This window comes from Tursiops truncatus, chromosome 1 (genome assembly GCF_011762595.2).
Source record: "Tursiops truncatus isolate mTurTru1 chromosome 1, mTurTru1.mat.Y, whole genome shotgun sequence".
Lineage (NCBI taxonomy): Eukaryota > Metazoa > Chordata > Mammalia > Artiodactyla > Delphinidae > Tursiops > Tursiops truncatus.
The window spans coordinates 136,458,625-136,602,803 of record NC_047034.1 but is presented as its reverse complement, the minus strand read 5'-3'; the positions used below and the strand labels follow the sequence as shown (position 1 = coordinate 136,602,803).

At 45.5% G+C, this 144,179-nt stretch overlaps 1 protein-coding gene and 2 long non-coding RNA genes across 4 annotated transcripts; all 3 read right to left on the bottom strand.

Moving 5' to 3' along the window:
- Positions 1-32,832: 32,832 nt before the first annotated feature.
- Positions 32,833-42,406, bottom strand: LOC117311171 (uncharacterized). The gene is made up of 5 exons (XR_004525430.2): positions 41,931-42,406; positions 36,330-36,499; positions 35,239-35,372; positions 35,018-35,140; positions 32,833-34,054 (listed from the first exon to the last, which is right to left on the bottom strand). It is a non-coding gene; the product is annotated as an uncharacterized lncRNA (long non-coding RNA).
- LOC141275940 (uncharacterized) lies at positions 36,521-41,410 on the bottom strand. Its single transcript, XR_012324639.1, has 3 exons — positions 40,988-41,410; positions 40,716-40,814; positions 36,521-40,210 (listed from the first exon to the last, which is right to left on the bottom strand). It is a non-coding gene; the product is annotated as an uncharacterized lncRNA (long non-coding RNA).
- Positions 42,407-55,875: 13,469 nt separating the features above from the next.
- Positions 55,876-138,331, bottom strand: PLPP3 (phospholipid phosphatase 3). Of its 2 annotated transcripts, XM_019942405.2 has the most exons (6): positions 137,683-138,331; positions 97,026-97,183; positions 82,498-82,778; positions 82,112-82,169; positions 71,043-71,219; positions 55,876-57,808 (listed from the first exon to the last, which is right to left on the bottom strand). In XM_019942405.2, the coding sequence occupies exons 1-6, from the start codon at positions 137,819-137,821 to the stop codon at positions 57,683-57,685; spliced, it is 939 nt and encodes a 312-aa protein (XP_019797964.1). In that variant the 5' UTR covers positions 137,822-138,331; the 3' UTR covers positions 55,876-57,682. The 2 variants fall into 2 exon arrangements, with proteins under 2 accessions (XP_019797964.1, XP_019797962.1); XM_019942403.3 differs by lacking the exon at positions 137,683-138,331 and having other exon boundaries at positions 97,026-106,047.
- Positions 138,332-144,179: the final 5,848 nt, after the last annotated feature.

The following is a 144,179-nucleotide window of genomic DNA, read 5'->3' as shown; positions in this document are numbered from 1 at the left end:
TTCCAGGGCTAATCATCAGAGAGTAACACGAGTTCTGGGTAAAAGGCCTGGGCGGTTGATCATTGCAAAGTGTTGGAGGACAGGGGACCTTGGGCGGCTGTCACTTTGTTTAGTTTTTATAGGCTTCCATCTGGCTACCTATTGGATTTCCGGCATGTCACTTCATCTCTCTGAATCTCGTCTGGTCTAAGATGGAGGTGGGACTACTAGATTAACTGTGGTGAAATGAATCTGAGGGCAAGATTCATTCTTTCAGCTGTTCATTCATTTATTCAACAAGAATCTCCTGACACACCTTCTGTGTGCCAAGTGCTGTGCTAGGCATTGAGGATTCAGAGAGTCAAAAATTGTGGGAGTTTATAATCAATGGAAAAAAGCCCAGGAAAACATCCATCATGATCGATTGTGCTAAATGCCATGTTAAGGATAAATGCAAAGAAAGGGGAGGTTCGAAGAGGGGCACCTGCTGCAGGTAGGGGATCTCAGAGGCATCATGGGGATGCTTCAGGGATGAACAGGAGCTTGTGGGCAGAGGAGGTTGGAAAGTACAGGAAGGAGGCCAGCCTGTGCATAGATATGAACCTGCAAAAGAGCACATGGTGTTCTGGAAACATTTTCCTGCTGTCCACTGACCCTCAGGTAGGGCTCTGGTTTCTGAGCTCTTTTAATGAGCTAGTGCTGTTTATTTAGTTCATTTGAATTCAAACAGATTGGAGGTTGGATTTCAGCTCCACCATCTAATAACATGCTCTCAGGCCAGGGGCTTCATCTTGAACCTGAGCTTCACCCTCAGCATCTTTGTCTATACACGCCCTTAGCCCTCAGTGCTATGCACTGAGATCTCGTGTATAGACGTGCCCAGCGTGGCCCTGAAACACGGTGAGTTTTCAGTCCAGATTTTTTCCTCCTCTCCTCTTCCGCAGGGCTGTGGGGTGAACCGCATAGGTCTCAGGGAACCAGGAAGAGGAGACAGCCACTGGCCAATGGCTTAAGGAGGGCAAGAGTGGTTTCTGTGTTGATACTTTTTTTTGTTTTTTTGCGGTACGCGGGCCTCTCACTGTTGTGGCCTCTCCCGTTGCAGAGCACAGGCTCCGGACGCGCAGGCTCAGCGGCCATGGCTCACGGGCCCAGCCTCTCCGCGGCATGTGGGATCCTCCCGGACCGGGGCACAAACCCGTGTCCCCTGCATCGGCAGGCAGACTCTCAATCACTGCGCCACCAGGGAAGCCCCTGTGTTGATACTTTTAAGTGCAAACGGGAACAGGAAAAAATCAGGTGAGAGAAACCAGTATGCTGCCAAGGAGTATCCTGCATTGTTCACCCCTGGTAAAGCAGCTGCAAAGAGCTGTTAAAGCAGGGCAAAGGTCAACCCCTTGCAAGAGAATAAACTGCCAAACCTTGCGGCCCTGGGTCCTCCCTCCTGCAATTCCCATGACCCCCTACGCTGGTTTTCTCCCTGGAGATGAGAAGGTGACCTCTGCCCCGCCAGGCTGTTTGGGCTGTGTGTTCGGGCTGCGTGCAGGGGGGTTGTAGAGCGTAAACTGCAGGCAACCCTGATGAGGAAGGTTGTTTGCGCCTCAATATCTCTGCAGGCTGGCGTCCTCACCTGCCGCTGTGCCTGCCTTCACCCAAAGCTCGCCCTTCTTCCTTCTACCTTCCAAATCCTCCCCATGCATCACAACCACCCGCCCAGGAAGCCCATCCTGATGGCTCTAGTCTACACTGATCCCGTGCCCTCAGAATGTCTCCAGACAACCACACCACAAGATAGTCACTCTCTTTCTTCTGTTTTTTTTTTTTGGCTTCATCTCACCCCACTGGAACAAGGACCACCTGGGCTCCCAATTCTCTGAACCAGCACAATCACATCAACTGGGAACTTGTTAAAAATGCAAATTTACCCATGGGGGTGGGCCCAGCAATCTGCTTTAACAGGACTCCAGGTGATTCTAACACACACTCAAGTTCAAAAACCAGCGCTTCCAGCAATCCTGGCTTCTGAGAAGAGAAAGGATGAAGTAGTGATATTCTTCCTTTAGCTGCAGAGTTCTCTAGAAACACATCCACATGAAGGTCCCCATCACAGAGCACTTATTCCTTCCTTCAGCAACATCCCAGCACACTGACGGCATGGAGATGGAAAGCAGAATGGTTCTTCCCCTATTCACTCTGTAATTGACCCCACAGATGTTCCTGAGCCCATGTCGTGTACGTTTCCAGCTTGAACTCAGACACACCTGAGTGTGGTGAGTCAGGAATGGAAACACGGTGAGGCGAGGAGGCAGATGGGGAAGCGAGACAGGAGAGCTGACAGAGCTCAGTTCCCACTCTGCCTGCAGGAGGGGGCAGTTCCAGTTCTGGGGGGAACCCCTCAAGGTGTGTAGGGTTCTGTCCCCCACCCCATCCCCTGCACCAGCTGCTGCACGAGGGGCTCCCACTGTGCAGGGAAGGGCCTAGGGTGGGGCACTCCAGCAAACTCCAGTGACACATGTTTCATATTACACGCAACATTCTTTGTGGGAACCCCAGTGAAAAATACACATGGCCAATCATCCCTTTCTCAGGAGGAGGGGCCCCAGGAAAGCAGATTTTCGCTGCAGGCTTTATCAAGAGTTAGAAACACAGTCAAGGCTCTGAGCTTGTTAGAAAAACAAACTGTTTGTGCTTGGGCTTTTCATTTGAAGGATTAGGAGATGGTTTGGATATCAGCAGATACCTGAGGAGCTCACCTGGGTCTCAAGACAATGGTGGAAACTGCATGGGATCTGGCATCTCCTGGCTCGGCTCCCGGACTGCATTTCTGAGTGGCATTTAGGGGAGCCACCTGCCTGGCTGACCTTCTATTTCCTCATCTCAAATAAGAGAATAACAACACTTCATCTTAAAGGGCAGGCACTATAAAAACCCTGTGAAATGGTATTTGCAAGAGTACTCTTTATAAAACATTACATAAAAGGGATTCTTACTATCATTATTAGATGTAGAAAATCCAGAAGGAAACCTTGTCTGAAAAAATTGTCTGGCAGCAGGATAGTGGAAGAAATATGAATTTAAAAACATACAGAAATGGATATAAACCTCACCCTCACCACTTACTGGCTGTGTGGCTTCAGGCAAGTTACTTCACTTCTCTGAGCCTCAGCTGTCTGGGGTAAAAATACTCCCCATCAGATGGGTTTGCTGCAAGGACAACCTCATTTTTTCTGTAAATGTCCCTGCCCTATAGAAAGTCCTCCATACAGGTGAGCACTGCAGCTCAAGGATGCCCAGAGTGGCACCGCCACCCCTGCCCCGCCCACGGGGGTTTGAGGCCACTTGAAGAGTCAGCCCTGCTCTGCACATCCCCTCACTTGAGGGGAGGAGTTTACCTCCTCCCCCTGACACTCGTCTGAGAAGCTATTCTTCATCCCCACAGCTCTGGCAGCCTCCCCTCGCCACCTCGATCAAGTTACAGACCCATTTGTTTTCCCCTCACAAAGCACTGCAGTCTGCCAGCTCCTCCCCTTTCTCCTCCAGCGGGCGAGCTGGGCCAAGAGTTCAGCTTCCAGTAGAAGAGCCCCAGCACTTCTCACTAAGGCACACAGAAAATGTCACAGCTGGCCCTGTGTTTGTAACCTTGTATACGTCTTCATCAATTTCCAGGCCCCTGGAAGCAGTTCCCAGAGTCCACTTCTTTTCAGCTGAGTACGTTCCCTAGACGGGAGGGGGAGTTTCTTAAACCCACTCAAACCCAGCAGGTGTTGGTGAGGGATCTGATCCCAGGCAGAGGGGGCAGGAACTAATGTTTTCGACCACATCCCACATCCCAGGCTCCTTTTATATGCATCAAATCTCTGCATTAGCGTTACTTTTCTGGGGACTCTTCTCTTGACCCCCAAGACTCAGTGAAGCCCTGGTACACACTCGCTTAGCAATCTGCATTTCTTCTTGTAGAACTCACACGTATGTCAGTTGGATATCTTTCTTCTCTGGCAAGCTTCAGGAGTGATTTGATCAAGTCTGTCTCATTAGCACAGACCACAGTGCCTGATGAAGAGTAGGTGCTTAACAGATTCCATGTAGGTGCTTATTCATTCAATGAATGAATAAAACCTCACGCAATACTGTAGGATAAATATTTTCATTTTCCTGATTTTGCAGAGAAGACAACTGAGACCCCAAGAGATGAAGTGTCTTACCCAGGCTGACACACCAAGTAAATAGTTGAGCTAAGATTCAAATCCAGGTTTTCACCAAATGCCTCACTGCATTTGATTTATATTAAGATCACGCTGGAAATGCCAACAAAGACAATTTTTAAAAATAAAGAAGCTGAAACTGCCCAGTGTTCCCTCTCCACCCCCAACACAGCATGACCTGTGCCAGTGAGAGGGTTCTGGGAGCCGAGTGCAACCCACACGAGGCGGAGGCCAGGAGACAGGGGTGGCCCTTGTCCCTCAGCCGCGGGGACTAGATCCTCGCATGGAGCCCCTCCCGGCTTGTCCCCACCAGGGCAGGACTTGGATACAAAGTCTCAGGAGAACAAAGATCACATTTTCCCCTACGAAGCAGAGAGGCCAGCGCTGGGGAAACAATGGCCTTGCTGGGATCAAAGAGAGCTGGGCCTGGACTGGGGACAAAAGCTGAGCCCCAGCTTGATAAGAATGACAGCCAGCTCTCCTCCTCCTCCGGTTACAAAGGTCTGGGGGCGTGCGTGTAGATCCTTAGGGGCCCACCCCACCTTCCAGCCTCACCCCCCAGCTCCCTGCCTCCCCCCCACCTTGCACAGCTCCAGGAATGCAGCCTAACTGCCCTCCCCCAAGCCAGCCATGTTCTTGTCCGTTCTAGGCCTTCCCTCAAGCTTTTCCTCTAACATGCTCATCTCCTCCTTTCCCCTTAAGTGCACTGACTCAGGCTTCAGCGTTTCAGCTCACAAGCTGCCTCCTCTCTGCCCTCCGTGACCCTTTGAGGCCTGGGTCCATCACACCCTGCTGTGGGCTTGCACCAACCCAATTCCCGCCTCTAGTTCCAGCACTGCTTACATTGAATTATCACGACCACTGTCAATACGACCTCCCCCCCGCAGGCTGTGACCACATGGAGGCCCAGACAATTTCTTACCGATTTTGTAAATGCATTGCCTAGCCCTAGAGGAGACGGAGGGGTAAACGTTGGTTGAATGAATAAAGCAATGAATGGTGTAGAGTGAGCTCTCCTAAGGCCTGGAAATTCACTTTGGGACCATGTCTTTTGAATGAATCAAAACCTCTCTGACCTCTGGATCTCCTTCACTGAATTTTATGCAACTAATATTCTTAAAGAGCCTCCTCCATTCAGGGCATGGCTGGGTACTGAGACTGGAACGGTCAGCGAAACAAAACCCCTGCCCTCATGGAGTTTCAGTCTGTGGCCAGGGCCAGGGAGACAGACATTAATCAAGTACATAATCTAAAATGATGATAAGTGCTAATAAGGGAAAGCACAGGGCAGGGCAATAAAAGAGCATATTAACCTGTGCATCAATGTCTGTCTGTATGCCCAGCAGAGGTCTTGGCTCTGGGAGGGATACATCAGGGAACTATGTGTCCACTATGGAGATAACCTAGCTAATAACAGGAGAAACTAGTCCGGGCTGGGAAGGCTTCCCTGAGTAAAGGACAGCTGAGCCAAGATCTAAGGTTTGAGCCAGCATTAGGAAGCAAGAGGCAGGAGGCAGAAAGACTAAAAATTTGCTATGATTGGGTTGCCTATGGGAAAATATCAATGCCTCCACCCTAAACTGCCCACAGAGAACCTGGCAGCAGGAGTCGGCAGAGCAATCGGAACATGTGGACGTCAGAGAGGCTGTGTACTTTTCCCAAGGTCACCCCCAGGACTCTAGCAGATGGAGAGAGATGGAGCCCCAGGGCCCCAGCTCCAAGTCTGCTACCTCACAATGCCCTGCAACTGTGAGACAGATCGGGGAGACCCTTCTCCAGCCCAAAGGAGGGGCCCTGGGATTGAAGAGCAAAGCATCCCCAGGAAGTGGCCCCCCGGAGGACCAGGCTCGATCTGAAATTTCCTATGAAGGGACTGTCCCTCACCATAGCAAAAGTAATAGTGATGCCTCCTAATGCTGTGTTCATTCAACAACCACGTACAGTTAGCAAAGCACTGTCGCAAAAATGGCCCCATTTCTTCTAAGAGCAATGGTCAAGCCCTAGGTTTCGGTGAGACTGGGTTCTAATCAAGTCTTATTAACTGTGACCTTAGACAAGTTATTTTTCTACTCCGAGCTTGAATTTCCTCATTTGTCGCTTGGAACCAAGGCTCCCTGTTGGCAGGGTTATAGTTAGGATGGTGTCTTTATTATCAGTCACCTCAGGTTGCCATTACAAAGTACCAGAGACTGACTGGCTTTAACAACAGAAACATTTTCTGGAAGTTCTAGAAGCTAGATGTCTGAGACTAAGGTGTCAACAGAATTGGTTTCTTCTGAGGCCTCTCTCCTTGGCTGGTAGATGGGCATCTTCTCCCTGTGTCTTCACATGGTCTTCCCTCTGTGCTAATTTCCTCTTCTTATAAGGACACCAGTCTTATGGGATTAGGGCCCACCCGAATGACCTCACTTTAACTTAATTATCTCTTTAAAGGCCCTATCTCCAATTAGTTACATTCTGAGGTACCGGGGGGGGGGGGGGGGGGGGTAGAACGTCAAAATGTAAATTTGCGGGGGCTTCCCTGGTGGCGCAGTGGTCGAGAGTCTGCCTGCTGACACAGGGGACACGGGTTCGTGCCCCGGCCTGGGAGGATCCCACATGTCGCGGAGCGGCTGGGCCCGTGAGCCATGGCTGCTGAGCCTGCGCGTCCGGAGCCTGTGCTCCGCAACGGGAGAGGCCACAACAGTGAGAGGCCCGTGTACCGCAAAATATATATATATATATATATTTATTTATTTATTTATAAATTTGGGGGGAATACAATTCAGCCCATGACAGATAGAATAATGTTTCTAAATGTCTGCATGATGCCTGGCACATAGCAGACACTGACTAGATGTCAGGAATCATGGGCATCAGTATCACGGGGGAGAATTGTGGGGTAAAAGACCACCAGCTCTCTCTCATGTGCTTTAATGGACAAAGTGGGCCATGAGGCACCCTAGGTTCTAATCCTGCCTTGCTGCCTGGACGACCTTGGCAAGACCTTGGTACTAGCATAGAGGGTGCACCCCCTAATGTCTACATCCCTTTCCTTCTCACATATTTCTGTTGTATAAATAGAGAAAAATGAAGTCTCCAGCTCCTGCCACTCCAACAGTAGGGCAGGAAAGAGGCTAAGCTCCTGCCATTTTCAGAACGAGCCACACCAACGCTCACAGAGGACTTAGCGTCTTGCTGCTGCTCTGAACATCTAGTTGAAGCACCTCCAGAAAACATTCTCTGCCTTACCTCTCCCCTACCGCCCTCCCCAGAAAGCGAGAGACAGCATTTTTCCTAGAGGCCATCAGTTACAATATTATCAGGCCCTGAAGACATAACTTAGGGAGCTGTCCTGATAGGACTCAATGGTGCCCAGGTCACCCGATGGTATCTCAGGCCAGATTCATTCATCTGGCACCCTCCCCTGCCCTGTCTGGCCCTGGCATGTCCAGGACAGCTGACCCTCCAGGAGCAGCTGACAAGGCCAGAATATCATCTTTCAAGGAGCTTTCCCACCATGTGGTTGTTCAATGAGACACTAAAGAAGTTGTTGGTTTGGGTTGTTTTGTAAAGACTGTCTCAGCATATCCTATTTGCAACGTGAGCCCGGGCAGTTCCTACAGACTGGGTTTAGTCTATTGTATTTGCTTCCTCTTTGAGTCCAGTCGTATCAAGATAGTGATGCCAAAAGAGATGAGTGAGCAGAGGAGAGATGCTGAAGTGGCACTTTGGCACAGCAGGAAAAAAAAAAAAAGGGTTTTGAAAAGGTACTAATTGATCTTTAGGCCGGTGAGGCCCTATCTGGGGGTAGCTTTTTGTGCTCCATTCTGAGCCCTGTATTTTGCACTGATTTTCAAAGTGACCCATGCTCGCTACAGAAAATGTGGAAAACAGAAAAAGGTAAAGAAGCACGCACACACACACACACACACACACACACACACACAACCCATAAGCCCATCATCTTAAGATAATCGTTGAGATAATTGTTCTTAGTGTTGGGATGTATTTTACTCCAATCTTACTTCTTGTGGAATTAAGATCATACTAGACATAAAGTTTTATATCTTGTTTGCTTTTTTCAGCTTTATTGATGTATAATTGGCATATCTTGCTTGTTTTAATTAGCATTTTATCATAGACATTTTTTTCAAGAAAAGTTTAATGTCTGCATAACATTCCACTAAACTGATGTATCACTGTTACTTACCCATTCTCCTGTGGTAAGTGTTTAAGTAGGTATACTATTGTCTGTTTTATTATGAATGGCTTTTCTTTTATAGGTTGGGCTGTTATAAATAATGCTGCCTTGGACATCCAAGTACTTTATCTACCTTTTACTGACATATCACATCCTTAGTTCATATTCTGTGTTCTTAAAAGAACCCTGAGAATTGGGTAGTATTTGCATGTAATAGATGAGGCCAGAGATGAAACACAGCTAGTAAATCCAGACTGAAACAGAGCCCACTTCTTTAGACCTCAAGCCCAATGCTCTTTCTACTCCCCTGTGATTGATATCACAAGGTGAACAACAGACACATGAACCATGTGACAGCCAGGTCCCATCAGGAAGAGTCAGAGGACCCAGGAATTCTACTCCTAGAGGAGCTAAGACCTAGAAAGCAAAGATGTCATCCAGCATCAGTCAGGATGGCCGATTGGTGAAAAAGCAAGCAAGCTTGTCCTGTGCAACCACAGAAGGCAGAACTAAAACATCTATATGGGAATTCAAGATGATTTCCATTCAATATAAGAAGAAAGTGTGATGCCATGAGTTTGACATAAGATGGGCTTCACTTTGAATCCTTGCTCTGTTACTTACTGGTTGTATGAACTTGGGCAAGTCACTTGTGTTCTGTGAAACTCAGATCCCACAAATTTAAACCATGTGAGGTTGATCTGAGGATCAGAGGTCATGTGCATTTAGTATATAGTTTGGTGCACAGCAGGGGCTCAAAAACGGTCACTATTTTGTTAACACTAAATTTCGGCTGTCCAGCACGGAACGGGCCACGCTGGATGTTCAGGCAGAGGTGGGGTATCCATCTGTCCAATGGTTAGTGGAGGCAGCAAGGTTAAACCAGGTGGTCTCTGAGTTACATGGTAAGAAAAATGTGAGCCAGAGTTAGGAGCCCTGGACCCAAGACCTTGCTCCATTACTTAGGAGCTGAGGCATAAGGACTTGCCTTTTCCGGGCCTCAGTCACCTCGTTCGTAAAAATGGGAGTAACACCGCACTCCTCACTGGGCTGTTAGAAGAGAGAAAAGAAATTATTGATATGCAAGCACTCGATATAACTCCAAAAATTTCCACTAAAGTCCATTCATTTTATGATTATCTTTCCAACTCCACAATGCAGTGGCTCTCCTGGGGTTGCATGAAGAAAATAAACTGTGCTCCTGATAAAGCTGCTGGGGGAATTCCCTGGCGGTCCAGGGGTTAGGACTCCGCGCTCCCACAGCTGGGGGTCCGGGTTCAATCCCTGGTCAGGGAACTAGGATCCCGCAAGCTGCTCAGCACGGCCCCAAAACACCTGCTGGATTCCAGCCTCCACACCCTTCACAGCCATACCTTTATCTTCCAATGCTGTTTAAAGAGGGAGCCAGCCAGGATGACCAGTGCACGTCTGGAGTTTGGAGGGGCTTACGATGCTGCCTGTGGACATGTCTTTCATCCCCCAGGAATGTCTGTGGTATTTACAGAGCAGACAGTACCTCGTCTCCAGGACTAGGTCAGAGGCCGTCAGGACCCTTCCCCAGCCGCCTCACCTCTGGGTGTGGGACACGCGCGGGCTTTGGACAGCTGCTGCTTTGGGCTGGAATGCTGTGAGCTAGGCCCGACATATGTTCCATCAATTTCCTTGGGAAAGAAAGATCCCAGAGACGCAGCCTGCATTCATCCATCTAATATCAGCCACCCCAGGTGTCTTTGGGGTTTAACTTCTTCATTGGTTGTAGCAAGTGACTGGCGCCCTTCACTCAAATGCCCATTATGTGAGGCCAGACATTCCTGATCCTTGGTGCTCAGGCTTCTATCCGTCACTTAGGAATAGACAGGACTTGCATTCAGAGGAAGAGGTGGCTTGTAGCAGCTACACCCCAGAAATTCTGATTAGGTGTCTTCTTAGCCAACATTACCTTTCCTCCATTGAAGTCTTGGGATTTATATCAACTCCCATCAGTCTCCTTACAGCAGAACTGGGCAGTTGAAAGCTCTGAAGGCAGGTAGACGCGATCTCAAATACATTTGGCATTTGTTTGTGACATAAGGCAAGCTGTTACGTAGATTAAATGAGATAGTGTATAGTAGACCCTTAGTCCACTGTCTGGGCCATAGTGAACATTCTGTAATTAGCTGTTCCTTAACTGTTGTAGTAGTTGCATGATCTTGGGCAACTCACATAGCTCTTTTGAGCATCAGTCTCCTCATCTGGAAAAAATGGATCATCTATAAAAAAGTGATTAAAAAGAAAGGAATAGGTTTCACACTCACAGCAGGCTAGGTTCATTATCTACGTCTTGCACGTAGTAAACTGTGTTTCCTTGGCATGTTATTTAAGGGAACCTCACAGCTTCAGCTCCCTTTTCTATAAAGTACAAATAATAACACCCATTCTTCAGGGTAGCTGGGAAAATGAGAGATACTATCTGGAAAGTTCCTAGCATGAAGAGCAACTATGACATTATTCCTGGTGGGCGACTGGCAGCATGATTCCTACTTTAATTTGGAATGGTAGTGATTTAAACTTGGCATCTGAGGCCACCGCCTCTTCAAAGGGTGGAACGGTGTAATCGCCAGCCAACTCTGCGGCAAGCAGACACAGAGGTAGATGCTGGGAAGGCAGCACGTGGGCCACATAGGTTCAATCGGAGCCAGGCTCGTATTACACAGGCAACCGCCAAATGCTTTGGTGGGGGAGATGACCACTCTCCCATCTGTCCTGCCCAGCCTCTCCCTGCCCCGTTCAGGAGTGGAGCATTCCTCTAGGACTGAACTCACAGAGGAGCCAAAATAGACTCGACCTCTATTCCTCATTCCATCCTCGAGCACCATATTTACCCTGTTCTTTCATCACCTAAAAGCAACTTTGTCATACGACGACTCCCAGCTCAAAGAACTTGAGTGGATTCCTCATATCTCCCAAATGAAGTTCAAATTCAGGGTCTTGAATGACGTTTACAAAGTTAAGGTCTTCTAGAATTTTCCACCACTGATCCCAAGGAAAGCTCATGGTACGGGGGGATGGGGGCGCGGCTCCAGCCTCTAGGAGTCACACACACCTAGCGCAAGCCCGGCCCATGCCATGTAGTGCCTAAGTGGTGTGGACCAAATTTCCTGGAAGAAACAAGTCAATATTCCTCAGGCGCTACAAGACGAGGCTTGATGCTGGGCACCTCCGTATGTTATTCCTGTTAATTCTCACGACACCTGTGAGGTAGAGATTCTTACTGTCTCCATTTTGCAGTTGTGGGGACAGAACCCAAGATCAAGCAACACAGGCAGAGTCTCTGAGCTCCGTTCCTTGTGGGTGAAATGGGGACCGAGGAATGCTTCCCCAAGGAAGTAGGAGGACTCCGCCCAAACACTGTGAGGTGTTTGCAGTTGCCAACATCACCTCGGCTTGAGCGTCCGTACTCTCCCCGGCTTCACCATCCTTTCTTCTAGAACAATAGCTATAGCCATGGAGACCAGCATGGTGTCTGGACCTAGTACGGATTTCATAGAAATTTCCACATATATTTTGGAGCCTGGACTCGTCACCAGGTTCCCATCAGAAAGTAAGGAGCAGGCAAGTCCCACCAGCCTCGACCAGAGCTGGCCTCCTTATTATATGTTCTCAAAGTGCCACTGCATTTTCCTTATACTTCTTATAATTATACACAGTGGGAACACGGAGGCTGAGGAGTTCATGTGGGCAGGACGTGTGTCTAATGTGCTTATCACTGCATCCTCAGTGTGGCTGATTTCTAGGTACTGGATGAACAGATGAATTAATAGGACTGCTTTCCCTGGCAGCAGTGTGTGTGCGGTATCAGTTGAACCAGGAAGGAGCACTTAGGACAAGTCATGTAGGTTCACGTTGATGCAACTCAGAATCTGCTGGCCTGGGTTGAAGTCACAACAGCCATAAGGAGACGAAAGTAAAACGTTAGTTACGGGGCTTCCCTGGTAGCGCAGTGGTTGAGAGTCCACCTGCCGATGCAGGGGACACGAGTTCGTGCCCCGGTCCGGGAGGATCCCACGTGCCGCGGAGCAGCTGGGCCTGTGAACCATGGCCGCTGAGCCTGCGTGTCCGGAGCCTGTGGTCCGCAACGGGAGAGACCACAACAGTGAGAGGCCCGCGTACCGCAAAAAAAAAAAAAAAAAAAAAGTTAGTTACGAATTCCCAGGAGAGCAAATGTTTAGCCCTCAAGGACTCAAGTTCAAGTTCCACCACTGCCCAGACTCACATCGCATGACCTTGAGAGGTGCCGTCTCCCTCGCCTGCCATGGGAGGAGGCTGGATCGGGGAACTCACAGCATACTTGCAAGTCTGATGTCCACATGTCTCCACTGGCTAACTCCTGTTGCTCCAACTTTTAAGGACATTTTGAAAATAGCTGAAACTGTGTCCAGAATTTTAGAATATTAGAGGCAGCTACTGAGGGTAAAACTCATGTGGACTAACCACCCACGTCAGAATGGTGCAAAGATGTAGGACATTGGTAATTCAAAAGGGGAGACAGGACCCCAGTGTTAGGATTAGGGTTTTAATATAATCAGAAGGGTCTCAACCCCTCTCCCACTCTCTTTTACACACACACACCCCCCAAGGTAATCCCGTTACCTACCTGGACAAAAAGAGGAAGAAGACGACAAGGGCTTGGGAGAGGGAATTGCCATTTTCTAGCCTGTCCTTTCCCTCCTCTCCTGGTTTTTTTTTTTTTCAAAGCTTAGCTCAGCTGAGCGCTAAGCGTCACGGCATCCAAATCACCTGGAATGAGGGATTGCAAGTTTGTTCAAATGCGGAGTCCTAGGCCCCGCACAGATCTTCAGAATCAGACATTCTGCACGCACTCCTCATGCCCGCTCCCCACCTCCTATGCTTACTAAGTTTTGAGACTCACTGTGTAAATGTTTAACCCAATTTGGGCGCTATTCAAATGTGCCACGTACTTTACACGGTAGCACGAAGCGTCTGAAACTGTCAGTATTCAACCCTTTATGACCTTCAGAAGTGGCAGTTTCATATGGTTCAACCTCATCCATCGGTGTCGTTGATGGAAACCTCAGCACAACCTTCCAGGTAGGCATAATCATTCCTGGTTTACATTTAAGAACACGAGGCTCTCAGGGGTCACGCGTCTTGATGAAGGACACACAGGCATGGAAGGAAGATGTGGGATTCAAACAGAGGCCTAACGTCTTCACAGCCCACGTCTGCCCCTCTGTTCCTGAACCTTCCACCTCTGCTCCTCAGGACAGCGGGAACACTAGACAGATGTGCACTGCGTGGGCCCCACTGTCCTAGGTTGGCGCCACCATTGGCTCAAAACAGGGCCACGAGTTTGTCCCTCGAGGCCTGGGCTGCACGCGCAAGTTTTCAGAAAGCTTTGTTTCTTGTCAAAAACTCAACTGATGTTTTTCCTGGAATGGAACATGATTGCTGATTAAATATGAAGTGGTCTGAAGCCTAAGTGTCTCTCTTAATAACGTAGTGTTTACTCCTGACCAGGAAGGGGTGCCAAGGGGCTGTTGCCCCGGGGTTATTTACATGTCCCAGTCCCCAACACCCCCTTTGCAAGCTGCTTCAGTGACCCTCTTTGGGTTTGATGCCCCCTCCCGCAAGGGATCCATGTCCTGAAGTGGCCCGAGGGCTGGGAGGGAGGGAGCATTGCTGTCCCCAGAAACATCAGCTCTGCTGGCTGAACCCCGAGCCCGACGCTGCCTTGCTCTCGCCTGGAGGAAGGGGACGCAGGAATTACCCACTCTCTCCTGCCCCTGTAGCTTGGGGCCAGGGGACCCAAATCTGTGACGCTGTGGAGGGAGTCCTGGAGGAAGGTGGAAGGAAGAGAGCAGCTTTGTCTAGAAGGGGCTCCTATGTTACATCTATCATCCCTTTGAATTCCTCAAAGACCCTTCAGTATGGTCACTCCTGTTGCCATCTTATAAACAAGAAAAATCAAGACCCCCGAAGTTAATACTTTCCCCAAGTCCACACATAACTTGAGCCCAAGACTGTCTGATTCCAAAGCCTTTGCTCATTTCCAGAAGGAAGGGGGAGGCAGGAGGGAAAGGGGACTTATTTTATGCCAAGCACTGTGCTAGGTGACTTCCTTTCCAGGGTCGTCTCTGTTCCTTCTATCGTTCCTGTGAGAAAGATATAATTATGCCCATTTCAGAGGTAAGAAAACAGAGGTTCCAGGTATCAGAGTGTTTGCCAAGGCCATAAGGCAGTAAGTAGCAGAACCGGGCCACAGCCCAGGCTCGCTCCCCACTCCCCTACACCCCTCGGTGACAATGAGCCCCAAAGTCTGGGTCTCTTCCTCACCCTGCCACTAACTGGTGTGTGGTTGGGGGCAAACCACTTGCCTCTCTCAACGTCAGTTTCCCCTTCTGCATCATGAAAAGGCCTCCCAGGTTTATAAATGTGAGACAACAGAGGCCCCTCAGAATAGTTTCTCTGTGTTGGAGAGATGACCTGGCTCCTGGTTGGATTATAAATAAATATTGTTTAAGTAGCTTGTCCTTGAGCTGTCTTTGTAGAGGGAAAACATCTAAGAAGACACCAAAAGAGTTTATGTCGGTCACTAGGGAGAGGCTGGGAGTGGGATGGGGGTGTGGGAGTGTTTGGGAGAAGTGAGAAGCTTCAAGAAAACCTTGGAAAGCCCCTGCAAGGGCTCTCATAGTCACATCACGCAAGCAGGGCAGGAAAAGCGCAGGTGAGCTGGGGCTTATGTGAAGTGATTCCACGCTCGCTTAGAAGGAGGGGGCTCTATCCACCTGCCTACAGCAAAGGTACTCCGAGGTCATCACCCTCAATCTCTTCACCCTTGTCTATGCCCCCCAACCTGTGTCAGAGTCAGGCTTCATGAACCCCCTGCAAACTTTCAGTCCTGGGGCCGGTTAGGGTAGAGGCTACCATAGACTAACCCCCAGAAAGGAAAGAAACTAATTTGTTGCAGTTCAGCTGTATACCAGGCATGTATTCAATGATAAAAGGAACTAACACTGCAGTATTTTTTTTTTACATAATAGTAAGAAATAATAGCAATTAAAAAGGACGATAAGAACAAATACAGTAATCAACACTTACGGAGTTCTTTGTGCCAATTTGCAGTTCCCTTTGCACGCATTGTGTTAATCCTTACAACAACTCAATAAAGTATTTACTACTACCGTGTCCATTTCACCAACACAGCCCCCTGAGGCTCAGAGAGGTTTAGTCAGTTATACAAAATCACACAGCAGGCAGCTGGCAGATTGGGACTATGAACCCTGGTCTGGTGGCTGCTCTCCATTACACCTCCTGGGGGAAATGCCTCAACACTCCAGTCTTTCCCTTTATTAATGGTGTCACCTTGGTCAAAGCATTTAACCCCTCTGAATCTCAGTTTCCTTATCTGTAAAACAGAGTTATGTGAGGACCAAGAAAACTAGACCCATTCTCGTATCAATCCACAGTCACATCTGGGGCTCCTCTGGTGTGTCTGAGCTGGGGTCCAGGGTTCAGAAGCTGAATGAGAATGTCCAGCGACAAGGACAAAAGACACAGATGCAGCCAACCAAAAGGCAGCACGCTGAGCATTCTTAGAGAACCGTTTGCCACTGGATAAGAACTGGAAAAATGTTCTTATGAACCTTAGGTGAATTACTATTGTCACTCTTCATTGGCACATTAAAGGCTTATTTCCCCTCTGGTCTCACTGCCTGGGGCTCTCCTTTTCCATCCTGTATTCCTCAGATGGATGTCTGTGCCAACAGAACTTGTACTTGCAAGTTGGTTTCAGAACTTACGACACGTTGGGCTTTTTTGTCAACCATTCAGGAGGTTATAGCCTGGAAAATCCCAAAGGTGACTCAGAGACTTTCAGGGAAAGTGACCAAAGTTGAGGCCTCTAAGCCCCTGGATCCCACTCGCTCTGCAGCTCCCCCCACCCAGAACAGATCCAGCCAGAGCTGAAGCACACCGACCTCGCTCCCTGTGGCAGCCGAGGGTGACGGTGCCCAGCCAGGGACCTCCACATCCGGGCTCCACTGCCCCTCAGCTCTGTGTCAGTTGTGGATCCCTGGACAAGTCCGTCCAAGTTCAGTGTCCTCACTGTAAAGTAGGGATAGAATTTCTAGACTCTCCCGTACGCTAACACATATACAGGGAATCTAAAAAAAAAAAATGGTTCTGAAGAACCTAGGGGCAGGACAGGAATAAAGATGCAGACATAGAGAATGGACTTGAGGACATGGGGAGGGGGAAGGGTAAGCTGTGACAAAGTGAGAGAGTGGCGTGGACATATATACACCACCAAACGTAAAATAGATAGCTAGTGGGAAGCAGCCGCATAGCACAGGGAGATCACCTCGGTGCCTTGTGTCCACCTAGAGGGGTGGGATAGGGAGGGTGGGAGGGAGGGAGACGCAAGAGGGAGGGGATATGGGGATATATGTATATGTATAGCTGATTCACTTTGTTATAGAGCAGAAACTAACACACCATTGTGAAGCAATTATACTCCAATAAAGATGTTAAAAAAAAAAAAAGAATTTCTAGACTCTCTTCCTCCCAAGCCTGCTGTAAAAACTAAACAAGAAAGTACAGTATTGTGCAATGACACACCTGTCACATAGAATCCACTTATCGTCAGTGAGCATACACTGTGTGTCACCAACTGACCATAATACCTAATGTTGGGACCTCCCTGGAGGTCCAGTGGTTAACACTCCACATTTCCACTGCAGGGGGTGTGGGTTCGATCCCTGGTCGGGGACTTAAGATCCCACATGCTGCACGGCATGGCCAAAAAATTTTTAAAAAACCTAATGTTTTCTGGGTACCAGTTATTAACCAAATTAGTTAATAACTCCATACATTAAGTTCCTTATATTAACTAAGTTAACATATATAAAACTCAGTATGACATATATGAGTTAATATTAACACTTATATATATACAAACTTAGCAAATATACGGAATTACAAAAATACTCAGTTTTACATATATTAACTAATGTAATCCTCACAACAACCCCAAAGGTAGATATTTTCTATATCCCCATTTTACAGATGGGGTAACTGTTCAGAGGTTAAGTGACTTGCTTAAGGCTCCACAGACACAGCTGAGAAGTGGAGAGTTGGAAATGAACCCAGGAGGGACAGCTCCGGAGTCTGTGCCCTTAACCTCTACCTCACTCTCCACCAGCGAGATATGGGGTCCACAATCTGGTAGGAAAGAAAGACAGGTAAGCAGGCAACTGCAGTATCATGATTCATGCTGCGGTGACGTGGGGAGTACAAACGGACCTGTGGAGCTAGAGGAGGGGCTCCGACCAAGCCTGGGGGTATCAAGGAGGGCTTCTTGGAGGAAGCAGGTACAGAGTAACAAAGTGATCCTGGCGGAAACTCCAACTGTGGGAAAGCTCTGGGGTGAGAAAGAGGCTGGTCAGTGTGACTAATAGGGAGAAGTGGGCACATCGGGTGCAGGGGTGAGACCAGCTGGGGCAGAGCATACAGGGCCTTGTAAGCAGTATGTATCAGGCAGGGTCACAGCAGGAAAGAGACAGCACATTCACTTGAGTGACTTAAGAAAAGTGTAAGAAACTTTACATGAAGTGTGGTCAGGGAGCAGGAAAAGTGAGAATGGATGCTGCAGTGCTCACGGGCTAGTAGCCGGTGCCACCCTGAAGCCTGAGGGGGCCAGAGCAGGCAGGGTACAGGGAAGACAGTGACAGGAGCTGTGGCCTTTGGCAGAGGGAAACAAACCTCCCCCGGGAACCTGCAGGAGGGAAACAGGAGGTCAGTGCTCTGACCGCTCGCCTCCTTCCCTCCCATCTCCCGGGTCTGCATTGGCTGAACCCAGCTAGGAACATGAACACGGTGGGCCCGTTGGGGGTCAGGGTCCTAGGAGGGGAAGGGAGGATGATGGCCTTGCAGGGGACAATCAGAAGACATCCTGGCCCAGGGCTTTGTTACTTATCCTGAGGACAGCAAGGAGCCAAGGAGTGACACTAGATCTCCGTTTTGGAATGATGACTCTGATCACACGGTGAAGGAAAATATGCAGCGTGTGAGACCAGAAGCAAAGAGGCCAGTTAAGAGGCTGCAGCCAGTGTCCGGTGGGAGGGGTGTGGCCAGGAACCACGGCAGGGGTGTTTAGGATAAAGAGACCTGGACAGGTCACTAGGTAAGAGGCAGACCCTTCCTCTCCCTCCCCCCACCTCCACTGTGCCACACCTGCACAGGCACATGCACACACACACACATGCACACACCACCAGCTCCTCTCCGAGCACCCTGCTGCAATCACAGGCTGCGTCCTCCATGCCTCTGATTCACATCCGACTGATACCTGTTGAGCATCCCTGGTGTAACTGCCACCAGGCCAGATGTTCTCACCCTGCTGTTTCTTTCACACGCTGCACAGATCTGTGGTCTGGGCACCGTGCTCTCATCTTACAGAAGAGCGACGTGAAGTTCGGATGAATCCAGAGACTCGTTCAAGGCTCCCACAGCAAGGACACTGCAGAGCCAGGACTTGAAGCCAAGTCAGCCTGGTCCTATCTTTCCACCTCCTCTCTCTCTCCTTTCTCTTGCCCTCCCCTCTTCCTGGCAGGAGACCTCCAAGTCTTACACGTTGACCTCCCAGGAGTTTCCTTGCTGAGGGGTGTCCTCCCCTGTAGAGTCCCCAGTAGACAGAGTTGAGTATAAAGGCATCTTCCCACTGCCACAGGAAGCCTCATGCATTGCCGGAGCCTTGCAGGCCTGAGGTCCCAACCCCAAAAGGTCTGCTCCCCCAAGTCCCCAAACAGAGGGTGCCGCCTGCTATGGAGTGGGTGACGATCACTGTGAGGGTTTATATGTGGAGGTGCTTACTTTATCCAGGCACTACCTGAAGGGCTTTACCTTGAAGCATCACAAACCTCCATGGGGTGTGAACATTGAGTATTCCCATTTTACAGATGAGAAAACTGAGGGACAGCAATTTAAATAAATGACCTAAGGACACAAAGACAGTGAGGAGCAAGGCTGCCACAGAACTCAGGCAAGTGGCTCCATGATCTGTTCACTTCATTTCCTCGTGTGGTTTTTGTCTGAGCTGGAAAGTCCCAAAGCACACCCATAACCACCTCTCATCTTGAAAATGAGCCCCAAGGAGAGGGAGTGACTTGCCCAGTTCAGTGGCAGAGCCTGGACTAGAGCCCCTGACCCCCCATCCCGTGCTCCTCCCACCTCCTGGCACTGCCCCTCCTCCAGAAGCTCTGTGTGCCCCTGGCTGGAAATAGGCTGAGCTTCTGAATAACAGCTTGATTATGCTGTGGTGAGCTCTCCCCTCCAGGAAGCCAGTTTACAGGACATGAAAGCCTCTTGCTAACGACCTATATTCCTCACGTTCAAACTGGAGCTTGGTCAGGTACTCCAAGTGACTCCTTGCAGGGGTCATGAAGCTTTTGGCTGGGGAATAACCAAAGCCAGATATTTCCAGAAGCAGGAAAACCCCTAGGGTCCCATTCCTCAGCTCCTCTTCAGCCCACAAGAAGGCTGCCCTACAGCCAATGGAAGATATTTTTTTTTCTTCCTGAGACGCTCACGGATAACACTTGGTTAGCCTGGGATTACCAGCAGCTCCTAATCACCCTTACCCCACAGCTATTCTACAGATGAAAAGCTGTAGGATGGGCATGTCTTTATCCAAAGCCCGTGTTGAACCAGTGGGGAAACCGAGGTCATCAAGGAGATGGGACCAGCTCCACGTTACATAGTGGAGCCAGCAACAGCCAGAAGCCGGCTGGAAACCCCACCCGTCTAGCCTGAGCCCTGCTTCTTTCCATCATACCTTGTAGGGTCCGCGCAGCCTGCCCAGAGTAAACCTCTACTGTAAGTGTTTTATATGATTCTCAAAATTCTAAACACTTGTAGATATCCCCTGAAAACTTACTTGTAGAAATAAAGAAAAAAATAGTTCAGGAAATAACTTGTCTCTCTCAGCCCTTACTTAATCTGTTTACTCAGAATTACCAGGCCAATTACCAAGCTGTCTCCTTCCCTCCCCCAGGGGGCTTGAAGGAGGTAAAGTGAGGACATCACAATGAGTTCAATGCACTAATGTTTGTGCAGTGCTTCAGTTTACATCAGCCTTGTGAGGTGAATGCATGACTATTGCAAGAGAGACAGCATGCCCTGGCCGTGTTTCCACTGGACGCTGGAATGAGAGAACCCTGGGGTTAGACCCCAGTCCCAACACACACAAGCTGTGTGAGCTCAGGGCAGCCATTCATCTTCTCTAAGCCATTATTTTCTCCATTTTGCAAAACGGACATCATACCCACCTTGCAGATGAATGAGATAAGGGCCCAGCACATTATAGCGCTCAGGAAATGTTAGCGTTGCTTATCCTTGTATCCTCTGCCAGGGACCACATTACCGAAAAGGTAGTTAACTCTGGGGTTTGCTATCCCATCTCAGGCAGAAAATATAAATGAACATCAGAAGCGTTTGAGAGGTTCCACATGACAAATCCATAATGGGAGCTAGATATATTCAGGATGGGCACAGCACTCTGGTTAATCTAATTGGAATGAATCCAGGTCTTACGTGGGAGTTACTGGGAAGATGCACTATTTTTTCCTGCAGGTTCAGGATGTGAACCTGAAGAATGCAGGCCTGGCGGTGCTGGCCGCCATCTTACCAGCGTGGAGGAAAGGACGCCTGAGAGAGGAAGAGAGATGGGGTCCTGATGACCTCCTTTGACTCCTCCCTCCAACAAGTTCTACCCCAGACATTTAAATTGTAGGCACCAATGCATTCTTTTTGAGTGGGGGAGAGTGTCCATGGCTTGCAGTAAAAGAATCCTACAGATTCACCCATTGGCCTCAAGGGGTGTTGAAAGATCAGGAGAGACACTAGCCCACTGGGTAAGAAGAGTTGGATGGTCCCATTGGAATGAGATACACAGGACAGTTCAGGCCGTTGTGGAAATGTTCTACTTCTTAAACAGAATAGTATGTATGTAGATTTTTGTATGTTCCTCTTTGTGCCTTGCATGTATGAAAAATCTCACGACACAATTTTTTTTTAAATTCTACCTGCAGAAGTAGAGCTTGAAACAACCTTTCTAGAGATAATTTGGCAATACATATCAATTACAATGAACAATTTATCAATTTTATTAAATTACCAATTTAAAATGCACATCTCTTTTAGCCCTAAAATTCCTCTTCTTATCCTAAGAAAATACTAAAATGTGCACAAAGATTTACGGTCCACACGGTTCATCATTTTCAAAAATTAAGAACTTAGGAGTTTTATCAATGAGGAATTGAGAAAATTAACAGTAAATCCTTACAATGGAATATTTATGTAGTCATGAAAAAGAACATAGTAGATTTGTTTATGCATTGACAGGGGAAAATATATATAATATACAGCTAAGCAGAAGGGGTGGGGAAGAACTGTGTATCATTTAGGTACTTAGTGTCCAGGCACCGCTCACAGAAGATCTCATCACAGTGGCTTAAAATCACAGGGAGTTATTCTCCAATGTTAAAGAAGACCTGGAGAAGGACGATGGGGGCTGGTATGGCTATTCCTTTAAGTTATCATCGCCTCAGCTACTCTCTTCTGGTCCCCAACGTGCGGCTTCCATCCTCAGAGTCCCCTCACAGCCTAAGATGACTGCTGACACTTTACCTTGGCATCTGTTTTGTAGGTCAGAAGAAGGCAGGAAAAAACGCCGAAAAGATACACCTCCCATCTCCACCAGCCTCTCTTAAGCAACCTTCTTGGTGCTGCACACCCTGTCTGCTTATATGCTGTTGGCTAGAACTTAGCCCCCTGCACACACATTGCTGGAACAGAGGCTGAGCAATGTAGTCTTTATTCTGGGTGGCAATGTGCTCAGCTAGAGATCAAGATTCTGCACTAAGGTTTGTGTGTGTGTGTCTGTGTGTGTACAGACAACGCAACATATTGGTTTATATGCATACAGAATGAAGTCTGGAAGCACATACACATAACAAAACATGGTTATGTCTGGGAAGCCAAATTACAGAGAATTCTTTTACTTGCTACTCCATATCATCCTGAATTAACAGAATTATTTTCAACCAACTTACATTATTTTTGAAATCAGGAAAGAAAAACATAAATATACCTCAGTTTTGAAGAAAAAAGAGCTAACGGCGTTAAAGTCCTATAATGTAAACTTCAGTGTGCATTATGTAATTAGTGACAATACTTTATGCCAGGGTTTGAGTATATGATTTATATTCATGCAGTTATTAAGCATTCTTAGGGCCTTCAGAGCATAGTAGGCATTGAATAAGTGAAAGGCCAAAAACAGAACACAGAAGACATGAAAACCTCCTCTGATCTAAAGAAATTAGAATCTACTGATGATACTCTTATCGTGATTCAGTGAAGACTTCCTTTTACAAACATTTCACCTCCCCATGAGATTCACCAAATGAACATTCATTGAGTGCCTACCAAGGGCCAGGCCCTTTCCATCTTTCTCATTTAATCTTTAACAAAAACTGTGGCAGGCAGATACTACCGTCCCATTTCATAGATGAGGAAGCCAAGCCACAGAGAGGTGAAATAAGTTTTTTGTTTTTGTTTTTTTTAATACGTGGAAGACCCGTGTTTCCTGGACCAAGAATCAGTGTGTTGGGTGTCAGTGTTTTCTGCAAGGGGTGTGACCTCAAACTTTTTAAAGAACCATCCACCTTTTGGGAAAGCATTTCTGAATTGTCCGTTATCAACCACTTCTTCTTGGATACCAACATGAAACACCTGTTTGCCAGTTGGAGCTGTCCCTGAATTTGATGCACCTCTGGATCCAGCTGAAACATTACATTGTCTTCCTTCTCCATCAGGTGTACAGTCTTTAAACTACCCCTGGCATTTCAAGTCTTCTGAAAACAGTATATGTGTGGTCCATAGCACAGTACAAGCAGCATCTGATAACAGTTTTCATTGTAGAATGTTTTCAGATACTTGAATAAATCAGATCTTTAATTGAGACCCTGTTGATGATAGCTGGTGAAGCCTTTCCCACCTCACCTCTAGTGTTGACCAAATGTAGCTCAACACTAGATCTCCCTGGCTTCAAAGCTCATCCTTTTTCTACCCCACCGGAGGATACCTCCCAGCTGAATCAGCCCCAGCTCCTCCTCCAGAGGCCAGTGGATGATGAATGGCAAGTAATCCTCACCCGAGTTCCCAGTCTCAAACCTTAGGAGCCTCAGAGTCTAAGGTTTTCTAAAATTAGGTTGATCGCTTCCTTCCTTACCTCCAGCCAGTTTTAAATATAAGCTCTCCTATCCATCTTCCTTACTTGCTGATGTTTCCTCTGCGCTTCCATGGACCATCAAGACCCAGCAGTATTTTTCCTATTGCCCTCTTAACTTCCTTTGGGAGTCTGACTCGTTACTCATTTTGGACCCCGTGTCTTGTGAACCTGTAAATGGTCTTCCTTACTAACTCAGCTCTGACGCAAGTCAGGAAGAGCCTCCCATGTTTTAGTCACCCCTTAGGGATAGGGCTCTGGATATCACGCAGCCCCTCCAATGTATCTCCAATGAATTTCCCGGAGGCAGCGGGTGTGGTAGAAAAAGCTTGGGCTTTGAACCCAGATGGACTTGGTTTGAATCTTAGCTGCACAATAATTCTGAGTCATGATTTCTTTATTTCTAAAATGCAGGTGATCGTACATCTTCTCCAGGCTGCACATGAGGGTTAATTGATATAAGTATTTTTTTGCCTGGCACATGGGAATCGTTTAATAACTTTTGTTATTTATCTTCCCTCCAGTTTTCTTGATTTGAAAATGCCCCAAATTCTCATCATATAGCTAAAGAATATTAACATCAATTATAATTAGGCCAACAGTTAACACGGCGTGATCATTAAAAGCAGGGGCTCTAGGAAAAACTGCGTGAGTGTGAATCTCAGCTACACCACTTAGTAGCTATGTGACCTTGGGCATTTACTTAAACCCTCTGAACCTTAGTTCTCCCAACAGCAAAGTGAGTTTTACGATGGTACCCACCTCATGGGGTTAGATCACTTAGAATAATGCCTTGCCCCTCATAAGCGCTAAATTTGTGTGCGATATTATTGTTACTACCATGCATTGAGCTCTTGTTAAACGCCACAGTCTCTGTTAAACTCTCCTGCATTCTCTCGCATTTTCACAATGACGCAGGTCATACGATCCCCACTTTTTTTTTTTTTTTTTTTTGCGGTACGCGGGCCTCTCACTGTTGTGGCCTCTCCCATTGCGGAGCACGGGCTCCGGACGCGCAGGCTCAGTGGCCATGGCTCACGGGCCCAGCCGCTCCACGGCATGTGGGATCTTCCCGGACCGGGGCACGAACCCGCGTCCCCTGCATCGGCAGGCGGACTCTCAACCACTGTGCCACCAGGGAAGCCCGGTCCCCACTTTTGAGCTGGGGAAACTGAGGTTCGCCGTGGGAGGATGACTCACCCCAGATCCCAGAGCTCGTAGGTGGAAGAGGTTGGATTCATGACAGGCAATCAACACCAGAGCCCTTTTCACTCGGCTCTGAGGTTACAGCCGTCTGACTCCAGCTTATCCAAGAAGCCCTCTTGGCTCTTTCCCAACTTCCTATCCTGATATCTCAGGGACATTTCCACATTAATCTTGGTTTCCTTTGCTATTTATGTTCTGTTACCCTGCTCATGCTGTATCACAAGGGTTGATTAATCAGAAATTGTGTCTCAGTGGTTATGACCCTAAAGGAAATGTACCAGAACCCCTGTAACCATTACTGACCTCAGGTCATGAATGATAGGCTGTTAATCAGAGGGCAGAATGCAGCCCATTGTTGGGATGTAAAGAAAAGATGACCAGGTTAGAGGGCCTCGTATAAGACATGGGCCTCTGGGACCTGCTGAGTAAGCTGGTGCGCATACGGTTCTTGGTAAACAGGATGGTGTTGGCCCAAATTGCTGACACTCAGCTCTGCCGTGCTGTGAACTGCGACGCACCAGGAGCAAGGATGCATTGCCACGGAGATAGCAATATATCCACCTAACAACCGGTAGAAATTAAAATCGTAGCACCTGCCTCTGACTGGGTGTTTCCCATGTGCTAAAGAAGAGGTACACATACCTCCTGGGTGTTAGCTCTTACCAGGCCCTGCCCTGCCCTTGAAGCTCCAAGAATCCCAAGCAACCCAGCGTTCCCCAGAGGCACCATGCTAATCCCTGCCTCTCTGCCTTTATCCATGCATTCCTTCATTCAACAAATAGATCCCAACTATCTACTGTGTGTCTTTTTTGGGTGGAATTGTGTCCCCCCAAAATTCATATCTTAAAGTCCTAACCTCCAGTACCTCCAAATGTGAACTGAATTGGAAATAGGGTCATTGCAGATGTAATTAGTTAAGAGGAGGTCACACTGGAATACAGGGAATTGTGTCCTTATAAAAAGAGAAAATTTGGACACAGGCACACACACACATACACACACACACACACACACACACCACACACAGGGGTAATGACACATGAAGATGAAAGCAGCGAGCAAGGTGATGTGTCTACAAAACAAGGAACACCAAAGATGGCCAGCAAACCACCAGCAGCTAGGAGAAAGACATAGAACAAATTCTTCCTCAGAAGAACCTCAGAAGGAACCAGCCCTGCTGACCCCTTGATCTCAGATTTCTAGCCTCCAGAAACATGAGAAAATAAATTTCTGTTGCTTTAGCCACCCAGCCTATAGTATCTTGTTACTAATACAGCATCAGACCTGAAGGGATGGGGATCTGTCACTGAACAAGACAGGTGAGGTCCCTGCCCACACTGAGCTTACCTTCCAACAGAGAAGACAGACTCTAAGTACACAAAAATAAATATACTATGACTTCAGGTCATGACAAGTGATGTAAATGAAACTAAAGCAGGATAAAGGGATAGAGAGTGACCAAAGTGCTCAGAGAAAATGCCTGTGAGGAGGGGACCTTTTGAGCAGAGGCCTGAAAGAAGTGAGGAATAAGCCATGCAAAGTTACGAAAAAAGAATGTTCCACGTTGGTCCCTTTGTCTGGACAGTGGTCTACCTCGCCTGTGCCCTCCCCCAACCCTCCCAGTACCTGGCTGATTCATCCTTCTAGTCTCAGCTCAGATGCCATCTCTTCCAAGGAGACTTTGCTGACCCACAGACTAAGCTAAATGCTGGGCTCCCAAACACCTGGACTACATGTGTGTCCCTGAACTCCTTGTTTTATAAGTTTTTTTGGTTAGTTTTATGTCTCTGTACCTAGATTGTGCTTTCATAGAGGACAGGATTATATCCTATTCATTTCTGGGTACCCAGAGGTCACCACAGAAACTGGTGAACAACAGGTGTGCAATAAAGTTTAGTGGATGGATGGATGGATGGGTGGCTGGATGGATGGACTGATGGACAGATGGGTGGATAGAAGAAGAGGTGAATGGAATTATGTTATTTATTCCTCACTACCACCTTGTGGGATACTTATTATTGTACTCATGGTACTGATGAGGAAATTTGGGTCTCACTGAGGAGGGATACTGGCTATACACACTATTCCCACTGACCACGTTCTAGGCCACAATTCAACTGGCCCAATTCAAATTGTCAAAGGAGCCAGCTGAGCAAAGTCACCAGTTGGGCCCAAGTTCCTTGACATGCACAGTCCTTTACAAATTACCCTCTGACATTTCCATTTGTTCCTCACGACAGCCTGAAAGTACCCAAATAGGATAATTGTCTTTATCTGACAGATAGGAAAATCCTAATTCAGGGAGGTGAGCTGAATTGCCCGGGGACTCAACAGCCGGCAAGAAGAGCAAGGGCTCCCAGCTCGCTGCTTTTTCTGTTCATGGTGCTGCCACCCCACCTCACGGACCCTCGGAACCATATCTTAGATTCTTGGACCTAAGAGGACTCGGACTTCATCTAGGCCAACCTCTTATAGACAAGGAAGGAGTAGCTCAGGGCTGGCAACCCCTGTGCTCACCATGCTTCCCTCAGGCTGACCCCACTTCACTCGCTCTAAGAAAATACCAGAGAGATGCTACTTTGTCCAAAGACAACAGGAAACACCTGCCCTTTAAAACAAAAGGAACACAACGCAAAACAAAGAGAAAAGGGAACTATTATCTAGACAGAACCCTAAAACCCGCTTTTCTCTGAGAACCGCACACTCTTCATCAAAGCCCCTTTCCCTTTAAGACCATAAGCTTTTCTGGAGGATTAAGTTGGAGGAGGACAGAGCAATGAAAAATCCACGAACCACAGTGGCCCCTCCATCAGCCCTTTAATGAGAAACACGTGGAGGTGGAGGGGCACGGAGGCAGGGATGGACAGGGTTCCTTCAGGGATGGACAGGGTCCACACTTGCCGGTGTGGATGGAGAGTGGTTGTATCTCTCCAGTGGCTCCACGTTCCTAGCGGGAAATGGTAGGGTGTAGGAGGCCCACTGAAGCCAGCAGCCTGGGGGGCAGCAAAGGTGACTGGTGACTTCACTCCCACCGTCCACGTTTCCCAGCAGCTCTCTGTTCCGCTCTGGGCCTCTGTGCCCAGTTCAAAGTTATGGATTCAACCCAGAGGGGTCGAGGTCAGGTCCAGGAGGTGCAGGCAGCCCCAGTCCGCCATGTGAAGAAAATCAAGGCTTACAAAGCATTTGGGGGAATAACATCTCAAAAGTGGTCTAAAACTGAAGGCTTCTTACCCCAGGAAGCCTGCTTCCACTCCTGTGTTCTCTCAGCTGGAAAAAACTCAGCCCCTTCATTCCATCCTTGGATCGTTCCCATAGTCAAGTGATGAGCAAAGGCAGCTGACCCTGCTTGAGAAACGTCTCCCCAGGCGCACTTCCTCCCCATTCCTGGAGCACCTGGCCCAGGTCTGGCCTCATCACCTCTTGCATCGGTATTCTTATTGGAGCAGCCCCTCCCTCCCCTGACAACCTACCCCATCTGTTGGCGTGATCTTCCTGCACAATTAACCTGATCAGGTCAGACCCCTGCTCCAAATGCCGGGTTCCTGTTTCCCTTGAGATACATCCAGACTCTTCATCAGGGAACACGAGGCTCCGTGTAACTATAACCAACCTCACCTCCTTCTCTCCTACCACCTCCCATTTTTCTCTCCGGCAGCTCTCAACTGCTTGTAGTTGCAGCCACTCTGTGCCATTTACATCTCCATTCATTTCCTCATGTTATTCCCTTTTCCTGGAATGACTCTCTTCCCTCACCATCTCCCACCCGCTACTGCCCGGCCTTCCTGCTACTCATTCTTTGAGGGCCGGCACAGGTAATCATCTCCTGGAGGAAGTTTTGCCAGTTCTCCCTCACACCAGGCCAGCCACCAAGCTGGGGCAGGTGCCTTCTCCATGCTCCCACAGCCCCCTCTTGCTACACTGTGCACCCAGAGTGACAGCCACCTGTTCATGTCCCTTTCTTCTGACTCCTCCTCAGGGGCCAGGGTTCTGTTTTACTCATCTCCACATCACCAGCTGCTGGTCAAAGTCAGAACTCCATAAATGTCTAGGGGATGAATGAATGAATGGTTGATGGAATTGAAGTGACTCATGAAGGAAAGTAAGGAGTCCAGGAGAGTTCCAGGCCAGAGGCTACAACAAGGGGCTGGATGTTGATGCTTTTCATAAGATTGGAAATACAGAACGAATGACGGTTTAGAGAACAAAGGGCTACCCCCATCGGGTAGAGACATCCACTAGGCAGTTAGATCTATGTACACATCTGGAGTTCAGGAAAGAACTTATCTGCACGAGGGGTATCATTTGGGGAATCACTGCAGTGGGAAAATTGCTCAGAGAAGGGTCTAGAGTGAGAAGAAAACAGGGGAGGAACACTGGTATTAAAACATGGGCAGAGTCGTGCTTTGTGACCACCTAGAGGGGTGGGATAGGGAGGGTGGGAGGGAGACGCAAGAGGGAGGAGATATGGGGATAGGTATAGCTGATTCACTTTGTTCTACAGCAGAAACACACCATTGTAAAGCAATTATACTCCAATAAAGATGTTAAAAAAAAAAAAACATGGCAGAGAAAGATAGTTCCATGTAAATAACAGAGGAGACAAGGCCAAAGAGGTAGGAGCTACTCCATCAGGATGTGATGTCACCCAGACCAAGGGAGGAGAGCATTCCGAGAAGGGGATGACCAGTGCTTCCAAACGCAGCAGTCACTTCTTAAACGATGGGCAAGGCCCTTTATAATCTAGCCCTTGCCTAGATTTCCCACCTCATCCCCTCACACCATAGATTCCAGCCTGTCCGCATGGCTTAGCGTTCCCTGAATATCCTATGGCATTTCACCTTCCGGTACCTTTGTTCATTCATTTCCTCTTCCTGTAAGGTCCATATCCACCTATCCCGAAATTGTCACCACCAGTCAAATGCCGTCTTAAGCTTTTCCTCCTATAAAGCTTGCCTAACCTGCTGACCGCTCCTTCCTCTAGGCCTCTACTCTTCTGTGAACTTCGCTCTTACACATCACCTGTAAGACTATATTTTTATTGCCATGCCTCTCTTACCCTCAAGATTGAGTTGTCTGGGGGCACAGGCTGTCTATTTATTTCTACAATGCGGAGAGCAGACACAGGGTCTCGCATAAAGTCAGCAGCTCCTATATTTTATTGAATGAGAAAGACTGAACCAAATACTTTGCACGTCAACGTCACTCATAGAACAAATCAGTAGAAGTGCAAAAATCAAGATCCAATTAATTGAGGGTTTTCCTTTGCTGGGTTTTGGTTAACTGAAGTTCCCCTGGGTTAATGCCTAGATTGATGTTATACAGAATGCACTGAATTTTGCCCTGGCCTATATGAGCTCCTGAATATACTTGCAAATGAACTCATCTGGGGAGGAGGGATCACCTTCGTGGGGTTACACAGAAACATCCATTTGTGTTGAGGCTGCCAAATTGGCTCTCCCTTGGCCCCACTGCACAGAGGGTGTCTCATAAACGTTAACTAATCATATTAACCATGCTCAAGGGGGTGTCAGTGGTCATAAAAGCTGGATTTTATGGAAGCTTCTCTGTATCTCCTGGTGGGTGGCTACAACTTACACAGGCCTGGTGGCCAGAGGTCTCCATACAGCCTGCATCTAAGAGACCTGTACGCTTGGGTGGCTTGGATCCAATCACAAGCTGGGACGCCCAACCATTGATTGATTGAGGAAGGCCACCCACACTGAGCCTTCTGGAATCCATTGGTGAGTCACGGGCCAAAGGATTATGTCTTCAATATGGGCCATCGGGCCTGATACCAAGGCATTTCCTGCTTATAGCTTAGCAGAGCTGTCCTTAATGAGGGTGATGACCTGTAGGTCCAAGAAATAACCGGATGAGAGGAAAACCCTAGCCTCATTTACACCTCATGGGACATGGCTTCCTAAGCCTTTTCTGTTTGATTCTATATTCTCCAGCAGACCTCAGTTTATACTCATGCTATCATTTATCCGTTGTATTCATTCATTCCATGGACAATAGTTGACCACCTGGGCTAGATAGATGTTAGAAGTACAGAGATGAATAAGACACGGTTCCCAACCTTTGCGGTTAACTGTAGAGAGATAAGTAAGAAACCATTGCCGTGCAGTGTGTTATGTTTATATGGCCATAAAGGTATGTACAGAGGGAAGAAAGGGGACCATGGAGGTGACATTTGTACTGAGTTTTAAAGGATGAATAGAATTCCAGCTGGCAAGTAAAAGGGAAGAAGTGAGGGTGCCAGGTATCCAGGGGGGTGGAGGAGGCATTTTAAACAATTAGATACATAGAATGAGTGGGGTGCTGAAGTGGGGGTCAAGAGCAGGATCTCTGCCTCGATAATTCCAGGGATACCACTCACATCAGAGTCTACAGAGTAAGCTGGTGGTTATACGCCCCTCATGGCCCTCGTCGGGAAGCTTGGGTTCAATGCCTGACTCTGCTACTAACCAGCTGTATGACCTTGGGTGATGCTCTTCCTGTTCCTGGCTCCCTTCAAAAGTGGAATCAAGAAACTGAACTGGGGCTTCCCTGGTGGCGCAGTGGTTGAGAGTCCACCTGCTGACGCAGGGGACACGGGTTTGTGCCCCGGTCCGGGAAGATCCCACATGCCACAGAGCGGCTGGGCCCGTGAGCCATGGCCGCTTGGCCTGTGTGTCCGGAGCCTGTGCTCCGCAACAGGAGAGGCCACAACAGTGAGAGGCCCGCATACCGCAAAAAAAAACCCAAAAAAACAAAGAAACTGAACTGGATGGTATCTAAATAATCTCTTCTCTCTAGACTCCTCTATGAGTCTGTGAATCCAGGGTGAGATGAAATGACGTAGGAGTTAAAGCTTGTCATTTCAGGACTGAATTAGGCATTGTCCTTGGAAATAAAACTCTAATCTTCTCCAAACTCTTGATTTGTGTACATTTTTTACATAATGTTAGTTAAACATTGATACATAAAATATGAGCACTAAAAGGGAATGTAAAGATCATTTAACCCAAGTGGTTCAGTTTTGAAAAGGTGAGACTGAGGCCCAGAGACAGTAACTGATCCACCCAAAGGCACATGGTGGGTTAGGTCAGGACGAGGACTCGACCAGACTCTTCGCCCCAAATTTGACCCCAACTCCTTCCAAGACATTATAATTTTCTTGGCCCAAGTTTCAGGTTTATTAAAAAAAAGAAAAAAAAAACAGAAAAAGAAGCAGTATTCTATTAAGAAGCATAATGTTGCTAATGAAGGCTGCCTGCAGATCTTCCCCTGTGCCTCTTGGACACCCTATTCCCACTCTGCTGGCTCCCAAATATCAGAGCATCCAGTTGACCAGACCTTCAGATCTAGGACCATGGCACACATCCACCTCATATTTCTTTGAAATACAAGAATTCCAAACCCTTTTCCTCATAAGTAAATTAAATCTATGTATATATTCAAGTCACTTTACATGTGGCCAAAATATTCCAAGCACCATCCACCCAGATACCCAAATGAGAAACCCGAGTATGATTCTAGCTCCTCTTCTCTCTCCCATCCTCTCCTCCTAGTTCCAACACATTCCCTCTCTCCAACCTCACTGACCTACTTCATAGCCTCACCCTTTCGTACCTGGACTATTACATTAGTCACCTAACTAGTCTCCCTCCCTCTCATCCATCTTCTTCCTCCTGCCACCAGGATGGTTTTGATTCTGCCCTGCTCAAGGGCAAACTAGGGGCGCTCCCACACCTATCCAGTCTTAAGCATGGCATCTCACATGGTTGTCACCTTCTCCCACCCACCTTCACTGTTTATTTCTGCCTTCGTACTCCACCAGAGTACGTACAGTTATTATTTACGGTTCTACAGGTATGCTGTGCTACCTCAGGCCTCCACACCTTTACTCAGGCTGTTTCCTATGCCTGGAATGCTTCCCCCATCCTCAAATCCATCTGCCTTGTACCTGCCTCCTGTTCAAGTCTGCTCAGGATACCACAACAAAATACCACAGACTGGGTAGCATAAATGAGAAAAATTTATTTCTTCAGTGTTCTAGAGGCTAGAGGTCCATGATCAAGGTGCCAGCAATCTCAGTTTCTGGTGAGAGTGCTCTTCCTGGCTTACAGACAGCTGCCTTCTCTCTGTGTGCTCATGTGGGCTTTGCTCCATGTGTGTAGGAAGAGAGAGCTCTCTGCTGTCTCTTCTTCTTCTTACAAAGCCACCAATGCTATGGGATGAGGGCCCCACCCTTATGATTTCATTTAATCTAATTGCTTCCCTAAAGGCCCTCTGCCTATATACAATCACATCGAGGGTTAGAGTTCAACATATGAATCTGGCAGACACAATTTAGTCCATAACACCTCCATGATAGCACTCATCCCTATGTATTATGATGTTTTATTTTCATGTCTTTCTCCTCCATTGGATTCTAAGTTCTTGAGGAAAATTAGGATCGTCTCTGAATCCTTATGTTGGTGAAGCCTGGTCCAGGTTTTGTGAAGCCCGAGGCTTATAAAATGTGATGGGTCCTCACTAAGGAAGGGATTAAAAGTTAGGTCCGGGGCTTCCCTGGTGGCGCAGTGGTTGAGAGTCCGCCTGCCGATGCAGGGGACACGGGTTCGTGCCCCGGTCCGGGAAGATCCCACATGCCGCGGAGTGGCTGGGCCCGTGAGCCATGGCCGCTGAGCCTGCGCGTCCAGAAACTGTGCTCCGCAACGGGAGAGGCCACAACAGTGAGAGGCCCGCGTACCACAAAAAAAAAAAAAAAAAGTTAGGTCCGAAGTGACTTGAAAAAGGGCTCATGCAAGTGAGGAGCCCTGGAGCTTCAGCGTCATAGCTTCACAGTCTACTGCCTCTGGGCTAACAATAAAAAGCTTCATTGGGTCCTACAAAGACCACAGGCTGGGGCGCATTCAAATTTCTCATGCGACTTTGGGCAGGTAATTTCATTATCCACACTTCAGTGTTTCTGTGTGTGTAAAATGGGCTCATAATACCTGCCATGAGGTTGTTTTGAGGATGTAATTAAATAACCTGAAAATACATTAAATATTTGTTTACTTGCTCATTGTCTGTGTTTCCAACTACGATGTAAGCTCCTTTCAGAAAAGAGACTCTGCCTTGGTTGTGAATGAATCTCTTCCAAGATGGTGCCTGGAAATGGGTGGATGCTCCATAAATATTTGCTGGGTGAAAGAACGCAGTGCCTTGTGGGACCTGAAAGAATGGTGCTCGGTAAGTTCTCCCAATTGTAACTATTGCTACTATTAATGAGTCTTAGTTAAATGAATAAGGAAGAGACGGAAAATACCAATGATCAGAAGATGTAAAACATCACTGATAGCTAAACTCTGGAGAGCATTACCATTCAAAACCTCTTATTGTCTTAAATGTTTTTAAACTGAGAATAAGAATACATCTGGAAGGAAAGAAGGAAGAAAGGAAGTTGAGGGAGGGAAGGAGGGAAGTAGGAGAGGGAGGGAGAGAGGAAAAGAAAAAGAGAGAGAGACAGACCAATAAATAAATAAAACAAAAGAACACTGAAAACCATCCAGGCAATGGGGAGAGTCAAAATAGGAAAGCCCCAGAAATTTGACATCGTTCCTTCCAGGACCAAGATAGCTTACATCAGCTCCCTCTGTGCTCTCCAGGGAGTAGGGAGTGTTGCTGGGTGCAGAATGCTCTCCAATCAGCCTTCTAAGAGGGGGCAGGCAACCTCAAATCATGTCAGGCCCCAGTCTCTTCCAGCTTGGAGCTGAAAAGCCAGTCCTCCAACTTAACTCTGAACTCCTCACCCCAATCAATTAAGAGAAATCCCATCAAAAACCCCAAGTAAGTTTGCTTGGCCTGACCTAGCGAAAGAGGCATTGCTCCTGCTGGAAGAATCTATCATTTTTAAATGGCTCACACTGATGGTTGAGGAATTCAGGGAGAGAGGCTGAATCCCAGCACCTCAAGAGCCTAGAGGGACCCCCACACTCACAGAGGGCCCCCTTCATTAGAGATGGGGAAACTGAGGCTGCAAGACAACCAGCTACTTTGTCAGGGTCACAGAGCTTCATTATTACTATCATTAAAGGGAATCCCTGAGATAGACCTAGCCTCCTACACAGTGCATTTAATTCTCACACTTGACTGTGTCAGTAACTCTGACTCATGGTTCAAGAATAAGACCCTCACCTCAGCTTCACAGATCTTGTTTCCGTTTCTCATTCTGCTTTGCATGCGCTGTGGGAGCTCGGACAAGTGACTGCACCTTCCTGGGCTCCAGTCTCAACCTCTGCAATTTGTCTCACACGTGCACTGTCAAGATTAAGCGAGGTAGCATTTTCTTAAAAGCTGGTACTTTTCATGCTTAAATGCTGATTTCCCACCTTCTCCCTTCCTCCCCCTTGCCCTACCTTCTTTCTCCTTCCCTCCACTCCTCTTTCCTTCCTTTGTCCTTCATAGGTGCTACGATGAAGGCAAAGAAGTAGAACACAGGGTCCTTGCTCAGAGGAAGTTCATCTCCAATCAGGCTTCAGTTTTCACTTCTCTAACACATAAAGGCGGGGATACACAGATGTCCATTCCCTGTCCTCAAGGAGCTTATAGAAAACCAGAGCTAAATACAAGGGGGAGAAGACCCCACAGGAAGCATGACATTTTATAAACATTTTCAAGCGTTCAGAAATCATGAAGAAGGGAGGGAATAGCCACGTCAGGCTCCAGCAGTAAGGTGTCAGAGGGGGAAACCCAAGAGGTACTATAGTTCTCCTTGCCTGATGCAAAAAACAAGCCAAAAAAAAAAATGTTAAAGGGAAGTAGAAGTTCGCCAGTCAGGGCAACTATTTCTGGGCACCGCATTTTCTGAAGAGAATCTGGTGCGTACCAACTACTACATTTTTTTTTAGTCCTCTGGGTCCTATGATTATTGAACCTCGTGGGAAAAAATCTAAACGTACATGAAACTGAAACAAGAGAAAGAAAATGAAAGGAGAAGAGGAAAGAAGAAGGAAGAAAGAAAGGAAACTACCTTGGGCTTTCACTTCTAAGTACTAAGTCCCAGACCAGTTCCCTTTATTTATTCATTCTATGAGTGACAAAAAGGAGGAAAAGGGGTGGGGGAAGGGGGGGGGGAGGTGGAAGGAAGAAGGAAGGGTGGGAAGAAAACTTGGAGATGAATATTATCTTCTGTTTAAACAAGAGGAAACTAAGGTCAAGAGAAAATGCCTTGCCCAAGGCAGCAGAGTCATAAGAAGAAGAACTAGGACTGAAAGCCAGCTCTGTGTGACTGCAAAGCTTGGACTCCCTCAGGACATCCTGATCCCTGGGTCAGAGTCCACTTTATCCCCCAAATGATAGCACCAGCGGTAAGGTATGGTCTGAAGAGCCAGGACATCATGGAAGCAGCAATAAAAAGCACAGAGCAAAGAGCCCTCCCAGGTGCCCAGCGAATCCCACCACTCCTGCAATTATCTCCACAAGATTAACTTCTCCCTGTGCTACTGACCAAGTTAACCCTGGGTGGGTCACTTAACCTCTCTGGCCCAAAGTTGTCTTCTCTGTAAAATGGGTCCATAACATCTTCATCATTTGATGAAAGGACTGGATTAGCTGAAATCTTGAGCTCCTGTCCAGGTTGAAGTTTTTAGATGTTACTCACATCACAGAATTTCACACCTAGAAAAAAAAGTGTAGAAATTCATGTGTCTCAAGCTTGAGAAATGGCTAGACTCTCGGCAGAGATTACCATTTGGCCCATTTGTTCTCTTCTGTTGCATAATGATAGAATTTTTAGTTGGTCACAACACTGCCCAACTAAAGAGATTACTTGGCCTCCCTTGAAGGTAGGGGTGGCCATATGATCAAACTATAGGTAGTGGATGTGAAAAAAAGTGATGTGTGTAAATTCTGCTCTTAAAAAGAAATGGTAGGCTCTCTACTTTCCTCCTTGCCTCCTTCCTTTCGGATGAAATGCACACTTGATGGCAGGAACTGGGGCTGCCTTCTTGGATCACAGGTTGGAAGGCCCATGATGAGGACTATAGAGCAACGTGATGGGAAGAGCTCGGGTCCTGATGCTCAAGAAACCATCATTCTATCCCTGGAACGCCTACCTGGACTTCATACATGAGAGAGAAATAAATTCCTACCTTGTTTATGCTACTGTCTTCTAACAAATACATCTTTTTTAAGGAAAAAAAATCACAGATTGTCCAATTTGGGAAACACACTGCACGGAAAGTGAAATGGAAAACATTTTAGACTTATTCATGGTGTTGCCATAGTCATAAATAGAAAGTCAAATGGGGCCACTGAAATCTCACATCTATACATAGAAATGGAGGTGGGGGAGGATGATTATGTTTATATGGAATGGGGAGAGGGCTGGATAACCATTTCAATGGATACACAAAATTATCACAAAACTTTTAAATTGCACTCACCCCTACCCTGAACCCAGGGGCCAGTGGAGCCCAGTTAGAGGAAAAATGATCTAATCCATTCATTTGCAAACCAAATTCCACTCTGACTCCAGGACAATATCTGGTAGTGGGAGAAGTCCAGGGAGGATGAGGCAGGACAAGATGAGATCAGCAGATCTCCAGGCCCCACCACTTGCCTCAACCGCGGCATCACTGCTTTTGTCTGTTTTACATACTGAGGTCCCACAGAAGAATTCAAATGACTCTGTTGTTCAGGTTTGAATAAGTTCAACCTCCTGGTTAATAGAGGAAGGAACTACTACCCAGAAAGGGGAATTGACTTGTCTACAGCCACATAGTGAGGAAGAGGACAATTTCCCAGGCCTAGGAATCAGCCTCTTTCACTGAATCAGACCTATTTATTGATCAGGCCAGACCCAGCATCTAGCCCGGGGATAACCCTCTCTTACCCAAGAGTCAGAGCTTCCCTTTTGTTTGTGATTTTTAAGTGACTCTCTCATCCACACCGGTGCTTCAGCCAGAAGAGAAACAGCCTTTGACCACAGCAGATGCTCATAGCCTGAGAACGAGCCAGTGAATTCCTATACAGGCCCCAGGAAGTCACAGGCCATCCAGCCTGCTCAGCTGACCCAGAGAGGTTGGATCTTTCCTGGTCAGGATGGGCCTTGAGAGTAGAGCAAGGGAAGGCGTCACATTTCCTGTTGCATCAGGACCATGACAAAAGGTGTCTTCTTCTCAGAAGGTAGGATCAGGTGGGTGCCAGGAACAGGCCCCCGAATTCCTAGGCACAAGTGTTAGTCACTCAGATTAAGATTAAAAGTGATTGAGGGGCTTCCCTGGTGGCACAGTGGTTGAGAGTCTGCCTGCCGACGCAGGGCACACGGGTTCGTGCCCCGGTCCCGGAAGATCCCACATGCCGTGGAGCGGCTGGGCCCGTGAGCCATGGCTGCTGAGCCTGCACGTCCGGAGCCTGTGCTCCGCAACGGGAGAGGCCACAACAGTGAGAGGCCTGCGTACCCCAAGAAAAAAAAAAAAAGTGATTGAGAATTCCCTGGTGGTCCAGTGGTTAGGACTCGGTGCTTTCACTGCCAGGCCCAGGTTCAATCCCTGGTCGGGGAACTAAGATCCTGCAAGCCACGCAGTCCGGCCAAAAAGAAAAAGATTAAAAGTGATTATTTATTGGAATGATTCAGAAGTTCCCAGTTCTCAAAGGCCTTTTATACACATTATCTTGGTTGGGGGCTCATACAGTGCTAGAGGGGAGGTGGGTCAGAAATCAATATGGCCTCATGATGCCGTCATAGACACTGGAGGCCCATCGGGATCTCACTAGAATGTGAATTCCTCCAGGGAAGGGCATTGGGTTGATTTTGTTCACTATTTCCCTAGTATTTATGGCACTACACTTGCACTGATGCCCACTAACTGTTTGCTTCATAAGTGAAGAAACAGCCTCTGCCAATCTTCCCAACCTCATCTCTCCTCAATCCCCCCATTAATACACCACCCACTTGTCCCTCCAGTCACTGAACCACAGGCAAGTCCCCAAGCGGAGGCAGCATTCTCTCCAGCCTGCAGGGTTTATACACACTCCTTTCTGAGCCTGAAATGGTCTCTGCCACCTTTTCCTTCTACCGGACCTTTCTATCTCAATCTTGACATTCAGGGCTGCTGTGTTCAGATAAGCAAGTTGTTCACCAGGCAAGAGTGATCAGCCTAGGAGGCAACTGGGGACACAAGGATCTGCTTAGGCTCTGCTTGCCAAGCTGTACATCCAGGTATGAGGCTACATTTGTCCAGAAACGGAGGAGCCTTTTTCAAATTTTCACAGAGCTTCCATAAGGGCTAGGGTCCTGTTGACATCAGTTCTTCCAGGGGGCATTTACCCATATCCCAGAGCAGCTTAGAATCCACTCACAGTCTCTAGCCTTGATCGTTTCCCCCAAGAAGCTATGAGGTCTACCACTGCAGAGGTTGTCTTGTTAGAAGTTGTCTCAACCATTAAGACGGTGCCAGGCCCACAGTAGCGCTTCCAGAAATGTGTATGGAATGACAGAATGAGTGAATGAATAACGATGGGCTTAGAGAGGTGAACTGCCTTTTCCAGGGTCACACAGTCAGTCATTGGCAGAGCTGGCTCGAGCCCCCCAGACCTCCTGGGATCTGGTCCAGAGCTTCCTTCCACAGTGGAAACCCATCTTTCAAACATCCCTTCTGGAAGTCAAGCCCTCAGAGACACCTGATTTAGCAGTGAAGACAAGCCAGATAAACCTAATTAATTTGGAGCACTCTCATGAAGCTGATTCACTCGGTCAGTGAGGGTTACTAGTGAACGGAAATATTTGGGGAGACTCATTTTTCCACCCCCAATTCATAATTCTGTCTACTCGTCACTCTTCACCCAGATGTAAGAGGTGCTAACGCAGTTCAAGCAGGCCCCAGGCCTCCAGCACCACCGTCCTGACCGGGCTTTGCCCCTCGATGCTTATCCTGCAAACTTAAACCAAAGGGGCTTGACCAAGTGGCTTCTCCAAAGGACCCTGGAGCTAAAAGCATCGCACACTTCGGTCTTTGGGGGATAATGTGATCCAGATCCCCTGATGACAAAGCTGCACAGGAGAAAGTGAGGAGGAATGCAGAAAATCACCTCACTGGCCGCCGGGAGACCCAGGTCCCTGTCTTGTTAGGATAGGTAATTCCTCATTGGAGAAGTAAGATTTGACCAGAGCCACTTGGCCTGCAGAGGACGATCCCAAGGCAGAGCTGTCTGGAAGATGTGAGAGACGATCAAGAGACAAGGGGCTTTGACTGCTTCTCTCTCCAAGGTGGGGGCTGTGATAGGAGTAGAGAGAACCCAGGAGTAGTCACCACTGCCCGCTCCACCACTTTATTGCTCTGTGACCTTAGGCAAGTCACTGACGGTCTCTGAACCTCAGTTTCTCATCTGAATACGGGAGATAAAAATACATACGTTGAAAAGGGTTTTTTTTTTTTGGTCACACCCTTCTTTCCGTATCTGCTTATCACTACTAGAGCAGAGAGGAAAGAGCCTGGGCTCCAGGCTCAGACTTGCAGTGTGATCCGGAGTAAGTTACTTCCTTCAGTCTCAATTTTCTCCTTTGTAAAATACCATCTACCTCATAGAGTTGTTCCAAGGATTAAAAGAAAGGAATATATATGAAGTACTTGTTTAGTAAGTGCTGAACAAGTGTGAACAACTCTTACATTGTGTCTTACTACTAAATTACTAATAAAGACAGACCACAGATTAAAGGGCAGAGTACTGGGATTCCAGCCCCAATTTGGGCACTTGCATTTCGTGATCTTAAATAATTAAGTACCCTCTCTGGGCCTCCATTTATTCCCTCAGTAAAATGAAGGGCTGGGGTCTCCCTAAGGGCCTTCCCCCATTACATTCTGCGGATGCCAGAATCTCTTCCCCTTTGGACCTTCTGCTCCCAGGGCCTGAAATGTCCATTGTCAGCGGGTGGAATTCCCTGCTCATCCTGCAGGGCCAGGTTAAATGAACTTCCTCTGGGCATATTTCCCTAAAGGGCACAGAAACAAGCAAGCAAACAAAGTAAGTCATGGTGCTTTCCCTTGCTTTTAGTGGTCGCCTGGAGTCTGCACTTCCGGCTTTACTTAGTTCTCTTGTCCTCTCCCCACCCAGCAAACCCAGTATCCCTGGAGGGCATGGCTCTGGTAGAATAATAGATTATACCTGGGCTTTGAAGGCAGATCAGGGCCAAACCGAATTCTGTCCCACCTATCTAGATGATATCGGTAAGTCACTTCATCTCTCTAAGACTCAACTGCCTCATCTGAAGAATGGGAGACTAATGTCGACATCACAGGTTGTGAGAATTCAGTGCAGGAACCACCAAGAGCTGGGGCGTGAGAATGAAAGGCAGTCACTCTAAAGGGCTGGAAGTTGCCCTTCTCTTCGGAAACGTCCCCGGGGTGTGGCACGAACGAAGCACGAAATACAGTGTTTGGTGGACAGCACTCTGTGCGTGGAGCTGCTTGGAAATCGAAATCCTCCGGCCGCCAGGCCTCCCTGACAGATAAACTGCCGCCACGAAGAGTTAATGTTCAATCACCCTTCCGACCCCGTGCCTTTCAAAAGGAGGACTGGCTGGAAGCCCTGGACTGCTCCCACTGGGTGCGTGCCTGCCCACCCGAAGAGTCTGGAGAGGGCGGGGAGTGGGCGGGGAGGCAGGCCAAACAAAATCTGTTTCTGTGACGTCACCGCAAACACTCTCCCAGATAAATGCCCAGCTACAAAGCATCTGCATTGCGTGCCAAAACGTCCGGCTGGGCAGAAAACAAGAAATCAGGTCCCCCGTGGCCCGCACAGTCCCGCCCCGGGCGCTTGCCTCCCAGGCCCGGGACGGAGGGACGGCCGGAGCCCAGCGGCCCAGGGAGAACCACAGCTGGCTCAGCTCCCGGCCGCCCTCCCCGCCCCCCGGCGACAGGCCCCGCACCGGCTCGCAGGACAACCAATCAGCGCTTCCTTCTCCCCCAGAACCTGAAGGGACCGCCCGGATCCGCGGCTGCGGGAGGAAAGCCGGCAACCAAAACAAACAGAAACGCGAATGCCTAGGAAACGCGCAAAGCGGGCCACGCAGGCGGCAGAGGTAACGCTGAAAGAAACCGCGACTGACCTCCTTGAAGATGTTAGAAGATATTCCACCTGTGAAAACGACGACAGAAATATTGAGGACGGAAGAGGAGGAGAATCGGAGAGTCAGTGCCCTTGGGGGGAAAAAAATAAGACGGCTGAAATTTTAAAAAGAAAGTCAATACTCCAAACGCAGCAGTTGGCCCCCCACAGGGAGTTAATTATTCATGGATTGCATCACCCATCCCTGTGCCGTCCTGTCCCTCCTTTCGCAGCTTAAAGTCCAGGCTCCATCATTTTAATGACTCGGCCTCAACTCCCTTGCACCCGCACCCATCAGTGTGCGCACCTGCACATTGCAAGCTGGGTAAATACAACTCTCCCGCCCGCCCTCACCTGCGTCCACCCGGCTGCACGTGGCGGAAGAAGCACACCGCCTGGCTGACTCCTCTCAACAAACTCCTGAAACCAAGCCCAAGTCCTACTGCACTTCCCGAGTGAATTCCGTTCCACTCCTCTAAAGGACCGTTCGACATCTTCTCTCTTGTCGTTCCCAACACCTCCTCCCGCACCCTTCCTCACGGCTGCTAATCTTGCTTTGATTTTACTGAGGAAATAGACTCAGTCAGAGAGAACTTCCTCCAGCCACCACCCGCTCCTCCATCCCACACGGATATCCGCGCTTGCCCTTCGCCCATCCTCTCTGCCCTCCCTCCCGGCGTCGGCCACGTCGCTCTGCCTTGTCCTTTCACGGGCCTCCCGTCTGCTGGTACTCTGTGCCCACGTCCTTCACTGCCCCAAGCCACCGTCCCTCCTCTCCCGCACCATCACTTTCACCTTCTTGGCTAAATCATTCTCCTCGGCACATAAACATTCTGTAATTTCTCCCATCGTTAGAAACAGGAGCGAACCCAAACCAAACAGGTCTTTTGAGGTTCCATATTTTCCTCCCGCTACCTACCCATTTCTCAGTATCCTTTACAGTACAACTTATCAAGGACAGTCTGCGCCCCCGGTTTTCAAACTGGTTTGGTTTACACACCCACAAAAGAATTCTGAAAATTTATGTACTCTAACACACATTTTACACTGACCTCTAAAATTGTTCATTGTAAGTTTACATAGTTGCAAAGAAACTTATGGCAATTTGTAAATATTGAAAATTTGAAATAAAGGTACTAAGTCACTTTTAAATGATCTAGTTGAAAGTGAATATCATAGTGTTCTGATGCCTACATTTACTTTTAAAAATGTATGAAAGAACTCTTCTCAACAATCAGAAATTTTAGTTTCTTTTATTCCTTGAACTCATATTTTCATTCCATTTACCTCTCCTCCAGAATCTTAACCTAATACAGATTATAAGATTGAAAGTCTTTTATTGATCACCATATCATATCTCTCTAAAATGTATATAAATGCTATATAAGATGTTTTGTTTCCTCTAACCATATGGTTCTAAGCATTAAAAAATTCCATCTGCATTGAGTTATCATTATAATGATTAGTATACACAATTGATCAAAATAACAAATCTGGATTTTAAAAAATAATTCCTAAACATATAAAGTAAGGAAACATACAAAGTATAGGGAATTTATCTCATAATGGGATATCTGAGAATTTTCTTTAGTATATATATCCACTGGTATATAATATTTATCACTAAAGTGACACAGAGTTAAGCATGAATTCTAGTCCTATTTATCATATTTACAGATGTCAGCACAGAGAACTTAGTGTCAAGAATCAGTTCATGGGGAAAGAGTTTTGTTTATAGGACTGCGACTTCATTCTTTGAACTCCTAAGTTGTATGCCAAAAATCACACAGTGAACTATCATCAAAAATTATTTTTAAGAATATACCATCTGATAACTAGTAAATCAGGAGCTCCGTATAGCTGATTGCAAGGTGCCTATCAGATTTTCAAGCAGAGATGTCAAGGGACATCTGTCCTGCGGCAGGAACCGTGGTGTCCCAAGCAGGATCAGGATGTGAGAGGTGGCTGCAGAGGTTGCCCCTGACCCCTGACCACAGGTGGAATGGGGAGAGCGCTGCCCTCAAGTCAACGACTCGGGTTCTTATCACAGGACCAGCCCTGCTGACAGTGTGACCTGGGACAAATTACAAAACCTCTCAGAGCCTCAGTTTCCCCTTGCCCCTTTCATGCAGGTTCATAGATTCTGAAAACAGGAGGAACTCTCACTAGGAACACAGACTTTTTGAGTTCTTTCACTTAGGAGAACAAAATAACACAGATTCAGATGCAACTGAATCACTAGTCACACTCTGAATTTTATTTTATTTTATTTTTTTACTTTTAAATGTAGTAAAATACATATTACATAAAAGTTACCATCTTAACCATTTCCAAGTGTACAGTAGTGTTAAGTATATTCACATTGTTGTGCAACCAACTACCAGAACTTTTTCTTCTTGCAAAACTGAAACTCTATACCCATTAAACAACCATCCGTTCTTCCCTGCCTGCAGTCCCTGGCAGCCACTATTCTACTTCCTGTTTCTATTTCTTTGACTATTCTACATACTTCATATAAGTGAAATTATGCAGTTTGTCTCTTTTTGTGACTGGCTTACTTCATTTAGCAAACTGTCCTCAATATTCATCCATGTCAGAGCGTGTGTCAGAATTTTCTTCCTTGCTAAGGCTGAATGATATTCCATTTCAGGAATATACCAACTGTGAATTTTATTTCATGCTGAGACGAAACTTGTTTATTCAAAAAATATTTATTGAGCACCTACTATGTGTATATACATCTGGATATGATGTGCTTGTGAGCCAAACAGATATAAATTTCATAGTCTAGTGCAAGTGTAAAGTGTATTCATTCTCCTGTCCTATCTTTTCATCCATCAACCAAGCCTCTGGGTCAGAATATCAAGTTGGCATCACAATCCCAGTATTCCAATTTGTAGCCCCGAGACCACCTAGTTCCGTCCTCCACACATACAGCACATCTCCAGACCCTTCCTCACAACAACCCAAACCTCTGCCCCGCTTTGATTCACTCCCTTATAATAGCTGCATAGGTGTCTGTATCTCTCATGAGATTGTAAACTTGTTTGCAAATAAGAAGCAAGTAAGATTTCTGTATCCCCAGCAGTTTAACAAGGTACTTGGCACATAGAAATGTTCAAGAGTTGTTTATTAATATTTGCTCATAAAGCTGGAAAATCCTTCATTTGTTCAAAATTATTCAAATTCAAAATAATTCAAAAATTACTGCTTGCCTACTATGTGCTAAGCTTTCTTCTAGGAGATTGGACTATCACAAAGAACAAGGCAAGTTTGACCCATACTTTCATGACACGTTCTGGTTAGGGAGTGCAAGAATCAACAATGAGTAAAAAACAGTAAAAGAAATAGCAGACAGCAATTAGAATAGGGTGCTTGAGTATCAAGGGCCTGGGTTTGCACTGCTTTATCCTGGAGGGTCAGGGAAGTCCTCTCTGCAGGAGTGTTAGTGGGGCAGAGATCTGATGAGAAGAAGGAGCCCAGCAGGGGAAGGTCACAGGGAAGAGTATTCTAGGCAGAAGGAACAGAGACTGCAGAGGTCCTGAAGCAGGAGAGTTATACTGACGCAGGTTAAAGCCATATTATTCCTAGTTTAGAGATAAGACCATCAAATCTAAGATTCAGTGACTTGTTCACGTCTCACAGAAGTGGTAGCTAGACTGGGAGTTGAGTACAGTCAGAAAGTAATCATATTTAAAGGGTGTGCAGACATTTTTCAAAGCAGTTCAATCCTCTAAGCCATAGAAAAGAAATAGTTTGACTGAACTTGATCCAAAACAAGCCCACGTTTCTCATCCTACACAACCCCGCTGGGCCATCCATCTCATCCACTTCTCACGTCTTTCTCCACCTCTACCATGTCCAAGCTGTTGATTCCTATAGGTCTGTCTTCAGCCCAGATGTCTGTTATGTCTATTCTGAGCTAGAGACCGTAGTCCCCAACTGGAATGCAAGCTCTATTTTGTTTTGTATACTGCTGTCCAAAACCAAAGCCTGGCACAGAGTAGGTACTCAATTAACATTTGTTGAATGAATGAATGAGTAACTAAATGAACTGCAGGCCTATTTATCCACCTATTTACTGGACACATCTATCTCAACATCTCACAAACAGGTGAAGGTCAGCATATCCCAAACAGAGTTCCTCATCTCTACTACTCTCTCCTCCAAACTGCCCTTTCCCCATTTTCTCTCTCTCTGAGATCAGTACACACTCCACCTGATTGCCCAAGTCAGAAACCTGGGCACCATGTTTGATTTCTTCTCTCTGTTTTCACCCATATCTAATAGGCAATGAAGTCTTCTCAATTCTAACTCTTTATATTTCTAGAATCCGCCCTCCTGCTTGTACATCCCTTCTGGCTTTGCCTTGGCTAAAAATCTTATTGCTTCTCTCCTGGGTTATTGTAATAGTCAACTAACTGTCTCATTTCTTTCTGTCTCTCCTACATAAACCTCTATTCTCTACAATGCCCGTAAGAGTGATCATTTTAAAAAATGTTTTTAAATTCTGAAAGCTACATATTCATTCTAAAGATGTGGAAAGTATAGAAAAAACTTGAAAAAAGAAAACAGAAATCACCAATATTTCCACTATGCAAAGATAACTATAGTTACTTTTTGGTTTTGGTACAGCTCCTCCCAATAATTTTGCATATTTATTCAGTTGTTTATTTATTTTAAATCAAAACCAGAATCACTGTGCTTAAGCTTTGAATTCTTCTTTTTGTCTTGGCATTTTCTTTTGAATGCCTCCCTATACCTTGAAATATTGCCAAATGTACTTGAGTGCTTTAAAATATTGCATCAACTGGATGTATTGTGATTTATTTAATCGTTTTCCAATTAGTCAACATTTAGATTGTTTCCAATTTCCTTATGTGCCTTCAGCACACATTCTTGTACATAAACTTTTGTCTTTATTTCTAATTATCTCCTTATGATAAATTCCTAGAAGTAACATTAGTAGAGCAAATTATATGTCCATGCTAAGGCTCTTTTGTCAAGTTGCCTCAGAGAAACTTCTTAGAAATGCAAATCTAATCATGTTACTCCCTTTTGAAAACCTCCAGAGATACTAGCTCAGACTTCTTAGGTAGGTATACAAGACTGCATGATTTGGCCTCAACTTACCTCTCTGACTTCATCTGCCATTGCTTTCACATGCGATCCCTTTATTTCAACCACATCAAGCTATATATCAGCTCATGAAATGTGTCAGCCCTTTGGACATGGTTGTGTTCTCTGACAAGAACACCATGCTCCCTTTTCTTTATCTAGCCATCTCCTACTTGTTTCAAAATTTAACATTAAGCAATATCTATGTAAGATAGAAAATATCTTCAATTTAAATGCTTGTGGTGAGTTGGGCTCCATACTAAAATATTTCATTTAATCATTATAACCATTTTGCATAAGTATTATGTTATCTCCAACATCCAACTGAAGAAACAGAGGTTCAAGAAGTGAGGGGTTTATGTAGTTAAATGGCAGACTGGAGATTTAAACCCAAGTCTATCTGACTCTGAACCCATGTTCTTTACAATTTGCTTCCTCTCTGATCTTCCTGTCATTTAGACTCCTCTTTTTTTGGGTTTCCAGAGTATCCTGGGCTTACTTTTGTCTTTCTGTTTATCCATCCATCAGTCTCCCTCGTTAGACTGTAAATTCCTTGAGGACAAGAACTATGTCTTATTCAAAGTGTAGGGGCTCAGTGAACATTCACTGAATGAATGAGGAATGAATAAACAAACACTGGCTGTACTCTTATAACTCTGACCTCAGTTTTCCTTAATTTCCTTTGCTGTCACTGATGATGATTTTATGAGCTTGTCTCCTTGGGGGATCACCACTCATTTCCTCTGATGTCTTGATTCATGCTGGGGTCCTCCAACTGAGCAGAGGTGACATCATGGTCGTGGAACTCCCCTGCCAATCAAGGTGGACCCCCAGACAGCCTCCCGTGAATCAGGCAGAAAGAGAAAGATGTCGAGTGAGAGTGCCAGTAGAAAGTTTCTGTTTGCCCACACATGCCAGGGTAATGAGAGGGAAGGAAACACAGAAATAGAAGGCAGAGGCTTAATGGGATGGAAAGAGGCCCCGGTGTGAGGCAGGAACTGGCCTTAAAGGATTAAAAAGAAAATGAAAAGTGAAAACTTGGCACATAGCTTCTACTGGAGTTAAAGAGATGAGGTCCACAGGAGTCATTGTTCACTGAGGCTGTACCACTGATGTCAAAACTCCTTCCAACCCCTCGTTCCAACACCCTGAATTCAAGGGCAGTGCAGTGCTTACTTAGGTACAATGGATTCCACCCCCCCACCCCCCATAAAAGGCACCTTCCATGGGGCGAGTTTCTGAGAGCTGCTTGGACCACATATTCCACAGTTTGGGCACCAAAGTGGCAATTATCCTTTATTCCCCCTCTCCGCCGTCACCACAAACATCATAGCATCCCCACAAATGCCACCTAAGAGTTTGTGTCACCCACTCAGAAGAAGCAGAGTGAACATTCATGTACGTGCATATACTTGGACACACACACACACACACACACACACACACACACTTGCGTGCATGCCCAGAGATACACAATTGTGTATTGGCAAATACATGTACATCCTTGCATATATAATTCACACACACACACACACACACACACACACACACTTCCAAACATATACTAAAGAAGGGACTCTAGTCATCTATTCAATCAAAAATATTTAATCGAGTACTTACTCTGTGCTAGCCACTGTGCTCCATCCTAAGGAAATGAAGGATAAGACATTGTCATTGCCTGCAAGGAGGTCACAGTCAATAGGTGAGATAGTTGGACATCTAGTCAATTGCAGAGCAAGACGACAGTGGAAGGTCAGCAAAGCCATCCAACACAACCTCTGGGCTCAGAGTTTTCCCAGGTAGGTGGAGGCAGATCTGATTCTTGACAATAACTAGGAAGAGGTAGCTACATATGCAAAAGCAAAGTGATATGAGTTTGGGAGAATTGCAAGCAATTCAGCATAGCTGGATTTTAGGGGACAAGGGGAAAGGTAGGTGTATCACAAGAAATAGGGGTTGAGGGATAGGAAAATCCCAGATCAAGAAAGGAATCCCATGCTGAAATTCCAAATCTAGCGACATGGCAGACTTCATTAACGTAGAACTACCTCTCCCAGAAAAAACACATAGAAATACTGAATAAAATATAACAGTTCTCTCCACTGAATATAGTTCCCTTCCTCTGTTAATACATGGGCCAGATCAAAAGACATTCCATGTATCAGAAATAAAAGGAGCGTATAAAACCAAGGTAATAACTTCTGGCTGAAGTTGAAGTTGGAGAGGCACATAAAAGCCAAATCATACAGTCCTATATATCCATCTAATAGGACTGAACTGTTTTCTGAAATCCTTCTTTAGAAAGTTTAAAAAGAGAATAACATAATTTGATTGCATAGCCCAGGGTCTATGAACCCCCTGGGATTCCTTCCTGGTGGCAGCAAACACAAAACTGCTTTTTAGAGACCAGGATGCATGGGACTCCCATAGACAACAGAAACCCTGCTATAGATAAGCTCACAATAAAAAATTATAAACCACACACACTCAACCTATTTAGTGTGCAAGATGAAAATTAAAATTCAGAGGATTTTACTTAGTCACACTTATCAGATTGCTAAAATGTTAAAGTCCAACAGTACCAGTTGTTGAAGATGAAAATCAAATAGAAATTACGTACGCTGCTAGTGATAGTATAAATTTGATACAACTACTTCTGAGAGCATTTTGGCAATAATATCTATTAGAGCGGTGACGCATATACTCTACCATCTAGCAATTCCATTTCTTTGTGTATTGGGACTAAAAGGAGAAATACATAAAGGAGTCTATGTCTGCACTGTCTGCAATAGCAACAAACTGGAAACAATCTAAATGTCCATCAACTTTATAATGGATTAATAAGGTATGGTTTACCCATACAGTGATGCTACAGTGTTAAATGAACATTACGGATCTGTGTGCCATCATGGATAAATCGCAAAAACACGATGTTGAGTGATTAGAGCAGATTATAAAAAACGTACTACTTTGATACTATTTATATATATGCTTATTTAACACTCACTAAACAATTCTATATAGGGCTCATGGATGCATACATATGTTGGGTCAAGTAAGAAAACCTGATTTGAAAGGGCACGCACCAAATTCAGGATAATAGTTACCTGGCGGAGAGACTGTGTGGAATGAAGGGACTGGGCTAAAATCGTATCTCAACTGCTTCTTTCTTAACAACAACAATATCTGATCTGGAACAAATAGGGCAATATGCTAATCTCTTATAGTTGAGTGGTAGACACACGGTTCTCGTGTTATTCTCTGTATTATATTACATTTTTTGAAATAAATTTAAAAAGAAGAATAAATACCATGTGAAGGATTTTATTCCCTGAGCAGGTGAGTGGCATGGTCAGATTCGTGTTTAGAAGGTTCCCTTTGGCCGCTGTGCGGAGGAATTCTTACAAGAATGTAGACTGAAGCAGTGATACCTGGTAAAGAGGCTATTGCAGTTGGTTAAAAAAGAGTTAATGGGGCCTCACATAAATAAAGGGAATAAAGGGAAGGGATGAGTTTGAAAGCTATTTAGGAAGTAAAAATTGCCAATATCTTGTCAAGCTTTTTATTTTCCTTTGGTATTGAACAAATTTCCTTCTGTTCCCTTTTTCAGTTGAAGTGTGACATAGCAATAGACAAATACATGAATCGAAATGTACTGCTTAATAAATTTTCACAAAGTGACTACCACCCACATTAAGTCCTCTCCCAGTCGATATGCCCCCTAACGGTAATCACAAATCTGACTTCTATCACTGTAGATGAGCTTTTTCTGATTTTCTTTTAACGTTGAATTGAATTTATTGAAATAACAGAGGCATTTAGTTATCACACATAATGAGATGTCTAGACGCAGGTGCCTCCAGAGCTGATCCACCTAGGGCACTGGTCAACTGCTCTGTGAGGTTCTGGCTTTTTCCTTATGGCTGGCAAGGTAGCTGCCAGAGCCCCAGAGCTCTGTGAGGTTCTGGCTTTTTCCTTATGGCTGGCAAGGTAGCTGCCAGAGCCCCAAGGTAGCTGCCATACCCTCACAGCACAATGTCGAAGGAAGGAAGCAGCAATAACCAGGCTAATGAGACATCTCAAGTGCTTTCCTGTTTTCTCAAATACATAGAACATGATCAGCTGAATGGGGGCTGGGAAAGTCAGTGATCCCCTTTTTGAGAATCTGTGATAGGAGATGAGTAGAGAAAAACAAGGTTGAGTATCATTATGACAGTCAAATAATTTCCTTGGTTTCCTACCAGGCCCTTTCAATGCTAGGAATCAAGTGGTACAAATATTTATTTTGGTTCAAGTGTGTTTTTCTGACCAAGGTATAATCATCGCTCTGGAATTTTCTGTGCTTACTGAACTCCTTGAAATGTATTGTTTTTGCTTGCTTGTTTTGGGTTTTTTCTTTTTTTCCCCCAGTTTTATTGAGATATAATTGACGTACAGCACTGTATAAGTTTCAGGTGCACAGTATAATGTTTGACGTCCATATATTGTGAAATGATTACCACAATAAGTTTAGTTAGTATTCATCATCTCTTATAATACAAAAAATATATATTAAGAAAAATATTTGTTCCTTGTGATGAGAACTCAGGATTTATTCTCTTAACCACTTTCCTATATGCCACACAGCAGTGCTAGCTACATCATCATGTTGTACATTACACTCCTAGTTCTTATCTTGTAACTGGAAGTCTGTACCTTTTGACCACCTTCATCCAGTTCCACCTCTCCACAACCCCTGCCTCTGGTAACCACAAATCTGATGACTTTTTCTATGAGTTTGGTTTTTCTTTTTCTTTTTGTTATTTTTACATTTCACGTATAAGCGAGATCATACAGTATTTGTCTTTTTCTGTCTGACATTTCATTTAGCATAATGCCCTTCATTTCCATCCATGTTGTTGCAAATGTCAGAATTTCTTCTTTTTTATAGCGGAACAATATTCCATTGTATCTATATTCCACAACTTCTTTTTTTTTTTTATTTTTTGCGGTACGCGGGCCTCTCACTGCTGCGGCCTCTCCCGTTGTGGAGCACAGGCTCCGGACGCGCAGGCCCAGCGGCCATGGCTCACGGGCCCAGCCGCTCCACGGCATGTGGGATCCTCCCGGACCGGGGCACGAACCCATTTCCCCTGCATCGGCAGGCGGACTCTCAACCACTGCGCCACCAGGGAAGCCCCTCCACAACTTCTTTATCCATTCATCTGTTGATGGACACTTAGGCTATTTCCATGTCTTGGCTGTTGTAAATAATGCTACTATAAACATGGGGTGCAGATATCTCAACACAGGATTTTCATTCCTTTCAGATATATACCCAGAGGTGGAATGGCTGGATCATATAATAGTTCTACTTTTATTTTTTTGAGGAACCTCCATACTGTTTTTCCACAGTGGCTGTCCCAGTTTACCATGCCGCCAGCCACGCACAAGGGTTCCCTTTACTTCACAGCTGCACCTGCAATTGTTATATCTCGTCTTTTTGATGTTAGTCATTCTAACAGGCATGAGGTGATATCTCATTGTGGTCTTGATTTGCATTTCCCTAATGATTAGTGATGTAGAACATCTTTTCATGTACCTGTTGGCCATTCCTATACTTCTTTGGAAAAATGTCTATTCAGGTCCATTGTCCATTTTTACATTGGGTTATTTGTTTTTTGCTATTGAGTTGTATGAGTTCTTTACATTTGGGGATATTAACTCCTTTATCAGATATAAGGTTTGCAGATATTTTTTCCCATTCAGTAGGTTGTCTTTTCATTTTGTTAATTGTTTCTTTTGCTGTGAGTTTGCCTGTTTTGAACTTCATAAAAATGAACTCACACAGTATGTATTCTGTTGTGCCTGGTTCCATTCACTCAATATTCTTTCTGTGAAATTCAGTCATATTGTTGTGCATTGCAGGGGTTTGTTCATTTTCATTGCTAAATGGTATTCCTCATGTGAATATTTAATTATACCTTTTAATGATCTTTTTAATTTTCACTTTTTAACTCAATTGTTGATGGGGATTTGAGTTGTTTCCAGTTTTGGTGAGAACACATACATCCCTCTGTTGGGTGTATATTTAGGAGTGGAATTTCTGGGGGATGGGGTGTGCATATTATTGGTTTTAGTAGATACTGCCAAAGTTTCCAAAATGGCTGTACCAGTTTATAACCCCACTTGCAGTGAATGAAAGTTCAATTGTTTCACCTCCTCACCAACATTTGTACTGTCAGTTTTTTTGTTAAGTTAGACAAGGATGTCACAGTATGTAGTAATATCTCACTGTGATTTTAATTTGCATTCCCCCATGACTAATAGAGCTGAGTACACTTCTGTGTTTATCTACCATTTGTATATCCTCTCTTAGAAAGTTTAAAACAGATGTTGTCTCTCTTTTTCTTATTCATTATTATTTACAAACTGTTTTGGTATCAAAAGAAAACTACCAAAGCCTCCCTGAGCCTACATTCATCTCTGACATCTGGGGCCACTCATGCCTCATCTTTTCTCCCAAGGAGGTGAGGAGAATCCAAATGTGATGTGTGCACTCAAGTTTTCAGAAAACTGCAAAGGTCTGTTGAAGGCACAATTATCGTCATTGGAAGGGTTGGTTCATGCAGAAGCTGGAATGTTTTTTCAGGGTTGAATGTCCTAGAAGGGATGCTTACCAGAGATAGGGAGAGGGTCCACATGGAGGACGTCAAAGTCTGACTCATTCTACTTATGATCCTGTAACACCTCCCCTCCTCCCCTTATCACACTACCGTAATTACTTGTCTCTTCTCCTAGACCTACATCTGGCAGAGCTCTTTTCATTTATGTCATTGGTGTAGATAAGTGGTATACACAGGCTTTGGCCCTTGGTAGATCTCAGAAAAACCACCATCAGATAGGACAGAGTCCTCCAAATGACGTCTCTCATAGCTTCCTGTATTCTTTCTTCATAATGCTCTTCTTACTTCTTAATTACCTATTTGTGTGATTATTTGATTTTTTTGCATTCTTCTGTAGCCCATAATTCCCTCGAAGCTGAGACCCTGCCCCTTTTATCCACTGTCCTACCTCATGTGTTTACCAGTGCCCGGTACAGAGTACTTAATTAGTATTAATCAACAAATAACTGAAATCATTTAGATCTGAATCCCAGAGCTGCACCATACCATGGCACAGGCCCCATCTTTCCTTAAGTGCCCATGAAATGGCGTTCTCCCTCCTTGAGACTAGTTTCATTCACCAAGTGTTATTGGAAAGGTATAATGGGAAGACAGGGAGACAAGCAGTATGGAATGACCTGATTTGGTCTCCCCGGCTCCCCCACTAACTTGCTGTGTACCCCCCTCCTCCTGCCAGGAAGTTATTTTGTCTATCTGGATCTTTGTTCCCCTAGATTTGAAAGAAAAACTTTGGACTCTGGCCTTAAGAATCTCCCTCGCTGCATTGTGGGGTCCAAAGTTACAACTCCACTTACAGGAAAATGCTGAGTTAGGACAGGGACCTGAGTGAGGCTTGTGTAGCAGCGAAGAGCAGGCTGACCTTGGTGGCAGAAAGGAAGCCACAAGCCACATGGGTTTATTCCCAGGCCCTGAAATCAAATGGGAGTTTGCCTGGCTGCATTTTAAAATTGCTTGAGACCAATGATTCCCTCTTTCCTTCCATTTTCTCTTTTGACTAGGATTGTCTATAACTGTTATTCTATGCCTGTCCCATCACAGAATTTTGGGAGCAGATAACTTATTTCTTAAGTTTCACGGATTCATAGATGGAGAGGAATTGTGCCTCAGGATGGATTAAACCCAGAAGCTCATCCTTACCTTATTTAGAGGATGTAGTTTGATAATGAGATTTGAGATTTTGAATTGATGCTATAATGTGTTGAGACTTTGGTGAATGTTGGGATAGGGTGAATATACTTTGCATGTGGGCTGGATGTGAATCTTTGGCGGCCACAGGTAGGCAGAATAATGGTCCCCTCAAAGATGCCCATGTCCTAATCCCCAGAACCTGTGAATATGTTATGTGACATGGCAAAAGGGGAATTAAGGAATTAAGGTAGCAGATGGAATTAAGGTTGCTAATAACCTGTAACCTCCAGGAAACGGAGCCCCCAAAGACTCCAGAACGAGAAGATAGTACATTTGTGCTGTTTTAAGCCACAAGTTGGTGGTAATTTGTGACAGCAGCAAAATAGGAAATGAACCCAAGCTCTGGCCTGCAGTTTACTCCTCTACGACCTTAAACATCATCTTTGCATTCCTTAGCAGTCCTTATTTCTCAAAATAAGAACTGCTGGAAGGATCAAAAGCGACAAATAGGCCACAGCGCCTGGCACACAGGTGCTTAAACAATGTGAGTGAACGTCCAGCTTCCCCTCTTCTTCCAGGCTGGGGAGACACAGGGAAGGAAAGCAGGGGGGCAAATACCATTCTTAGCGGTGCAGCCTCCTTCCTTTGATGTCGCCGGCTGGGTAAAGGACTCCCTTTGTTACCTCCCGAAGCACACCTTATCTACAGTCTGCTCCTTATCTGCTTTCGGGGACCCACAGCTCCCCCTGCCCCGAGGAAACCCCCCTTTTGAATACAAAAGCTCTTTAGAAGACCCTGAGAGGAGAGCAGGACTGGAGCTCTCTCTGTTCACTCTGCAAACAGGCTCTCAGAGATGAAAGAGCTTGGGGCATCCCTATCGACAGTACCATGGCCACCATATTTTCCATTGAGAGAATCCCACGGTGATGCCCTGAGGGGAGGCGAGGCCCCTCGAGGAGCACAGGCTTCAAGTCCCCCTCCTCCCACCCACCCAAGACCAACCCCCTCAATCATTCCGAGCTTCCAACTCCCTCCTTAGTTGTTATGAGCTTTTATTTAAAAAGCACCTTTAATACAAGTATAGTTTCGCAGATACAAGTTTTCACTTTGTATTCTACAAAAGTCTTTGAATATTATTCTCTTTACAAAATGGAACCTTACAAAAATACTGACAATTTAATGTTTTTATACAGTTTTCTCTAGTTGCAGTTATTTCTTTCATTGTAAAAACAATGTCTAGCACAGAACTACAATATTTTAGTTGATATTAAAAAAAATGAACTCCATGCTTTTGTAAGCAGCTAATGTAAATAACACAGGTCGAGACACAGTTTATAGTCATAGTGGATATAGCTAAAATTGTTTCAGAAATAATATTTTACATAGTTAACTTTTAATGTTTTATACATTATTTATATAATATTTATATATAAAAATCATAGCTTGCTATAAGTTGAAATGAAAGGACGGCTTCTGTTGTAAGGATGTGCATGTGGTTGACCCATGTGGTTACATTTAGCCCTTTGAAAGGTTTGCATCCGAGATCTGAAAGCATTTCTTCCTTCCTCCTTTCCTCAAAGGTTCAGTAGAAGCGGTCCCTGTCTGCTGCCTCGAGTGGGACCTTGCTTGGAAGGACACTTACGGAGAGAGGATGAGGAAACTCTACGGAGATTTAACCCACGTGTTCTGCCCAGCAGAACCTACCAAGAACTGCCCTAGAGATCAACCCCAAGACAATAGTGCTTTACACAGCTTAGCAAGAGCGGCTCCCCCAGAGACCCCCACTTTATCTGGAAGGGCAGCCTCTGGGATGTGAGACTGTCTGCTACTCTGGCTCATTCAGACTTTGAGTAGCCAAAGGGTTGCTTCACTTTTCATTCTGCCCCCTCCACTCCTTCATCTCTTGCATGGAAGGCTGCTTTCCATCAGCTGATGGCAGACCACATCTTTGCTCGTCTCCGGGCGCTCCCGGGCAATCCCGGTGGGCACCCAGCAAGGGTTTCCAGGAAGAAAGCAGTAACCGAAGCTAACCATCACTACTTGAGCGTGGCAGTGCCCCAGTCATTGATGTACACGACATCAGCATCCTGTAATTGACGTCTCAGCATCACAGGCTGGTGCATCAAGAGAAGACACGGGAGGGCCTGTGCCCTCGAGCGCTTCTGAAATTGTGCTATTTGTGAAATTCACTCATCCACAAAGAGTCACCTAATCGCTAAAGTGAGGGACTGCGCTGCTGGCCTACGGGCTGAGGAAGTGAGTGATAAGGCTTCACAACTGGGAATTTGGATTCAGGATCTGATCGCTTGACTGAGCAAACGTGCTCTCTTCTTAGAGTTAAAAACAAAAACAAACAAACAAATAAGATTCCTGAACCAAAGTCACAGTGGAGAATCGAGTGGTGTGGACAGAGAGACACAACAGGGGAGCCCCCCATGGCTATTTTCTTGATTCAGTGCTATTTCTGGCGTTGTGTGCTACAAGGTGAATTTGAGCTTTTCCAACAGGCCTGGGATTCCTCAGGTCACACAGGTGACCGGCAGGCTCTACTCAAATCATCTTAGTGTTTGTTCCGGAACAAGCCTGTGTTCACTAGAACATGAACACTTAAACCAGCTGCATATCCAGGATTCCCGCACTTGCTGTTAGTTTGCTGTTGTTTCCATATAGGTGAACACTACCTATTTTGGAAGGCCACAAGGTAAGACTTTTTTTTTCCTTTTTAAAAATCAGTCGGGCAAAAAGTTTTTCCCTACATTCTACTGTCTGATGAGATAGGAGAGCAGCAAAAACTTGCTGTCAGCAGTCATTTTCCAAAAACAGCTCAGGAGGTGGGTAGTACCTACACCATGTTGTGGTGATTGTTCCTGTCGATAATGTCCACAGGTGAAAGGATGTCCTTCCTGATAGCAGGAGGAGGCAGGGAGAGTGTCGTCTTGGTCTTGAAGAGGTCAGACACGAAGAAAACCTAGAAGCACAAAATCAGAGGTCCCAATCAGTCACTGACATCTGAGCCTTGGGGAGAGGCAAAGGCAAGACCATAGGAGCATAGACTTTAGAGAAAGGCGCCCCCAAACTGTAGATCTTTGAATACGGAAGGACCAAGGAGACCACAGAGTCCAATTCCTCTTGTACAGAGAGGAAAACTGAGGCCCAGAGAAAGGCAGTGACACGCCCGACGTTGCACAGCCATGGCAGGGGCAGCCCGCACTTCCGTGGGCTCTCAGTCCAGTGCCCCCTGTGTGCAAGCAGGACTTCCTTATTTCTCAAGGTAAATGAGTAGCAGTGAAAGATAAGTTCTCACACAAAGGAAGCAAGTCATAATTAGTCACCGTCATTAGTCCGTGATACTTTCCCTTTCCTCACAAAGGAATCTAGGGTGTAACCAAAAGCGATCAGCCAGTACGAATTCCTATCGGCAGGCGCTGGAGCAAGGAAGCCGTCGCTATCACCTTTTCCTGAAAGCCCAGTGATGTCAACAATTTGATGGGGGTCGAGAAGCCAGGGTCTCCTGACTGAAGGAGTCAGCAACTAACCCGGTGGAAAGGTCAACAAAAATTCTCCTATCGCTTATTCCCAACCTCCTTCCTCCTCCTGAGCATGTGCCCTCACGGAGTCGTTCTTAGAATCGCTGAGAAACCTTTACTTGAACGCTTACCCACAAGGGTATAAGGATGGCTCGGGCAGAGTTCCGGTCTCAATTAGCTTATGATGAAAGATTCAAGAACTTGCTAAGTTACCAGAGTAAGAAAAATTTATGCTTTGTATTAGGTGGCAAAATAAATACACAGATATCCATTTGAGCCATTAAGCAACAGGCGTTTGTACTAAGTAGCCATAAGAGGCAGCTGTCAGTCATGTAATTTAATAGGAAACATATGGCTGAGTTTAGCCACTAGTGTTTTAGTGGCTAAAACACTTCAAAGGTCCTATGGCTAACGGCTCTCTGGATGGAAGAGTCTGTCCTGCAGATGGTCACGCGCTCACTAATAATGACGGCCCTGTGACTTCATTCAGGGCCCATTATAGGCAAGAAAATGAAGTTCTTAATAAGACTGCACCAACACCAAGGCTCTGCAGCCAGGGCCTGGCCACAGAAGTGACTTGGATCCTTTGCTGAACCGATTTCCACAGTGTTCTCTCTGTAGCGATACAGAGCATGGGGTGACTAGAAGGCAAATGGGAAGCGGAGGCTTATTTACTGGCCACCATAAAATCCTTTGTATTGTATGTTTTGAATTTTTGTACCCATTATATATATATTACTTAAACATTTCACTACTAGTTTTTGGTTAAAAATACATATATATGTATATATATATACAGAAAGAAGGCTAGGCGATTTCTATCCTACAGCAAGAAAGTGAAATATTAGCCAAGAAATGGAACATTTTAAGACATTTGCAGCCTGAGTGCTATTGAATGTACCATTTTGCAAAGGAAAAAATTAAGCCTTTTGTCTCTTTCTTTTCTAAGGAGGTGTGAACAGTGAGAACCGTGGCACAGAAAGGTTTGTCTCGTAGCCAGGGCCAGCTTGAGAACCAGGAGAGAAAAGGTTTGTACCCAACCCTGCCAGGAGGCCCTAGGCTCCCCCTGCACGGGAACCCTTTACAAACAGGTGGGGAAGGGGGGTTTCAGTTGCCCCCAGTATAAGGAAATCTGAACAAACATGATTAAAGTTATAGGAGATCATTAAACTTTTCAACCCTTCTCTGACAGAGCCCATGTCCTCATCTCTACCTGGAAATTACCTTCCCCTTCCTCCTTCACTTTGTCCCCGAGGAAGAGATTTCGGTCAGTCTCTCCATCGCTGGCTCTGAACTCCACTTTCTCCAGCCTAGCAGCGAGCGCCACCAAATAAGGGTTCTTACGAATCTCATTCCTTAGAGATCTTTCTCCCAGCCTGTGTGCCATGTGCTGAGGGCAAAGACGGCAGGGGACACCCTCACACAAACATCCCTCCCTTCAAGATCCCGATACCACCTCCATCTACTGGCTGACTTCCCAATTTAATTTCCTGAGCTCATATCCACTACATGTTAAGAGTTTCCGTTTCCGAACTGCAAGATAGGAATGAAATGAAGGTTAAAGGCAAGAATGTACTTGATAAGAACTAAACCTGCATCTGGCACATAGTTCAATAAAGGCGTTCCTTGTGTGGTACCAAGGTCGTGTCTGGGCCTAGAGTGAGCCACGTCCTCTCGTGTCTCCAAAACTTCGCCCATCAGTCTTTCTTCCTAATGAGAGGCTTCCTGAGGATGCAGCCCAGCCCTAATCATCCCACATCACCCACAGGCCTTTGCATTGAGCCTTGCACACACCAGGAGCTTATAAAATGTTTGCTGTTGAATTCCTCCACTTCTTTCCACTGGAAGCAAGCACTCTGGCCTTGGATCTTATCGGCAACGGAGAACGCCTACGGATGTCAGGGGGACCACACCCTCCCACGCCACATGCACACACCCCAGCGGCAAGATAAAAAGTGGAGTCGGGTCCAGCAGGATCCCCCCTTAAGCTGTATTTTGCCTTCAGCGTGGCCTGAGGTTACGCAAACACTTTTTGGGGGATCATGAAACACGATCCCGTCAAGACTCAAACAGGGCTCCTTCTTCATGCTTGAACAGCAGAATACAAAAAGGACTAGGAAAGGCCAGTTCTATTTCCTGCAGAAGATGATTCCCACCTGGAAAGAAAACCCAGAGGCCCAGGCTGGGAAGGGTCTACACGAATTAGGTGGCTACCCCTGGTCTGAGGGACAAAGCCACTCCCAGCCCACAGCCCCACTGCACAGACCTCCTCTGTGGTGTGAAAGAGCCGATCAGACGACAGTCTTGGCAAACATGAAATCTAGGCGCGAAGCACCAGGGAGAGTTTTAAGTTCTCCTACCCTGAGCATATGCTTTCAATTCCATTTATCTTCTCCTCTACCTTCACAAATTGCTTTTGTGAAAAGTGCAATCAGTAAACACTTATTGAACATCTGCTCCGTGCCAAAGCCCTGAGATGATAAATATACAGAAGAGAGAGAGTTCTTTGCCCTCCAAGAGCTCACAGGGCAATGAGGGAGAGATCCAGGTAAATAGAGCAGTTACAATAGTGTTCTGAGGATTATGACAGAGGGAAGCCGGGGTGTTAAAGCAACACAGAGAATGTGGCATCTAACCCAGGCTGAAGTGGAGGGGAGAGGGCCTTAGAAGGCTTCCCCCAAAGGAGGTATATTTGAGCTTAGCTTTGAAGGATAAGTAGGAGTAAGCCAGGTGGTGAATGCCAGGAATGTTATTCTAGGCAAAGGGAGTAGTGCGTGCAAAGGCACAGGAGTGAGGGAGCCCAGCTCGTTCAGGGGCCGCAGGAAGCTCAGTATAGGGAGGGCTGAGCGGTCAGTGAGGCTGGAGGGGGAGCCAGATACTGAGAAGGGGTCTGGCACAGCCCGAGGAGCCACTGTCAAGGCTGAAACAGGGAAGCAGCACGTTGGGAAGACTTGCATTAAGATCATTGATTACCTAAGAAGGAGAAGGCGTCAGAAAGGGAGCCGAGGGCCCGAAGGCAGGGGTCCCGGTCAGGACACTGTTGCAGAATCTAGGAGAGGATGAGTCCTGTAAGATCACCATGCAGTGAAGACAAAGAAGAGATGGGTTTTTGAAACGTTGAGGACACAACTGCCGTTGATGGAGGTGGCATGTATGTGTGCAGGGGGACATAATGCTTTTATTTCTAGTTTTGTTTTTAACTCTAGAAATCTCTCACTTGTTCCCAACGAAACTCTTCAAGTTTGGGTAACTACGCTAGGGGAAAAAGGACAGCTCTGCTTTCCTCTGCCTTCTAAAATTCTGGCTCCCTCAAATATTTGCTTGGGAAAGTGGTTCTGACCTTCTCCCGAGTCAGAAAGGCAAGCTTTTCTGTGATCTGAGGGCGTAGTAATCTGATTCAGACAAGCACTCAAGACAATGAAGCCCTTCCACCGACAGCAAACACACAAACAGGGCAACTCCTGGCTGGAGGAATCCTGTTGGCGGTAATGAGATGAGACATGTACAGGAGTCTCCTTCTAAATGGCGACCCTTGTTACTGTGCCATTGGGTCACCACCTCGCATTCTCCATCCTACACATGTAGCACTGATGACAGGCTTTGCTCTTGGTAGTGGGACAGACTTGTCTTTAAATCCAAGTTTTGCCATTTTCAGCAAAATACCTGAATGAGGGATACAACGCCTACCTCAGAGGTTTACTCAAAGGATTATATGATGTCACAAAATGAGCAAGTGGGGCTTGTTAATAAACAGAGCAATGATCACTGGCTTGCGCGTTCAGTGCCTACCCACATCAAGTCACGTCTCTTCCCCTGCCCCTTGGGTGGAAAGAAAAGAAACAAGAGAAGGAACCAGAAACAAGGAAAATTAGAGAGGGGAAAATTGAAATGATTGAGAATATGGACGAATAGGTGAAAGCCTGTATAGATTCAAGCCAGACATAAAGACCATATGAGATGGGAGTTTTCCACAGGGCAGATAGGATATGCTCTCAAAGTCCAATAATTTCTGGGGCTATTTTGGGGAATGAGTCAGCACAATCAAAAAGGAAGATGCTTCCAATGCCTCGTTACCAGCATTCACCAGCTCTGGAGATGCCCAAAGCACACAGCCCAGCCTGGCCTAGGTGCTGCCTGCCTGGAGCTCACCAAGAACCACTGGCCAGAAACAAAAAGTCTCGTCTGCAGCCAGGTTTCCACTCCCATTGCTGCAAATTGCTGAGTCAGCAAGCCCTGAGTGTCATTTTTTTTTAAGGGCAGATTATGACAACAAAATTGTCCTTTAAATATTTCTGGAGTCCCTGAGTGTTTCAAGTCCTGAGAGTGCATAAGAGAACTCCTTGAAGACAGGCACCACATCCTTATATATTGAAATTTTTATAAGCCCTCGTTGAGCTTAGATGCCAACACAGAGCACATAAACGTAAGAGTGGAAGAATTTTGGAATCTCAGAATCAGAAGAAAACCGAGCTGTCTATTCCAATGTTTCTCAAAGTATAATCTTCAGATCGTCTATTTCCGAATCAGCAGGGTGCTTCTTGAAAAAGCGGATTCCTGGGCCCACCCAGACCTACTAGAAGTGTGGCCTAGAATCTGCATTGAACAAACTCTAGTGGTGTTTGTTATGTAGACTCGAGTGAGGAGAGCCATCAGTGGACAGTCCATGGAGATGAACAGACGGGCTCAAGCCACAGACCTGCCACTCACTGGCTGTGTGTCTTAGACATCTTGTAATCTCTCTGAGAGCAGCTTCCTTATCTATACACTGGGCTCCATGAGCCCTTCCTTAAGCTGCTCGAATCTGCTCTTTGGTACCCACGCTGAACTTTCAATGAACTTCTGTCTTCGCATGAGGCCTACAGGCTCGAGTGCAGACATAACGCTATAAATGCTATGTCATGCTTCCCCTTTAGACAATGAGATACTCAAGCGAATGAACCGTGCTCAGAGCCCAGCAAGCGTAGCCTCAATAAATCTAGTCCACCCCACTGTGAGGACAGAAACCATGGGCTGCCCCTGTTGCATACACCCTGATGCCCTGGTCTTGGGATATCCTTTGGGCATCCTGCTCTACCGTAATAAACAATCTCATTGATTAAGGAATAATTTTCTTTGCCTTGGGTCTCAGCTCACTCTCACGCCCTACGTATAATAAGTGCCGTCTAAAGAAAAGTCATCTTTGGCAGCCCTGTCTTTTGACTAAATGGGAGTTACTTGATTGCAATAATTATTTTTTGACCTCAGTAGAGGTCTTTCAGTGATTTTCTGGCACGGGAGCTTGTCAGTGTCCATACTGAGTAATTTCCTGGTATATCTGAAAGGGCACTTGATGAGGTAGAAAGTGTCATATGAGGAGTCAGGCAGCAGGATCTAGTCCCCAAATTGCTACTGCTCTATGACCCAGGCCAAGTCACACTCTCGTCTAGACTTGCATTTATGCAAAATGAAGAGGTTTATGATTTCAGAGGATGGGTCTGCCCTGCATTTGTGTGCTACCATTATTTAAAAATCTACCTTCTCACAGTTTCTGTAAGGCTTAAATGGGAGAATTCACATGAAAACGCTTCATACCTATACAGAGCTCTTCAAATCCTCCCTCAGTTACCATCATTCATGACCATCACTGCTACTGAGGGTCACGAAGGGAGCTGGTCCCATAAAAAGAAGGAGGGTTTGGGGCAGCAGAGGAAAGTCGCGGGCAATTGTGGAGGAGAACAGGCGTCTGAGCCCTGTAAAGAGCCTCACAGGAAGGCACTTCTTGGCTAATACAAAGGAGGGTTTCTGGTAAGGAGGACCCAGAGGGCTGACGGCAGTCACTAAGATGCTAGATCCAGTATCAGCTAGAGTTCAGGAACATGGTACCCAAGAATAACAGAGGCTAGAGGAAGGCAGGCGCCTACTTCTAGAAATCCCACCTTTTGAAGCTGAAAGGGTCAAGAGAGCTACTATTATTGACTTCCCCCAAATATTCCACAAGTTCCATCATTCTGAACTTTTTAGGGTCACAAGACATACCATGTTCCCATCCATCTCCATGTCTTTGTGTTATTCCTTCTGCATGCAATGCCCTTCCTTATCTTTTGTATCTCAGAAAATATCCATTCATTGCTCGAGATTCTCCTCCTCCAGGAATTCTTCTAGTCTTCCAGCACCCTCAAGAAGAATGAGCTCTCCCCTCTCTCAAGCCCCCCACTGTCCCCAGGACAGGATCCCATCCTAATGGCTGTGCTCTTCTACTGCACTTGTGTGTTTACGTGCCTGTCCCCAATAGCCCAGTGTTTTTCAAACTGCATGTCACAAGTCATTAGTAAGTTTAAAATCAATTTACTGGGCGGTTACTACCAGCATTTTAAAGGGTTAAATTTAAAATGTTAGAACGTATCACATACAGTAAGCATAAGTCTTATTTTGTGAAATATTTTAGTTATGTGTGGGTACCTCTATTGGGTTATAATGTATTTCTTATTATGGATCATGGCTGGGAAACTACTGCACTCTAAGCTCTTTAAGGACCAATTCTTTCCAGCTGTGAATATTTAAAACAAGGCACCATACTTAACACGCAAAACACATCTGATCAATGCGTTTCATGTGTCAAGCATGAGGCACCCTTAATTCACTGAATCCTCAATCCAAAGATCAGGTGATGTTAAGACGTATCATCCCCACATCGCGGGGTGGGAAAAGGCAGCTGAGAGGAAGTGACTTGCCCAATATGCCTAAGTGTCAGGAATACAACTCCCCCTTCTGAGTCTCTGCCTCATCATCTACCCCATTCATCTCAGCAGGGGAATGAGAAAGGAGATTTTAGAAGAACTGTGCAAATTGTCATTATCTATTGGGGGGCAAAGCTTACCCCTGCCTCTGCTTCCTTCTCTCTCCCACACCCAGGGGTTCCTGGCACCCCTGCCCACCTGAGAGTAGAGGCCCAGGATGACAAGGTCAGCCCCAGGGCTTCTGGGCAAAGAGCTAGGCTTTTGCAGGGCAAGAAATGATTCGGGTGGTCATTTCATCCATTCCCCTGTGCCCAGGCAGTAGTGGAATGAATCCAGTGGAAATAGATGGGAATCTCCTGTTACAGAAGATCTCACAAATTCAGGGCATAGACTACACGTGTTTGGAGTTTACTAGTTTAATCCTTTGAGATAGGATCAAGAGAGCCGAGATCTGGTTCCTACTCTGCCACCATGAGTCCTTGGGTGTGTCCCATCCTCTCTCTGTGCCCCATTTTCCCCTTGGGGGGCTGTCATCACTGAACCCTTCTTCCATTCACATTCTCACTTGTCCTTTCTCCCAGGGTCACCTAACTGCGGCAGAGACAAAGAACATCCTCGCCCTTCCCTACATCCTGGAGGAAGATAGCAGCACACAAAAGAGCAACTGCTGGCTGAGCCACACACCCTGCAAGAGGAAAACCAGGAAAGACTCTGCTGCATGTTTATGAAATTCACGAGCAGCTGCTTCCTCTGCTGCACCCACAGCAATGGCGGCCTGGCCCTGCCCTGACCCCTCCCAGGGCCCCACAATTTGCCATCTGTTGGAGGGTCAGGGAGGAGGTGGACAGAGAGTCAAGTTGTCACCAGATAGGAAATGAACTGAGGTCTGTCACTTCGTCCAGGTCCCTGGGTTACGCCAGGGGTGGGAATGGTGAGCCCAGCTGTAGAGTTCACATCTTGGGAGGGGTGTGTGTGTGTGTGTGTGTGTGTGTGTGTGTGTGTGTGAGCATGTGCCTGTGTTTGCCTTGGCCTGTCTGTGTATCTGTGATTCTGAGTGCAGGTGACGGAAAGAGGATGGATGCCTGTGTCTGGGTACGACTGGGTCTGTCCCCGTGCCTCTGTCCTGTGCACCTCCGTCCACATGTGTGAAGATGTACATCAGTGTGCCTGCCCTTCTGCCCCTGTGTGTCCGTGTCTCTGTTTTGAGTTCACAACACTGTGTAGGTTTTTTTTCTGTGTTGGCTGCCATTGCCCTCCTCCTCTGGAAAGCGTTCAGCTAGTGAGCAGTGAGGGAGGGGACCAAACCCTCTCCTGTTTGGCGTGTGATTTTTGTCTAGACACGTCTTTTTGCTGTGACAGGACTTACTCTCAACAGACCCGGGTAAAAGTGCTTGGCTGTCATGGCCTGTTGCCCAAGGCTCTGCAGTGGCTGAGCCAACATTCTGTAGTGATGCACTGTACCCCCTCGGGACTTAAAGACATGTCATGATCCCCAAATAGAGGCCACCTAGGCATTGCAATGGAGACGGTTCCATCTGAGAAGGCAGGTCCAGCTCAGTTACTACAAAGTCCAAAGTCGGCTGTGCCTCGGAATCTCTGTGGGAGAAGGTCATGGAGCTAAGGGCCTCCAAGATCAATTCAGATGAGGAAACTAGGCTCAAGAAGAAGTGTCTTGCCTGGGGTCACAGGCTAATTCATCACTCATTCTTTAGCCAGTGCTTATCAAGTAGCTATTGTGTGTCAGCCACTGTATCAGGCACTGATAATGAACAACAAGAGGGTTAAGCCATGGATTCTGCTCTTAAGGCCCCCATAGTCTAGCTGGGGAGACAGACATCTGAACAATTACGACAGAACCAGGCTGAATGTCACAGCAGGAAAAACATGCAAAGGACTATGGGAGCATTGGAAGACAGTTAGGCAATCTGTCGTCAGAAAAGACAGAAGAGAAGGTATGCTAGACTAAACAACAGCCCCCCAAAGATGGCCACGTCCTAATCCCCAGGACCTGTGAATATGTTACCTTACATGGCAAAATGGACTTTGCAGATGTGATTAAGTTAAAGATTTCGAGATGGGGAGAGTATCCTGGATCACCCAGGTGGGCCCAATGTAATCACAGGGGTCCTCGTAAGAGGGAGGCAGCAGAGTCAGAATCACAGAAGGAGATGTGAAGATGTAAGCAGAGGTCAGAGAGAATGAAAGAGAGATGAAGATGCTACGCTGCTGGTTTTGAAGACGGGGGAAGGGGCCATGAGCCAAAGAATGCCGGCAGCCTCTGGAAGCTGGAAACGTCAAAGAAACAGACTCTCCCTAGAGCCTCCGGAAGGAATACAGCCCTACCAACACCTTGATTTTAGCCCGTTGAGACCCATTTTGGAATTCAGAACTCAAGAACTCTAAGAAAATTAATTTGTGTCATTTTAAGCCACTAAGTTTGTAGTAATCTGTCAGAGCAGCAACATGGGGAACTAACACAGGTTTCATCAGAGATGGGGTGAAACTGGAACTGTGTGCTCCATCAAAAGGGGACAGCTGTCTAAGATAAGAGCTCAGGGTGTTGAAAAATCTTGATAAGTTTCATGTGCCTGGAGGTGAAGGGACGTGAGATGGGCAGGAGATGAGGTCTTATAAGAAGAGTCTGGGGTCTTCAGACCTGTCTCTGCTGGACCGCCCTGGGGTCGACCCTCTACCCTCTCCTTGTTACTTCATCCTCCTTAGTCCCTGTTTTCTCATCTTTTTAGTGAGGACAGTGATGGGTATAGGGTTCAAAATAGGATCTTTGGGGGACTGGAGATGGTCTATGTAAAGTGCTTAACATAGTGGCTGGCATGTGAGCTCTCAATGCATGTCAGCAAATATGATTTCCCTGTTGACGGGGGTCCATCGAAGCTTGGCTCAGGAGGTTACCAGGCACAGTGGGAAATGGCTTCTGGGTTCCTTGACCTCTGTGCGATGGCCTTGTACCTCACTGCGCTGCCTTTTCTTGGTCCTCCTAGCCAAGCTCAGGTAATGTCCCTGTGTTAAGATCCATTCATATCAGCCCCATTCACGGGCGAGAAGAGAACTCGGCTTTGCCTGGTATGTGCCAGGACAGCCTTGATTCTTGGGGGCAAGTTCTGCTTTGAGACACAGCAGAGCAGAGACCACAGGCTCCTGCCTAGGCTGCAAGCTACCCGGTACAACTCTGGAAAAGCACCCGATAAAGCTGCAAAACCCGTGAGGCAGATGCCCTTCAGCCACCTCAGGGTCCCCTCCCCCAGCACGTGGTGTCCTCAGACGGCCTCTTGGTTCCCCAGACCCATCTCTGGCTCAACTCAGGGTCTTGATCCTTATACTTCCTTTGATGGGAAGTGAACCACTGCCTTCTCTTCCCCAAGCTGAGCATCCTCAAGCTCCCAGGCTGACTCCAGTGTCTTGCCCTGGCCTCTCAGGTGGCTTAGATGAAACGGCTCCCTCAGCGCTGGAGTGCTGAGCCAGCCAGGACCCTGAGCTTCCATGACCAGGCCGGAAGTCAGGCACTGGGAGAAAAATGAGAAATATCAAGTCCCTACCCTCATGTGTTCACAGATAAGTGGGACAGGGAAAGATGTTTGTAACCCTTTTCTAAGCCATCCTGACACTGTAAAACAGGCTTTCCAACTGAAAGCAGCAACTGGATCAGCCCGAAGGGTTGGGAAGGCCCCTGACACCCTTAACTTCTGCTCTGTAAGCTGCTGCCTAGGCTGCTTATGCCTCGGGTGCCTCCTGCCGCCTCAGCTCCGGTGACCGTGCCCCCTTGCCAAGCACAGAGGGCAAAGCTTTGGAGTCAGTGATCATCCCGGGAGCCGCTGTCAACTAGCTCTGACCTCAGATGACTTGAGTCATCTCTCTGAGCCTCAGTGACCTCATCTGTAAAATGGCCGCGGTATACAACGGCTTCATGTCCCTAAAAGGAGCCGATGAGTAAAGGACCCAGAGCAGAGCCAGCATAGAGTAGATGCTTGACAAACGCTAGGACCAAATTCCTATCCAGTGCTCCAGTGCACCCGAGCCAAACAGGATAAAAGTCAGACCCTCACTTCCCTTCTCGAAAATAAACCATGGTCCTCCCGGACACTTCGTCTCATTGTGCGTAGAGAGCGCTCTATAAAAGAGGGGAAGGCTATGAAGGAACCCCCAACCTTTCAATTTTTTTAATTGGGGATTCGGGAGACTTTAATTAGGGCAGTGGCGCCGAGAAGGAAACACCACAGCAGGCCCCCGTGGGCTGACCTCCTGCCTAGAGCAAAGCTCAGAGGGCACGGTCAGCAAAGGGTTACCCTGTCGTGCAAACACCCATCCCCCACTGTCACTTCACATTAAAGGGCCAAGCTTCAGAGAACAAGCTCTCCGTGACAGCTGCTCTCATTAACGGTCTGCTCCCGCAATTTCTCTCCCTTCTAGCCTTGACTGAAAAGAAAAACGAAAGAAAGCAATGAATAAAGCCCTCAAAACAGCCAGTCCCTAGACTAGGGTTCCTGGGATGAGGCTGGCCGGCAGCTCAGATGCTGCTTTCTTTGTGGTGTCCACTCTGATCACCCCAACTCCCTGCCCCTCTTCTTGCCTCACCTGCCTGCCGAAGTGCCCTGGCCAGTCCCCGTGACAGTCCCTCGTTGTACTGTAGCTCCTGTGCTTGGCCTGGCTGTGAGCAACTAGACTGGGATTTTTTTGGAAGTAAGGGCTGTGCCTTCTCCGTCCCTCTGCCTTCAAGAGAATGTTCTCAAGAGTACTAGCTTTGTGTTGATTACACACGCATTCACTTACTCTGAGCTAGAATCTCTGAGAGGCCTTGGTGACACAGGGAGAATAACATATATGTTAACTAGGGTCCCTGTCCCTGAGAAACGATTGAAAGGGAGACACACGTCCACAATTTCAACACAGGGTGACGAATGCAGGAAAGCAGGGAGGTTATTCCAGGGAGACATGGGGCTGCAGCTAGGCTGAAAAACCAGGAAAGGACCAGGGGCTGGCCTAGATCTCACTTCATGATTCTTACCGGGAATGAGCAAGGGTTAAACTAACAATACAAGCTGCATTTGTGGTACTCGAACACGGATTCCTGCTGGACCAGGGTGAGTGCCCCTGAGTAGGGCCCAGGAAGGCACAATGTCAGAGGAGGTGCTCAGTTGTGTTTGCTGAAAAAAAACCCTCAAAATTTTAGCGTGAAATGTAATGTTGTACAGATTAAAAAAAAAAAAAAGTTTCTCTTTTTGACTCTTAAAAACAAAAACTTAGCAGGCAAAAAAAAAGCAGAGATTCCTGAAGAGATAGAGCCTCAGAGGTGGAATGCCTCATCCCCCCTCACTGGGAGTCAGGGAGGAAGTACGTGGAGGGGTAGGTCATTTGAGGCCGATCGGAATGTGGTCCATCCCAAGGCCATTCCCTAGGAAGCTCTGTGACTTGATTGTAGCCTTCGCCATACTCCCACCTCCCCAGCCAACACCTAGTTTAGGGTCTGACCAAGTCCTGTAAAGGTCACAGTGGGAAGGGTAGATGTTTTCCAAGCAGCTGGGAAGTGCTTCTGAATAGCAAGTGATCACCAAAGCAGCATGTGAGAAACATATGAGTCAGACACTTAGACTCTTGACATGTGACTTGAGGCAAGTTTCTTCTCCTCTTGAACCCTGACTGCCCTCATGGATAGAGTGAGTGAGTAGAATAATATCTAAGACCTCTTGCTATTGCAACTATGAGCACGAACCTTCCGTATTTCTGGAGAAAAGGATTCACAGAATCTGTTGGATTAAAACTCCCAGGCTGGAAAGAAGCAGGAATTATCCTCATTTCACTGAAGGGCTCCTGGGGCAGGATGGCTCCTCAGACGCCAAGCAGAGAAGAGGACTGAGCTCCCTGGCTTTGGTCACTGAGCTGGAAACATTTAACAAGCAAGCCATCCAGGGCCCTGCTTGTGTGCCGAGGACAAGAGGCTACTTACTATGCAGCAGGCCACCAGGGCTCCTTGAGCAAACCCCGCCAGGACATCACTGGGATGGTGCTTGTGGTCAGACACGCGGGACAGTCCTGTGTAAAAGGCCATCATGATCAGGGTGAACTGCAGGAGGGGCCGGAGCAGGCGGGCCCCTCGCCAAGTGAAGCGGGCCTGCAGGTACAGCTGGAGGGAGGAGACAAAACGAACAGACACTGAGTGACTGGCCGCTCCCCTGCATTCTAGCCCCAGGTTGACACACGTGACATTCCCACACATGGAACCATCTGGAAGAAAGAGCGTTCAACTTGGACTTGACCTCAAGCCCATGTTTTTAAACCTTGAGCCTTAGTTCCTCTACTAAACACTAAGAAAAATGGAGCTTTTCTAGGGAGGTAAGCTAATAAGAGCCAAGGAAAAGAATTCATGAGAATGGCCTTAGCACGCTGCCTGGCATGGACTAGACCCTCCAGAAACCTGAGTTTCCTTTTATCATCTTCTTGACTGAAACCAATTAAAGAATAGTAACTGGGGTTAGTAAAGGTTTCTTTTTTACAATTGATGACAACTCATTCAATGCACACATGTGTTTTCCTGGAGATCACGGCTATACAATCCCTACACTACCTGCCTCTCAGGAGTGTCATGGAAACACAAGCATGATGACGGGGTGGGGGAGGGTGGTTCATTATGATAGTCGCAAGGGAATGCTTCTGCTTCAAAAGAAAGCAACTCTACCAAAGAACAAGCTTCTAAGTCACCACTTGGAACCAGGGATTTTGCATTAGAATATGAGGAAACACATAAACCAACCAGACAATGCCAGAGAGCTTTCAAAGAGAGGTTGACAGAGACTGGACTGGGTGGGGTAGAAGAGTAACCTGAAGAAAAATGGAAGAAAAAAACCAAAACGCCGCTCTGGCCGAGGCAAAGAAGTTGCAATGACGTCAGCTGGGCATTGTCCCTTGGAGTTATCTTGCTGCAGTTTCCGTTCTAACCTCTGGGCACAGCAGACTTCTCAGGTTCCTGTGGGAACTTGGGAAATGAGGGGGAAGACACAACGGGACGAGGGGAACTTCCGACTACAAATCAAAGCAAGGCACTGGGAGACCAGAGAGAGGGGAAGAGAGCAGAGGGGAGGGGCTGACAGCCTAAAGATAGACCTGGACAGTGGCAAGGGAGTGACTCTGCCCTTCCTGAGACAAATGGACACCTTCCTTTGGGTGGTCAGGATTGACAAGCCAGCAGTAAACCTGAGGAGATAGAAGAGTGGAAGATTCCAGAGTCACTCTTACCCGCGTAGGAAGAACCTCTAGCACTGAAACCTCAACGACTGGGAAGACAACTGCAAAAAAAACCCCAGGCCTGGAAAACAGCAGGCAACTTTATAATCACTACGAAATTATATAAATGTATTGTTGGGAAATGTAAGAACAACAAATAAAAAATAATAAAGAGAATGCACTGATGATGTTGGCCACTAAACAAGTGATAAAAACCAATCGTTTTATAAAAAATACCCAGTTAAAAATCTAAAAGAAGAGATAAAATCATCATAATGGGGCCTTCCTGGTGGCGCAGTGGTTGAGAGTCCGCCTGCCGATGCAGGGGGCGCGAGTTCGTGCCCCGGTCCGGGAAGATCCCACGTGCCATGGAGCGGCTGGGCCCGTGAGCCATGGCCGCTGAGCCTGCGCGTCTGGAGCCTGTGCTCCGCAACGGGAGAGGCCACAACAGCGAGAGGCCCGCGTACCGCAAAAAAAAAAAAAAATCATCATAATGGCCAAGATGATGCTATAAATAGTTATTAGCTTACCAAGAACTGCATAGAGCCTTTATGAAGCCAAGGACATAAAGGACAATTTGAAGAGATCGCTAGGATTTTTATTTATAAGAACACCCATTTATAAGAACCCTCAACTTATAAACTCAAAAGTTAATATGTAAACTTAATCAGATTCCTAGGAACATCCTAAAAAGCTTTGGAGAAAAAAACCTTAAAAAATTATTCTAAAATTCACCTAAAAGGCCAAACCTGTGGAACTAGCCAATAAATAAATAAATAAATACACTCACACGCACACACACAGCTCAATAAATAAGCCAGGCACTATGATAGGTGCTAAGGACACAGAAATGAGAGGTTATAATTCCTGCCCTACGAGCATCCAGTTGGAGGAACATATGAAAACATGTAAGTGCACTTATGGGCTTTATAGATACTATGAAAGAAGCTGGGGGAACCAAGGTCAGTTACTAAGGGGAAGGTATACTTGACTTGAATCCTAAACACGAATAGGTATTTTCTAGGAGTTAAGGGGATGGTAGTGAGGGGGTGTGTATTCCAGGCAGAGCAAAGGCTTATAAGGCAGCAATCAGAGCGGCAGAGAACTTCTTGAAGTTCTGTAATAGCAGAAAAGGGGGTATGGGGCAGGGGATGGGGGAGGGGTGAAACACAGGGCTCCAGAGGCAAGCACAGGCAGCTCATGAAGGGCACTGGAGGTCAAACTAATGAACGTGGCCTTTATTTAGTAGGTCAGTCTTTCCCAAACCATACTCCATGGAATACTAAGGGTCTTTCTAAAAAAGATTGGTAAATACTAAATGTTTATTTTCATCACTTACAAGACATTATTTTTACAGAGTATCTACCTAGTGAATCACCATTGGGAAATGGTACTGTAGCCATGGTGTAAAATGATTTTAAGCAAGGTACTCAGGACCAGAAAATAATCTGCCGGTCACAGGCTACTCCCTCATTTCTGCTGAAAGGACCCAACAAACAGCAGAGTCTACAATCAAGAACCAAAGAAATCTCTTCCTTTTTGAGAGTGAGAATGATGTTGATAGCTCCAACTCAACCCGGTCTTTAAGACAATAGCAAGTTCAGGGAAGAAGGACTAGGCCATATGTAGTGTGACCACCATGGTCTGGCCTTCCTCCAGCCAGTCTTGGCCATGGACAGGGGCGGGGTGGGCAACGGAAAGGGCACAGGTTTTCACCAGAAAAACCTCATTGGGGAATTCCGTGGTGGTCCAATGGTTAGGACTCCATGCTTTCACTGCTGAGGGTGTGGGTTGGATCCCTGGTCAGGGAACTAAGATCCCTCAAGCGGCGGGGTGCAGCACCCCCCCCCCAAAAAAGAAAAACCTCATTGAGCCTGTTTTCGCCCATGTGAAATAATGTAACAACCACTGTTTCACAGTCTGTAGCACAGATTGGTGCTAAGTGCCTGGCACCACGTACTGCTCAAAAAACAGATGCTTTTATTCTCTAACCATGGTTTTTTTCCTCTGAATTTGGACCTAATAACCTCAAGGTTTTCTCATTTCCCTCAATTTAAAAATCTGCAGGTCCTCAAAAAATGACTTTTCAAAATCCTCCATCTCTCCCTGCCCCCTCCATGCAGACTTTAGGTCACGGGCCCTGGAGATCAGGGCGGGACAGAGGAAGGGTGGGTTTCCCAACCTGAACGAGGCACACATCTCCCCTTCCACTGACTCAGATACTGAAGGCTGGAGCTTAATATAAGAAAAAAGCAAATACATGAGAGGAACTTGAGGAGGGAGGAAGAGACCTGTCATCAGAATAGCTTCAGAAAGGGAGTGCTCAGGAATAAGAAAGAAGTGAGGGGCCATCTTGGGGGAAAGAATCCCTTCGGGAAGCTGTCAGGCATGGAATGAGTGGGCAGATGGAAGCTCGCACCCCCAAATCCATCAGTAACTGACACATTTATTGAGAAATGTCTCAAGATCTCAGGGTGGATCCTGGTGTCTGTAGCGGGGCACAGCAGTAGCAAAGTGAATTTTGGGGTGAGACAGCCCTGATTCCAGTCCCAGCTCTACCACTCACTAACTTCCCTAAGCCTCAGTCTCTTTCTCTGTGAAACCGGCAGGACATCATCTTCCTCTTAGGGTTGCCAGGGTCAAATGACACATCACAGGACCCTGCCTGGCATGAGACAGGGACTCAAGGCACTCTTTATAGAAATCGATGTCACCCTTTCTCTTTGATAGATGAGATTGACTCAATGACTTTGCTGATTTCACCAAAACAAGCGAATTACTAAAGAAAGCGATTGCACAATGACCCTTCACCCAAGGACTACTTTCGATTTGAAAAGTCAGCTGAGGGCAACAGGCTTTGAGGTTGACCAAAGGATCTGATAACACCCTCTGCCCTACCCCAATCTAAGTGCTGAACGGATTGGATTTTGCCAGTTGAAAGCCCAGTTCACAAGAGCCGCTCACTCCAGGCCAGAGGCTCGGGCCTCCCCAGAATCAGTGAGTACATTCTGGAACACCCTGCTCCCTTGGAAACCTGACCTGGGGATACTATGTAGGTCAGGAGGCTCCATTCATTCCCACTCCACAGGGGGCAGGTAACCCTTACTCAGGAGAGGGAGTCAAACCTTGTGGCCCCAAGGATGTAATGCCCTGTCCTAGACCAAACAGCAAGGAGCCTCTCCCAGAATCAAAGCTCGGGCAGGGGCTTCAGCGAAGTCCCAGGCACCCTGAAACGGGTGGTTAAGAAAGGGGTGAGCGCAGCTGGACAAAACCAGAAAGCCTAAATCAGCTTGACCTCTCCTGGGCATCTGCAGCCCTGAGGTCCTGTCCTCTCTGTCTTTAATCCCCCACCTGTGTGAAGGCCTCTGTGTTCAGAGAATCCACTTCCTGTGCGTCAGTGCGATGCCACAGGAAGTGCCTGACTTGCAAACAGAGCAACTGGATTTGAATCTTTTCTCTGCTACACACCAGCTGTCTGACCCTGGACAAGGCACTCTGCTTCTCTGGATTTCTGCTCTCCCATATGGCACATAAGGAGATTTGTTCACTTAAAAAAAAATGCTGTGAGCATCTATTCTGTTCAAAGCTGTGAAAGACACAGACACGCATAAAACAAGTTCCTTCACAAAAAAAAGAATATAATCTTTCAGTCCCTTTCTGGGACTAAGATTTTTCTTCCAGTTGCTAAAATAAAACTGCTGATTGTAGATATGGAGTTTACAATAGAAAGGTGTATGTCTGTCCCCCCCCCCCCCCCCCCGCCGCCCCCCGATGTATATGAAAGTCCTCGGCACACAGAACTCACTCCAGAAGTGGAGCTCTCTTCTTCCTGGTCTGAGCTTCAAAACTGGGATCCTGTGGAATTCTAACAAAACCTCCTTAGAAAGATCTGGCTGAGTTCAAGCCAGCTTGGGGCTGAACCAGCAAGTCAGACTGGGGTGAGTCTCACTGGTTCTTGCTAAGTCATTTGTGTTTCATTACACAATTTGCATACTGGTGAAACAGGTCTGTACTGTCCTCTGGCTTCATTTCCATTGCTCTTGGGAGCTCTCTGCTAAGAGTGAGAAGGAGGCTTTTGTCCTTCCTCTGTCCCTGCCCTCTTTCTTCCTGGAAGTCTGTCCAGATCGCTGACACCCACGGGAGAAACTTTCTCCCTTCTCCCATCTCCTCCATGGCTCAGGTTCACGTGCCTGGTGACTCTACGTGGTGCAGAACTGGGAAGTTATTCAACTACGTTCAGGACAAAGAGGAGTTTTTAGTTGACTTTTCTCCTCCTTTAGAAGGGAATCGGATCTTGTTTTCTGCCACTATCAGGGGGAGAAAAAGAAACTACTGGTTTGCTGAGCTCTTCGACACCGAGTGAAGTGCTTTAAATTATATCCCCTGCAATTGTTACAACCATCCTGGTAGGCAGACACCATTGTGCCCATTTTACAGATGAAGAGAGCAAGGCCAAGAGAGGCCATGTCACCTGCTCAAGGTAACAATGGGCCATGATTTCCACTGAGTAAGATTTGCCTCTTTTAAGTCCATGCTCTAACCACAGAACCACCTGGCTTCCTTAGGGAATTAGTGCTTTGCATGTCAAGTATTGGTCTTTTGTATTGGACTTCTGTCTCTGGAGAAGCAATCTGAGGGGACTATACAGGCGTCATGGACTAAAGGACAACCCGAATGGGACATATGGACTTCAGGCTCCTCTAATTCACCTGTCACACACTTTTATAGCACGCATGTCTCAAACACAGGTGTACAGCTTTTGTAAGAGTTAGAATAGAAGAGTCTCTGACCTGATCTTAAGCTCAGGAGAGCCTGTAAACTGACTCAGAGCAGAGTTAATAACAGTCCTTTCCTCTGGGCTCCAATCCCTCAGTCCACCACTATCAGAGAACTTAGCCAACTGCTTTGCAACTATTTAAATATTTTTCAGGCTTTCCTCACAAAATGTGAGCTCTTTTGGTGTCCCCAGCTGCTCACACAAGGTCTGGCACAGAACAGGTACTCAGAAACTGCTGGATGGATGGATGGATGGATGGATGGACGGATGAGGCAGGCAGGAAGAAGAGGAAAAACATCTGGTGCTGTGGTTTATCCCCCCTTGGAAACAACAACCTTGTTCCCGGAAGGGGTTTCACCAGACACTCCCAGGATCTGTGGGCATGTGTCGTGGGCATACCAGACCCCACTGCTCCAGGATTCTAAACATGTTGAACAAAAGCTCAATGACTAACAACCAGAGGCCAGAGAACATGGCTATCAGAGCACAGCCACCTCCCTGGTACCCAACAAAGCCTCTGACACATCCACAGTATTCACGGGCACCACAGTGAAGAGTCCAAAGGGAAACAGTTCAGCAAAGAGGCAGCAAAGGCCTTCCCTACATCACACAGGCCCTCTGTGATCTATCAAGTCAGTGATGAGGAGATGAACAAAGTTCTGATTGGAATGGGAAAGGAGCACGGCCTGGGAGTGTCAAAAGACGCGGGATTCATCCATCCATCCATCCATCCATCCATCCATCATCCATCCATCCATCCGTTCATTCGTTCATCATTCATTGCATACTTAAGTATCAGACACTGGGAAGTGAGAAACAGCAGTGAATCAAGAGACCAAAAACCTCTCCTTCATGAAGCTTATAATTTATCTGGTGGAGATACACAAAGAGTATGTCAGATGGTGAGAAATTGGGGGAAAAAATAAGGCTGCAAAGGGAGTTAGGGAGTATAGGAGGGGGCTTCCAGGAAAGGCTTCTCTGACAAAGTGTCCTGAGGAAGGGGAGGGGCAAGGCGCAGATTCCCAGGAGAGGAGCTCAGCAGCCGAGAAAGGCCTCACTCGAACTTGCTGCTGCCTGGTCTGAGCTGCAGAAGGAGGAGCTGGGGCTGACGACCCCCAGGTCTTCTCAGCTCTCACTGCACCCTCCACGCCCTGCTTCCTACCAGCCATCAAAGCCCCACTCAACTGAACACCTGCAGATCCCGCATCACCATCCTCCTTTCCACCCGTGCACCTGGCAGTCCTTCCAACCCTCCCACCATCCCGTGACTACCTAAGAGAAGCCTTCCCCAGCTTCTGCTCCCCACTCCAGCTTAGCCAGGGTGCCACAATTCTGAGCTTCCATAATAACCTATACACCCCGGGCCCTCCTGTAGCATGGACAAGACTATCGTCACTGTCCACCTGTTCCTCTAGACTGAACTCCCCAAGGGCCATGCCCATGCCTTGCCCATCGCTATATCCCCACCCCTGGCATGGGGCTTGGTGCATAATAGCCACTCACTAAATACATGCTGAATGATGAATGTTGAAAGCATAGGTGAGTTCCTTGAGGGCAGGGCCCAGGTCTGATTCATCTAGCAGCCCCAGAAGGCAGCAGCCTGCCTGGTACAACAGAGGTAACTCCAGGTGTGCTATGTGAATTGGTGCCTGGCTCCTGTGTTGCCACTTTATCCAGACAGCCAGGCCATCCTCAATCCCTGACCATGGAGGCGTGGGGCCAATCCAGATGTGGTCCTCTGGAGTTTAGACCAGGGCTCAAGGGTAGGAAGCACCGTTTATGTTTATATAGGCTGCGGGATTTCTCTGATTAGAATTTGCATTAATCTCTGACAGGCCTTAACCTCATCCTTAAGCTTCCATTCCCAGAGATAATTTGGTGTTTGGAGCATGGTTTTTCCAAGCTATCCATTTTACAAATCAAAACCTAATATGGAGCGCCCCCCAAAGCCACGGGAGGCTCTAGACGGTAGCTGGCACTGAAAGGCCTGGCGAAGGGATGGCTGGCGCTTCTGGTCCGCCACTCTCTGAACTCCATGGGAATCTGGGCAAAACTGTCTCTGAGTGCCTCCCATCTTCTCTTTCAGCACGTGGTCCCAACTGCTTTTAAATAGAACCACAGAGATTGAGAATCAGAAGACACCTTCTAATTCCACTCTTACATTTGACGGATGGGGAAAGCAGGGCCTAGAGAAGAAAAGTGGCAACAACTCTGCAAAAACAGACACAATTGTCTCCCCTTGACAGATGAGTATACTGAGGTTCGAAAACCTAAGTAATCAACTCCCAGTTCCACAGCTAGTAATTGGCATGGCCAGAGTCACCCAGGTCTGTCCAACTCTAAAGGCAAACACTGTCAATGCCATGCCCAGCCGGTTCAAACGGGCTTCTTCCCAAGGCTCCAGAGAAGCTGTGGATCACAGGCTGCCTTCATAAAAGCCCACGGGGCTCTGTGGGAGGCCGAGTGCAGCTCCGGCACTTCCTGCAGCCCAATATAAAAGCCCTGTGGGAGGAGTCTAGGGGCTTCTCTGATGGACTGCAGGATTTCCCACTTCCCCAGACAGGAGGCAACGGTGTTCTTCAAAATTCCTTTAGAAAGCTTTGCAAATTGGACTTTCAAAGAGTTGAGATTTCTGTGTAATATCACATAAAAAGGAGCCCTGGTGAAGGGCACTGTCCTCCTTACTTCTTAGCCCTTACCTGCAGAGGTTGTTTTAAGACAAGATAATCTTAGAGCTAAAAGGAGAGCCCTGTGTTTGTACGTTGTATATGTGGGTGTCTGCGAGTTGTGAATGTGTGTATGTTTGCAAGAGCTCTGAAGAGTGTGCGGTGTGTGCATGGGGGAGTGTGTGTAAAAATATGCTTCAGAGATGAAGGATTAAGGAGGCTGTCTTCTTTCTTCTTCTTTCGTCCTTCCCTCCCTCCCTCCCTTCCTTCCTTCCTGGAATATAAAGGCACTATAATTTTTTCCTCCCTCAAAGATGCAAATAAACATTCAATCACAATCTACTCCTCACCCATCACCCCCACAGAGAGCTCTTGCTATAATCATAGCTTCCAGGAGGTGATGGGTGCTGGGGGTAGGGGGGCATCTCACCCATTAAAGCAGATCTGAAGAAAGGCAGGTCACCTTCAAGCGACATTGAAATTAGGGTTGGAGCTTATATTCTGTAAGTTTATCCTGCAGAGGTTTGTTTGGCCTTATTTTTTGTCGTGCAGCACAATGAAAAGAACACACAACGATGCTGGGGTCATGAGGACCAGGCTTCAGCTACCTGTTAGATTCAGGTTTGTTTGTTTGTTTGAAACTGAAAACAGTGTAATCAAAACACATCTCACGGACTTCCCTGGTGGCGCAGTGGTTGAGAGTCCGCCTGCCGATGCAGGGGACACGGGTTCGTGCCCCAGTCTGGGAAGATCCCACATGCCGCGGAGCAGCTGGGCCCGTGAGCCATGGCCACTGAGCCTGCGCGTCCAGAGCCTGTGCTCCGCAACGGGAGAGGCCACAACAGTGAGAGGCCCACATACCACCAAAAAAAAAACAAAACAAAAAAACCCCCACATCTCACCGGGTTATTGAGAGAATCGAAAGGTATAGCTTGAGTGCGACACAGTGCCTGGCACCTAGAAGGTACCAGAAACCTGCCAGCACTTTTACTTTACAAAACACTGAATTATATTCTGTAAAATTGCTTCCAGCCCTGGGTAAAATATAAATGGAACAGGAAACAAAATATTGCTGCTAAATTGTCCTTCCTAAGAGCAAAGCAAAAACTAAAACAACAACAACAAAAAATGAAGAATGGTGGGAAGTGCTCTCCATGAATTTTTAAAATCCACATTTAATGTTTTTAGAGGTCGGGGCCTACCTCTTAGCTCTGTATCCTAGGTAACAGGAAGCCTGGAGGCCTCCAGACTTGGAAAGGATTGGGGGAAAAAACAAAACAAAACAAAAAAAACCTCTCTGCTGTTTTTCCAACTCCTAATTATGCTTTTCAAATAAGTTGAAATCAAAATGTTCTTTTTCCAAACAGCTTATGCTCCTCTGAGCTACATCTGACCTTTCAGCGCCTTCTCGCTCTGAACTCCATCAAAGCAGCCAAAAGCAGGAAGTGCTTTGGCACACGGACCTCATTCAAGGGGAAAGGAACGGCAGTGGGACCATACTTAATTGACAAAGAGAAACAGACCAGCGGCTGTCTGTCTGTGTGGCAGCTGGAGGGGAGCAAGGCGCTTCACCTGCACCATCCCGGCATCTCCAGGAAGCATGGCATGGCGAGGCCAACAGGGGACCTCAGACCATGGCTCTACCACTACCTGAAGGTCCTCCAACACACTACTGATCCTCTCTGGGCCTTGGTCTCTGGATCTGAGCAGTGGGGCCAAGGATTCCCTCCTTCACTGTGCTATTATGAGGTCACGTGTGCTCAGGGATGCAGAAGGATTCTGTAAAACTCAAAATCACTCTGTAGTCACACAATGATTTTTAAAGCCCTTCCATCAGTAGAGGGTGGGGCAGGAATGGCACGGAGAACATTATGAGGAATTCGAGCACAAGGCATGGATTTGAGCGACAGTTCTGGTGTCTGCGTAAACTTTGGCAGTTTGCTTTAATTCTCTAAGACTTACTGAGTAATCCTTTCCCACAGTAGAGATAATATTACTTATAACATAAGGCTTCTGAAAGGATCAACTGAGTTCATGGATTTTCAGAAAACGGTGCTTATTACCATAAAATGTTATACAAGTGTCTTTATCACTTAATCATTCCAAAATGGGTGCTCAATCCTTATCAAGCAGCCATGGTAAATATTATTTTTATTTGAAACATGGGAAAAGTCTGGAAAGTGAAACAACTTCTGCTAAGTCAGTGGCAGAGCTCAGAATAGAAGCTAATTCTTCTATCTAACCTCTTTTTCAAAGATTTCTCAGTGAAGTCTGTCCCTAACGATTCTGGTGGCTCTTTGTACAGACAGGATTGAAGCTGGGGCTGGACTCCACTGGAATCAAAGTACTTACCACCAAATACAGCATTGTGTACATGGAGAAGGAGGCGTGGCCAGAGAAGAAGGACCTCCTGAAAGAGCAAGAGAGGGCAGTGTAAGGGCCGTATTCATATCCCCGGTACATGTCCGTGCATCTTCCCTCCCTAGACAGTGACCCCGAAAGGAGCACTGCCTTGTTCATTTTTGCATCCTTGGCAGCGGATTGCCCGGAACCTAGCGGGCACTCATGAATGTGTGAATAAACGAAACAAAGAAAGAAAGAATGAACGAATGGACTCTGCTTTATTCACCCATCTAAACCGGGGCCCAGCTCTGAACTTGGTACCCTACTAAGTAGGTGCTCACTGAACTGCCTACAGCAAAGGCATGGACACAGTGCCACGGGAGGTGGGGTCTCACCTGGCTTCCTGGACTTTGCTGTCGTCGCCTCTGCATTTGTAGTTTTGAATGTAGCCCTCGGAGCAGTTGATTTGACTGAAATCAGGGTTGCAGACGCTCAAGAAGTGAGGACGCAGGCGCCCTATGGAGACTTTGGCAATGTCTGTGAAGGACTGGCTGATGGCGCAGCCAAAGAGGAAGCAGCCCACCTGCTTATAGAGGGCTGCCACATAGGGATTCTGAATCGTGGACCGGGACTTCTCCTTCAGGTAATAGATGCGGTAGAACTCCCCTGTGATGATCTGAAAGACAATGGGTGGGGGGTTAGGCAGTATCAAGACCCAGCAACAAAAGTGAGGCTGTAAAGGATATTTACTGACCTAAGAGATATTCAGTACATAACTCCAAGTTATAATCTAGAACATCCCAATTCTCTATTTAAGAAGTATACAGACATAAATAGGCACAGGAGAAAAGATTAATGTGCTAACACAGTCATTTTTTCCTTTTTTTAAAAAGTTCTACACGGCCATATAGTACTTTTGTAACAAGAAAAATATGCAGTCGAATATATTTATATGTAAATATATAATATATAAAAATACATAATATATAAAAATATATTATACACACACACGCATATATTTTAAAACAAAGAGACAGACAAATAATGACTTAGCTATTGAAGAAACAAGATCGTGGTCTGAGGGCCTAAGCACATTTCCGGATTCTGGGATTTGGGGTAAAGGATCACCAACAATGATGTAACTTTACACCGGGCCTCGATCCGTGCCGTGTCGAGCCACGGCCGAGGTTTCTGTGGGAAAGGGCGAATGCCCCCAGACCCAGTCCTGGGTTTGAATCCAGGCTCTGCCACCTACCTGGCGTCCTTCTGAAATAACTTAAATCTCTGCAGTTACTGCCGGAAAGGTGGTAACATGGATGGGAAATGCCCTGTTGGGTCATAGAAAGTGATTCTTTCATCTTACTCTTTAGAAGTAGCGCATGATGGAAAGAACACTGGCCTACAAACCAAGAAACTTTATACAAGGCACTTCAGATCATGCCCTTCCTCCATCCCACAGTGCCCACTCCTTCATGCTTAGGGGCGATATCACTACTTAAAAGAGAAAAAAAAAAGGGCCACCAACCATTGATTATCTATTGCATACCAGTATTTATTTTTTATACACTTTATTTTATGAACTCCTCAGGACCACCAGGAGGTGGACTGAGGCTGGGGGAGGGAAAGCACCTTAACCAAAACTGTCGGGTTTTACATTAAGAACGGGGGGTGGGCAGCTGACTCAAAACGCCTCTGCTGCCTACACAGCCGAGGACCTATTCTGCGCTGGTGATGCACCACCACACAGCCTGCTGCCCTTGTCTTAACTCCACGGCACAGCCCTGGCCACTTCCTGGATGCAACCAGAGTCCAGGGACAGCGATGTTCAACTCACCACTCACCACAAAGTCCCTTTCACACTTCCTCACGGGGAAGGCTGATGAGCCACACTTGCCCTTTCAGGGAACAGAGAGCATGTTCACAACCACAGGGGAAGCAATAGACTGACACATCCGGGCAGTCCTTCTCAAAGTGTCCCGTCATTCTTTTACAGCTGGGGAAGGCGTCGAGGCTAGGGATCTGATCCAAGTCCAGGGCTCCCAAGTCTGGGGGGAGGATGGCCATGAAATTCCAGCTGGGCCCAGGGGCGCGGCGAGCAGGTGCAGTCTTGACAACAGCTACCAGCACGCTAACGTTTATACAGTGATTCTGTGTTCATAAATACTTGATATTTCTAAGTGCTACCCTTTGGTTTCCTAGATCATATTGAGTTTCCTAGATCATATGACTCTATATTAGAGAGAGCTGATCAAAGGCCAGTCTGGTCTGGCATCCTGGCTTAGCCACTCCCTGGGAGAACAGGACGATCAGATGAATGAACAAATGAATGAAAGGGAGCAGGATGGTGGTCCTCACAGTTGTTTTATTGCAAAATTGGAAATGTCATCTAAACATTACTAAGAGTCCTTTGACAACATGCTGCAGAGATTAAAATCTGAGAAGCCTAGCCGGTCATAAATGAAAGGCTCCATTATATATGGAAGAAACTGAGGTCCAAATTAACTCACATCTAAAGATTAGACCCAGGTGTTCTAACCCTCCACCCAGCATTCTTTCCTACCATTCATGGTCTAATTCCCCTTTTGAACCTGTTTATACTTTTACCCTATGTAACCTTACAGGCTAACACATTCCAGATGTTTGTTACCACCATCATGTTCTCTCTTTCTTATTCTTCTTTATTTATAAATCATGCCCACGTGACGTTAGACCTGGGGGGGGGAAGCACTAAACTAGGAGTCAAGAGGCCAGGGCTCGAGTCCCTACTCACTGAGTGACTTGGGATAAGTTAGCTTCTCCATTTGCAAAACGAGGGCACTAGACTCCGTGATTCATTCCTTCATAACGGCAAAGACATTTATTCCCAGCTCTCCTGTGCCACCTCCACCAGTAGCCTCCCAACCAAACAAAGGTAATAATTAGTAGCAGAGGAACGGTACTTCCTCGGAGATGACACCACAGGCAAGGAGCAGAACCAAAGCCCCATGAATGATCCCTGCCCTTGGATTGCTCCCGAGTTCCTTGAGCCATCCACTGCCACAGATTAAGAAACTGTTTCTAAATCGGCATGGCCTGAGCGTGATTTCCTATCTGATGCTGAAAAAGAACATGTGGGTTCCCACTGCACATCAGCATCTCTTACATCATTTTATTGATGAATCTCAGGGGAGTCGCCTCTCTGCGTCAGCCGTCTTAGGGAGAAAGGGTTTGATTACACCTCAAGGACTGTTTTCAGCTCTAACATCCCTTCATTCTAAAACTGCAGTTTTCAGTGCCACAGTCTCGCAAATAGCAAGCTGCTAATTAAAATGCTTCCTCCTCTCGTGGGAAGATGAAAAAGAGAATGTGTGATGGCCCCTCAAATTCCCAATAACAACCCTAATAATACTAGCAATCTTTTATGTTTCTTTAGCAACTTACAGTTTCATTTAATCTGCAACCTGTGAAGACAATATACCCAGTTTACAGGTGGGAATACTAAGGCACTGAGAAATAATGACTTATCTGAAGGATGTGAGGCTAGTAAGCTTACAGTGTTAAGAGCAGAGCCCAGGTATTCTGACTCTCAAGTTGAAAGACACACAGAAGAAATACATCGAGATCATTTTATTATTTCTATTGTTATTAAAAACAATTTCCACTGTAGAATGGCAACTGCGTGTTTTCGAGGACAGGACCAGGCTGAAGCCATTTAGCAGACACATGACTCCAGGACCACATGGCTTCTGGGGCAGCCCTGACAGATCCTGGAGTTAATGAGCAACAAATTATGTATTTTCTCCATCCCCTTGTACAGAAGGGTCGGGGAGTCGACAACACAGCCATAAATCATCATCATGAACCAGCCGGGTTTGGCTTCTTGTAATCCTAACCCTTAAAAGACCATTTAATGAAATTCGGGCTGCCCAAATACCTCGCTTCTGCAGAAGAGGCGAGGGCTTAAATTGTTCTCCAACACGTTACACACGTAACTCTGGAGTTCCAGATTTACTGCTTTCGGACTTTATTCATTACTCACAATGTTTTTATTCCCGGGTAATAAAATAAGCTCTTCCCTCCCCCTCCCTCTCCCCCCTGCAAAGGCTCTGTCCCCACTCGGGCCCATACTCCTGCCCCTGGAGCCCTCATTTCTGCTTCAGTCAGCAAGGTTATGATATGTAAATTTCACGGCTGAGAAAAATGCCTTCAATGTGGATCCCTTTCTGAAACAGCAAGCAACAGATTCTGGGGGTGATGGCAGGCTGCCAGCGAGCAGAGAAGAATTCTCCCCTACCTGCCTTTTAAAGCACTTGGCACGGAATCTGGAAACTAATAAAGTGGGAAAGCATTGCAATTAAGCTACGAGTGGAGAGAAAGGGATCAGTCAATCAGTCCTTGCCCGAGAATGGCCGCAGTCTGGAGGGAGGGAGTCTCCAACTCTCAGACAGCTCCTCTTCCTGTCTTTTCTGGTGTACAAGAGCTCAACTGGCCACATATTCACAAATATTGAACTGTTCCAGAGGGGAAATTTGGAGATACATTAGGAGAGACATTTTGGAAAGAAGAGAGCACATGGTGGTGAAAGAAGCACTGACTGTGGAGCCAGAAAAACCTTGGTCTGAATCCCATCTCTTACCTTGGACCTAGATAAGTGACTTCACCTCTCTGGGCTTAGGTCTCCTTGTCTATGAAATAAGAGTAATATCTTGCCATGTACACACTACTATAGTTAAAATAGATAGCCAACAAGGACCTACTGTATAGCACAGGGAACTCTGCTCAATATTCTGTAATAACCTAAATGTGAAAAGAATTTGAAAAAGAATAGATACATGTATATGAATAACTGAATCACTTTGCTGTACACCTAAAACTAACACAACATTGCTAATCAACTGTGCTCCAATGTAAAATAAATTTTTTTTTAAAAAGCTCCAAAAAAAAAAATAAAAAGAGTAATCTCTACCTGACAGGATTGCCAGGGGATTCAAGAAGGTGGTATATCAGGGGCTTCCCTGGTGGCACAGTGGTTGAGAGTCCGCCCGACGATGCAGGGGACACAGGTTCGTGCCCTGGTCCGGGAAGATCCCACATGCCGCGGAGCGGCTGGGCCCGTGAGCCATGGCCACTGAGTCTGCGCGTCCGGAGCCTGTGCTCCGCAACGGGAGAGGCCACAGAAGTGAGAGGCTCGTGTACCGCAAAAAAAAAAAAAAAAAAAAAAAAAAAAAAAGAAGGTGGTATATCAGATGCCTAGCACCTAGCAGAAGAGCCATGCAAACATTGTTTTTTTTCTGCCCTTGGAAAAAAGAGAAACAAAAAATTAACACAGGCATACCTCATTTTATTGTGCTTTGCAGATATTGTGAGGTCTTTTTTGTTGTTTGTTTTGTTGTTTCTTTTTTTTACAAACTGAAGGTTTGTGGCAGCCCTGCGTTAAGCAAGTCTATCGGCACCATTTTTCCAACAGCATTTGCTCAATTCATGTCTCTGTGTATTACGTTTTGGTGATACTCGTAATATTTCCAGTTTTTTCATTATTTCATAATTATTTCATTATTATTATATTTGTTATTGTGATCTGTGTTCAGCGGTCTTTACTGTTACCACTGCAAAAAGCTTATGATTCCCGCAAGCCTCAGATGATTGTCAGCATTTTTTTAGCAATAAAGTGCTTTTTAATTCAGGCATATACATTGATTTTTAGAGATACTACGAATGCACACTTAATAGACTATGGTTTAGTGTAAACATAACTTTTACATGCACTGGGGAAACAAAATTTCGTGTGACTCGCTTTGTTGCAATACTCACTTTATTGCGATGATCTGCAACCGAACCTGCAGTATCTGTAGGAAATGACTGTACTTTTATACAAGTACATCTTTTCCAAGACAGTTCTAAGAGCCCCTTGGAAAGGAACATTCCACACTAAAGAATGTGGAAGTACCACACCTCCAGGGTAGAACCAGAAAATATGGGTATGGAGATGTTGGTTTTGACCATTTTATCTAGGATGCCTTTTTCAGGGGAACAAAGCAGAAGGGAAGTCTAAATCCCAGGCAGCGAGGGCTGTTTACAACAGTCCCCTTTCCCAAGAAAAGACTTTTGCACACAGTGTCCCAACAATCCGTCTTTCAGAGCCTGAGAACTCATCTTCTTCCCCTGCTGAGTTCGAAGGACAAACTTCCCTATATTCTGATCTGCTTGAATGATAACATCTGCACAGCCTGTTATGGCTCACAAAACATTTCCCTACCCACTGTTATCTGCTTCTGACAACACCCTATGGATTACTAAATTATTATCCATACTTGGTGAGTATGACGAAGGCCAGAGAGGCCATTGAATCACCCTCAGGTACAAGGCAATGGGCAGTGGCAGGGCTGTCGCTGCAGCCTGGGCCTCCCGTGTTCTGTCCAATGGCGTCAAGCTAGCTTTCTCTTAGAAGCCCTAGCAGGTGGTGGCAGGATGGATGTCTCCAGGGAGACAGATGTTCCTTGAGCACCTGGGAAGGTCATGTAACCCTGTCAGGCACGTGCACATCTAGATCCCTGCCAGCCACAGAGCACCAAGCTCCCCCTTCACATCTCAGCTCTGTGGATTAATGAACTTCTCTCAGCCCAGAAGAGATTCATTCATTCAACAAACATTAAATGATGGAGAATAATGGAGAATCCTTTTCTTCACATTATCTCTCAGTCCCAAGGGAAAGGAAAAATGTAACGTATCTGGGTCCTGCTTCTAAGGATGGAGATGCATGTAGCTGTGTTTTCTTTGAGCTGAATGCTCCATCTACTACAAAAAAAATGCAGTATCTTTCGTGACGAGAAATAACTGATGAGAAATTTAATATCCCATTCTTCTCCCACTAGGTTGTCTTCAACCTCTTGGCAGGAGATCAGTGCCTGACAGATCGGGAAAGGCAACGGGAACCTAAATCTGTCCAAGGCCACCAGTGGAGATTCTGGGCTTTATGGGTAGGTCAAAACTCCAATATCTAGAATAATGGGCAGCAAAGAAGCCAGAGAGAGGTCACCATAGAAGCTATGAATGGTTGAAATCAGTAGTGGCTGCCCTAAGCCCACAAGCTTTACAAGGAAGGCAGTTTGAAGCGTGAAGCATCGTATTTTCCAAAGTCAGGGACTCACAGCCACGTGTCTCCTAGATGACCAGCTCTGCCTATCCATGCAAGAGTCTCCCGACTGTTCTCTCTGTAACATCACCTATTGCCTACCTCTCGTTCCTTTTGACCTTGAATTTCCTAACGTCCTTAATATCACCACTGTGCTTTTCTTCCTATTTCTCAAACACCTTTCTTCTTCCAGTGGCTCCACTTTTGGGTTCTACCAGATAAAGGTAGGTCTTCCTAGGATTGTATCCTTGCCTTTTCACTGTGATCTCAGCTGCTCCAATAGCTTCAATGATTACCCCTGTGAAGATGACCTTCAAAAGGGCACCTTTCTCTCTCTAGTTTCAGCTTACCCTTTACCCCTATCAGTCTTGTTCCAATCTTCCGCCAAATCATCCAACTGGTTAGTTATCAAACCGATGTTATCAGCATGTCAACCTGACCAAGTCACACTCATTGCAACTTCTGCCCCAAACCTCACTTCTCTTCCCTTCGTTTCTACTCAAGATGCCACCAAACATAGAACTGCAAAGACAGGAAATCTTAGACCCCTCCGTCTCCTTTACCCCACTGTCATCAAATTCTGTTCATCTCACGTTTGCAAGGTGTCTCACATCCATTCTTGTCTCTCTCTTCCCCTTGTATTACCACCACTGTGGTTCGGGCCTCATCCTTAACCTTGGTTGGAAAATTGACCCAGTAGGCTGAAAATACTTTCATCCATCTCTAGGCAATTAACTGGAGTAAAAAGTCCTCAGCACTCAAGGAGTTTCACAGCCTTGCAGTTATCTCTTCCTACTTTATCTTTGTCTACTCCCTTACACTCTAGTTCTCCAGCCAAACGGGTCTGGCTCGACTACTCTTGAAAACACCCTATTGTTTCAGTCATGGTGAAGCCATCCCCTCTGCCTGGAGTATCAGGATCTCTGATGAAAGTCTCGCCTCTGCTTCAAAGTAGAGCTCAAGTGCCGACTAGTGCACTGGGTTAGAGTTTGGGCTCTTTGACTCAGGAGTCTTGGACAACTGAGCTCTAGGACTCTCAGCCCTCTTATGTGTACAAAGGGGGATGATATGATGACAGTACCAAGAGCTCAAGGGTTGTTGTGATATTAAATGGGACAAGTGCTCCACGAAGGATGATGATGATGACGACGATGAAGCCTTCACCAATGAAAACAACCTTCAGTGATCTTCCTCTCAACTCCCATAGCACTTTATTTACACCTTAGACCACCTATAGCATTTGGCCTGTTTTGTCCTTGAAGCTCTCACCTCTCTGGGGCCCACCACCCTGCACAGCCCTGACTCTCCTCTAGCTCTCAGACCAATTCTTTAGTCTCCTTGAGGATCTAATGGTACAGTCAGTCTTGTACTTGCCCTGCTTCCCCTTTATACCATAAGCTCCAAGGACAGTATCTATGTCTTGTCTATCAGCTTCTAGGCCCAGAGGAAGCCTACAAGCTGCCTGCTTGTTCTAAGGAAGGTCTCACCCAGAGATTCTGCACAAACCACTTGCTACAAAACACCATCCCACACTGTCAACCTCGGGCAGCCATCTGCCCGGTGCTCCAGATGTTTCGTCTTCCTCTATACATTGAGCTCTCTACACCAGGAACTAAAGATTTTCTAGCTCACTAAATAAAGAGCACTCTGCATAGCCCCTAGCACTGAGGGGGTCTTCAAGGTCAGTTCACGTGCAGGCTCTGAAGCCAGACAGACCTGGGTTTTCATTCCTGCTCCCCATTCATTAAGCAGAGTAACCTCACACTAGCCACATCCCCCTTGTAAGCCTCAGGACCTTCCCTCATTTGTAAAATGGGGTAAATAATACCTACCCCCTGTAGCTGTTGAAGAGGACTTAAGATAAGGCATATTAGTTTCGGGCCCACTAGATAGTTCATCAATGGTATCCGATCCTCTACCCCATCCCCTAACACTAACTCACGCAAACAGATTTCCCAGACCCCTAAGCATTATCACTTTAAGTGGAGAATATCACCACCTTCATATTCGACACATATTCCAAATAAACTTGAACGCTTAAGAGTGATAGTAACTAAGGAAGAATTTCTGCAGAGTATGGGGCGCGGAGGGGAAAGGGAGAAACCTAAATCCTAACCTCCATGCCTGTGTTTGTTACATCGCAAATAGGGCCCCTTCCCCCACCTCACCCCCAGGGGTAAGAAGGTCTCAGAAGAACTCTGTAGCTGTCTGATCCGGGATGACACAGTTGAAGGATTAACAGGGCCACTCTCTGTTGGTGGTCTTGATAATTGCACAGATGTAGTGGATTGTAAACTGGGGAACTGGGTCTCCCACCAAGGCACCACTGGGCCAGCTCGACTTCATGTTTTTCAGAGTTGAAGACTCGACTAACCTTTAATGAGGAAGCAATCTTGGGGAACCTTGTTTTCTTGGCAGTGCTCTCTCAGATAAAGGGAGATGGGGGGGTGGGGAGGAAGTAATGAAGTCCAGATGTGGGCAAACTGAAGCCTGATCCTGAATAAACAAGTCTCGGAGCTATAAGCTCTTCTTCTTGTCTCTCCAGCTAGAAATGTGCATGTGGTAGAGAGCAGGCCCCCACGTGCATCAGGGACCACAGGGAAGATTTTAGGGAGATAAACAGGACACTTGTCCCTGCTTCCTAGGTCCTCTGACATCTTTTGGCCTAATGCTTGTGAGTTTCTGCCCAAAATGCATGACCTCCTCTGTGATTTTCACAAACATGTATGTTGGGCACCCAAGTCTGTGCCTTGCACTAGCAATACAAAATCAAATCAGACCGGCCCCTACCGTGATGCAGCTAGCAGGATAATGAGGAAACAGACAATCAAACAGACGTGACAGTTCAGCACAGTGACTGCAACGATAGCGGTGGGCCCGGGGACCTCTGGGACCTTTGGAAGGTGGGGGGAGGAGGCAGCCAAGGGATGCTTCCTGGAGAAGAGGTGATATTTGCTTGGTGTTTATTTAGTACTTACCATGTGCAGGAGGAAAAGACCTGATCTCTGCCTTGCAGGAACCTGTTATCTAGCTGGGAGACAAGATGTGGACACATTACAAGGCGATGTGTATTGAAGGTGCTATTCGTCTGCTTGAGATGGGGCAGCTTCTGGAAGTTTAGCGACAAGAGACAACACACAGATTGTTGCGCTGAGGTTCAACACTGCATCCCCAGCACCTGCCACGCCCTGGGGGCTTGACAAGTAATTGTGGAAGGGGAGGCAGCCTTTAGAAGGTAGCAGTGGTGTCATTGTTTTTCTTAAAAGCCTTGCCTTAGGATCCAGAGGACTACTGGTCTGGCCCTGCCACTCCTTAGTTATGGGAAAGTCACTTCCTATCTTGACTCCCAGTTGCCTTAGCTGTACCAATCTACCCCCTAGAATCACTACCAAGTACAAGTGAAAGAATAAGCATACGAAGGCGGCTTTGTATGCACAGTACAAAGGCTACGGTAGACACTACAGAAAAGAAAAGGCTGATTCTCACTGATGACACACATACTGTCACTTGATTTGACTCCCAGAACTAGCCTATGGCGTTGGTGAACCATTGTCACCAATTTACAGTAAAGGAAGGTATAGCTCTTTTCCAAAGGGGTCCATGGATTGCTCGAAGTTGACGGACAAGTCACAGAATGGATAAGCTCAGAAGTCAGGCCGTGAACCTCAATCAGATGATGACCAAGCCCGAGCTTTTTCTTTAGTTAGGAATATCATGACAGAGGTCAAAATCAATGGGATCTGAGGAAAAGGAGTGTTTTTACGGCCAGAGGGAGAAGGGGATTCACTTGTGATCCATCATGCTTCAACTCCTAGATATTAAGAATCTGCATTAAACCCCTTTCAGGGTCTGACCGAGGCAAGCACTGAGCTCATGTTTATTTAAAAAGAATACTAAGCATTTTTCCATATTAAGATCTTTGCCCATAATTCCCTTCACAACGCGGTACAAGGCAAATCGAGAGAAGGCTAGATAGGAAATGATATGTACTGCTTTCGCTCCTGATCTCACTGCTGTAGAGTCATTAAACCCTTACAAGGCAGGGATAGGAACCACTGCCTTGTGGATTTAGAAGGAATTCCTATTATGCTATAATTCCAGAATCTGCGATACATCTGAAAAAGAGGTCAAAATGACTAGATTTTTCCACATCTCCTGCCATAGAAAGGTGTCTGCTTTCTCTATAACTTCTGATTCGTGCATCTCTCAACCACACTCTAAACCCCGCTGGCATGCGATTCCTTTGTTGTGGGGACTCCTCAGACTGGAACAAGGGCATCCTAATCAGTAAAGGCTTCTCGTGTTGTTTTAAACAAATCTGACATTCGGTGGGAGGAGACCGGGGCAGCAAGTAGCAGGATGATTAGATTTCCAGCTCTGGGTACCCCCTCCACCCTCCCTGACTGTCATTCACGCCCTCTGATCAGAAGCAGATTCTGGCCGGGGCCAGCCAGGCTCTCTGGCCGGTCACAGTGGGAGAGAGGGGTTGCTATCGTTGTTGAATTCAAGTCGTATAGCTTTTCCAGAATTGAGAATATATATGAATGGGAATTAGTCACTTTCCCTCTGAGGTCTTTGCTTTTCCTTTTTCCCCTGAGTGCTCCGGTCCTTAATGGCAGGTGAGCAGGCAAGCAGACCTCATTAGGAGCCCACCTCTCACACATGCCTCCAGCTGAAACGCAGGGGCAGCTGGATCAGGAGGTAAAAGTTTCCTTGCAAAGAGCACTGGAACGAGAGTCAAGAGACCCGGTTTCTGACGAATAAACTACAAGGAAAGAGCGGGAGATGTGACGAGTGCAAAGGCTGGAAGTCATTTCCTGATTCTACTTATACGGGGTATGAGGTCTTGGCTAAGTCACTTCACAACTTTTTGACTGTTTACTCATTTACAATAAAAATAGTGAACATTTACCTACTATACTGCTTGTGTCGGGCCCTAAGTTACTTTCCATACTTTAGCTTATTTATTTCTGAAAACCTTCATAAGTAGACATATAATGTCCATTTCACAGATGAGCCCACTGAAGCGCAGTGAGGTTCATTAATTTGCTACACGTTCCATAGCAGAGGAGCTCAGGGATGAACCAGCGCTTATGACTTTAACCCCATGAGAAACCGAGACACCAGAAAACCTCGTGTCAGGGTGGCGGGGTTTCTACGAGGGCAAAAGGCTTGAACACGGTCTCAGGTTTCCACGGCACAACAGTAGCCCCTGACAAAGGACACCGATTATTACCGCATTTGCTTGGCTGGCCTTTTTCAGAACCAGACGGAAGCCCGACCAAACCTATTTTGCTAACCCTGTGTGGGAGAAGGAAACATCACTGCCGCCCTTCCTATATAACCAAGGCCACAGCACATGACCATTTCCAGGAAACCTGGGAGGTCAGGGAGCATTTTAATTAAAACATCCACGTGACATGAGGAGAGAGGCCAGCCACAACTAAGCTCTTCAAAGCAGATTTTTCTTAGAAACACTAGCATCTCGTGAGGAAGAAGGGGCTCTTGGCAAACAGCAGGGAAAGAGCTGCTGACCAGGAATTTTGCTTGAGGAAGGAAGGATGGAAGAGACACGTGGACCTCAAAGAAGCCACTTGAGCACGCTGGGTCCACCCAGCCCACTGCAGCCGAGCATGTGCCCACGGAAGGGACGGCATTTGATTCCCACAGCAATCCCCAGGAGTGAAGTCAAAGAACACTCTCATTTTACAGACGAGGAAAACGAGGCCTAGAAGAACCAGGGATTCACGTAGCCAGAGGGGCCCAAGGCCTCTGAGGAGTGTCTCTCTCCAGGGCGCCACATCTAGGAGCAGCCCACGAGGCAAGCCACTGATAATCGCACGTAAAGAGTACGAAGATCACAGAACATCCCTGTCACTGTGCTATTCTTATCTCAAGCCCTCCCGGGTTAGAGTCGGCTTCTAAAAGCATTCAATTAACTGAGCCTCCGAGTGTCAAAAAACACCTGTTCAAACCTTAGCACAAGATACTGTATTAAGTATTCAAACGCTTTTTCCAGGCAAAGCCATGCTTCCTAGAGAACTCAACCCCACACTGTTAATTTGGAGCAAAGAGTAAAATTAGATTTCATATTTCTCAGCTTTTGAACACAAAGATCCTTAGTACACCTTTAAGAAACTACCGCAGTTGCCAAATGGACGGTTTTTCTTTTAAAGGCTGGAAAGAATTCTACTAGCCTCCCTGCCCCCTCCCCCAACGTCAAACTGTTGATTGCACGCCTCGTTTACGATGTTATTAGAAAACAAACAGGGGTCTCAAAGTTATCACAAACCCCCAGAGTGGGGAAGTCAAAAGAAAAACTTCACGCACTGTGCTCCATGGCCATCAGCAGCTTGCCTTTGATGCAGAGAAGGCAACAGTCGCTAACTGCCCATCCCACTGAGCACTTGGATAGGATAGCCAACCTCCAAGCCTAAATCAAGCCTGCAAGACGGACAGAGGTTTGGGAATAGCCAGGTTGAGGCTTGAATTTTTACTTGCTTTACACTTTGAGCATGTCACTGAATCCCTCCAAGCTTCTGATCTTCCATTTGAATGCGGGGGATACTAAGCCCTTATTTCACATGCAGTGTTCTTAATATTAACTCCTTCCTTCTTGGCTTGCTGTTACAGGCCAAAGCTAAGTTTCCAGGCTAGGATGAATACAAAGATGACTCAAGGATTTGAAACAAAGATTTTCGATCTTGGTGGATGTGATGCCTAGCCCTTTGCCCATTTGGCTCAAGTTCAAGGACAAAGAAAAAATTTAGAAAATATTGGAGGTGTGGAATGGATGGCTGTGAAAATGTATGAACTACAGATTATAAGACTGGAACACCCTCAGTTACTCTCCCCCTCCCCTGCCCTAAATGGACATGTCTGAAACAGGGCAGTGACCAAGTAAAGCCCAGATAGACCATACCCTGATTCCCATGAGGCTACCATTGCTCAAAGTAATCCTGAACCTTGTCAAGTTGGCGGCACATTCTGGCATCTTCAATGAAGGCTTCCTCCTCTAAGGGAAGATCTGGATGTAAGTCTAGATTTTACACTGGTGTATGAGCAGCCTGGCCGGCAATTAAGAGTTTGCCAATTACTTCAATATTCATGATCTCTTTTACTTCTGACTGCAAAGTTTTGAAGCAAGATGGTCACCCCCGATTTTAAAGACGTACAGCACTGGAACGAGATTTTAAAGACGTACAGCTTGGCAGTGGAGGGCCAGGTCTAGAACCTAGGTCCCTGGATTGCAAGTCTCATTCTATTTTCACTTTGACACTACAGTCCCTGGATGAGAGAATTAAACAATATGGCAGAGAATGTCAGTGGCATTACCACTGTCAGAGCAGCACCACGAGAGTGTGGAAAGAACACAGAAAAGGCCTGAGATGTTTGGTAAGGTATTACCCCCATCATCTGGGGCTGATTTATAGCACAGTGGCTAAGAGCTCAGACTCTGGGGTAAGGGACAATAGGTTGAAATCCCAACTCCACCACTCATTAACTAAGTGACCTTGGGCAAATTATTTTTACTCTGCGGACCTCAGCTTCTTAATTTGTAGAAGAAAGATAAGAACAATATCTAGACTTTGTTAGATTGTTGTAAGGATAAGGTATGCAAAGCATTGTAGAAGGTTGCCTAGCATACTTTTATAATACTTATATATATATTTAGTATTTTAAAATACTTTTAGTAATCGTATTAACTGCATGAAACAGTGTTAATCAAATGAAATTCTACTTGATCTTCCAAACCTCTACTAGCTCGGATAGTCCACGACGTGCTTTGCGCACGGCGGTCTGGGCGCTTACCGCGAGGATGGCGATGACAATCCCCACAGCGCAGAGCACAGCATCATTGATTGTCTCACCGGTTTTCAGCGGGTACTTGATGCTCTCGTCATTGCAGTAAAACCCCCGGTGGTAAGGCTTGATGGTGCTTGTCTCAATGATGATGAAGGGCAGGCCCGCTGGACCAGACGGAACCATCATCGCATATACCAGAAAAAAACAGGAGAGAGGGAAAAACATCAGTGAGAGGAGGCCAAAGAAGAATGACCTACAGCAAAGACCACCCCAGATAACAACATCGATGGCAAAGTTAATTCCTTGCATTTGATCTACAGCCTACAGAGAGGCTTCTCTACGTGCACCCCCTTCCCTCCTTTAGTGGCCACTAAGAAGGGTGTGGTGTGATCCTCTTGCCTTGTCCAAGAGCACAGAGGGAGGCGGTGGAAGTGGCAGGGCAGGAGCTTTTCCACTGCTCTACAACATCCTGCTAAAAATCAAAGCCCGATTTGTAATTATTACTAACAAAGCCCCAAATCTAATGATGTCTCATGATGCCTCCAAGTGCCTTCTTCTCTTAAGTCAATCATTTCCCCCTTGAGAAGCTCATGCCAAGACTTTGTGGCTTGGAATTCTGAAGACTCTGGAATCAGAGAGACAACCTGAATTTGCACCCCAGATCCACCACTTCCTAGCAATGTGACATCTGGTTCTCTCTCCATCTTCCTGAGCCTCAGTTTCCCCACAAATGAATTGTGGTGATGACTAAAGGGGAATAGGAAACAAAGCACATAAAACTCCTAGTACAGTGTTCGCGCATAGTAGCTGCTTAGCGAATGCCATTTCCAGTGCTTTTCTTTCACTGTTCAAAGAGTCTTTGACAAGACTGAGCAGAGCTGAGCTGGGCCCTCCTGCCTACAGACCTGGAGCAGAGCCCAAGGGCATCAGGGGTACCGAGGCACTCTTGCAGCTGCTGCTAGTTTATCAATGTCCAGCTCAGTTGCCATTCTCTTAAAGGTCATGGAAAATGGATTCCATCACCTGCCAGGAAAGGCCCTCATAAGCCTGAAGCAAAAAGTGAAGGCCCACAATATCTCTTTCTTGGACACGGCGGCAGCTTCCAAATTGGTCTCCTGGCCTTCTGTGCCTCTTACCCACATCCACCAGTTTGCTTCCTGACCGTAAGTATGTCGTGGCCACGCTCAAGCTTCTTCAATGTTTCCCCATTGCACAGGACAAGATGACATCCGTAAGTATGACCTCCAGAGTTCCCCACGACCTGAACCTCCTTGATACACCCTCCAACAAAACAGGACACAGAGCCTCTGTCTCGGTTCATGCTCTTCTTTAGGCTGGAAAGACACTTCCTCCCCTATATCCAAATTCAATACCTAGCCCCAAGGCCACCTCACAATGGTGAGTAAAAGGTGAAGTAAAAGTGCAAGGTAAGCCACTGAATGTCAGGCTAAGGAAGACCATGAAAACCACCTTGTCGATGATAACAGCCCACCACTGCTGTGCACTAACAACAGGTGACGTATTTTGCAACCATTTTTGCATTGACTCTTCCAACAACCCTGAGCAGTCATTTTAAAATCACTTAAGCACTACTATCACTCATCTGCCAGTGGAGAGGATAGAGGCTCAGAACGAATGCTTAGCTCACTCAGGGTCTCTCAATCCACCCCAAAGTGCCTAAATCCCTAATTTAACTTTGCAAATTGGTTTCATCCATATATGAATTTCATTAGTGGAAAAAAAAAAAACCCACGATAAGCAGCCGTTTAAAAGATAAGATTCCATTTTCATGTTTTTCAAAAAGAATTAAGCTCATGTCATGTGGCTCGAAGGCCCGGACGGCCTCTTAAAGAAAAAAATATATATATACCATGAACTCTGCAGTTTTTCAATGACTTTGGTCCAGACTGGCAGCGATAAAAATGCTCACTTTCTAAAAAGTGTATTTATGTATCACTGTGCATACACACATGGATTTATTTGGTTTTATTCTTTGGATTTATTTGAATTCTACGGCTATTTATTTTGTGACCCCCCCCAACTGCTTCCTGCTAGAACAACAATTTACTTTATCAAATTCATACTGGTGCTTTGAAAAGAAAGCCCAGCCGCACACCGCAGCGCTGTGCCTGACCTTCGGAGAGTAAACACAGAGGGGCCCTGGAAGGCAACAACTATTAGCTCTGCGATGGAGAAAAGGAAGAAAGGGAAACAGGGAATCCATGTTCTGGCTTCGAGATGGCAAGTGCGGTTAGCTGATCTTCTCGGGTTGGGGGCTGGGAGAGAAAAGATATCACGTGGGCCTGAGCCGTCTTCATTCCACTGCCTAAACATTTTGAAATGTGGCCAAGTTGGCTATGAAAAGGAGCTGTGAAGCCAGCAGCATGATATTAATAGTCCACTTTTAAAGTTCCACACATCGTGATAAACACCGTTAGCTTCACATCTGAGCCCGGTCACAGTCTCTGTGGTGCCAAGGAGCCAGAGCGTTGCTAATAAAAGGAAGGGAACAGACCCCAAGTTCCTTACATTTGTGCTCCGCTCCTAAGGCCCCCAGCTTCTATTTTTACTAGTGTTCACATGATAGGCCTGTAAAACATATGTTCATAAGGACAATAAAACACATATAAAAGAGCTGTGGAGTCAGACTGAACTCGGTTAATGATCTCAACTCTGCTCCCTACTACTCGAGCAAGTTACTTTTCATCTCCAAAACCCCCCTCTCATCTGCTCAACGGGAAAAACAAAATCTTGCTTTGGGATTGCTGGGAGGATATAATAATGTATTCATTCATTCATTTGTTCAACAAATATTTATTGAGTCTTAAATATGCCTACTAAGTACGAGGACTACAAAGATGACACAAGTCCTGCCCTCAGGAAGTTTACAATCTAGTAGGGGAAGACACACATCATGGAATAAAACCAGTACAGGAAGTTGCTTTCGTTGGAAGAAACCAGGCAGCAGCACAGGGTAGTGTCAGCACCGAGTCTGGCACATACTGTGGACACTCAGAAACGCTAAAAGGAAGAAGGAGGGGAAGTCCCACAGAGAAGGTTAGGAAAGAAAATCTGTCTGGTCAGTTCCTCTGTACTCTTAACCTGGGAACAATCCAAATCCTTTTCCTTCCTTCCTTGTCCAAGGCTTGGGGAGGGTTTCCGGTTCCAATTATGTGGATGATGGCCACAAACAGACAAGAAGTTGGATCGGAATATGGTCCATTTTATTTTCTTGAAAGGCGTGGAGACGGCATTTAGAAAACCCGGTGGCCTTTTCTGTCTCCCCTACAAACTTGTGGTATGATTGGGGGTGATGCCAGTCAAATCTTGACTTGGCTCCGGGAAAAGAATAACCTCAGATCCCCTTCAGTTGATGGGAAAAGCATGAACATGTCCCCGCAGTGGGACAGCCAGTCCTCAAGAGACATAACACCATGCCTTGCCTCTCCACGACAGAGACGAGGCGTTCTTTTCCAAAACGGGATCTCCATTTCCAGCGTTGGCACCATCTTTATTACCAATCACTGCAGTCCCTGATCATTTCATTATAAGACCATTCCCAGGGCTAGCCACTGGGAATCAAGGGGTAAGTACATCAAAGTACAGTGCCTGCCCTCAAGAGGTGCATCGTGTTGTAAGATCATGAAAACAAGTGCACTAAAACATTTTTAGTGTGAGGACTGATGGATGTAGAGAGTACAGCGCGGGCACAGAAGAACACTCGACTACAGACACTAAAGATGGCCCGGATGGGAGGCTTAATTTGACCCTCATGTGAGTCGGAGGTTTTTCTGGGGTCCAGGGGTTAAATACACTCATAAAAACAGTGTAGTTTAGGGATCGCAATAGGCCATCCACAAAACTGATGGCCATTGCCATCACGAGAATACAGTTTTAAGTTTGGCTACAGAGCTGGGAGAGATACACAAGGTACCGAGGACCCCCACATAAACTGTGGCAGATCTGACAAACCTGCTGCCTGTTCTGTTCTCAGCACTGATGGGGCTACTGAGCTGGAGTCCCAACCTTCCAGTGGCCCAAAGGCCAACAGGAGGAGCAGTCATAACAGCTGACACGTTCAGTCACCCTAAGGTTCAAAGGGATTAAAGTGACTTACCAGCATCCCTCTGTCCGCGGTAGGGGTGGACAGGGCTCAAATGCTCTGACTCCTGGGCGCTTTCTAAAGTAAATGAGTCACTTAAAAGAGAGGGAAGGAAGCACCTATGAGTTTAATACATTAATTGAAGCCCAGCAAATCTCATGGGCTTTGAAGAAGAAAATGCTCTGTTTGGAACAGTCAAGGCAGCAGCACTGGCTCCTGCTCTCTGAACATTCACTGTGCACCACACACGACAGTACTGAATATAATGAAGACTCCGAAGCCAATATCCCGGAATTTAGATTTATCTAAAATGAAAGGTACATTACAAGCTTTCTGCAAAGCAGAACCAAAATGTATGTAAATAGACACACACACACCACACACACACACACACACACACACACACACACACACGCCCCATCTGGTGATGCTAGACCTCAACTCAAGCATTTCTCCTTCTTTTAATCAAGGATCAATTAACTTCCTGAACCTCCAGGGACCTCTTGGGATGTGTAGGCTGCAGAGGAGGCGAAATACGAACTCACTGACAAACACTTAACGGGCAGAAAATCAAAGCATGAAGAAAAGCCCCTGTGTTGGGTTCAGGCCTTTGAAAGTTCTTGGGCTTCAAAAAACGAACACTTGGGCAGGTTGGGCGGTTTGGGGGTGGGGTGTAAGAAAACATGGGATAAGTTTCCGTGGCCCACCCATTGATAAAGTCATGTGGGAAGTGTTACCAAAGTGACCCAGCCCCAGAGCCCTGCTCCCTCCAGCCACAGCTTCAAGTTTGTGCAAAATTAAACACAGCCTCCTGCTCTCAAAGTGCTTTTTAGAAAGCTCTTGTGAGGGTAGGAAAAGAGTGGGGGTGGGAGAGTGAACGAGAAATTTTTGCACTTTTGCATGACCGAAATCGGAGCATCGGGGAGAGATTTTCCCATCGCTCCTATGGACCATGTCCTTCAAGTACTTTTTCCAGAGTTGTCCAACTTTCTACTTCACCCGAGTTGTAGTTACCTTAAAATAAGCCAAGTTCAGCATCTGTGTGAGTGATAATTAAACTAATATCTGCAGAAAGCCTACATATCTGCTCACAAAATAATACTGGATATAGAATCTGTGTGTAGGTATCAAGCACAGTCTAGTTGCTCAAATGATTCTGTGACAGGAATTTACGCATCTTATCTACGGTTATAGAGTTCTACCAACTTTACTGTTTTACTCACTTTACAAGTGAAAAATTAAGGCTCAGAAAGTTTAAGTAGCTCATCTGAAATCAAAGCAAGCAAATAGCACCAATTTGGACCAGATGTGAGAAGCGTAGGTGGACGCCACCGGGCTTCTGATTTCAAGGAGTTTAGAATCGAATTAGGAATTCATGTATTTTCATCACCACAACAGCTCTGAAAAGTTGCAGGCCATTACTTTCATTTGTACCCAACAGAAAACTGAAACCAGTAGTGTCGTAACGTGGCCAAGGTTCCCAAGTGAGTCAGTTGGTTGCTGGGATTTGAACCCAGGTCTGTCTTTCTTTGGGCTTATGTTTTCTTACTCCATGACCTGACCCTCCCTTTCTTTATAAATGTCTTCCCTGTTAAAATATGACCGACTGATTTTTTTTTTAATCACTTAAGGCCAGAATGGTCAACCCAGCTACTACTTAGAGGTTCAAAATACAAATATTTATGTTGCTTGTAAGTGACAAGGTTTCTATTTAAAGTAATTAATTGCTACTTGTCTTAGAAGTGTGCAAACTTTCTTTGGTTTACGATATTTGTCCAGATTTCTAGACTGGCCACAATCCAGATGAGACAAACCTAAGTTTACTATGAAGGCATTTCCCACCTTTGAAAGAGGCTGCCATGAAAAACGCTCACTGTTGGCTGGTGTGAACATGCAGTATTCTGGGTCTAGAGGTTCTCTTTGACAAATGCTCAGTCCTTCGGTGCTGGAAAGTTCAGGCCCTTTCTTTACAAAAAGAAGACTGTCAGAACTTAAAGCAACCACATGGTAGAAATGAAGAAAGGAATGGCAGATCCAATCCTGGTCCCTGGGTTTCCTGAGCCCAAGTCCTTGGTCTTAGCTGGATTCCACAAGCATGTATAGACAGTTCCTGAGTTTAGTTTCTGGGCACTGTGTGAGGTGCTCAGGACACAACCTTGAGCACTGTTTCTGAGTTCCTCAACTTTGGAAAAATCTCAGATTCCGTGACAAAGAGACACCTGTCTTTAGTCTAATCGTGGGTATGAAAAAGGACTTAGAATGATCTTTCTTATTTGAAAGGGCTTAAAATAAACACATTTTATCCTTTAAAATAAAGAACTTCAGCCACCTTAAAACCCCCAGCTCTGGCTGTTTCGGCTTTGGTGCAGTTGGATTTTTAAAGGGCTGTCATATCTACCAAGAACTAAAAACTCAACCAACGGCCCATGATTCATACCTTTCACTGAGAGAATTCCAGACCTCTTTGGTTGCCATTATGTATTTCACAAACAAGATATTTTATTTCTAGTACTACACAACTACTAGAGCCTGAAGGACTAACGATTCCTCCTCTCCAGGTAAAACTGGGTCACTTCCCAAGACCTCCTTCCTCTCTTTTCTTCCCTCTTTTAAAAGGGTGAGAGTAAATTTACATTCATTGGGCACTTATTATGTGCCAGGAGGTTTGGATATATCAACTGATTTAACTCTCCAAACAACCCTCTAAATTAATTTTCAGTACACAGCCAAAGCACTGAGGGTCAGAGATTATAATTTGCCTCAGTGCCCACTATGCTGATAAGAGGTGTAACCAGAGTATGCAATAGAATACTCTGACTCTAAAGTTCATTCAGAGACAGGGCCAGTTAGCCTTTATTCTTACGTAAACATGAACTCTGTCTATGCAGATTATTCACAAAGCTACAAAGCTCCGCAAAGTGTAGGTTGACCTTGAACAAGGATAAAAAGCAAGGCTCCTCCTCCTTAGATGCTGAGATGGATTTGTACAGATCCGGCCACTCTCCTGCCTCAGTCTCCCTAATGACCCAGATGTGTTCATTTTCAATACACTGCCCAGAACTAGTACAGAGAAAGAATCACATGCGTGCACAGGGTTTTACAGCTCTTACATAAATGATCACCTCTGATCTTCCTGACAACTCTGGGAAGTAATGTTTTTAACATCTGGATTAAAGTACCACTGGCAGACTCTGATTCAAGACCTAAATATAAATATCTTTTCTACAAAGGAGTCTACTCAGCCACGTAACCCACTCTGGCAGAGTTACTTTTTTCCAATTTAACCAGGAACTTTGGAGTCAGGCAGACAGGATTCCACTTCTATCACCTGTCATGCTTACTGTGTGACCTCGGGCATGTCAGTTTACCTCCCTGAACTCCACCTGCATCATTGTGCAATAGGCCTTTGTGTAATAGTTCCCAACATAAAGAGTGGACTGGAAGGACTAACTGGGACAATTTATAAAACAACCAGTAACCGCTGGGCTCCATAAATGTTAATTCTTGCTTCTGTATGTGACAGGAAGCCATGGAAAGCTTTTAAGCAGGGATAAGATGTGATCAGAGTTCTGTCAAAAGCCACGGGCCCACCAGCCTCTTCCCCAGTGCAATCTGATCCCACGGGAAAAGCATGCTCATAAAATCCTTTAATTCCAGGGACTTCTAGGGATTGTGTAAACAGAAGGGGCTTCGATAGTGGTTAGCAGGACCTGGCACCCTGACACAGAGAAGAAATACCACAGCAGGAACCCTGCCCCGTATTCTCAAAGATCACAGGAGGCTGAATGGGAGGTAAGTCTATAATAAGGGTGAAAAAACATTTCTTCTTATTTTTCCAACAGTTAAACATGCATTCATCAGCACTGTGCTCCCATCCAAGCCATGCTATCCAGGTGTACACAAAACACCAGGTTCACATGGCGGTAAAATAAACAATATGGGGACTGGCAGGACATCAGACACCTGGGAGGGTCAAAGCTTGAGATAGTCAAAAGGCAAGACCGGAGCCAGACGCAGTGCCAAAAATGAAGAGCTGGAGCATTACTGGAGGCCTTACAAGAACAACGTCATGCTGATAGGAAATCCAAGGCCGTCAGGGTATTCCAAGTTAACCCATCAGGCTACACGGTCCTACCAAGTTCTAGGTTGAAGGTGACACACTGGCAGTGCATGGCCGAACCTGGCCTGCAGAGATGTTCCGCTTGGCCCACCCAGTGTTTAAGATTTTTAAAATTCGTTGTCAACATTTAATAACAAGAGGTCTCACATAACATTCAGATCTCAGCTTCTGAAGCCAGCTCTACCGCCCTGTGGCAATCAATGCAGGCAGTGGTAACTGGCTGCACAGATTCTCCAGGGCACCACCATGCCCTGCTGTCTCCCTGAACCAAGGCTGTGTCTCAGTTCCATTCCCATTGAGCTTGTACCGTCAATCTTCCTATACCTGGTCTACTTCAGTCATTTATGTTAATCACCTGGCCCCTGGAGACGTTTGGCTTTTCCATCCGTACTCTAGAGAACATAAAGTCCTTGGCTGAAGCCATAAAAATAGAAATAATGAACTCCTGATTCAACAATGTCCTCCGTGATAGGTGATGGCTACATTAGACACATATGGATGAGTATGTGCATGTGCGTATGTCTTAAACTTAACCAAAGACTGTGCCTCCTATCAACGTTTTCAAATCCAAAACTTGTGTCAAGTCATCACTGCAAGGCAGTTAATAACATTTGCATTTCAGACATGAGGAAACTGAGGCTCAGAAGCTACGTGACTTGCCAAAGGTCTCACGGTTAGTAAAATGAATGAGGGTTGCTCTTGAACTGTTGGTGGGAATGTAGATTGATACAGCCACTGGAGAACAGTGTGGAGGTTCCTTAAAAAACTAAAAAAAGAACTACCATACGACCCAGCAATCCCACTACTGGGCATATACCCTGAGAAAACCATAATTCAAAGTCATGCACCACAATGTTCATTGCACCTCTATTTACAATAGCCAGGACATGGAAGCAACCTAAGCGTCCATTGACAGTTGAATGGATAAAGAAGATGTGGTACATATATACAATGGAATATTACTCAGCCATAAAAAGAAATGAAACTGAGTTATTTGTAGTGAGGTGGATGGACCTAGAGTGAAGTAAGTCAGAAAGAGAAAAACAAATACCGTATGCTAACACATATATATGGAATCTAAAAAAAAAAAAAAAGGTTATGAAGAACCTAGGGGCAGGACAGGAATAATGATGCAGACATAGAGAATGGACTTGAGGACACGGGGAGGGGGAAGGGTAAGCTGGGACGAAGTGAGAGAGTGGCGTGGACATATATACACTACCAAACGTAAAATAGATAGCTAGTGGGAAGCAGCCGCATAGCACAGGGAGATCAGCTCAGTGTTTTGTGACCACCTAGAGGGGTGGGATAGGGAGGGTGGGAGGGAGACGCAAGAGGGAGGAAATACGGGGATATATGTATATGTGTAGCTGATTCACTTTGCTATAAAGCAGAAACTAACACACCATTGTAAAGCAATTATACTCCAACAAAGATGTTTAAAAAGAAAAAAAAATGAATGAGGGTTGGAAGCCAAGGCTTGTTGAACTACAAAGGCCTTAGCAAGTTTATTCCATGAAGCTGGTGGTAGGTAGGGCCAGAATGAATCTGCCTTACTGGCCACTTAAACAATGTGGACGTGTTAATAAATTACATGGTTATGCTTCAGAAGAAAGAAGTGGACCCAACTTATACACGTCAATGTGATAGAGTGTTCTATTTTTCAAGGCAATAGTATTAAAATGAAAACAAAGCCTCTTTCTGATAGAAGCTCATTCATTCTAAAAAGTCAAAGCCAAGTGAGAAGGAATTTACAAATTAAAATCCACTAGATAATTGTTGGTATTACAAACCTTACTCTAGTGGAGTCAGGAACATTTCAGTAATACGCTGGTAAAATTTTGGAACTACAAGAGATCTGAGGTGTCATTTATTCCATTTACTAGATGGGAAGGCTGAGACCCACCACCCCCTATCACTGTAATGAATCTTTTCTGGTAAGTCTCCTCACTAGCTGAAAGTCTCTTCAGAAAAGGGTCCATATTTTATTCATCTCTGTATCCCCAGCACAAAGAATAATTCCTGGCACTTAGTGGGTGCTCAGCGCATGGGTACTGAATAATTGTATAGGAAACAGACTAAAATTCCCAGGATATGGCTCCGCCCCCAGTACACTCTATGACCCCCCCGTCTTAGATTCTCCCCAATACCTCCCCCTGTTTCTGAATTTAATCTAATCTCTCTCATATCCCCAAATCCTGTTTTTTTTTAACACAATCTCCCAAAGCAACACAGTACCGCATACCCTCGCAAAGAGCAGACAATTGCACCAGGAGTAAATTATGGAGAACCCAACCAGCTTCAAGTCTCAGAGGAGTGGTTGAACTGGATGATCTCTAAGACACTTAATCTTCAGAGTTCCCCAGACATTTAGGTGGTGAAACTATCAGAACATACTTGGAAGGGGTAAACTGAGGAGTGATTCAGTGCCACACCCACCCTAGCTCGCAGGCCAAGGGCTAAAGGATCATTTTCAGCACACCCCGACCTAACCCATTTGCTGTGATCCTCTTGGGAATCTCTGCTGCGAAGAAAGTTCCCAGTAAGAGGAAGAGCATAGATTTCAAGAAAGCAACAGACCTGGATTTGAAAACCGGGTTTGCCACTTATCATGTAGGCAATCTTCAGCAAATTGCTTAACTTCTCTGAGCCCCAACTGTAAAAAGAGGACGCCAAGAGCCACTCTGAAGAGCTGTGAGGATGAAATACCATATGGTAGGTATTTAACAAAGGTTCGTTCCCTGCGCTCCGAGTCTGAAAATCGACTCTCCGGGACTGTTTCCATGCCAATCAACCGGCTTGACTGGTTTCCTCAAGAAGGTCACCTGACCAACCTGGACACGGCTGTGTCAGCTCAGACAAGGACTGTCACTCGAGCTGCACAAGACTGGAGCAATTCCAGTGCGTGGTGGAGAAGACAGCCCTCACCCCAGGAGCATACTCCCCACTCCCAGCCCTGTCAATGTTCCTTTTGTAAAACACAGAAACCTTCTTCAAATCTGACAGCTGCCACCTGCACAAATAATTCGGGGATGTAATTTTGTAACTGAATACAAGCCCTGAAAGCTGAAAAGTTTGAAGTCCAAAATAATCCCTTTGACCTTCTGCCTAAACACTCACTAATCACTTTTTAATTTGTAGTTTATTTCCTCTCTCTGTGCTGTCCTTCTAGCCTATATTTTCATTTTAGACATATCCCGGGAGTGAACGGCATCACAGAACACCTGATTAAAGTAGAAGTCAAACTTCTCTCCCAGACATCTGAGGCTTGGTGCATACCCCACTGAGTTCTCCAAGTTGCAATGGGTGGCCAGAAAGTGAAGGAGAAAAAGCCTGCTTTGATGGAGGAAACTCCACACTGAGAGAATTATGAGCTACAAAAATTAATAAGAAGTGGTCCCTGCCCTCTAAGAAGGCATACTCTGGGGACAACTGCCCATGATGCCACATGACGGGAACTTCCACGTAGGCATTTCTAAAATATTCAGGGAGCATGGAAGATGCCCTTTAGCACATGACTCAGCAGCCAATAGGTGTGCAATACCGGTTTATAGACTAGCTCAATAAATGCATTTCAAAGATTCCTTGCTGTTATTTGAATGCTAATGATGTATTTAAAGCAATACAAACAAACAAAAAGAAAAATCCAGAACTGGGAAGTCTCCCCCACCCCAAAAAAACTGCTTCAGAGTTTCACCCTCATCCCCTACCCACCTCTTACTCTTGAGGCAAAGTGAGAAAAGTAGTTTGAGGAAGCCTATCTAATTCCTAACACACAGATGCTGAAAAGATGCGAAAAAGGAAAAACTGAGAGGTAGAAATGTTGTTCAATTCAGAAGAAATTTCTTCCTTGGAGGAAAAAGGTTTCTAACTTAATCATCACTAGGATCGCTATAAATTATAGTAAGTTGAAGGCAGATAGATATATTGGGGTCATTCTACTTTGTGTCTGTTCTAATAAATTAGCCAACCTTTCACCTACTGAGCAAGAAAGAATCTCAAGTAGTCTGAGCTGGGTCAGCTCAGCCAATATTCTGGAAGGAAAATGATCTCCACACTAGTTTTCGATTCAGTGAAGTAATGCCTGGTAGCGATAAGATAGCACAGTGAGTTTGGGGAATTTAGTCAAAGTTTCTCTAGCCAAGGCCACCTTAAAAACAAATACTAACCAATGGTAACTGATAATAAAAACTTGTATTCATCAGCATTAACTCTGCTGCTAACTAACTATATCATTGCACTGCTGCTCTCTTGGGCTCTATTTCTTCATGTGCAAAATGAAAGAGGTGGTCTTACCAGGTGTCTTATGGACCTTCCAAAGTTTTCACCTTTATCCAAGGAGTGCAGGGCATCTTCTGAACAAACTGAAGGCTTTCTTTCCATGGCATCTTTACAGAGCAGATGGGCATCACCTCCTGCCCACTATCCCAGCTGGGGTAACTGGGGAGCAGGCTACTTTAAGTTTGTGAAGGTAACCTGGCCAAGCAAAGCCTTCCAGGGTTCAAAGATGCTCATTTATAAAGAACAGCCTCAGAAAACATCCCCAAATCTGCAAACCTTCAGATACAAACCAAATTCATGATAGGCAGCTCTTGGCTCAAAGAAGTAGGTATCTATCAGCAATACTGCAGTGTGGGTTAGAGGCGGGGGGTGGGGGTGGGTGGGAATTAGCATCAGTTACTCCTGCAAACTGGATACTATTCTAGGCACTTTGAGCTGGCTCTCATTTATCCCTCCCAATAATCCTTTCCAGTGAGCAGTACCAGCTCGATTTTGCAAAGGCCAGAACAGAAGATGAGAAATAAGGTCACAGAGCAGCAGGGCAGAAACGCCGCCGGGTCAGGCTGGCTTTGCACAGTGCCCTGCAGCCATCCCATTTCCTACGTTTAGGTGCCTTTGCCTGGACCTCAGAAGGGGTACTTCTCGTAAATGGGTCAGCCCTCCCGAGATAGAGACCCTTGTGCTCTGGGGCCGCCCTTGGTGGCTCTGGCTGTGAGCCCCGCCCCTTACCCACCAGGATCAGGGAAACAAAATGTGGTCATCCAGATGCACGTGGGAGAGCGGGCTGCAGGGAAGAACTCCTAGGTGGCTTGCTATAGGAGCCCTATTGTTCCAGAGGGAAGCTCTTTTGCCAGAACTCTCCAGGAAGCCACTGCTCCATGATGCATTTTTCAGCTGTGGAGAGAAAAGGGTAGTTCCTGGGATGTTTATTCCACGGTTCTGGAAGCCAGGCCCTTAATCCTTGCAAAGCAGCAAGGAGCCAGCTTCTCTCCGAGGGACAGAACGTCTAGAGCCCTTCTTCCAAATAAAAACATAAAAACTCCTCAACATCCCCTTTGCAACCTCTCAAAGTGAATGAATCAGGAAAAGGGGGAGGAGAAGGTATTGCAGCCCAAGGAGGGGGCTTTGAGGCCTTCCCTGCAGCCCTCCTCTCCTCATGACCCTGCCCACCTGACCGCTCTATTGCGGTAAATTACAAAGCCCACACTGTTCTCTCTGCCTATCCTCTCCCGCCTGTCCATCCGCATCACCACCCCCGACACACACATACACTTTCTTAAAAGGGCGGAATGCCAAATACCATTATTCTCCTTCACCATAGTATCGCCATGAGAGCTGCCTGGTATGTCTGCCTGAAAAATGGAAGGTTTTCATTGAAATCTCGGCCTCCCCTACAGCTCTCCCTTTGTGGAAATGGACTTGGAAAAAAATGGAAGGAGGCCCCCCTGGAACCTAATTGGGCCAACAAGAGCAGAGGGCAAGGCCCCTGGAATTGTTCAAAGGCTCCAGGCATACCTGACTGCGCCCTTGACAGCCAGTCAGAGGCCTTCTGCAAAGCCACCCTCTGCGGCCCCGCTCGGTCCCTCCGTGCAGCAAGGCTCTCTGTGATGGCAGCCTCACCCCTGAGCAGGGACCCTATTATATGATCTGAGGAGGGAGATGTGTACTTACAGTACATATATTACCCAGGGATGCAAACAAGTATTCCCGCGCAGGATGTGAGTCTCAGAAAAACTCTTACACTGCCCAGATTCATCAACTGAGCACCAAGAAAAATTAAAAAGGGTCTTCCAGCTTTGGTTTGGTTCGGTGGTAGTTTGCAGCGAGCAGACCCAGGTGCGAGTCCCTCCCCTCTCCGCCAGGTGTAGCGGTGTGACCCTGGACTAGCGAGTTCTCAGGATCTCCACGTCCTCATTGGCAAAACACGTCATGTCATGCAGTTTGGAAGGGCTGCTGTGAGGATTTCCTGAGATGGTGTGTCACTCAGCCCAGCTCTAGCAGATGCGCTCTTAACGTTTCTTCCTTCCCCTGCAAGCGCACCAAGGGGAGGGGGACAGATTCCTAAGGATAGGACAGGATCCATGAGAAATCATGTCTCCTATCATGCCCCAAGGACTGCTGAGAGCAGAGCTGCATATATGGGCTCCAGCCTGTCCGTCAAGATGACAGAACGGGTCTTGGGGAATTAACTATTGAACAAACTCGCCCTTCACAAATCCCATCCAAAGGAGTGGTTTGATGCCTTTTAGTACACTGACTATACAAAATACTGAAAGAGCAGCGCACTTCAAAAGCCTCACAAAAACCCAGGCCTGGGTTTGGCAGGAGTTCCTCAGCCACTGGGTTTTTCTGTGTGTGGTTTATAATAACATGCAAACCTGATGCCAGGTCCTAATCTATTAAGGGACTGCCAATTAGCAGAAGGCTTAGAGCTGCAGGTTTGAGCACTGGGGAGGAGGTCTAATTAGGCTTGCAAATCACTTCTATCCATCGCCCCTCTCCATCTGACCCAGGCTATACTGGCCAATTGTTCTGCATATAGCCTTTCTGTATTCCTTCGCACACAGCTCTTTGTGTGTGTGTTTGTTTTAAGGTTCCAGGCCTGAAGGCCAGTGCTTATTTTCATGTCTGTCTTTAAGGGTGACATGGGGGATCGAACAACGTTACCCTCTGGATACTGACTCTCCGATTTGGCCAATCATCCAAACCATCAGGGGCACTTATTAAAAGCACATTCCAGGCACTGCCCAGAACCCACTCAATAACTCAATCAGAAGTTCTGCGGCGAGGGCCTGAGAATTCTCCTTTTATAATAAGACCTTGAGATGATTCTATCCCAAGGCGATCTGGGAATCACTACTCTAAAAAGTCAAGACCATTTCACGTTTGAATTCAAGGGGTTTTACAATGGAATTTTTATATGCATACACCAAATAAACAAAAATTTTAAAGCATATTGAATATCGAAGGTTTACTGAGTGTCTATTTTGTGCTGGGAGTGGGAAATACTGAGATGAATAAACCAGGGCTCCTGCTCTCAAAGAGCTCCCTATTTAGGGGGCTGGTAACATTCCCATAGAAACCCCGTCTTTCCTACTGGGGCTCCACACCTGCAAGCCTCCTCTCACTTTCTCTTCTGCCTTGTTGTGAACCTAGCTTTCCAATGTCTTTGCCAAAACAGCTCTGAAAAAGAAACAGAACGATTTCAGACACCAAACATCAGAGGCCTATCTTAGAAAGGGAGAAAAAAAAACCTACGAAACATATGGTTTCAAGATACAGGAGAAAATATGTGGTTTAGGACTGCCTGGTCTGAGATAGAAGCAGAGTAACTTTGGGGAGTAACTTTAGGGGGCCTCTGTGCAGCAGAATAAGCCCAGGGCTGGGTCTTGGAGCCCAGCATTGGATTCTTCGGTGACTTCAGAAAGTCCCTTTTCCTCGCCAAGCCCCCTTATCTATTAAAGAGAGGAGCCTGCACTACTCGGTTATATCCCAAAGCATATTTGGCACAAATTGCTCTCCCTGGAGACTTCATCAGAGTTCACTTTTGAGTTTCAACAGGGAGATGTACAACCTAGAAGAACCACAGTTCTCCAGAGCCCTTGCTAAGAAAAGCTAGCCTAAATGGTCTCTAACCAGCTCCAAAATTATGTTTTGAGGGTATGGCTTTCCAACAAGACTGATTTCCTAGCCAGCAGGGATGGTGTTTCTTATTCATCCTCTACACATTGCTGGGTGCACAGCAGACACTCAAAATAAAGGAATACGTGTGGGGTAGACAGTATGGCCAAGTTGTGTTTGAGAGAGAGCACCCTGGCGGCCATGGGGAAGAGGGACCGGAGAACAGGACTTTACATCTAAAGCTCCCTGCTCAGTGACACATGACAAGCATCTTCCCAAGGAAAAACCTTCTGCATTCTCTAGACACATCCCCATCCGCCCTGAATAAGAGGTATGAAAGCCTCTCACAGCCTGGACGCCAAGCTAGGTCCAGGACAGCACAACTCAAATAAACACTGCCTGCTCTCCAGGAGAGGCTGGGCCTGTTCCCCTCCTTGCTTCCTACACCTCTCTGAAACTCATTGCTAGTCTCAGACCCTCTCAGGTTATCTTAACGCACAGCACTATTCAAAAGCATTACCAGGCGTAGACGAGAAGTATGAGGCTAAAGGGGGTGGCAATCCATCTGTTGGCTACTGAAGCACATGGCAAAGAGGAGCATGGTATAGCTCCACGTGTGTGTATTCTGGAGTCAGACACACCTGGGTCCTGTCTCCACCTTAAACATGCCAGTTAACTTCTCATAGGGATATGACATAAAAAAGATACCGTGTGAGAAAATGTTTCACACCATGCCTAGCACACTGAAATGCTCAATCGGTGTTACTCGTATCATGAATATGAGATGGTGTGTCTTCTGTAAGAAGGAGAGAGACAAGCGTTATCTTGGCCAATAAAGAAGTCTACTATGTACTTCACAAAGAGTTACTGATTATGTATCATGAACGTCACCAAGCCTTTGGGTTTTTTATGAGATGGGAGCGGGTGACTGACAATACAGACTATCAAGAAAAGCACGGGCTTTGGGGATTAAATGGATTTGCTTTTGAAGTTTGCATCTGCCTCTCTTTAGTCCTGTGACGTTGGGTAAGCTGCTAACCTCTCCAGGCCATCTGTAACATGGGGCCAGTGGAGGGGTTACTCTGAAGTTTAGAGGTACAGTACCATATACAGAGTGCACTCAATTCATGAAGCTATGGTTATGGCCGCCACAAAATACATTGGAATGAAGCAAGATGACTAGGGTAGCCCTATGTCCCCACGTGGCAGTTCTTCCTTTCCTTTAAAGCAGGCAAGGGCATATGTAGAGTTTTCTACAATTCCAATGTCTTTTCGATGTTTGATTATTTCCAGCTAAAGGAAAATAACTGGGGATTTTCTCAGCACTTCATGTTGGTTTGAATGGAATGTCACTTGGATCTTCCTTAGTTCACACCACACTATGGAAACTATGTGTTCACTTTCTTTTCATTCATTTTTGTCCAATAGATATTTATTAGGCACCTACAATGAACAAATCACAGATGTAAGAGCAACTGGGGAGATGCAGTGATCCTAAGTTAAATCGTTTTCTTTTTTAATTCATGTGGGGAAATTAAGAAGAGTAGTGATTTGCCCAAGTGCACTCAGTGACAAAGAGACACAAGTACAGGTATCCATGAGCTGTACAACTGCACCATGACTGGCTACATTAGTCGGTTATTGTTATGCTGGTTCTAGCCTTCCCTAGGGTCTAATGGGGTGTGTGTGTGTGTGTGTGTGTATACACACACACACATATATATATATATATATGGGGTGCAAGTGTGTGTGTGTACATGTGAGTGTTTGTGTGTGGCTTGCCATAATCACTAATGCAGGAGAAGGAAAATGAAGAACTAAAAGGAATCTACAAAAAAGAGAGACAAACAAGATAAAAATTGGTGACCCATATCTAATACTGATTGGTTTTGCTATAAAGTGTGAACCAGTTGCCAGGGAATTGATGGGATGCTATAAAGCCTACAGGTCACTGTATTATAAATACCAGTACTTATCTGGTACTTTCAGATAAGAATGGAAGAGTCTGTGCAACAGGCTTAGCAAATGCTTTAGAGCAATAAAACATTTTAACTAAGTATAGTGTGCTGTACTTAACTTCATTTTTAAATAACATGATTTACACAGGTTTCAAATAGTCAAACTCAGTTAAATTTAGCAGTTAATAACCATCAAACATTGTCTCACGCTAATTAAATTCAGATCAAAGAATTTTTTTTCCCTTTGTTCATGGTATTTTCAAGTCATGGGGAGAAGACAGGATGAGATGCTAACGCAGCACTCCAGATTCACTCAGGCCAAAATTCAAATCTCCAGCTACTTGGCCTGGGTCTCAATTTCCTCATATACAAATGCGGGCTGTTAAGGATTGAATTATGCCCCACCTCAAAAATTTCATATATTGGAATTCTAACCCCCAGGACCTCCGAGTATGACCTTATTTGGAAGTGGGGTCTTTACAGTAGTAATCAAATTACAGTGACGACATTAGGGTCAGTCCTAATCTAATATGGCTGGTGACCTGCTGCAAAGGGGATATTTGGACAGAGAGACACGCATACAGAGCAGACAGGGAGAATGCCATGAGAACATGAAGACGGCCATCTACAAGCCAAAGAGAGCGGTCAGGAACAGATCCTTGCCCCACAGCCCACAGGAGGAATCGCCCTGCATCACCTTGACTTCAGGCTTCTATCTCCGTAGCTCTGAGACAATACACTTCTGCTCTTTAAGCTATCCAGTCTATGGTACTGTCACAGCCATCAAGCAAAACAGGGGCAATAGTACCATTCCCAGGGTGAAGAGAAGAGAAAGGGAGTGGAAGAGAAATCTATGTGTGATTAAAGGGTGATGCTTAATTCTGAATGATCATAAAGGGTCATATGGTCAAGCAAAGACAAAATAATTTTCATTATGGTGACTATTAGCAACATAGAAAATTGTATGTAGGACTTCCCTGGTGGCACAGTGGTTAAGAATCTGCCTGCCAATGCAGGGACACGGGTTCGAGCCCTGGTCCGGGAAGATCCCACATGCTGCGGAGCAACTAAGCCCGTGTGCCACAACTACTGAGCCTGAGCTCTAGAGCCCGCAAGCCACGACTACTGAGCCCGCGTGCCACTACTACTGAAGCCCACGCGCCTAGAGCCCATGCTCTGCAACAAGAGAAGCCACGACAATGAGAAGCCAGCGTACAACAACAAAGAGTAGCCCCCGCTCACCACAACTAGAGAAAGTCCGCACACAGCAATGAAGATCCAACACAGCCAAAAGTAAATAAATAAATAAATAAATAAAATAGAAAAAAATAGAAAATTGTATGTAGGACTTCCCCGGTGGCGCAGTGGTTAAGGATCCTCCTGCCAATGCAGGGGACACAGGTTTGAGCCCTGATCCGGGAAGATTCCCACATGCCACAGAGCAGCTAAGCCGGTGCACCACAACTACTGAGCCTGTGCTCTACAGCCAACGAGCCACAACTACTGAGTCTGCATGTCACAACTACTGAGCCCACGCGCCTAGAGCCTGTGCTCTGCCACAAGAGAAGCCACTGAAGTGAGAAGACTGCACACCGCAACGAAGAGTAGCCCCCGCTCACCGCAACTAGAGAAAAGCTGGCACGCAGCAACGAAGACCCAACGCAGCCAAAAATCAAATAAATAAAATAAATAAATTAAAAAAAAAAAGAAATAGAGAAGTAAAAAAAGAAGGTCCCTGCCTCAGGTTTCACTGTCAAGGTTCCACATAAACCCTCACTTATTCTCTATACCTCTCCAAATATACATAGTATATACAGTATTTTCCCCAAATTGTAATCTACCATACAAATACTCTTAATTCAAAGAGCAAGAGAGAAAAAAAAACCCAAAAACTAAAGAGCAAGAGAAAAGCTACGTGTGTGGCCTGGTATCTGTAAACACACCAGAAAGGTTTCTTCTAAATGTTGTTCAATCAACCAATCAGACATTGTCACTTCTCTGATTAAGTCCTGTCATCAAAAACACCACCTTCGGTGGGAATCAAGACATCCCTACATCTGATGACAACATCCAACTAATATTAGGGGAACCTGTATGCAGATTCAAGGCCCTGGCACCTCTGAATTCAAGAATGTTTGCATGGGTTGATCAAGCCTACGTCTGTAAAACTACTGTGTAGGAACAATCAATAGTAAACTGGCACATAAATAACGCTCCAAGGCAGAGACCGAGTAAGCTTGGATTCTTGACTCTTGGAAGACACGAACACATGGGCTACATTATCGATACACATTTGGGGCACAGAGCAAACATCTAAGATCACTAATACACGAAAGGTTGCCCCTTTTTGCCTCACATCTTTGAGCCCTTTCTGTTCCAGAAAAATCAGTTTTCCAAATGTACAACCCAAAGCCACCGCGCTTCTTCTATGGCGACGGGTTCCAGCTCCCAGGCTCTCCAGCGTAAGTTCTCTTGCCCGTGGTCCTGCCAAACCCACCCTTTTCCTTCTGTTGTTCCTACTCTTGTGTTTCCACTCCCCTCCCTCTGTCTCACCAAGCCTTTGACAGGAAGTGGGTCTTTTCTGGTCACGGAAGTTTGTGCTTAATAGGTGAAGTTTAGATATATCAGAATGAAGAACTGGGAATTCCCTGGTGGTCCAGTGGTTATGACTCGGTTCACTGCCAGGGCCCAGGTTCAATCCCAGGTCAGGAACTAAGATCCCACAAGCCGCATGGCCAGAAAAAAGAAAAAGGAACAGGAAAAGAACAGGAAAAAAAAACCCACGAAGAATAGAATCCATCAGAATTTAAATTATTTTCTCTTCCTTAAGCTCCATCACTGAGCCTTCCCCCGTGCTTACAGCCCTTCTCTGCCTGAACTGGACTCCTTCTGTTGGTCAGTGTGCTGCTGTTTGGAATACCTGTAAAGGTGAGTATTCGAAGTTTCACTGCAGGGAAGGTCAAATGTAAAATCCTGTGTGCGTGATGGAGGAGAGGAAAGTCATGTGTGCGTGAACACATTGGGAAGTACTTCAAGTTTTGGTTAACTAAATGTTGAGCTCCTTGAGCGGGAATTGTGCTGTTTAACTTTATACCTCCATCAAGCTAGCACGTAGCAGGTGATCAGTAAATATTGCAATTAAGTGAGTGAATGAATGAATTCATGAATGTGGTTGCTTTGGGTCTTGAAAGAAAACCACTGGTCTTCAGGTCAGGCATCTTGCTAGAATGGGAACGTCCCCATGTACCTTGGAGGCTCATTTTCCTTTTCTGCTCAAAGACATACCATGTCATTAAGTCCACATTTTAGAGGCATGCCGATGAAGCAGACAGAGGAAAGATGACAGCTTCCGAAACCAACTTTCGAGGCTTTGGAAAGAAAGTCTCACTGTATGGAGAAACTTTATACTTCCTCCCATCGGTCTCATAGTGCCTCTTCTCCTCAGCGAGTCCTAGGGCGCTTTTCCAATCCCACACTGCTCTGTGCAGAAGCCAAAGCCCAGTTTCCTGCTTCAAAAGGCCCTTTGTTTGGACTCTATTTCCAAATCGGCGCATCCTGAGCTTGAACCATCTTGCTTTTGAGAACTCTGACGCCTTGGCAGCAGAAGCCTTTGCCAGCAGGTTTGTGGTCCTCACAGCTTTCAAAATCCTCAATGCGAGGGTATGTCTATAGCTAAAAACTCTTTTCATGAGAGGAGGGGCAGAGAAAGTATTATTTTAAGAGTTGCAAAAACAACTGCAAATTGACTCTTTAGTCTTTAATTGCTACCAGAAGACTGAGAACTTCTTGTTCCATTGTATTCAATTAAGACGATCGTTTTAATGAACTTTAAATGATATTGGTTCATAGGCTCTGCTCAATCTCTTGGGCAAGTTTTGCCTCAGAACACTGGAATGCATTAAAGACAAATTTCCAACACGTTCTCTCCAAATTGGAAAACACCTTCCTTTAGCAAGCGCAGACAGAAAGGTAGCTACATCTGTACAGCTACTCGATGATTCCCTGGAAGGACTCCAAAGTTACTTTTGGCAGATCAGGTAAACTGCACCTAATCCGTACCGTGTACACTGCACATCCTATCAATCCAGGGAGCACTCTCTCTTATTCCTCGTGAAGCTTGCCAACTGTGACAGAAAAGTTTCTAAATAAAAAGGTTTTAGAGAGTAGGGTAGAGATTAATGTGGAAGAGCCTACTGTCTGTATCTCCCAATCTTGGGACACTCCATCAGATAGGAACTGTTGTCCTTCGTTTACAGATGAGGAAACTGAAGTTCAGAAAGGTTACAACCCTGGCCTCGGGTTGTAAGCTAGCAAATGGTGGAGCCAGGATTTGAGTCCAGAACTGTCCCCCAGGACACATCCTCTTTCCATTGTGCCATATCGCCTCTGAAAGTTTAAAACTTTCTAACTCTTGAGATTAAACTGTGGGAACTTCTTAGGGTGAATCTCTTTATCTCTCCTCTTATGTCGCAACCCTGTACAGGATTCAGCAATTCAACACGGATCAAGACATCTAACCGTGAAGCAATGTCCTAAGTGTGGAGTCTTTTATATTTGATGACCTCAGCAGAGCTTAAAGATCATCTAACTCAACTGCCCCATTATTTAGGGAAGGAAAGTTAACCCAACAGAAAGTAAGTGATTGAAGGTTGCTACCTAGTGTCACAGCTGGAAGGACTTGAAATAAGGAGGTGAAAGTTCCCCAAGGTTGGGGTAGTGAGGGTACAGAATGAGCAGAAACCAGACTAGAGATGAATACTCTTTCCCATAGGCAGAGAAGAAGGGGCGGGTGCTCTGAAGAGCAAAGGCATGATCCAGAGCCAGAAGGCAGACATCTGTGGGGTGTGTCCAGGAAACAACCAATACGGATGAAGGTGGATGCCAATCAGAAGACCTGTGTATTCAAAGTAAGGCTGGCAGGAACTACAACTGTTAGCGGCAGCTGCCTCTGGGGAGTGGAATTTGGAGGGAGGGTGGGAGGGTTACCCACTTTTAACATAATCACATTTTTGGAATTTTTTTTTACTGTAAGAGTATATTGCTGTGCTTTGGGATGTTACGTGAAGGTTTAAAAGGCTTTATGACACATGGGGTCATTATCTGATTTGCATAATAACCAAATCCACGGCATAAAGGGATGCTTTAAAATATGGCATATGTTGCATTTAAACTTGAACCTGCACAAGGTAAGGGTTTTATTTGCTCTGGATTTTACTCATTTTCTAAGAGACTGAGCTTCTCTGAGCCTAGTTTTCCCACCTATTCAATGGGAGTGGGCAGGGGAAAACGATTGATGCTTAGGTCCCTCCACTCCTGCATTCTAAGGTTGTTCTAAAGGGTGGTCATTGTACCAATGGTTAGAGCTGAGGCACGGGAACCACTCTGCTCAAGAAAGGTCTTCAGCGCAATGCCTTCTTTGACAATGGTGCCTAAGAGCATTCTCCTGAGTTGCCCATCCAAACAGCTGTGACGAGACTGTCCCCAGGCCCCCCAGTTCGATCCTGTTACCTCTGTACCGCGTCTGTGTTGTATTTCTAGAGCTGCATCTGACCAGCGTCTCCTCCAGAAGACCCTAGAAGAACTACATCCAGTTCATCATTAGACCCCAACAGCAAGCACAGTACTTGGTACATGAAAGGTGCTCAACGAATATTGCCTGAAGTGACGTATCACCACCACTTATTCAGGAGCTTTTCATTATGAAACTGATTGATATGATTATTAATGTTAATAACAACTTACCAGCAGAGTACCAAACATAGCCGATGCTTGGTTAAATATATAGAAAGGTAGATTTTATATTAACATAATATTCTGAACAATTAGAACTGCTATAAAATTTACCATCACTGAAATTATTAAGCAGAGGTTTGACACTAACCAAGAAAAGATGGTTTAGAGGGACTGCCCCAGGTGTGGGTGAAAGTGGGAAGATTGATTAAATGGTCTTGAAGCCTGAGTTTTGAAATAAGATACACAGATCTGGGTTAATTCCTAGTAACGAACCTCTTCATGCCTCAGTTTTATCATTTATAAAATTGGAGTAATCCACCCATTCCACAAGGATATCACAGGGATCGAATAAAACACATTAGGTGCTCTGTACTGTTAGTTCCTTTCTCTTCTGAAGCAGACATGTTGGTACTACAATCTCAGCCCTCTCAAAATTATGAAAAGCAAGATTAACCCAGATTAATACCTAAAAAGGTAAACACACAAATGTGCAGTGTCCTAGTATACAAGGGGATTGTTTTTAAGTTTTTCCAATGGTAAAAGCTATGAACCAAATACTTTTGAAGGGACAGAATTAAGAAAAAGTACAGCAATATGATCAAACAGAAAAGATTTGAAAGGAGAAAATCCTTCCCTTCCTCCTTCAATGTGAACTTTAAAATATTTTAAGGAACGGAGGTAGAGATTTCAGAGGAAATGCCGAGTTGGACAAAAGAACAAGAGAATTCTCCATACTGGAAGACTTAACTGTCCCATTTCACAGATGAGACAACAGTGTCACAGAGAGGAAAAGTTACTTGGCTAAAGTGACCCAGTAAGTTAATAAGAAAGTTAAGACATAAACCTAGATTTCGTAAGTCTCCGCTTGGGCATCTTTCCCCAACAGGAGGCGTCTGCTCTCCTCATTCAGAGCCTCTCCTTAAGGCACGACGAGGATGAGAAAAACCACTCATCCTAAACTACAGCCCTGGCTTTTAGGGTAAGTTCAATTTTTTTTTTTAATGGAAGCTATTATGGTTAGTACAAATTCTGTCTGTTGACCAAGTTCAAAAAAAAACACTGCATGAAATGCAAAATCGAACTTCAAATATCTAGCTGCCTTTAATTAGCTACATACTCCCAATCTCTCAGGTTAGTTAATACTTTATTATGGGCTGTTATAAACTCTAGAAAGCAAAGGCTTTTTTCCATTCCATCACACTGATTGGCAGGAAGTATGTCTTAAGCATCCAGTGTTTAGCTTTATAATTAACTTAATAATAATTCAGCCATTTATAGAAAGAAGAGATACTGTGCCCATGGCTACCTTAGGACTATGGTAGGATAAGCAACAAAATTTTATTTTTCTTTTTGCTTCTTGTCTATATTTACTAAAATAATGTTTTATTGACATTTTCTTCAATGTCTTGAATTTAATAAAAATTTTCAAGCACTTGTTATATACAAGGGAATCATAATCTATTAAGATGGAACTGTACAAAACCATAAAACAAGCCAAAAAATTTGACACAAGAAAGGTCAATACAAAGTGCTATGATAGCCCAGAGAGGGGCTAACTCTGCCCAGAGCAAATCAGAAAAGTCTTCACAGAGGAGGTGGCACTTGAATTGATTCTAAGAGGTGAGTAACACGTATCAAGCAAAGAGAAATGATTTGGTGGGAAAGTTCCTGGAAGAGCCACAGAATGGAGATGTCTGGGACAAGGGCATAAAGGGGGGAAGTGGAGGGGGATGGGAAGGGAATGGGGAGCAGAAAGGCTTGGTTGGGGCCAGATTCTGAAGGGTCTCAAATATACTAATAAGTTTTATTCTGTAGTCCACGAGAGGTCATAAAAATCATGAAGAGAAGGGCCTATGTGATCCGCATTACAGTTTTGAGAAACGATTCCTGTATAGTTAATGCATAAATAATATACGGGGGGACACTATCCCCCTAAAAAGAAGATCTGTAAAGGAATGTTTTCAGATCTAGGTGTATGACAGCATGCACTTAAAGTGGGATAGAAATAGGGAGAATGGAGGAGAGCAGATTCAGAAGACTCTCTCTCTCTCTCTCTCCCTCTCTCTCTCTCTCTCTCTCTCTCTCTCTCTATATATATATATATACATTGTACAAATATGACTTCACAGTTTCAAAGCATTTTCCTATATATATGTGATACCGTACCCTTGGTCTCAATAGCTCCATGAGGCAGGCAGGGAATGAATCATCATCTCCATTTTACCATTCCTAAAGTGGCAGTGATATGCCAGGGATCACCCAGCTAATACAGCAAAGTTGGGAACACAGCCCAGGATCAGTGTGGAGCTGCCTCTTAAACTTTCTAGGACTTTTTAAAATTTCATTTAACGATCAGCTCAAGACACCTGGCCATGTTTTCTCCAGGAATGAATGTGTGTCTATCCTCTCATCTTCTCTCCTACACTTTGAGGGCAGGATCTGCCTCTAGTATTTCTTTGTTATCTCTTTGTATTTATCTCAATAAATACCGAAGGACAGATAAGATGGACAGCTGAGTCCCAGGACTGTTCTCATCTGTAGTTTCCCCCGACCACAGAGAATGATAAATAGGCAATCATCCATTTTCCCCTTGCTTCTGTGAGCATTTCCCATTCATCACCAGTCCACAGTGGAGGAACAGCGCTTGCCATGACTCCTGTGATCTAAGCTGCCTCCTGCCAGCTGCTCTGCATTCTAAGTGTGAAGGATCTGGACAAAATGCGCTTGCTCTCAGGCCTGTTTAACTTTTCCATCGGTCTGTGTTTGTCAAAGCTTCATGCCAACTCTGTCAGAAAAAGAAATGCCACAAAACTTCTTTGAGGAAAGGGAAAAAAAGACCTACTTTATACACTTGCTCTCATGCAAATCACACTCCCATTCAAATCCCAGCTGAATAGGAGTCCTGCAATAGCCTGGGAAATACACAGAGCCTCTAACCCAAGTGCAGGCTGCTTCACTCAAATTGTTGCATTTCCCTGCCCTTTTAACTCCTTTGGAGAAAACCCATAGGAAGAATTAACAATACAAATCCGAAGTCGCTATCCCCCAGTCATTCCATCTCTGTACGAAATCCGCAAGGTCGGCAAGGTAGTCCCCTGCCGCGGTTTTCTGCCCTTTTCTTCTCAGGCTCTACAGAATTGGAGTTGGGATGCTCTGTGAGCATATTTTCAACCAAAGTGGATGCATGGTCCCAGCTACCAGCTCCAAATAGATTCCAGCAGAGCAGTTCCCCTGGAATCTTAGTAAACAGTCTCTGCGCGTGATGAAGTAGCTGAATTATTAATACAATGTGTTACGCCACCCACCAAAAAGAGTTGAGACAGGCAGAGCCGACCAGGTTCTGAGGAAACTGAAATGAACTCTAACCCCCTCCTCCCTCCATAGGTTGTTGTGAAATTCAAGCCAGTTAACAAACCCCTTGCATGATTGCCTGCCAGGGATGTACAGCAAAGTTCATGCCCTTCCCCCTTCCAGCCCAGACGTTTTGAGTCTCATATCTATCCTCTAGGAATTTACAAAGAAACAGGCAATACTAAAAGGGGCAAAAGGCTTTCACCCCCAAATCACACTTGAACACTTTACAAGGTCTAGTCATTTCATTTTAAAATTTTCTGGCTGGCTTGCTCGCTTCATATGCTTATTATTGGAAATAGCAGTCAGTGCAAATTTCAACGCGAGTCTTCACTGTGGGAGGAAAGAGGAGACATAGGTGCTGGCTGGTTCTTGTCCCAGGCATTCCACCATTTTCCAGATGCAGGATCCCCAGCAAGTTCCTCGACCTTTCCCAAGGGCAACTGCCACATCTGTAAAATCAGTTACAGCGATAGCTCCCCTCCACAGTTGTAGGCTTTGATGAGATGCGTGAATGTGCCTGACTATAGTGCAAGGGTTCAAAGATGTTCCTTTCCCGGACTTTTTCCTGTTGACACTTGGAGAATGATATCCTGGGTAGGGTGGTTTGAGTGTTTTGTTTTGCGGGCTTTTCAGGGCTGGGGAGCTGAAGAAAGAGCTAGAATGAGAAAAATGAATTGAGGCAAGAAGAATATTTACATTCAAATTCTCAGATGCATATGCTATCATCTGGTAGAACTGTTCAATGAAAGGGATTATTAATTAATAATAAATGTTTGGATTTCACAGCTGAGGTCAACATAACCACAAACATCCAATTTAAAGCAAAATTATAATCAAAGGGTCTTCAACTCCATCAGTGGCCTTCGGAAAATTAAACCCTAAAATCAAGAGGGCTTATTTTCCCCTGGGATTGAAAGCCCTGTATTTTGAATACTCTGACTCAAGAAGTATACTTTAATTTCCCAGCCAGCCCCAGAGAATTCTACATTCACACAATGCCTACAGTATAGACCGTCCAAAGCAAAGGTTTACTAGAGTGAGTGGGACCCATCATCCCTCCTGCCAGGGCATTGGAGCCACTCTCTCCAGACAGATTTAAATGAGAAAACTGCTATACAAAAGATTCAAGTATAATAGCCCCCCACCTTATTTTCAGGGGATACTTACAAGAGCTCCAGTGCATGCCTGAAACTGTGGGCAGTACCGAACCCTGTACGTACCATGAATTTTCCTGTACATACATCGTTATGATAAAGTTTAATTTAAATTAGTCACAGGAAGAGATTAACAACAATGACTAATAAAACAGAATTACGATAATATACTGTAATAAAAGTTATGTGAATGTTGTCTCTCTCTCTCTCTCAAAATATCTGCTTGTACTGTAGTCTCCCTTCTTCTTGTGATGATGCAAGATGATAAAATGCCTACATGATGAGACAAAGTGAAGTAATGACGTAGGTATTGTGACACAGCGTTAGGCTATTACTGACCTTCTGATGATACGTCAGAAGAAGGACCATATGCATCGGGTGATCCTGGATCATCAAGTCATAACAACGTGGATGGTTGGATGTCAGTAGCTGACCATGTCACCAGTTGGGGATCCTAGCGAGAGATTTGATCACGCTACTCAGACGACATGCAAGTTAAAACTTATGAATTGTTTATTTCTGGAATTTTCCATTTAATATGTTTGGACTGAGGGTAACTGAGAACATGGAAAGGGCAACAGCAGATAAGGGAGGACTACTGTAAGTTGGTGACACCTTTGGAAATATTCTTAAATCTCAGCCTGCCAGAAGTTCCTCCCTTGCGAAACATATGGCTGCTTCAAAAGAAGACACTAGGCATTTAATCAAAATATCCACTAAGGCGAAGATGACAGCAGGACACATGCAAGGATGAGAAAGAATGTATTAGGCCGTTCCTCCCTAGAAGCCTACGAAAGCCAAAATGACCAAAACAGCTACTTTGGGCCAGTGTCTAATGAAATCCACTGTGTGGCTGGAAGCACTCCTGCCACTTCCTGTCAGTGGTTGCTAACTTTACAACAATGTGGGTCATTTGTGGGGAAGAGGCTACTGGGGGAAGTTCTATTTACTGCATTTAATGAAGATGCCGCATCCACAGCCACTAACCAGAGAAGCTCACAATCTCTCAGTGTGACCCAAAGGTTACGCCAAACCACCAAGACAGCAGACAGAGCCCACGGGACAAACAGGGTCACTAACAGAGAGACCCATTCCTGCTCCCCGATATGACTGACAAAGGCCTTGTTCAAGTCTCTCCTTCCTTTAAGAAGCCTTCCCAGGATCCAGCGGGCTTCCTCTGCCCTAAATCCAGAGCTGCTCGTCCATTCTAGAATGTCCAACCTTTTCACCATCAAAGATGCCTTGCAGTTCCTTCTCGACCCTCTGTGACATCTATAAGATGTCTTTATTTACCAGGTAAACTATATTTAAATCATTTCTCCACTTCTGTTAATCAAAGCATGGGAAGTGTCAATCACATCCCCTGATGAGTGGAAATAACCAGCGAGACCAGAGTGATCTGCCAGTGTCATTCCACATTCAGATCACAAGCACAGAACGCCAGTGCTGCGACCAGTCCAGGCAGAGGCTGCTGTTCTCAGTTAGTCTAGGCAAGTTAATCATTGAAAAACGTACAGGACGTGTTAGGTATTTTTGAAGTCCTAAAAAGAGCACGAGATGCCCTGTGATTGCCCTAACAGACCTTGGCAGGTCCAGAGAACCCAGGGTGAGAATCATGAGTCTAACTCATTTTGGACAATTCCTCACGCGTTGCTGATGTGAAAGCTGGCAGGGAATAGTGGGGAAAACTTGGGCTTCAGGCCTCAAAGCAAGAGGGAGGGGATATGGGGATATATGTATACATATAACTGATTCACTTTGTTATACAGCAGAAACTAACACAACATTGTAAAGCAATTATACTCCAATAAAGATGTTAAAAAAAAAAATGGCCTCATGAGACAGACTTTTCAGGTCTGACCCCAACTCAAACTCACCTGCTGTGTAACTTCTGGTGAGTTATTTTTTAACATCTCTGAACCTCAGTTCTGTCAATGGAGATAATAGTAATGAAGACTTCATAGGCTCACTGGGAGAATTAAATAAGAGAACGCATGCACACTGCTTTGCCCGGTGAGAGGTACATACTTGCACTCAATAAATGTTAGCAATTGTCATTATTTAGTCAGGCTTGCTTGAGTCCAAATCCCAGGCCTAACACCTATTAGCTGTGTGAACTTGAGCAAATCATTTACCCTCTCTGAGTTGCAAAACCGGTTATTGACATCTACCTTATTTTGTTATTGGAAAGATTAAGTGAGATATCAACTAAAACTCCTAATAATAAAGGTTGAGTGCCTTTTCCTCACCTTCTTGTATTCTATGTGGTTTCATTTTTCACGCACTTATAGCTTCATCTTCACTGTAATTTTCAACTTGACACTCCAACCAGTTTCTAAAGATCTGTGTTTGTGTCTTATACCCTTTAATATCACCCAGCATCCAGCACATGAATCTAAAAGATGCGCAGTAATTTTAGTTTTTGAGATGATAATCAGGTATAACGGCCACATCTCCAGGGGGGAAAGGGGATGGAAAAAAAAAAATCAACCTTATCAGGAACTACAGTTCTATTTCATGGTCTTAAAAATATTGTAAAGCGAATCCAAGGAATAGAGATTTTTAATATTTGTACTTTTCACTGTTTTCAGGGTACTCTGAAGATCTAAGGCTGCTTTTCATTTTGCTGAAGCAGGAATCTGCTTGTCACACACCCTGGTTTGTGGAAGTACGTTACTCAGCGGGTGAGGGGGTCTAGCTGACCACCCAGCATCTATTCCTCAGGCAGCTTTATTGTTCTCTGCTCACTCATCGTAAACCCACTGACACTGCTAAACTGACTGAAAACTCTGTTTCTTTGTGAAATATTCTCTGACAAACAAAGCAGCACTAGAGTGGTTTCATGAATATGTTAATTCCAAAGGTCTTCGGTAAACCTTTTGTATTTTTTCCATACATATTTTAATTAATCTTACTGATACTTCCAAAATGGTGTAGGCACTATGGAAAATAGTTTGGCAGTTCCTCAAAAAGTCAAGCACAGGAACCATATCGTCCTGCATTTCCACTCCTAGGTAAATATAACCATGAGAATTGAAAATCTATGTCCAATAGCACAGGGAGAAGATCAGCTCAGTGCTTTGTGACCACCTAGAGGGGTGGGATAGGGAGGGTGGGAGGGAGACGCAAGAGGGAGGGGATATGGGGACATATGTATACGTATAGCTGATTCACTTTGTTATACAGCAGAAACTACCACACCATTGTAAAGCAATTATACTCCAATAAAGATGTTAAAAAAAAAAGTAGATGAAGTACTAATACCTGCTGAACACACATGCTGAACATACATGCTACGATACGGATGAACCTTGAAAATATTATGCTGAGTGAAAGGCAAGGGAACAGAAAGTGGATCAGTAGTTGCCATGGGATGGGGGGAGGAGGAGGGTAAATGTGGAGTGACAGTTAATGGGTACAGTTTTTTTGTTGCTGCAGTGATAAAAATGTTCTAAAATTGATTGTGGTGATGGTTGCTCAACTCTGTGAATATACTAAAAGCCAGTGAATTGAACACTTTAAGTGAATCAATGTTATGGTACATAAATTAGATCTCAGCAAAACTGTTTTAAAAATACCATTATAACTCAAGGAAAACCGTTTCTCTAAACCAAGAGGATTTCCAATAGCCCATTTATTTTAAGGGGCTTTGAGAAATTTAAAAATTCCAGAGCAAAATATATATTAATTAAATAAATTATGTATATAAAAAACTTAGAGCCTCATCTTTCTAATAAGGCTATGAACATAAAGAAGCATTCACTAATCCTATAATACAGGCTTCACAGGTCTCTACAAACACTGCCTTTAAAGTGTTCGTGGAGAGAGAGGCATCACCATGGTTCAGAGGCTCCCAACCAGGAGATCAGGAACCCCACCACCACCACCATCCCCCTCACCCCCCCAATCTCTTTTAATCTCCTTGTCACCCATCCTTCTCCTCTCTGTCCCCTGTACCTCAGGTTCATTTCTAATCTGCCTCCCAAATGATCTCCCTCCTTGGCCTCCAATTTCCCTCCCCTCAAACACAAATCAGATTAAATTAATCCCCTCTTAAAAACTGCGCATGAATATGTTAATGTCAAACATTGCCTGTAAAACTTTGGTAATTTTTTTTTTCCTTACACATTTTAACTAACCTTACGGTACTTCTAAAATGGTGCAGCTGCTATGGAAAAACAGTTTGGCAGGTCCTTAGAAAGTTAAACATGGAGTTACCGTATGACCCAGCAATTCCACTCCTAGGTATATACTGTGTTTGGTTTCTGTATGAAATTTTCCATAATAAAAAGAAAAATGAAAACGAAAATACAACCTCATTCGCTGGTCCTCCAAATTAAAGTTCAAGTCCCTTAGCGGCCTGCCATTTATAGCTCCCCTTTTTAATCTGGCTCCTAACTATCTCTCCAGCCTCATCCCCAACATTCTCTTTCCCCACCAACTCAATGCAGATACACAGCACTTACACTCCAGCCTCCAACCACCCACCCTTCCCAAAAACGTTCTTGTTTCTAAGTCTCAGCATCCGTTGCTCCCTCTGCTGCAATACCCTTTCCCACTCCATGTAATGAAGGCTATTATTTCTCTAACAAGACCCAGCTCCAAGCCCTCAGGCAAACTCATTGCTTTTCACTGTGCAGCTATAGCCCCTCCCTTCCCATGCCCAAATCAGCAGCACTAAGTGTGTAAAATTACCCAAAAGTCTGTTACCCTTTCCCAACGTGGGAATTCATAAAGCACAAGGAACCCCACCCCAGGGGAAGAAGGGACTAAGGGGTGTTGCACATAGTAGATGCTCAAGAAACAACTGCAGAAGACAAGACATACCTGAAAGACAGGTACAAACATAGACTTAATTAAATAGGCTCTCTAGAAATTATACTGATTGATGCTAATTTGGGGGCCAGAGATAAAGAAACCATCAGTGAGAACAGCTTCCTTCGTGTCAATATAATCATGTGTATTATGTGCTTTAGGGATACATAAACAGGAACAAAAGCATACTGCTTATTATGACAAGGCGCTTACACTGATTTGCATTTCTCTGCAAAACTCTCTAAGCATATAATTTTGTTAATTTGTGACAAACCTCAAAAACACACTTCCCACCAATACTCTGATTGCAGTGTATACTCTCAAAGCACACAGAAATCATCAAGTTCCTTTCATAAGGTGCCAACTGGATCTTATGTGTGTTGTTTGGTTTGGTTTGGTTTAAATTTGGGAATTCTAATGCAGATCATAATTTATAATTTAACTTGGACCTAAAGGAAGAATAGTTTCACAAGGATGTTTCAGAAACTGACCTAGCCTTCTTTTGAATGTTGGGACCACCAACTCATGCATGACCTTGAGAAAATTATTTCATCTGAGACTCAGTTTCCTCCTCAGTCAAAAACAAACACTTCGAAAACGTGGGCTTCTCTTTCTTCTCTCCTGGGACACATCATTTGAAAAAGATGGTGCCTGTTCAAGTTCAAATCAGTCAGCAGTGATCTTTGGTAATAAGCACCTTCTAGAACAAGGGCCAGTGGAAGAAAAGTGATCTATCAAAAAAACTGCCTAGTCCTTCAAATTTGCCCCATGTGTCTCTGCCCTCACTAAACTATCATCCTCTGGTTTGGGTTAAAAGTTAAACCTGTTTGTCTTGTTCCTCTTTTAATTGACCCAGGAAAGAGAAAAATGAGAATAGGGCTCTCTGGAGAACTACCTCATAAATGATAATCAAGTTTCGAACTGACAAGTACGCACCAGAAAAGCAAAATGGTATAAAGGCAAGACCTTGGTTCTAGGTCCTGCCCTTTCGCTATCACCAGACAATTACTAACCAGTCCAAGCATCCAAGTCTTCCTATGTGAATCAAGGGCACTGACTAGGACGTGGTGACAATGACAACAGCAGCTGGTGAGTGCACAGCGCCACACACTATACCAGGCATCGCCTCGCAACTTCACAACACATATTATCCCATTTTACAAATGAGAAAACCGAGGCCTCAGAGACAGTCACAACTTGCCTAACCACGTACAGCTAATAACCCTAAGCAAACTCCCACCTATCTGTCTCCAAAGCCTGTGCTTCCCCCTTGGACCTCCCACCTGTCCCCTGTTGAAAGAGGCCTATTTTTCTGACTGAGATAAAAAATGACTTGGTATTGTTGATAATGAAATCCCCAAGGTACTTTCAAATTCTAAAGCATCCATGAATCTAGGCACTAAAGAATTGCTCCGATGGAATTTTCTTTATTACGTCCACCGAGAGGCTCAGTCAGCACACTCCAAGCTGTTCTGCAACTATTTCTATTGGGCCCTGCAGAACATATTTGTACATATTTGGACTCAAAAAAATGGAAATAAATGAAATGGAATGGAATAGAAAAGAGGGAGTCTTCACTGCATTAACTGCATTGAAAAGTGGGCAGCAAGGTAAGCCGACGAGAGTTCTGGAAAATTTAGTGACTACTTACTAGCTGGGCACCGTTGTGCAAGTTACTTAACCTCTCTGAACTGCAGTTTCCTCCTCTCTAAAAGGAATCTACTATCTATATTACATGGTTGACCTGAACAATAAATATGTTCACTACCACAGTGATTCCCTTCCTCAAGAGATATGGAGAGTGCCCTGGACGACAAGCATTTTGATTATTTTTAATCATGTTGCTCTTTTTAGTTATTTTTTCTTCCTCTGGGCTTTCAAAAGACACATATAAGAGTTGACACTAAAATAGGCCATTTGTCCAAATTCCCTCCCCGACAAAGGTGTATTTATCTTTCCCTTAAAATGATATAGCCATGTCCCTTCCAGAGGGGAAGAAGGTAACCACCAAAGACTCTTGAGGTTCCTGCACTGTGACTTTTCCCAAACCTGCCACTGCTTTTCTCTGGCTAATAAAAAACATTTGTGTTCCCTCTGTCTGGTTTTTTCTTGGGATTCTCTTCACAATTGTTTCCCCTAATATATTTCAGGCAACTTTGCTGCCAAAATATTAAATTCATAGAACCATCGAGGAGTAAGGACACCGGGAAGGAAAGGAAAATGCTATTACTGTGAATAATAATAGCTACATAATACCCGATAATGATTTAGTGCTTTTTACCTCTTCGAAGTGCTTTCAGATTTGTTTTTTTTTGTTTGTTTTTTTTTTTTTTTGCTTTCAGATTTGTGATCTCATCTGAGCCTCACCATATACGAGGGTCACAGGTTTGCTTTTGTATTTTACAGATGAGGAAACTGAGGCGTGAAAGGTTAAATAATTTTTGCCCATGTCACATGTGTAGATGACTTTATGTCAGGATTCAAACCCAGACCTGGGTGAATCCGAAGCTTGTGTTGTTGCTACAACACTTTGCCAAGCTAACTTTGATCTTGTAAAGGCTCTCTCTAGAAGCCGCATTCATTCATTTCACTGTTTACTCATATACAAACTTCAATATCTCAAAAGAAAATATTTATAGAGTTAACACTTCATTTATCCAAAGTGGTCACTTGGCCTACAACACTACAGAGAACTCAGTTTAAAAAGAAATAAAAATCCCAGTCTCTTAGCAGTTAGGAGACACCAGCAAGTCCTTGCACTAAAAATCAGACCTTCAGGCCAGCACCCAGAGGTAATTTTTCCTTTTGAAAGGATTCTAACAATCTTAAATATTTTTTTTAATTGGAGTATAGTTGATTTACAATGTTGTGTTAGTTTCAGGTGTAAAGTGATTCGGTTACACATATACCTATATTCATTCTTTTTTATATTCTTTTCTCATATAGGTTATCACAGAATATTGAGTTGAGTTCCCTATGCTATACAGTATGTCCTTGTTGGTTATCCCAAGTACGGTTATCCCAAGCTCCTGATTTATCCCTCCCCTCCACGTTTCCCCTTTGGTAACCATAAGTTTGTTTTCCATAGCTGCAAGCCTGTTTCTGTTTTGTAAATAAGTTCATTTATATCATTTTTTAAAATTAGACTTCACCTATGAGAGATATGTGATATCTGTCTTTGATATCTGATATTTGTCTTTCTCTGTCTGACTTCACTTAGTATGATAATCTCTAGGTATCTTGAATATCTTTATTGGAAAAGACAGGTGTACTGGCCACAAACAGAAAGAAAAGTACGGACAACCTAACAATTCAAAACGTGCCAGAACATGCGATCCCTCTACATAAACCAACTGCCCTTTAGGACATTAGCTATTAAACAACACAGTGATTCTCAAATTGGCCTGATAAGAATCACCAGAAGCTTTTATAAAACACAGAATCCTAGGCCCTGGTCCAGAGCCTAGTGAATTTGAATCTCCTGGGAAGGAGCCTGAGAAATCTGCATGTCACACCAGATGGGTCTCCTTATTAGCTGAGTTGGTGAAGTACTGACACAGTAGGCATCCCCCAAATTATCACTCCGCAAATAATGTGTACCAGGTTGACATGACACCTAGGGCAGGGTGTCTCCATAAACATAACTGCCTACACGGGGAAGAAGCCCTCAACTATGGTATCATTAGCATCATGCTATGAACAGGGCTTGCCAGCCCAAACAACTGCACAGGAAGGGGGAAAGAAAGAATCTCAAATTGACAGGAAGTCAAAAGGGCTAAAAGTGGAAAAGGCCACCAACTCTGGCTTTAACAGTCTCCCACAAAGGCAGCTATAACCCTATGGTATATCTCAAGTATAAGAGAAAGGGATGGAAGAGCTAAGGAGAAAAAAAACCGAAAAACAAAAGAAACTAGCCAATCCAGACAATAAAGGTTTTCAACCATCCTGGAAGAGTCAGCAGGGCTGACTCTGCATGGGCTGGAAGGAGGCACTCAGTAGATATCTGGGGAGGGGGACAAGGAAGAGACAGGGGACAGAGCAGAGAAGCTCCACATGGATTTACCAAATCTCTGCATTTGTGCTACCGCCGTGCACTGCCATTTGTGCTTTCTTTGGAACCACTGTCTCATGGGGTAAAAAGGCGTCCTCAAAATTTGGGAATTACTTAGTGTTAGAACGACCCCAAATCAAAACGATACCTTGGGGAGACGAGACCGTATCACTGACCAGAAGAGTTGAACCACCTTTATCCATCTGCTTTGGTGCAAATGACTAACTGGAAAATGTGGAGAGGCAGGACTTTCTGCAAACCGAGCTTTAGAATTTTCTAATGATCTGAGTTCCAGGGTTCTTCAGATGAGGGAAGAAAAGGGGGATGGACTCCAGTCATGCTCACTGAGGATTAGAGATCAACTCAAATTGACTTCAGTGTGTATCTCAGTTTTCTCATCTATAAAATGGAGATAATCTCTTCATCAGAGTTGAAGTGAAAAGGAAAACAGCTCATTCATCTGAAAAAGAGGCTAACAGGGCTTAGAAAGACAGTAGATGCTCATTCCTCCTTGCCTGGGAATATTGTCTGCTGCTCTCTTGTAACCTGGTAGAGCAGGAGTGCATAAAAAAACAGGCCATACTTTTATGCAACTGAAAGGAAAACAAAATCCATTTCAGAAAAACTACTAGGCAAAGATTCATAACTGTGTTTATAAAAGCAATAATCGGCAAAGATGCTATTTTCTGAGACATAAACCTCCATTGGTGATTCTCTGACACCAGATTCCTTTGGTCCTCAAAGGAGAGTGGACTTCTGTTTTTTCACCAAGAATTTAACATTCCAAAAGGTATGTGAAACAAGTTAAACTGCTTGCATATTTCCACTTACATAACACGTATAGTGCACATCAGCTTTTATTTTTTCCAGACACAAGGAGAGGAAGCTTGGTATATATTCCTGTGAGAGAATAAACAGAAAAATGTCTCCCTTTTTCATATATTAGGGCCTTGTAATCCAGACCATATGATCAATACACTATATAAAAATTAAATCATACTGACAGTCCCAGGCAGAAAGTGAACCAAGTAGAAACAATTTTTTAGGACTGTGATGTGTGGAATATTAAAATCACATGTTGTGTTAATAATTTTCTTTTAGAAGCCAAATAGAGTTCTCCTGCATAAATTTCTCAAGTAAATGTTTACCTTACAGTGTTTCCTATTAAGGGTGGTCGAGAGGCATTAAATTAGTGATATTGTAATTTGGCCTATGCATAGGGGAGACACATTGAAAATGACTTGGTTGACATTATGTTAATGGCAAGGCACATACCTTAAAACGGATAGCTATGTGCTCCTTATGGTAAAATACAACGTCCTGGTATCTTATTAACTTTTTTTTTTTCAGTAAACAAAAATCATTTGCTCAAAGAGGCCAATAGTGAGTAAACTTAACAAACAGCTTTGAAGGGGACACAGGGAGAGTTGGGGCAGATGAAGAGCTGTAATGTGTAAACATACACCTTACTTAACACCTTCAATGTACAACAGTATCTTGGGATTTCTGTGTCCCCCGCTAAACTATAGCTGATAGGTGTGTCTTTTTGCAAATTCCTTCACACTTTTTCCTTTGATAAGATACACCATCTCGTGGGACTGCCTTCTGAAATCAGAAGAGTGGAAAGAGGAGGGGAGTTCAATAAAACTGTCCGAAGGCTGTCAAGTGTGTTCTAGTTCTGCTTTCCTAATCACCAAGTAGGAGGTAGGAGGGTACAGGGAACAGACAGTCTAGAAAGAATTCACCCTACCACCAGGGAACAAAACACATCAGTGAACACTGGGAAGCCCCAGACAAGTTTACAGCAAACAGCTTCAATGTGTTTGTGTTCCTGGTACTCCCCCAGGACCAGGGAAGGTCTCTTAAACATTCAATAGCTTGGCAAGGGGACTTTTAAGTACTCATCTCTGCACTGTGCATAATAAGCCAGTGGCCTTCAGGAAGGTAGGCCCCCCAGTGACAATTCCTTTACATAACATCTTAATGCTGAATTGATACGAGGAGGTGGGAATGGGATTTGCCACCTGAACTACAGTCACCTTTCTTCCCTTCCGCAGAGCACAATTCGACCTTCAGCTGTCTCTGCATATCTAAAGGGGGCCATTCTTATATTTAAGCTCCAAGAGTCCTTTCTTTCTTTGACTCTCAGAATTTACTATGGACAATCAAGCCAAGGACAGATGGACCTCAGTAAGGATCCTGCTACAGAGCCATGAACACAGGGTCATTGGACTCCAGCCCAAGAAGTCTCTGGTTTGCACACTCTGCATGGACAACTCCATTTCAAAGGGACTTGAGCTTCCGTGCAGGAGTTCTATTTTAAGGGGAACAGGGAACACAGATGTTTCTTCAGTTAGCAGAGTTGGCAGAACAGCTCCTGGACCAAATCCGAGTTCTTAATGCAGGAAGGGGCCTTAGAGAGCATCTAGCTCAAGCCACTCACTCAACTGATGAGGAAACTGAGGCCAGAGAGGCAGTTAGGTGGCACCCCCGGCAAGTGGCAGAGTGGTGGTGTCCTGATGACAAGTCCTGCACGCTTCCCATAACACCATGATTCGCTTAAAAAAAAAAATCTACACTTACTTCAATCTTGGAACTCCTGTAGATTCTTGCCAATAGCCACCCCCTGCCCCGGGGGCGAGTTCATAAATCCTCCTTTCCCTCCCACTCCATTCCATTTACTCCTGCTCTTCCAGCTGTGCTTCCAACGAGTTTGGAAAACAGAAGCGGGCTACAGCCTCAGCTTTCTGGGAGTACAATTAATTGTGGTCCCGATGCATGAACCGTGGCTAGCTTTCCCAGTGCCTCAGTTGCCTCATCGGTGAAATGGACCTCCTCGCCCGTGTTGCACCGAGTCAGGGAGAGGCAGTACTCCCTGGCACACAGTAGGCGCCTAAAAAGTGACTGCTGGATCGGTACCCAGCATCACGCCCCTCGAGAGCACCCTCCCAACCCCCGGGGGGCGTTCAGGATAGCGGCATGAGAAAAGGCCCAGGCAGCCCCGGCGGAAGGGCTGAATGTTTACATTCGGCCGGGGGAAGGCAGCGTTCTACAGGCTGGAGCCCAGCGCTCCAGGAGATCCATCTTACTTGGATGGAGGGCAACCAGCTCTACGCCGGCTCCAGGTCCTGGTTCCACCGATTTCCCCTATCCTAACAGGCCGAGCCCACGCCTTTCGTGGGATTCTGGCCGGGCTTCCAACCGGAGGTCGGCTTTTAGGATTCGGTGTCCAAGTGGCCCGCGAAAGCCTACAGCGCTCCCGACACTCCTTTACAGGCCGGGGAGGCGGCGGGAACGGGGAGGGCGGGGACCCGGGGGCCTGGAGCGGCGCGAAGGCTCCGCGAGAAGCCTGCGGGCGGCCCCCGGGGCGGACTGCGCGGCGCAGCCGGGAGACGCGGCCCGGCGCGCAGCCCCGGTCGGGCTGGGACGCGCGCCGGGCGCCGAGGGCCGGAGGGACAACGGGACTGGGCTCACCCATGAAGAGGCAGAAGAGGTCCAGGCAGATGAGCAGCACCCGCTTGCTGCTGCCCTTCCTCGGGTTGTTGTTGAGCGCCGGGCTGCCGCCGTTCTTGCTCTCCGCGACGATCGCCTTGTCGTACTTGTAGTTTTGCATGGCGCTGGTCAAGACGCCCCGCGACAGCAGTCACACACCCAGACGCCCGGGTCGCCTCCCGGCCGAGGCTGCTCGGGGCGCGGCGGGAGAGTGCGGCCCCGCTGCCCGCTTCCAACGGCAGGCGGTGGTGCTTTCTGCTCCCCTGGGGCTCCTCTGCTTTTCCTGCCTCAATCCCGAATCGTTCGAAAGTCCAGAGGGGAGAGAGACAACTCCCGAGCAGAAACTTCTGCAGCGCCGCGCTGCCCCGGACGCGCGGGGCTCCCGTTTCTGTGTGCAAAGCAGCGAGCGGGCGGCGCGAGCCCTCGACCACCCTCCTCCGCGGCTGGTTGCTTAATGAATGGGAGCTGCGCGGAGCCCAGCTGCGCGGAGCCCAGCCACGCCGAAGCGCTGCCGCAACTCTAACTTTCCTCCTCCTCCTGCTGCTGCTGCTGCCGCCGCAGCTGCCGTTGTGATCGCCTGGATTTGTTTTCGGCAGTTTTATTTCAAGAGGTCCTTTAAAAAGAGAGAGGGACCTCCTTACTTGGCTCAGAAGAGATTCCGAAAGCACAGCCCCTTCCTTAAGCAGCCGAAGACGTAGGATAATTAAGGCCACATTTTCCCCCACCCCTTTCCAAAAAAAAAAAAAAAATCCTAAAAGGAAAAGTTACTCTCAAACCAGAGAATCCGGGAGCCCCTAGCGTTCAGAAACACTAAATTGTCACAAAAGGAAAAATAAATAAATAAATAAAAGAATAAAAAGAAACTTTTTCTTGCCGGCCTTGGGTCAGGTAAAAGTTGAGGCTGTGCAGCTCAAAAGCATTTCTCCTCCCTGACACCTTTGGGGCTTTCAAGTCTTTATTTTGATTTGAATCATATTATCCCGAAAATACTCAAAGAAAAACAAATTTTTTTTAAAGATCTTAACACCCAGCACCGGGTACTGGGGTAGATTCTGAGGATACGAACAGGAAAAGGACTGCACGACTCTGGAGCTAGACCCTGTGGACTGGAACCTTGGCCGTGGCTCTGTGCCTTGGTTTCCTCATATGTAAACTGGAGATAATAACTGTTTCTCCTAAATAGAGTAATTGTGAAGACTTAAATAGCTAACCCATGTAACGCCTAGAACAGTGCCAGGTATATAGGTGTTAACTATGACTTTTATTCCTGTTTCCAGGGTGAACGAGTCCCAAGCCCTACAACCCCCTGCTAGTTCAGCTGGCCCCCAGCCTGCTTGTACAACTACGGGGGGTAGTTTTGGGGGCAATCTAATGCTTTGCCTTAGAGGTTGTCATGTGCTTTTAAATTAATTATTTTATGTGAATTAATTTTTCTTCCAGGTAGACTATAATCATTTCCAAGGCAAGGGCCTTTCCTTCTATCTTCTGTAGTGCCTAGCAGAAAACTGGGCACACAGTACAATAAATAGGCATGTCTTCCAGATGTCTCTTTTTGTACATCCAGAAACAGAAATAGTTGTAGCTTTTTTATATGTTATATTGTTCATGTTCTTTTTTTATCCTGACTTGTTATGGGGTTCAGTAACCCTATATCCAGCCACCACCAGCCATTTGACCTTTCTCCAATAGTCCTTTCCCGCTCCACACCCCGTCCTCCTTTTCCCTCTGCCTGTAATGCACATCATCCCTTCTCTAACTAGCAAAATTCTTCTCTTGCTTTAGGGTACTCTGAAATGTCACCTTCTCTCTGAGCCCTGTCTTGATCTCTAGACAGAATTAACTTCACTTTCAACACTTTATTTATAACACTCTTGTGGCACTCATCACAGTCTGATTTGGCGTTATACTTAGTAAAGACTAGTCCACTCTACAGATTATCAGCTCCAAAGCATCTCCCAGGTACCTCGCACAGAGTCTGACGCCTGCAGAATTAAGCTTAAGTCCAGACTGCACAGCAACCATTGGGCTGGCAAAGAAAGGCAAAATCGCTGTCTTCTGGAAGCAAGAGTAATTGAATCTCTGAGACAGTTTTGGAGCTGCAGTATCTAGCGGCAGATCAGACACAGCATTCTCAATCAAATAGCAGCAAGTCAAAGCCAGGGAAACCAGAAGAACAAATTCCTTAGACGGCTTTACCAGGAGAAATACCTTCTCTTGACATGTTAAAATAGCAGAAACAATACAAAACCGATTTCACCATTACTGACATTCTGAAAGGAATTCTGGGCTCCTGGTGTCTTCCCTTTTGCCCACTCAGCACTCCTTGTCATGATAATCACCCTTGAAGTTCTAAGTCACCAAGCCACATCTTTGGAATCCCAAACGAAAAGTAAGAGCAAACCCCTGAAACTTCAGGAGCCCACTCTGATCTTTCCCTCCTTTGAGTTTCAAAAGTCCTAGGGCATCTGTGCCACTGACAGCCACGAATATTCCACTGTAGAGTCCTCTGTTCTATTATTTGAATTTTATAGTCACCTCCCTTTACATTTCCTGTCTGTTTTTCCTTCTCTGTGAAATGACTTTTATTAATTTAAGAACAGGCATTTTTAAAAGCCAGACTTTTACTGTAGTTAAATGGTATTATAACTCAGCAGTCACTGTTGGGCTCTTTAAAGTTACTGGGCAAGATTGATGGTAAACTTCAGCTGGCACTGGATTGAATACTTAGGAACCTTTTTGGCTTCAAAGGTTCCCTGGATTAAATTCAGCTACTTATTAAGAAAGATAAAAACCTGTTATTCCAGGAGCGAATAAAAGGGAAAATAAATGGATGTTTAAATAAGAGCTTTATATTTCCATTCACAAGGCACTGGGGGCTATTTTTTTCATAACAAAAAGATCATAGTGTTAATTGGTGCATGTAGTTGGGTGCAAACAATGATTACATTTGGATAACTCTTCAAGGGAACAGAACACTACAGATACTCATTAAAATGGACTTGAACTAGTCATAAATATAGTGTCAATATCATTCTTTATGTAATAGGAAATAAAACAGCCTCCCCAGATGCATCTGAAGGCCTCTTTGCTTTAAATCCTAAAATTGAAGAGTCCAATTAGCAAGTAAAATGCAACAGAACAGACTGGATAGTTTAGAATGGTGTCATTTCAAAGTAATTACATAATTTAAATTCCTGGTAAACATAGCCCACCAGAATGCACACCTGAAAATGACATCCATTTCACTCAACTAGTCTGTATAAAAACTATAACATCAGCGGGGATAAATGCCTTTTTAAGATTAACTTATTATGTGTGGCAACACAGCACATCATTCTTAAATAACTGATACCTCCCAAGAGATTTAAAAGGCCTTCATTTCTAAGGTCTCTCGTTACCTCATAATTTTATTTCTCTCTCTTTTTAACCCCTAACATTTAATAATTAATCATTTTTTATTTTTTGAAAAGGCATGAATTGGCTCTGGAAATACTTAAGGGAAAGGTAACTGAGTTCCTTTACATAAAATTGTGTAGTCAAAAGGTCAGAGCCCAAATTTCCCAAGCCATTGAAATTCACTTAAAGAAACCTAAGTTTGGCCTAACAAGTACCCACTTATCCAAGTTCTTTAAAAGTGTTCCATTCCATCTCTGGTTTTTACTAAACAAAACTTGTTGGCTTGCTGCTCTAAGTGTTGGATTCAATATCACAACTGCTCCCACTGGACTGAATAGAGGCCTCCAGAGTAACACTCTGGAGAAAAGGCAGGAAGGAGCAGAAGCTTTGAGCATCTTGATGTGCTGTTTGATCTGAGATATGCTCAACAACCTCTCTGAACCTGAATTGCCTCAACTTTTAAATGGGACTGACATTTTTCTCTGGTTCTGGGGACTAAAACATTAATAATGAAATAATGCATTTGAAAATACCTAGTATACAATAGGTAGTTGACAAATGTTAATTGAATGTTAATATTTTAAATGAGCACTTTGTTTCTACAATATACCTGTTTTAAACACAGATATTAAAAGTTATTCAGTATAGATTAAGGATTAAAGTCTTGGTGGTTCTTGTATCAGACTGCCTAGGTTGCAAACAAAGATGTGGCAGAGATCTAAAAAGGTGTTTATCCAGTACTAACTCTGAATGTACCATTTAATTTTATTCATTTTTCCCTAGATGCAAAAACACCTTCAGCATCTCTATATCTATCTTTTTTTGAAATGTGCAATTTCTTGAGAATTCTGAAGGTATTGAATCAAACAAGCTTATTTCTTTTAGACAATTTAGTTACAGATTATTTTCTTCAGGATTGTTTGTGAAACTCAAGAAAAGCTATTTACTTAAACTAATAATCTTGTACAAGTGGGAGTACTTTCATTTTAAAGGCACTTTCACATGTATTATTTTATTCTTGCAGTTCACCAAAGTAGGTGGGGGCGGGTTGCTATCGTTAGCCCATTTTATAGATGACAAAACTGAGGCAAGCCCATTTAACTGGATAGAAATGGTTTTCCTTGAAGGTAAAATGGAAATGATTCTAACATTAGCTCATGCAGAGTAAAATAGAACCCTTCACAGTTTATAAAGGCATTTACATTCACTGATCTCATTTCAGGTAGATAAGGCAGAGATTATTATCTTCATTTTAGAAATGAAGGTAATGAATTTTTGAAAGATAAGAGATTTGCTTAAAATTGGAGGTAAGGAGATTCCTGAAGGACTAGAATTCCAGATCTCTTAATTTCTAAACTAAAATTCTTTTCTGTACATCCTCAAAAGTGCTCAGAAATTTCTGCTGCTCAACCATGGTTTCACAGAGTAATTTAGAGGGACTGCAGAATTAGCCTCGCGTCTTTACTAAAAAGACGGAGAAGTTTTATGTTGTTTTGTATTTTCTTATAGACTTGGAAAGGAACAACATTGTTGCACCTTGTGTCACTGAAAAGCAAGAATTGGGTTCATTGTGTGTCAAGCAGTTATTTGTTACAAAAAGGGAGCTTGAGAACACAAAACAGTAGTATTACTGTACAGTAGCCTCAGTTCATGTCAATATGTTTACCTTTCTACAAGCAGTCGTCTTTTCTTTAGCTAGAAATTATAGCAGTTAAGAGCTAACTTCATGATAATTCAAAGAGTGAATGCTGTTCATTAATTTTTTAAAAAAAAAAGCAGTCTAGAATGGACAGAGGAACTTGCAAATAAAGATGTGGCAGTTCGTCTCCAGAATGGGTAATACTGGAGCATGGCTGATAACTCAAAAGGAGACTGATGCTGCCACCTTGTGTCGCTGTAGAAAAATGCTGGGACTCCCAAAGTGAAAATTGTCATAGTTGGGGGATGGGGAATGGCTGTAATGGGAATTCAGAATTTTTATATCATATGTGAAATAATAATAGCCCAGACTTTTTGATATTTTCCTGATCCAGTATTTATCATTCATGTGACAAGTATATATTGAGTATCTGATATGTACCAAACAATTTTAGGAGCTAGGGATATGTCAATGAACAAAGCAGACAAGAATTACTGTCCTCATTGAGGACGGATAATTAGGTCTCTAATTATCTCATATGTATGGACTCATTAAACAACTCTATGAGGAAGGTTTTGCTGTTTTACAGATAAGGTTACTGGGGCACAGGGAAGTTAAGAAACGAGTCTAAGATTATGAGGTTACTGAGTGGTAAAGCCTGGATTTGAACCTGGGCTGTCTGATACAAGAGCCATTGAGACTTTAATCATTAATCCACACTGAATAACTTTGTCCTCTGTCTAAGGTACACAAGGGAAAGATCAGTGGTTTCTCCAAGTGACACTTTAGCTGTGTGTGTCTGGGAAGAAGGGTAGAAGATGTGAACAGTTTTGTGTTTGTGTGTGGGTATACACAAACATACACATTTATGTGCATTTACTGAATTCATATATATACATATTCTGTATACCTATTCACATACATTATGTGTGTATTTATTCACTGTATATACATGGGTGTTTATTCATTCGTTTAATCACTCACACATTTTCATGAGCACCTGTTCTACACTAGAATTCATGCTAGATGCTAGAGATAATCAAATGAAAAGCTTATGGTCCCTTTCCTCAAATGACTCATTTTTAGTAGGAGAAAAACATAACCAAATACTGGCAATATTATCCTGACTCTCATCACATTTTATTATAAAGACTTAATTGATTTCTTCAAAAGCCTGTACTCGGGCTTCCCTGGTGGCGCAGTGGTTGAGAGTCAGCCTGCTGATGCAGGGGACACGGGTTCATGCCCCGGTCCGGGAGGATCCCACATGCTGCAGAGCGGCTGGGCCTGTGAGCCATGGCCGCTGAGCCTGCGCGTCAGGAGCCTGTGCTCCGCAACGGGAGAGGTCACAACAGTGAGAGGCCCGCGTACCGCAAAAAAAAAAAAAAAAAAAACAGCATGTAATCTTCAGACAAAAGCCAAACCTTTGTGCTTAGCATGGTAC

Excerpts from the sequence above, each read along its gene's own strand:
- PLPP3 (XM_019942403.3), bottom strand. The coding sequence starts at position 97,328 with ATGCAAGGAATTAACTTTGCCATCGATGTTGTTATCTGGGGTGGTCTT. Across the intron at positions 82,170-82,497 it reads AGCAAAGTCCAGGAAGCCAG|GAGGTCCTTCTTCTCTGGCC; the intron begins GTGAGACCCCAC and ends TTGCTCTTTCAG. Across the intron at positions 71,220-82,111 it reads ACACAATGCTGTATTTGGTG|CTGTACCTGCAGGCCCGCTT; the intron begins GTAAGTACTTTG and ends TCCTCCCTCCAG.